Raw genomic sequence first — 144,179 nt, forward strand, 5'->3', positions numbered from 1 at the left:
AAACAGTTCAGCTGTCAATGATGTTCCCCCCATTTTGGGATGCCCCCTCGCCTTACCCATCATTCCCTTAACTGATAAATGTGCCCCACTTGGCAGCGTTGTATTTGTAACTTTATCGCAAACTCACTGTCTCTGAATTCAACAACACCTTCGCCAACCATCTTAACTATCACTTTCTAACTCACTCCATCTGCCTCGTTGATTCCAACCATGGATGTCTAAGCCATCCAAAAGTTGAGGAACACAATTCATCTTTACTTATGGGACAGATTCAAAGATCACTCCCCTACATGTCTCATCACCGCTTTCTATCTCACTTCTCTCCCAATTCTCTAAATGAGCTGGCCCATCCCCATGCTGTGTAACCCCCCTGTGCTATTATTCATCATTTTGCACCCCAAACCATTAAAGAGTGCATTCCTGTCACATGCCTTCACCTCTCCTCATCTTTGGTATCTCTATATCAACTGGCATCTACTCAACCTGCTGTTTGATGGCCATGTGTATAGCCATTTCAAGTTGTCAATTGCCATCGACTACATTTGCTATGAAATACCATCCAGTCTGAGTTGTGCAGCAAACACTCCACTGAAACTGCTTTCACTTAGTTGTTCAAGTTTCTTAGTACTGCTCACCAGTCCTTTATCCTCATCCTACTTAATCTTTCTGCTCCCTTTGAGACAGTGGATTGCCCCCCCCTCCCTCCTTCAAAATCACCTTGCTAGGCTTCAAAGACCCAGTGCTCAATTCGCTGGCCTCTTATCTTCCAGGCTGCTCTTCCAACTCCTGGAATTCTTACACATCCTTCCTCAAACCCTGTTGAGCAGGTGTCTTAGAAGAATCTGCCTTGAACCCATTCTCTTCACTCTAAATACCTCTTCTATGCGTTAAGTAATTTCATCATTTGGCTTCTGCTACAACCTCTTTATGAGACCCAGATATTTGTCATCTTCCCATCCTTCTTCCCTGACTCACTGACTCCTTGAATCACATCAACAGCAGACTGTCTGCCAGCTGTACTATGTGGCCTGATGCTTCCTCCTGGCCTCCAATTTCACAAGAAGAAGCTTTTTTTAAGACTGGCTTGCATGCAGGATGGAGGCTCACTGCAACTTATCATACCTATCAACTGATGCTATTTCCAATGAAAACCAGCTTAAAAAAATCAAAACAGCTAACATTGCCCAATAATTGTCAACATAGACAACCCATATGAAAATCAAAATAATAATAATATGTCTGAAACATCTGACACTGACAAGCACATAAAAGTGAATTGACAGAATCTCACATCTCTCCCACCAGGCACTCCGGGCAGCCAAGCAGCAGAAGAGGGTCTGAGTATATCTGTAGGCCACACCTCAAAGCAAGCAATGTGGGAGTATGCTACTCGGAGGACATCATCAAAGTCATCCACAGCCATACCCTTGCTATCAGCAAAAACAGTACCTTCCACCGAGCCTGTGGCATGGACCACCACCGCCAACATCTCCCCCTAGACACGAATGGCACACATGGAGACACCACTGCAACAGTCACAACCAGTAATGGCTAGCATGTTGCCGTTTCCATCACCACCACCAATGCACCCACTGCAACCACCACCTCAGCGCTGCCTGCACTTGGCAGAGCCAACATCACCGGTGCTGCTGTCACTGACAGTTAGAAGACTCAACCAGCCAGACTCCTTTGCCCTTACCATCCTGGCTACTTTTCCAAACACACCCTCTCCCATATCATGTATGGCATGTCTGCACTGGCTTCCAGTGGCTGCAGAGATTAAGTTCAAAACCCTCTGCATTGTCCACAAGGACTTCTGGAGACTGGGGCCTCAATACCGTCAACTCTCTCTTCCTAAATATCTTGCTTTTTTTGAGCTCTCCACTCATCCGCCTCCAACTCCCTCAGGGTCAGTCGCTTCTCCAAGCAACGAGTTGGTGGTAGATCTCTATCTTCCGCTGGGGCCTCCCTGTCTCCCTGAAACTTGAGGAGAATCATCTCCAGTTCCGGAAGCACCTCAAAACCTTCCTCTTTGCTTTGGCTTCTCTCCTCCTCTTCCCTGCTGAATTCCTGGATAAAACTGTACTGGGTACCTGAGCATCCTCTGATCTCGGGCCCAGGTCCCCTCCCCTGCCAGTTACACATCTACACTATCTCCCTGGCAACCCCCGCACTTGGGAACTGCTTTCTGTATCCCTACAGTTCCCCCCCAGCACTTGACACCTGATGTCTGCACTTACTCTTGCACTTGCCACCAGCTGGCCATACTGTTCTTATTGTTTTATTTATTCTATTACCCTTGTACTGCACTGTCCACACCCCCTCCCACTCCGCACTTTTGCTCTCCCCCTTCCCCTGCACTTGCGCAAATCTGAATGACACTTGGCCTAGTACGATAGCTGTCTCTGTCTTCCCTTTGTTCCCTCTCCCTTGCCAGGTTGCGCCTTTTAACACCTGTCTATAGGCGCATTATAAATGCCATATCATATCATATCATGCAGTCAGGGAACTGCTGTGGCACCCTGAGGAGGAGTCAGAGAGTGGCATTGATGGGGATGGTACATTGTGAATGTAGCATGGCCATCAGGGAGGGAGAACAGCCCCAGTACCTCAGGTCACTCTGAACTTGATGTTGGATAGTCTAACTCAAAGGCCAAACAGGACGTCGTCCAGGATGCATCGAGGCCGATGGCTTGCTGAAATGACAGTGAGACTAGGGGATTTGGTGAAGGCACAGATCTTCTCTCGTTGGTTGGGCAGAGGGTTCATGAGCTGTCTAAGTCCATATAAGCCAGTAACGAGACTGTCCTAAGGGCATCACCCTCACTGCAGCACACCAGAGGGAATATTGGCAGCTCCATTTCGGTCATGCCCACTGAGAGCTCTGTCTCTAGCACTGCGGCTGGAGATCTCAAAGAGTAGTGTCATGCTCCCAAACACCTGCTACGGGACATAGCAAGGACAAGCACAAGTGACAATGTACATGTCATGGTGTTGTGAACAATAGTGGTGCGGGGGTATTGGTGTTGGGGAATGAGGGTGGCGGGAGTGCATTGGTGTTGGGGATGACAGTGCCCAAATCTATATGTGTATGTAAAAGTCCAAATGTGTGGGTTTGTGGCTTTGTGTATGTTCCCTACACAATTCTACACTATTTCACCAATCTGCACCAAATTTTGCACTGTCACCTGTTAGGGCCCTCCAGACATTACTGACTACATGACATCTGAACACCTCACCCCATTCCTTGGATTTCAGCAAAAGTGAAAATGTGGGCATGGCTTGTGGTTATGTGTATGCTGCCTATACAATCCCACACTGTTTCACCAATCTGCATTACATTTGGCTCATTCACCCTTCAGACATTACTGGCTACATGACATTTGGACACTCCACGCTTTTCCCCAGATTTCAGCAAAAGTCTCTGGGTTTTTGGGTTTGTTGCTTCACCTTTGTTCCCTATACAATTCCACACGTTAGGCCCCTCTGGACATTATTGGCTACATGACATTTGGACACTTCACCCCTTTCCCTGGATTTCAGAAAAAGTCCAAATTAGTTTTTGGGTTTGTGGCTTGGCAAAGCGTTGTTCCTTTGAGGGAATGAAAGTCTGGGCAACGCTGGGTATATCAGCTGGTGTTGAATAAATAACTTTGTGCTACAGTATTTGCATCCAGTGCTCATTTAATTACAGTGATAATTGTGAATACAGTGGCAGTAAATGTACAGTGACAGGTGTTAACCTGAGCATTCAGAAACAGTTGGCCATAATGTCCAGCCATACAATACATCCTTCTCTAAATTCTTCACATCTATTGTGAGGTGCCCTTTCATTACCTGAATCTTCTTAATCATCTGATTCAGGGAGTACAATGTCTTGACCTGTAGAAATGGGTATATTCCGCCCTATTCACATGTGGTGCAGCATAGCGCAAGTGACGGCAATCTTATCCACGTTTGATAGGGTGTACATTAGTGTACCACCTTTCTGGTGGAAGCACCTGAACCTTCCCTTTAGTGGAACCACTAACAAATCTATAATTTAATACTGGGACCAACATTTGCCCATTCTGTGAAGATTGGAATCACTCCAACATGATCTGTTTATATGTCAAAGCTACTCCAAGATCCACTTATCAAATCTGAAGTACCATAAATCATGGAATTAGTTGATTGGATGATGTTGTTGCACTGTGCAAGAGCACTTTGCATGAGGATGTGATATTCACCGCTGCCAACTACTTAGCCAGGGCCTGGAGACCAAGATCTGCCAGATTGTCTGGATTTCCCTGATGGATCAAGTTCTTTTTTTACATTTTATTATTGAATTGTAATTACTTTGAACACACAACTGTTTTATATATGTTATGATGAAATCATGTGCTAGACACCATATGGATACATATTATTTTAATGGAACTGTTTACGATTCCGTTATGCAGGCCCCACATCTTGGGGGCGGGGGCACCAATGCCACATTTGTGCAGTCGAGTGCTGCAATGGCATTAGAGAAATGGGGGATGGCCTAGAATATACCAGGTAAGTGTGTCATATGGCCCAACACATGGGAAAACCCAGTCCCCATGTCTACTTGGCATAAGAGGACTGGAGCTAGGCAATCAATTCTACTTAATCTTACAAGAGCAGAACAACAATGTGCCTGCAATATTTGACTCCATATGGACTGTTTGAGTGTTCAATTCTGAAGCTCTAATAAAATGATGCTCAGAGAGAAAAGTAGGAAGAAGCATAATGTAGTGAAAGAGATGCTGGAAAAGAGAGAAGCAAAGGTACAAGTGAAGGAAAAAAACTCAGGGGTTGGACAATACAAATTGTTAGGCGAATAGTGAGATCTTAGTTTACATGTAGCCCTGATGTTTCTTACCCTGGCCCACTGGCGTGGATAATTCATCACTATACCGGTATGGGACGACCAACCACCCCTTTCACACAGGCCAGATGCAAGCAGCGGTGCCCCAGGCATCCATTACATCTAAACTAGCTGTTGAATTCTTTCATTAACAGGAGAAGTTCTATTGCTCAGAGTACTTACTTTATTGTTGACGATACTCCAATGCACCACAGACACAAAGGTGGCTTTTTCAGAGCCACAGCAGGGACTCCTTTCTATTTTAAACATAAACAATAATAAAATAAACCTTTACAACTCTAACCCGCCTAACGTTACTGTTCAATTTTCTTTTCTACTCCTTGGAATCCACCTGTCAGCTCACCCTTCCTGAGTGGGGTCCGGAAGGGACCCTTAATGTTAAACTTATGGGACCTCTTCTCCCTACCCATACCACCCACTGTGGAGTAGGGGACAGCAAATAGCCTCTGTTGGTGGTCATCTTCCATAATTAGCCTTTCTCATGCCAACACTTCTCTTTTCTGCCTCATGGCGGGGCAATACTGTTTATTAACTATAATTTTAAATCCCCAGCTATAAAATAAAATATATAAATATAAATAACAAAATATATAAATATGTGTACTGGCATGGAGGCAGTCTGCCTCGGTTACAGGGGTGTACAGAGCACACAGCACGGGCACACAGATTTGCTAAGCTGCTCTGGGCATACATAGCCCAAGGTATAGTCACATATGCCCCTGGTGGGGGGGGGGTCACTCGAGCCCACAGCCCCCCAGGGATCTGGTAGTTGCAGCCTCCTACTTGTTCTCCTTCCTCGAGCTCACCAATGCTTGTCCCAATGATTGTCCCAATGATTTTCTTTTTTAGTTCATGTTCTTTCCACTGCCCATATTCTAGCATAAAAGGGAGACCATACATTTAGGAGATCAAAGGAGTACTGTTATTAATATATTAATAAAGTTAGGACATACATTGGACTTAAATAGGAAGGAATATATATATATAATTACATGGACGCGGTCGTCCATGTAGTTATGGTTAAGTGGGTGTTTCCATAGGAAGAGCACTTTTTGGGTGGCTTATAACTTCGCTCCCTCTGGACGAATCCTCACCAATCTTTGCAAAAATAGTATATGGCCCACTCTGAATTTCCTTCCAAAGTTTGGAGAGGTTTGGTCCGGGGGGGGGCAAAGTTATAGGGAGGGTCCCAAAACTTTTGTTTTTTCCTATAGACATAATGGAAAAAAACTTTGCGCACGGCTACAGCCTGAACCGCTGGACGGATTTACACCAAATTTGCGGCAGGAACGACGGCTTGGTCCAGAAAGCGTGCTTTGCATATTTGGTGTAAATCCGTGCTTTGCATATTTGGTGTAAATCCGTCCAGTAGTTTTTTTTTTTAAATGACCAAAATGTAAGGCAAAAATTTTTTATCTGTGTTCACTTCGCGGATGGACTTCCCTGTTCGCTCCGCGGACAGCACCCCGATTGGCCCACGGGCTTGCGTCATGTCCGCGGACATGCAACGTGTTTGCTGATTGGGCGGTGTGGTGAGTGATGCGCGTCAGATTTTCTGTCGCGCCCGCCATCTTGCATTCGCCGCCGACCTGGGACAGCGCGGTGAAACTTGAATTAAAAATTGTATTTAGTGGCATGTGTTGGTGTGTAAGAGTGTTTGGGGAGCGTGGGGGAGTATGAGATAGGTTCAATGTTGTATTTTTTTATGTGCTAGACGCTTTTGTTGTGTTCGATTTGTCTGCGGACAACACGGCTGTTCTGGAATGTTCGTAAATAAACAGAATGGATTTGGTGTCAAGTTTAAAGTGTTCTAAGAACATTTGTGGGGTCTTGGAATGTTAGCAGGGGGTGTCCTGGAGACGTTGTGTGTATTGTTCGTTGGCAAGCTGAAAGTGTTCTAAGAACACTCGCAGTGTTTACGTAGACACAGATAATGGGGGTGTCTTGAGGACGCTGTCCATATTGTCCTCTGGCAATTTGAATGTGTTCTAGGACCTTCCTTGTGTCCGCGGAAATTAAAATGCTTGCAATGCTTGAATCTATGGGTGTGAAAAGCTGCGGTGGTTGTGGCCGGGGTATAGAATGTTGGGTGCATGGCCATTTGGCCATGTACCCAACACTCTATGGCCTGGCCACAACCACCGCTGCATATCACAGTCATATGCCATGCACCCAAGAGTCTATGCCCTGGCTAGAAGTATCGTAGCATATCACAGTCATATGTCATGCACCCAAGAGTGTATGCCCTGGCCAGAAGCACCGCAGCACATCACACTCAGAGTGGCTTATAACTTTGGGTCAAAAACAAATTTATAAGGAACAATGTTATAAGCCAGTATGGGTGTGATATGCTGCGATGGTTGTATTTATGATGTTATATTTACTATTTGGTTTAGTAACGGGAGTCCATGTTTTTCTTGTTCTTTTCTGTGATAAAAGAAAATAGCATGTTAGTATTCGTATTTTATAAAGAGTTATTAGATTGTACAATCAACATTTTTTCTTTTTTTTTTTACCCTCATATTTAGTCGATGACAAACGAGAGTACTGTGCAATTTGCTCAGTTTCTGTGTTTGTTGCTAAAATCATTGGGTCTGTGGGAGAAAAAAAATCCATGTTGGATTAAAAAAAAACCTTTTTCTGTTATGCTACCGTTTATTTGTTTGTTTGTTTTCAGTGTTTACTTGTTGTTTCTGGCTAATGCTTTATACATTGGATTGTTCCAGTTTTTGGGAGCAGTACGATATTAGGTATTTGTTTGGATATTGTACAGTTTTGGAGCATTTAGATACCAGTAGGCGTATTCTAACTGTTTATTTTTCTATACAATTTCGTGGTATTGATTTATCTGTTTGCATATTTCTAAATTTTGGGAGAGTTAGATACCAATTGGTGTATTCTAACTGTCTATTTTTTGATTTATTTGAGTAGTCCTAATTTATCTGTTTAGTTGTTGTAGCATCTTTGGGCAGTTAGATAGCTTTTGGAATATTGTGACAGTTTATATTTTTTTACTACAAGTGTACTTAAGGTTTAAGTACAGTTTAGTTATCAAATTTTGGTTTTAAGAACATTAAATAAGCGTTTGTAAGATTTGCTGGTAATCTCTGCTTTAGAGTAATGGTACTATCATTAAATTCAAACCATTCACATTTCTTTTTTATATATGCAGTGTAGTGTCCTGAATTGGTTGTGGCTCCTGCATGGTAGATGATACCTATTGCTGTGAAGGTTTTCCTACCAAGTGATATTTGACCATGTGTGAATCCAGTCAGCTTGCAGTTGTTTTTGGTACCATCTGCATTGTAACGTAGAAGCATTAGTATTACGTATTTACTATTTGTTTGTATTACTAATGTGGAGCGATTATCTGAATTGCAGGTGGAACATAATCTACCGTGGTTTGCATTTTGTACAAGATGCTGAAATGGAACCGATTCACAATTAGGTATTGATATATACACAAAGCGCTCATTGGGGATTTGTTCTTGTGTCACATTGTTTTTTTTTTAATTTGTTTATTTGTTCATGGTTTATCATAAACTTTTACAAAATATACACAAGATAGAAACAAAAAAATCTAAAATTTCACACAATCACAGCATGTAGACAATAAAACAGATATCCAAGAACAGAAAATGTCTAACTTAAGTCACATACTGTTTTTAAAAAGGAAGTTACACGAATAAACAATGTCAATGAATATCCATTTCTAATTCTATACCATATATAATTAGGATCATTACTAAAACTATTGTCGAATAAATCTGCAAAATATTCAGTTCTTTGTTTGACCAAATCAGGACATCTCAGCATAATATGTTCTAGAGTCTCGTCTGTTTCACACACCTTACAGAAACAACACCATTTCTTTCTCTCCAAAGGATTTCTTATATTTAAGATACAATTGGTATGCATGACATTAAGTCTAAATCTCATATAGGAGCTTCTAAAACTCCTAGATGGGTATTTTGTCAAGTAGAATTCCATAACCGGAAAAAGTTTCCAAAAAGAGTGAACTTGATTGTACAATTTGGACGCTAACACTTTACTCTTTGTCAGAGACCAATCCATGCCCCTTATAATCTGTTTGCATTTAATGGGTTTGTTCATAACAGTACATTTAGCAATACCAATTTCTTCTAGCATCAACTCAATTTCATTGTTTAGAGCACTCATAAAAGGGCAAGACACATCAGCCCCTGCTTCCGCATAGAAGTTGGTGACTCCCAATAATTGGCATTTTTTCCATAACATAAGCCTTTTAGTTGTGACTAACGAGTGGAGGGATTGTAAACCCAGTTCGTATCTAAATACTTCGATGGGGATACAATTTGGTAAAAAGAACAAAAGCCCCCTCCAAACAATACCTTCCAGTGTTTTCAGCAAATCATCAATATCAATTGAAAAGATTTCTAGGCCATAAATGATCCGCGGGGCCACTTTACTTAGATAAAATTCTCTCATTGGTTTCATCGTAAAACCTCTGAATTTTCTTTCCAGCATTCGCATCTGTTTTAAAGCCACTTCTGCTTTTGATTTAAGTTGGTTTTTAAACAGCGTGACCGATTCAGTGCCCATAAAGCAGTAACCTAGTTATTTGAATGCTTTTTGGGGCTTAATTTGTTTGCCTTCACAGAACCATGAGAGAGAGTTCTGCTTCTTATTGGCCCGTCCCATTCGAATTATAATCGTTTTGGAGGGATTGATTTTTAGGTATAGATTACTTATAAACAATTCAAAAGTCTTAATTAGGCACTGTAAACCCACTTTGGTATTGTCCAAGAGGAGAAAATCATCGGCATAAGCAAGCCACAAAATTCCTCTACCATTCAATTTGGGTGAAACCAGACCCCTGTTCATAAAGGCAAATTGAGCTCTTCTGACATATAGGTTAAAAATCGTTGGTGCCAGCATACATCCTTGTCTTAAGCCATTGTTGGTTAAAATTTGCGAAGAGAGGTCCCCGACCGTGTTCATTCTTACAACTAGCCTAGTGTCTGTGTAGAGTTCGATAATAATGTTCAATAAATACATTGGCATTTTTAAAGATTTTAGTTTATGCCAAAGCATTGGCCTGTCAACAAGGTCAAATGCCTTGCTAAGGTCCATAGATGCCACAAAAGTTTGACTCTTCCCCTTAGCCCGAGCTTTGCTTTGGATACATCGCAAGACTAACCCACCACAATCCGTACCGCAATTTTTCTTAAAACCCACTTGGTTCATGCTGAGTATATGATTATCATCCATCCACCTCTGGACATCAATCAATACCAAGGATGCAAATATTTTAGAGTCTGAATCCGCGATAGCTATGGGTCTGTAGTTACTAGGCTCCAATCGAGAACCCATTTTAAACACCGGGATGACAACAGACACCCTCCAAGACTGCGGAATGGTTTTAAGTGTACACACACCTTTGAAAAGTATACATAAGATTCTTGCCCATAAGAGAGGGTCAGCTTTTAGCACCTTATTACTGAGATTGTTTAGCCCAGGGGCTCCTGTGTTTTTAGATTTTATTATGAGACTCTTTATTATACCTACCTCACTGTCCAGGGTGAAGGACTCACTCTATGAGGTGAATAGCATTGGTCATTGGTCTTTTACAATTTAGAAAAAAAAGGCCCGCCCAGATAGCTTCAGGAATTGGATTTATCATTATTTTGACTTGAGTCGGGTCCACATTATTCATCAGTTGCCAGAAATTGTGCGAGGTCACCCCTCTCATCGCTCCTAACATCCGTTCACCATCCCGTTGAGCAATGATACATCTATGGCTCCTCAGCCAGTTTTTATATGATTGCTTTACTCGTTTGATAGAAACCCAATGACCCGAATCGGCTATATTCATTTTCCGCAGTCTGCAGAGCTCCCTATTGAGTTCTCTTTTTCTTTCATGAACATCTATGTCCATTTCATGTTTGTGTTGATTTGTCTGGACAGATCTGCGAGGTTTATGTTAAAAAAAGTCCTTAATTTTGGATCTAATGGTGCCATCAAATTCTTTTACCGAGAACATATGCAGACGTTGTTCCAAATTATTGTTATCGTATTCAGCGATGAGCATAGAGGTACATTTGTGTGTGGAATTAAAGGACCATTTAATCCTATTGTTTGCAGTGTTAAGCAAGAGATCCTCCTTATAGCATTGTTTGGCCCTTTCGCAGATTAAAAGTTCAAACTCCATCACAAGCATGCAGTGGTCACTTGTCGAGACTTGCTTCACTTCAAAACGTAACAATGAAAAACTCAATTTAGCAGTTAGAAAAATATGATCGATAGTGGACTTACAGCCTCTTGCATTCCATGTACAGTGGTCACTAGAAATACGCTTTAAACCCCACAATTCAGTATATTTATGCCATAGAAATCCTCTAAGTTTCTGGCTACCAATTACGCAGGTTGTCATCTTGAGGTGCAAGGATTCTCCCATCAAACTGTCCACATCACAGTCTGCGTTTAGATCGCCTGCTATTATTATTTGACCACAAGTGTTGTTGGTAGACCACTGATCTATTTGCTTACCTAAATCAATTAAGTTGATTTCCAGCTGTTGATCGGATAAGACATTCGCGTTCCAATACACGTTGATTATCAGTAGAGAGAAGAGATTCAGACGATCTCCCACCGAATAATCAGTTAAGAGAAACGATTGACCTTGTTTCCAAGTGTTTTTTTTTTGCAATCCTGGGGACTCCTTTGAGGCTGTGAGTATACCCCCCTTAGGTCTGCCTCTCGCACCTTTTGTGGCACATAAGTCCTCCACTACGAAATCTTCCCAGCCCACATGAGAGGTCAGCCAGGTTTCTTGTAGCAAAATTAGATCAAAGCCGTGTAAATCTAACATAAGAGATTCATTGTTAAAAAGATTGAAATTGCCACAAGAATTCCAACATAGCAATTTCAAAGCATGATTAGTAACTATACAGGTTTACCCAATTCCTTTAGATTGGAGATTGCGTCTCGCAAAGAAAGAGCCAACCATCTCCAATCCTGTTTGTGTGAAACGTCATCAGTTTTTTTATTGGTCTGGTAAAATCTTCGTTCCTCACTTTCTTGCCTTGTTATCCCACCTCTATCAGGGATTTGTGTTGGAAATGACTGGTCCTTAAATGGGAAGATGTCAAAACCCATACGATGAGGAGTTTCTGCCTCCTTCAATATCATTGACCGAACCAAGGGGGATGGAATCACCAATCTTACAAAATCCCATCTTCCCTTATCGATAAAATTGACCATATGAATATCTGCAAAGGTAATAAGTTTGAGTTCAGATATCTCCGCAAATAACGAGAGAATGTAGGGTCTATTTAGCGATTGCATTCTATCATCTTTAAATAAGGAGCATAAAATCAGACTCGGCATATGTGGAAGTGCCACAGGTCTGAGCTCCTGCAGATATTGAATATCGTTAGATGCTTTATCATTATGCCACCTACCATCCCCCTTACATATGAGCGATAGTCCTGTTCATTCCTCTCTTCTTCTGATAAGCCCTCATCTATTTTTGACATTTCAACAGAGTATCCTTATTTCTAAGCCTCTTATTTTCTTCTACAATGTTATTCACATTTTTTAGGAGTTCACCAATTTGATCATGTTCATTGGCCTTCCGATTTATGCTAGTATCTGTAATCACTTTTTGTATGGTATCATATTGTGCACGTCCTGCATCCTGCATCTCAGTAGGAAGTGCAGTTTCCTTCTCATTTGTGCACAAACTCTTATTTGTGTGTTCCGTTACTCTATCTTGTTCTTTCAATTTTTTATTTTCATTCATCAAATCCTGGACATTTCTGAGTATTTCCTCCACATTTGTCTCAATATCTGTGGGCGCAAGGTGAGGGTTAAGTGCTGCAACTACACCTTGCAGGACTGATCTCTCATCCTGTTTACTACAAGAGTCTACCATTGTTGTAATTGTAAAAGGTAGTGTATTGATATTCGTAGTGTCTTTATGGTATAATCCCGTGTTTACTGATTGTACAATTGGTCTTATTCGTGGCTTCACTACCTCCCCAGAGGCCAAGAGTGTATGATTGTTTTTAACCTGTTCTATACCACTCATGTTTTTACCAGATCTAATAGACTCCTTTGTACCTAGGCAGTCAACATCCTTAATGAACGTACTTATTGGACCTTTAAAGATTTTAAAAATGTCATTCAAACCATTTTCCAGTCTGCTCGTGTTATCCGTAAAGGAAGCTTTTTTTTTTTCTTCATAACCTCATACATTTCCTCCACTCCTTCTTCATATTCACTCTGAGTTGCCTGATCAGCGGATGTTTTCACAGTTTCGGCTGCATTCGTCCGTGTGGTTCCGCAATTTGGTACCACACAGACAACTGCATCCGAAGCATCCTCATCAATCATGTGTTTCATATCAAGGTCTCTCATAAACTTTCTAGATGATTTGTTTCTTGGTTCTGTTTTTTTTACTTTGTTATTGTTTTTTTTCGCTTGTTTTTTTTCTGCTCTAGAAGGCATAGTATCCCTAATAGGACCTTCAGTTAAGTCATTGCCCTTAGGAATAATTTTGGGCGTGACAGTGTCCTTTTTCGCAGAGTTGGCCACAATTTCCGAAGATTTAGGGGCCACCATGTTATTTCTAGATGTTTTATTTTTAGGCAGAGAGGGTACATCAGGCTGACCACTCCCAATTTCAACTCCATTTGTGTGGGGTATAGATTTCATATCAGCATTCCATGATACCATTGTCTCCTTCACTATGGGGACTAACATGTCAGCTAATCCTATAGGCAATGTCTCTATACATTCAACAAAAGGTATGAGTAAACTCGGTAGAGCTTTGGGAAAGTTGTCAATAGCTGTTACCATAGAAGTCAACAAGTCATTATGTTTTCTAAGTTCAACCAGAATAGCTCGGTTGAAAATACCTACCATCGTCGTCATATCATCAGCTGGTGGAAAATCATTTATGTACCCCGAGAGTATATCGTATATAGGATCAGACATATTGTCGTCAGTAATAAAGATAGCCGGAGTGTCAGATTCAAGAGCTTCATTTCCAACAACCTTATCCCCCTGATGTGGATCATTTTGTACCCCTTCTTTCTCATAGTCACCAAACATTGGTTGGGAAGAGTCCATGACTACCTCCAGGTTCCTAATTTCAACTGAACAATCCTGCGCACATTGTAACAATTCCTCTTCATCTGCACACGGTGTAGGCAAAGGAAGCGCCGCCGCGCGAGCTAGGCTAGCCCTGCGGGTACTTACTGCAGTAAAGAAGTCCGCCCTATGGTCTTTACGTAGGGCGGCTAATTTTACTTTACCCATGTTGGGATTAGTTAAGATCACACAATACTACCGGGTGAATTCGCCAAAAGGCTAAGGTATTGATATATACAACACCCAGCTTCAGCGGTTATGAGGTGTATTTGAATTGCACCAAAGATTTAAATACCTGTTAAAGAAACGTATTTATGGTACTTGCTTTATCTTATGTTGCCCTCACATCCAAAGCACATAATCAACAGGTCAGTTCCCCCTGCGCACACAAGATAGATTGGTGGTTACAGCACCCGAACACCCGCAACACGAAGCACGAACCGCGAACAGCAAACAGCGTGCTTTCGAGTGCTTCCGTGTGCGCACGCGGGAGCGCTACACACAATGCTTTTGGGCTTAAGGTGGGCGGGCACAAGGGTGAGCTATGCACTGCTGGCCCAATCAAAAAACGGCTAGAAGTGAGTAAAAAGGAAGATTTAGGTCAAGAAAGATTGGGAGAGTTAGCAGTGTGTCTTAAATTTACAATGTCAATTACAATGTCAATTGAAAGTGGATATTTACTTTCCGCCCAGATAGGTCAGGCAGCTTCCTGTGTGCCTGTAAAGGACGTCCGCTTCACTGCAGATTCAGCGCTCAGCAAGCGGCGTCCAGTCTGGCAGATAGAAAAACGTCCGTGTCATCATACAGTTCCATATGAAAAGTCCTTCCCAGCAAACAGCGTGCTTTCGAGTGCTTCCGTGTGCCACATTGTTGCATAGAGTGCATGTATGTTTCCACATGTATGAAATCTGGAAGATTTCATTTATAGGTATGTTTTTGTTTTCCAGTACTTGTAGTAAGTACATTAGAAATTCTTGTGGATCTTCCTGTGAGTTTATAGTGAATTTCACCATTCCAGCACAGTAGTCCAATTGTTGTCTTATTCCATAAACACTATAAGTGTTGTCAGGATTGTTTGCTACATTTCTGTGATGTAGTAACATTTGCAAACACAATGGGTCTGCACTGTGTAAGTAAATGTTCTCAACAATTGGTGGTAATTGAAATAGAATATTCATTGCTACATTTGCGTAGCAATTTACACCAACTTTATTTGAGAGTTTAAATGGACCATGTAGTTCTGTATCTGACTGCTTTTTTTGGAGTTTGTCTTCCTTCTTTGAAGAAGTACCTGGTTTACTTTCACTAATTGATTCTTTTTTGATTGTGGTACTTGATGAAGTTTTAGTTTCTATAACTCTTTTTGGAGGATTTGCAGTGACATCCTGTTGCATTTCTGTTTGATTTAGTTTTCTTTTAAAACATTTTCCTTTTTGTGGAACAGGATATGTTTGTAGATGGGGGTGTATAGTGAACAAAGTCTATTGTATTGTAAAATGCAAGGAATATCAGCGTTTATTTTACTTGCATCAAAGTTGATTAGAAATAGACTGTCAATTGTACGTAAGCGTGATAGTGCTACGTAGCTCATGCCTTCTTTAAAGACTGTGTTACCAATGTCTATCATTGCTTTGTCTAAGGTAAGACCGTGTGATTTATGAATGGTGACTGCGTATGCAAGAGTTAGAGAAAATTGTTCTCTGCGTACATACATGTCTTTGAAGAGAAGGAATCGAGCTGTTGAGCGTCCTATTCTTTTAACTTCTGAAAGTTTGTCAAAGAGAATATTGACAAACTGAATTTTGTTGTCATGTGGGTATGTTTGAAAGCCACCAACTGTACCCAGTGCTCAATTAACTAGTCCTTGGTCTACGTCAAGGTTACGTTTCAGCATTACTCTGCAGTTTAAGGATAATTTTAATATATTTTCCAAGCCTGCTGTGTTTGAGATTGATTTTTCTAAACTGTTTAGTCTTGCTGTGGCTTGGTCACCCATGGGTAGTGTCATTCCATGTACATCTAGTTTGTCTGTGGTGCTAATTTCCGTTATTGGTTGCATTTATTTACTTAACATGATTTCATTGCAAGAGTTGGTATTAAGGCCATACAATTGACATTGTTGTGGGCTAATTGTTCTATAACATCTCTAGCACATGAATTATCACCATAAAGTGCATGAATGTGCAGGGTTTTCAATATTGCTTCTGCTTCTCTAGAAAGTATACCAACTCTGATACTTTTTAAGATGTTGGCATAAGTGAGATCTGCAGATTGGCACATGTTTTGTGTTAATTCTCTGTATTGGAAATGTTGCCAATGGTTGACATTTCCAATGCTGCCAACAGTTTTACGACGGAGTTTGTGTCCTAATGTTTTAAAAATAGGCTCACCTTTTACAGGTGTCAATTGAAGAAGATCTCCGAAAACAATAATGTGTTTTCCTGCAAAGAGCTCTACATAGTTTGTTTTGAGTACTTCCTGTAATCTGAGGTGAATCAAAGCCAACATTAGGTTGGACACCATGCTCACTTCATCTATTAGTAGCATTTTCATTTGTTTTAATACTCTGCGTAGTTGTACTAATGTAATTTGTTTTGGTGTTCTACTGGCAGGAGTAGTAAACGGTGTAAAGTGACACCACCTATGTCATAGGCAGCTAAACCTGTGGGGGCAGTGACAATAGCTAGTAGTTTGTTGTTTGTGAATTGTTGAAGGAACTTACTGATGATTTTCATTAGGAATGTGTTGCCAGAACCAGCTTCACCACTGACATACAATAGTATAGGTTTGTAATTTTGACAGGTGCATTCTTTGTTTTCATGTTGTACACCATGTGCAATTTATGTTGTTACTTCTTGAAAAATGCTACGTTGCTCATTGTTTAGCTTTGATTCTAGTATAGTTAAGTCTTCGTTATCTTCATACTGACACATGGTGATTTGTACTTCTATCATAGCTAATTCTGCCTCATTTGTTATTAGTGGGTCTCCCAGTGGTTCTTGGCTTCCTGTGACAGATGGTTGCCTACTGTCAGGAGTGTCCTTATCTAGTTGGGCCTGGAGTTCTTCTTCATGTTGCTGTTCATTGTGCAACATTGTTTTGTACTGTGCAAAGTTTACATCAGTTATACTGCTTTCATTTGCTTTGAAAGCTTCTTCATATGAGTCATAGTTATCTAGTATTTCTTCTTCTTTTCTCAATGGTTTAAAAAGTTGTAGCAGGGACATGTAATATACTTCTTTATGTTGAGGAGTTTTAATGACAATATGATATGATTAATTACATTTGGTTTGGTGAGTTTTACTAAGCTGCCTTCACAGTTTGTCACTTTGTATTTATGGTTTTGTTCATCAGGTTTTATATTATTTTTGTATGTGTAGTTTGTTCACTTGACCTGTATTTGTGACTGGTCTAGGGAAACCAAATCGGCATTTGGTGTAGTATTTCCCTTTGTTTTTGTATTTGAGACGACAATATTTGCCACATTTGTGTCTTTGGAATTGTAAAATGTTTGCATGAAGATCACTATTTGTGGATTCTGATGGAATTTCACAAGTGACATATTTTTCAATAAACTGTAAACAGTGGCATCACTGTGTTTACCAAATTTAGGAGCATTTTTAATCCATAAAAGCATGTGGATATGTGGTGCTCCTCTGGCTTGGTATTCTTTTCTCCAAAAGAAGTGTTGCACTTATCCAAGGGGAGGAACAGTTTTGTTACAAATAAAATGTAGCATCGCAATGAAGCGATGGTGAAAATATCGTGAAACATTAACAGGATCCTGTGAACAAAGTTCTTCAGGTGTTAGTGAATCTATGTTTGTTTTGTTTTCGTTTGATATGCTTAGGAAAGCATGTAAATCTTCCCATGCATATTCTGCGCAACTTAATGTAAGAAACCAAGTGGGTGGACCAAGGTTTCCGATCATACAACATACATCTCCATGACGTCGAAACCAGTACTCTTTAGTACCACACATATTTGCTAATAGATTTGTAAGATTTGCTTGTAAAACCTCATCTTTTTTTGAACTTTTTGTAATAATTGTGTAGCTGTCATATTTTGAAAGTGTGATCCTGATTGTAATATGTGTGCAACTCCGTAACATAAAGTTGCTAGTTCACTTTCAAAGAGTAGGTGTTGTCAAAATCTGGGATCTTCAGAATACATTCGTAATGAGCGATATTCTGATGCTGATATTTTAATAGGTCTATCATCGTATCTTCCTCCTTTGCCAGTAGGAAAGAGTAGAGGAAAAGCATGTGCTTCTATTCCCATATGCTGATTGGTGATCCTTTTGTTTGACGCATTTGGTACGTTTCCAGTGCATCTTCTATGGTGTGATTAGAGTGCAATGGATGAATTGTATAATGGTCTAAAGTGTTTGATATTGTAGCAGGCTCTAGGAGCTCAAATTGACCCGTTTCTTGTGTCTGTTCAATTATTTCACTTGTATCTTGCAAGTTTTCTTCAATATTAACGTCTTTGTAATATTCATTGTTCTCTTTAAGATATTGTAGGGCTTCTCTAACTTTATGTAAATCTACCAGTTGTTGTCTTTTGTAGGTACTCCATTTAGCAAGATAATTAAAGATTGCTGCATTGGACGTTGCACTCCGAGAGTGTGCACATTTTCTTTTAGATCTAATGGTAAATACACTACTTTTCCACGAATACCTTTCACTAATTCAGAGGGAGGTAATTTTGCAGTTTTTGGTTGAAGGCGTATTATTGCTTGAAATGGGTGCACTGTTTGAATTATGATGCTCTCACATAAATTAAGTTGTTGAAGGGGTTTTGGTAGTGGATACAATTCTAACTTATTTGTGATAGCACTTGAAGGAGTTTGGTTGTTGTCAAGTTTTGTAGTGCAGTAAGTGCAAAGTATTATGGGGTCAGTTATTTCGTATTTGTTTTCTGCTATAAGGTAGAGAGCTAATTCAAACCATTTAGAATCTTCATTGTCTTCTATTTTGTATGATAGGTCTATAGTTTTTGTGCTACTTTTATATAAATTTCTGCGGCAACATACACACACGTGGTTTGGTACTTCAGCTGAAGTACTTTCAAATTTTTTTATTTCTTTTTTGTATGTCTGTAGTGAAAGGTTGCCATGTGGAGAAATGTTACGAAGTTGGTTGACAGCTAATTCATCTTGTAAGTGGGTTTCACTTCCAAAATATTTTGTCTGGATATAGTCGATTTCTTCCAGGAGGTCTTTTGCTGTACCATGTAGAAGAACGTTATTTAAATTGGCTAGTACTAAAGCAGGACTTTTAGCATAGTACAGTTTATAAACTAGATTTCTTATACTTGCATGATGTGGTGATATCCTTTTGATATCATGGAAGGGTGTTTTGCAAGTAGGTCCTGTAATGCAGGCCAAGGAATGTCCTTGTAGTCCTGTGTACTTGCGTATTGGACAAGCATCAATTTTTTGCAGTAGTTTAATTTTGATTTTGTCTTTGCTTTTCACATATTGATTGAGGAATTGGAGTAAAGACTTGAACATTTTTTTGGGAATGTTACACATTGACGTGCATGGCCATTTGTACACTAGATGTTCTGATTCAGTTGAATGGAGGGGTAAATCTATGTTTTCAGGGCATAATTTTGTAAGGAGTTCTTCTTGTTCCATTATGGTATTATTAACTTTTTCATAACCTCGACCACTGCTATGTATGGCAATTGTATTTGTTTGCTTTTGTTTGTAGGCTTCTTCATTAAAGTATGGTTCTGTGGTTGTAGTGTGACTCCATTCACCTCCAGAGATATTTAGGAAGTTATTTCTGTTGACATTTCATTTATTGAGAAGTCTTTTTTGTAATCTAGTTATTAGTTTTGTTAGTGGTTTCATTCTGTTTAAGACTAAAATAAATAACTTTGTTTTGAGAAGAAGTGCACTGTCTATCAACGCTTCTAAGATTACTTTCCTACGATAGGTTTGAAGTCTTGAACCTGGTTTCTCTCCTGCTTTCATAAGATTTTGAAGGACTTTGTGACGGAACATTTTGCCTAAAATACTTTTCTTTGTATGCTTACTTTGTACTATATCAAGATTTATAGAAGAAGTTTTATTTGTAGTGATAGTTGATTTTCTGTTAATTGTTTTTTGGGTTGTTTTACATTTTGATAGAGGAGGGAAAGTTTTTGTACTAGAAACTTCTTCTGTTTCACTACATGACTGTATTAGCTGTTGTGTTTCAACTTTTTTTACAAATTCTGCTATAGATGGATGTTTATGTTGGAGACTTTTCTTTTCATTTGCTCTACTTCTGCGTCCCTTTCTGCGGAGTTGCTTTTTGGTAGGCATTCTGCGTGGTGTGTGCATGAGTGTTTGAGTAAGGTGATAAAGATGTATGTAATGGTGTGTGATAGTGCATTGGGAAGTACAACTAGTAGGGATGGCTATTCTTGAATTAATGTGTTGCTAAACTGGGGTTCAGATGACAGAAAAAAGTAAGCTAGTGGTGTGGAGAAGTATAAATAGTATATCTAAAGTTATACAATTAAAACAGTTGTTTTTTCTACAACATCTAAATTCTAGCGGCTGAGTTGGGTAATTTGTGTGTCGAAAAATAGGAATTTGTGGGCCATTCTGCCAGTAAATCACTATTTAAGACGGGGGGATTTTTGGTCAGAATGGTGCAGAATCTCTATTTTTACGCACACAAATAGCATGAATTAAGCTTACAGTGTGAGTAATAATTCAAATATTATGGTAACATTCTACTTACTTTTTTTCTAAAATGAGCAGTTTGCTTCTTAGTTGTTCTTTGTAGTTCCAATTTCGCTGCTTCTTTTCAGGAGAATGTCTTCAGTGCAATTGTAAAAGAAAAAAATTAGTAATTTGGTTTGTATATAGCACTCTTTTTAATTTAGACATAGATTTTTTAAATTGAAATGCTCTGCGCCTTCCTTAAAACCATTAAAACTATTTTATGACTAACTGTAGGAAAGAAAATATCTTCACTATGGCTTGTTAAATTCATAATGTACCACTGTATACCACTATTCCTGCAACTAGGCTTTTCCACGTAATAGTGAGTGAATGTCATAGCCTGCTTGTCCTATATAAATTTAAGTAATTATATAAACTAAAAAAAGTAAAACCAAATATGTGTTTGTACAAATATTATTCTTTGAGATTTGATCATAGAGTGTGCATGTAATTTTGTTTGATTATATGTAGCCTATATATTTTATTTGAAAAAGATTAGTTTAACATTATTTGCGTGTGTGTGTGTGTACGAAGAAATTAAACGGTATAAAGGTTTGTAAGTCACAGTTCATTTTAGGATAATGAAAAAATGATCGTAGATTCATTTTACAGATTATACAAGGTAAAAGTTGGTTAGAAAATGTGTTCATGTACTGTATAGAAAATATGCATACCTGTAGTTTGTGTTCATGCATATGGATATGGACAAAGCTGCAAGTAGAAATCTTGGAGATTTGTCTAGTATTTCTCGTAGATCGTGGTTGCCAATGGTATGAGACCAAGAGATTCACCGTACATTTGCAGTGCTGATCTATTATGATGCAGTTACATGTAGAGGTCATGGATTTGATTGGTGGATGGTCATGTGATTTCTTAGGTACATCCAATGAGGGAATGGCACAGAGAGTGAAGTGGAAATGGTAGAAGGGCTGTCCATGTTACGATACGTTTGCGGACATGGCGGTAGTTCCTGGACACCGTGTATTACATCCGGGGAATTTGGGGTGGGGAGGCATGCAAATGAGATGAATGTAGCAAGGGATTGGTCAGTAAAGTTTAGTGAGTGTGTTGTGCTAGGAGAGGTTTTCTCTGATATTCTTTTTGGTGAGAGAAGAACAGATAGCTATGGCTGAGTGTTTCAAAAAAACAGATTGTGCGGATTTTGGGGGACTCGTGGATACATTGGTTGAAGGTGCATGCAGAAAGCTGTGGAGTATCTATAGATCTTGAATTCCCATATGTGGTAGTGCACTGGCATGGAGTGCGTGGAATGAAGTGGTTGGACTTGCTACCTCTCTGTACAACTTTGAAGATAGAGGAACATCCAGACATAATTGTAATTCATTGTGGAGGGAACAGTTTAGGACATGTGTCTGGAATTCCTTTGCAATTTGCAATGAAAGAAGGACTTCAGAAGATCATGGATATGTTTCCAAACTCCAAAGTAACTTTTTCACGGATTGCGCAGAGACAAATGTGGCTTTGTTCTTTCTCATGTGGTCCACAAATGGAGAAAGCAAGGCGTAATTTCAATAAGGCTGTTTGTGCTTTCCTAAGAGATTTTGGCATGTTCTCTTTTCACAATGAACATATTATGTTTCGTAGTACATACATTTTTCGCAGAGATGGACTCCATCTTACTTATGCTGGCAATTAGATTTTTTTGAGAAATGTACAAAATGCATTGCGACCTTTTTTAGAAATGCAGCATCTATTTTGAAGTAGGTGTTAAGTATTTATAATTTTTGACATACAAACACCCCCCAAAGGCTTTTTTCAGAGCCACCACTTCCTCCCAGAGAAAAAAGCAATGGTTACAATAGGGCAGCACCCCAATTTTTTTTCTTTTCGCGAACTGTCCGCGGACTTTCAAGAAATAGAAAGGGCCCTGCATTCTTTATCGTTACTTCTATTTTTTAACTGTGAATGGTGGCTCTAAAAAGAGCCTTATCTTTTTTTTGATTTTTGTTATTTTGTATTTTTTTGGTTTTTTACACACGACACACTAGGAGAGGAGGGGAAAGGAGGTTAAAGGGGGGGACACCAACCACAGGGATAAGAAAGGGCAAGCTGAGAGAGGAAGATGTAGAGCGGGTTTTATTTGGGTAGTGAGCAGGTCTTCTCGTGCTCTGAGACGATAGTCTCAAAAGCACTCCGAAGTCGCTCCCCCCTACAGAGTACTGTGTCACAGTACATACATACAACTGTGACCCTCGAAAGATAAGGGTCATCAGAATTCTGTATGGCCTGTGAGGCAGCTTGAGGAAGACGCTGTCCCAGAGAGGTGTTTCTTGTGGTGACAGGATCAGAAACGGAGGATGAAGTAGAGGCAATCAACCTACTACGCTGTTCGCAAGGTACAACCTTGCGAATGGACCCAGTGTGGAATGAGTTCAGGTGTCGCTTCATGGTCGTAGTCCCAAAGCTATACGAACCATGCCTCCCGTGACTGAGTACCATTTTGCACTCGTTGCAGGTGACATGGTTCGCACGAGCCTTAGGACCATTCCCATGAACGGTAAACAACCGCCACACCCTAGAATCATGCCGAAGGCTGCTAGTAGGGATTTCCTCTACCTCATTCTCGTCATCCTCTTCTTCCTCCTCTGTATCCTCACTCCTGTTCCCCTCTTCAGGCCCTTGGGGAAATGGTGGTGGTGGAGGGGGTGGGGGTGGTGCTGAGGCAGATGTATCACCATGTGGTAATAGTCGAGCCATGGATGTCATAGGCTTGGAGATGGAAATCTCAAAATCTGCAAAGTATGCAGCAAAATGCAGTGTGCTCTGTGGAATAGTCAGAAACACAATGTGAATGCGCTCTAGGGCGTGGTCTTATATAGGGGTGCTTGTGCGCGGGTCGCGGACATGCGCGCCGTCCGCAAGACAGATCGAACATCAAAAAAGGTTCAAAAAGTCACAAAAACTATGTGAAATTTTTAATGAGAAATATTGTGGGTTACTTGGAAATGTACTTTTAAACTGTTCGGGGACCATACACTGCTAAGACTAACACCCAGGACATCAAAGATGACATCACAAATGTGAGATGTGACGTCCCTTTGACAATGTTTTTTCACTGAATTTCATAGGTTTTTAGTAGCGCAACTTAACCATAACGTCCCTTTAACAAAGTTTTTTCACTGAATATATATATAAGCATTTTAGTAAAATGTGGAAAGTTTGCATTTGAATTGTATTCTACAAGTGAGTACTTGCACAATCCCTCACTGTATTATAGTTATCCGCTGTTTTGGAACACAGGGGGGAATTTGATAAACAAAGCTTCTGGGTTACGATCCAGTACCAGTTTTGTTTATGCAAATAGTACACAATGGGCCTCATTACGAATCTGGCGGTAACCGTCAAGGAAATACCGGCAGGTTACGGCTGGACTCGTATTACCATTCCGCCTCCATGATTCCTGGAATTACCGGGTCATTACGACCCCAGTGACTCAGGAATTCTGGAGGTGGAATTCTGTAAGTCCCCATAGGACTCCATCGGAGTCGGGAAGTGGAAACACCGGCACCATGTTGTAATGGTGCCGGTGTTTCCATGTCCTCCTGCATGTAGGTGGTGTTAAAACCGCCAGGTCAGATCTGGCAGGAGTGACGCCTCCCACCTGCAGAACTCAAGATCAGCCGGTCCGGAAAGAACGGTGGTGGCGGATTTACCACCACCGTTCTTTCCGGACCGGCTGACTCGTAATGAGGCCCAATGTTCCAGTACGCTATAAATAATATTCAGATGGACTACAGTGGACTACAATAAGTGTGTGATGTGGCTTCTGAGTAAGGCTGAGCATGGTGATTTTTGTTATGACATTCTGTGAACTGCTGTTTGAATAAACAAAAGTGGAGACTTGTGTTATCACTGAGCCACTGTTTAAACAAACACACCAGGACAATTTTGTTATGTTATTCTGTGAGCAACTGTTAGAATAAACAAACCATGAGAATGTTGTTATGACATTCTCTGGAGCGCTGTTCAGATTCATTGGGAAATGCAGTTGGATTTGTGACCTGAGGCACAGCATAGCTGAGGGCTGGGCTAAGCAAGCTGGACACTCTTCTCCATTCTGACTTATTGAGGAAGGGGGGCTCACTTTTTCTCATTTTCTCTGCTGTGGATTTTACAGCATTGAAACTAGATTTTGGGATTTTGAAAGGCTCAGAAAGCCTTTTCTTTTGTGGTTAAAGAGAACAAATCCTTTTTAATTGAGCTGTATAGGAAAGTAAAGTGCCCTATCCACAGCAGCCGAATACCATTTTAACTATTTTATTCAGATTTTGCTTATTTATTGCTCAGGGTCAACTCCATTTGACACTATATCTCTTTTAAGGCTTTGCTATGTAGCCATTAGAGACCATCATAGGATCTGTAGCTTGTTTTCGCCATTGGATTTGAGATTTTGTGGATCATGTAGTTTACAAACCCAACATGAATTCCTCTATATGTAAGCTTTCAGCTCTCAGTTCGTTACCATCACAGAGGACTTTTGTGAGTATGAGAGATGGTTTTACCCATTTTTACATCACATTGAGAAAGAGGTGATCTATTGATAGGCAGATCAATTCATTAGCCTTCCTTTTAGAATTGATGAGCAGGGGATAGTCTTTAACAATGATTTTATCATGTTTAAGTGTAGTGCTTCATTTGGAGTAGAGATGTAGTTTAGAAAATGATGGTGGTGTTTTTATAGATAACTTTTCTCTTGTTGAGTGTATTATTTGAAGTTACAATAATAGCTGAAATCCTTTTCTATTGCTTTTTTCTCTTAGTAAAAATAAATGCACTTTGCAGGAGATGTGAGCATTTTCATTTAGTTTTCCTTGAGAGTCAATTCATGAACAATTATGCATGCGTACTAAGTGTAGATGTTTTACAGTATATTGTGCATGTGTTACTAAGGAATACGTTGGTAGGAGGTTTAACAGTAAACGCACTATACATGACAGGACATCAGTGAATCAGTCCTGTGTGGATGAGTTAGGGTGGTTAGTCCACTGCTGGGGTTTGTTGTCTACTTTCTCTTTGATGCACAGTAACTAGTATATGCTTTTCTCTACATTACTTTCTACCACAGCCCCTATTGGAGGATCTTGTACACTCCCATTGAGGTGGAGAAAAGGGTCTGGAAGCAGTGGTGATAGAAATCACCCAAAAGCACACACACAGTATCAATAAATACAATGCTCTCCCACCCTGGTATCTGTGCATTTATTTATTTATGTATTTATTTCCCTCCTGGACAAGCCATGTAGCCCATTCAGCCAGACCCAATTTGGGTTGGGGACTACATGCATCTCTATGCATTTTCTTACCTAATGTAAAGCCAAGGCCTACTTCCATATTATTGTGCCATGTTGAAGAATCTGCAGTGTTTATCTAGTCAGTTTTAATCACAGCATCTGAGCAAAACATAATTAATGAAAAACAATTAAATTGACTTGAAGAATGTCTGATCATGCACCAATTTTGTCTTTCAATTTCCTGATTGAGTGATTGAGTGGACAAAGCTATCATGAAGTGTTTTTATAGGTGTATGTTGACATATATCAATGACACAGGCATCAAGCACGTGTTCTTTCCAGGGGCAATGCTGGCATATATTGCAGTTATAGGTGTCATGAAGTGTGTGTTTTTAGTGACAATTCTGCAATGCTGGCGTACCTTTAGGGTCAGACTGGGACAGAACATAGGTCTGAACATACTTCTCATGTCAATCTGTTTGCAACCCACTAAAGGGGTATGTTGGTGCCCTTTGCTGAAAATAGTGCATTTGAAATCTTATTTTATCAATAACATTGGTCAAAACTTCCCACTGCTGAAAGCAGTAACTCATCAAAGTGGCTCCTGCCTGGATGCTGGGTTGACCTACAGGTTATTTCTTTATTGGCCTAGATGCCAAACCAAGCCAGCATGTACTGTGAGCACAGGCAACATGAAAAATGTGTTTTAAAGGGGTAATTCTGGCATATATTTTGGGCACAGGCATCATGAAAATGTACAATGCTCATTTGTATTGTCTGTGACTTGGCACCTGTGAGATTTGGTTATGTGTTTTCTAGCAGAAGCAATTAACACATTCTTCATGTTCACACATTATTTTAAAAACATTTCTCTGGCAGAACCCCCTAAACTCCACTTTTTTGCTTTAGGAGCCCTCATTATGCTAGGTCACTCACTCCAATTTGGGGAAAGTAATTACACCACTCAATTGAAATTCAAAAGCTGCGTCTGATGTCATAGACTACTAGATGACTTCTTATTCCTTGACACTAAACCCCACTAAACCTGAAATTGTGTTAATTGCCTTTACCTCATCTTCACATTCTCCTGCACAATACCGATTATCATCATTATCTTCTTCCCATGGGAAGACACCAAACACTTGGTTCTTTAACGTATTCTTCAGTATTTATCTTAGATTAGTGTTTAAAAAGGACAGCAATTACTATGATTCAGGCAAACACTGACTCAAGGTTTTCAAGTAAAAGAATATACATTTATTTCACTATTCAGTTGTATAACATTACACTATTATAAGAAGTCTAAAAATCACACTCTTAATACACCTCACCAAGTCCCTTAAATTCCAGACAAGTTAAGCTCAAAAAATGAAGTCGGAGAAAAATGGCACTCCAGCAATTTAAAATGAAGGGAAAGACAAGGTTAATAGAAATTAAATCAAACCGAAAGGTAAATACTAAGGGTAATTGAACAAGAGGAAGTACAGTGATGGAATCAGGTAGAAAAGTCTTAGTGCCAAAGTCAATGGGTCAAAAGTCTTTTGCTCAAGATCACACATTTCAGGGTAGTTTGCGGTAAAGATCATGGCATGGATTCCGGACGAGTTTGGTTGATAGAAAAATTAGTTCAAAGAGAAGAGAAGGACACGGATTGCAGAAAGATTTCAAACACTTTCACCACGGTTGAACGAAATGAGCAACCGGATTTGCACATTAACTTTAAACAGAGAGGAAGCTGTAGCTGAGGCGGACGTTCCTGGTAGTTCCTGCAGGCTCACGGTTCCTGAAGCTACTGTTGGACTGACAAGAAGTAGGACGACTGGAGGGTCCTGCACTGCCGAGGGAAGAAACCAGCAGCAGAGCAAAACAACAAATAAAAGGTGCACTCCTTAAAACCCAAGCAGAGTCTGACCTTCCTGGCTATCTGGCCCACTGTAGCTCTGTACAGTGATTTTGACCAGAGGAGGGGTCCTGGCTTGCAGTTTGGGTGAACTGGTTAGTCCCACCAGCTCAAGGGAAGGGGTTTCCTGGAGGATCTTCTCTGTTGTCGGATTCTGAAGATCAGGACCTGCAGCAGGGCTTCACCGGGTGGTTCAGTCAGTGTGGGGGTCCTCTTCTGTCAGCTCCTCGTTGGTTCTTTCGTTCCAGTGGCGACTCTGCCTTTCCAGTCCCAGAGACCTACTTTTTATGCAGCTTTCCCCCATTCATACAGCCTGGCTGTCAATCACACAGCAGGGTGGCTGTCCTGGCAAGGACAGTCCCCTCAGCAAATCAAACAGGAGTGCAACTTCTGTTACCAAGGGAAACCATAGCAGGGATCCGAAGATCCCTCCCTCACATCCTGCCGACCTAAACTTTCAGGCGCCTTAAGGAGGGCTTCTGTGCAGAAGCCTGTGAAAAGACGGCGACCAAAGGAATCATCCCCGGTTTGGCGCGCAGAGTAAAACACGAGAAATACTTTAACAAAAAGAAATGGTGAATAAACCCAGCCGGAGCCAAAATAAAATGTATTTGGTCAAGGGGGTTTATGTTCGAGGCTAATATAATAGCCTAAAACAATGCCAAGGTTATATAAGATAACCACGGTAGAAAAGTTAGGGTAGTTACCAGAGCCACTAGCCAAGTCTTGATGTAATGGGAGTGAAACAATGTTCCAAGAGACACAGACAAAAAGGGATAAGAATTAACCCTTTCCAATACTCTATGTAAAATGGGGTGTACTGGGTCTGTGGTTTAACGTGACTAGAATAAAGTTAATGGCAACTTTACCTTTTCTGGGGACAGTAGTCAGCCCCAGAAAATGGAGTCAGTGGGAAGTCTCAAAGACAACCCTGTGTCACTGCACTCGAGGTGCTGTGTAACACATGAAAAATATGAGGCCATGGAGTAGGTGAGGCTCCATTGCTCAAGATCACACAAAACGTGAAAACACACACCAGGTGCAAAAAAAAAAATAGAAATCCAGCAAAGCTGCTGAGGGACTCATTAGGTAAGGGAAATCAGCCATTTATGAGAATTCTACTTAACATGCACTTCATACCCAGTAACCTGTTTTGCATTTGCAGTTCAGATAGTGATATGGTCTCTCACATTCTACCACATTATGCCTATTTTATTTCTTCTTCACTCAGTCACTTTGCATTTTCATCTTCAGTTCGATATATGTTGCCTAATCTTCAAGGCAATTGTCTTAGAAGCACTCTCTTATTTGGTGGAAACTTTCCCGGGAGTGGTGATCGGACAAGGATGCATATTGTCAAATTTAAATGGGTCAAATATTCCAACCAGAACTTCTCAGCTGCTGCACCAAGGGTGTTAAATTTGCTCCCCATAGTAACCTCTCTTATTTCATGTCAGATAGTAATCAGAAAGTCTTTATAGCCAGATCTAGTCAGGCCAGCTTTTCCCATCCAATTTTATGAATTGTTGTATTTGTGGCTAATGCTTTTATTGTAATGCCTCTTTCTCATTACTTTTTGTGTAATAGTGAATGTTTGAATGATGTGTTTTATTTATATATTTCAAACTTCTCCACAACTCCATTGCCAATTTTGTCAGGGTTTGCTTTTGAAGTATTTTTAAATAAATTCAATTAAATGACTGCAACTCCATTAATACATTATCAATTAAAAAACATTGCGTAGTCTTTTTGATAATGTATTAAGAAATAGTAGAAATTAAAAATACATCTTTCTGCCTGTTCAATCTGAAATAGATAAATACTTCTAAGTAGAACTTGGCATACTAATTGCCCTGTATGTTTCTTCTCGATGTTTTGTTGAGTACATCAAATGGGGTGTTTATACACAATTCCTTTTAGTAGGGCAATATGTTGGTCCTTTTAGGCAAGAAACATTCCACAACCAAAATAAATCCAAGTGCCCCTGAGAATGATGCATACAGGATTTTCTCTAAACGCTGTGTTTTATTGGCACAGAGCATAATGTTTCCTGCACAAACACTAGCATCTGCACGATGATCACCAACAATGCAATGCATTGCTTGAAATGATTCACTGTTATAATTATACCTACAGACACAGTTACAGTTACCATTATTCCCAAAATGAAACGTTCAATATGCAGTGAATACAAAGAAGAGCCTCATTGATTCCCAGCAGCATGGAGTATGTGCTACAGAGGCCACAAATAACCTCTAGGAAGTGCCAGATGGCCCATCCATGCCCTGATAAAATACCACAGAGCCACCTTTACCCCTGGTAAGTTATAATATCCATGTTCTAAATGCCACTCTATATCAAAGCCACAGTTTGCAATCAAGATGGCTTTTGGAGCTAATTCAATTACGTTCTCTAATGCATATTTTGATGTATTAAGAGGTGTGATTAAGTGGTATGTGAGAAGGTTCGTAGAGAGTGGATTTACTATCGATGACACGCAGTTGGGGGTGCTTCACAAGCCCTTGCTTTCTCTCATTAAGTACCAAATATTTTGTTTTGGGGGTGCTATAGGGCATAATGTATGCATTATTTTGATTAAGGAGCCCCCTATGCATCGTGTACCACATTTTCTGGTTTGGGGCGTGTTAGGAAAGATTTCATTTTATGTCATTTCCCCTCCAGTTGTACACCCCCAAACTTTATGCTGCTGTTTAGCCAGAGAAGCACAGCCTTCAGCTGTACTCCTCTGGGCTTTCACTCACCTTTTATGGTGAAACTGACATGCCCTTAAGACAATCTGTACTGGGAGACTTTGTTTCCCTTAGTCCTTTTCCAATGTTGTAACTTTTCTGCAACATGTAACAAGTGCACAATGTACCTTACAGTACAGTGCACTTGGGTCTCATAGTCATTTCCAAAGACCATATGTACTCTTGTAGGACTTTTTGGGAGATGTGCAGATGTGTCATGGACAGGGTTGGTGGCAGCCTATCTTTCCATGTAATTTTAACCCTTTCCTGCCATTTTAACCGTGCTTACCCTGTTTGGCATGAATAGGTGTCCTAGCTCCAAAATGGCCATGCCACAAGGTTCTTTGTCCTGTCCTTTGGCCATTTTGCCCCTTAGCCTTCCCCAAGTCAAGTCGATCCGGGCCAGTCCTTATTTGGTCATGCAGTTTCCCACGAAATGCCAAGCTTTCACAGGCTTCTGCATGCCTTGTGTGTGTGCCTCCAGGATTTGGTCTGGGGTGTCTGTCCCCAATACACATCCTGGGTGCCAGAGAGTCTGGAGTGCTGTGAATGCCTGGGACCACCGTGGTCCATGATTGGTCCACGTATGGAGTGTGTGTTTGTGAGCAGATCTACCATTGGGTCCTCTCCGTTTTGGAACACAGGGAACTTTGGATAAGAGGAGGCTGAAAACACCCATATCATGTTGATTTCTGGAGTTCTCACTGAACGAAGGATAAGATCCAAGTATCCTGAAACTAAGAAGCTGAGTCGAGGAACCGCTGGTGAACCGCTGGAAGGTTTGGCACCCTGAGCCCGCTGTCATCCCGTTGGACCCCCCTGCATCTAGTCGCTTTGACCCATTGGAATAGTGGGACCAACTATTCTCGGCACCTTCAACAAAACCTGCAAGTAAGCCTTCTCGGAAGTGTCCCTGGGCCAACCATTGGGCGGACCAGCTTACGCTGGACCTTTGCTCTGTCTCCGCTGACGTTTCGGGGATGCCCGCAATGCCTTCGATGCCCTCGAATCTTGGAAAACTGCTAGCTCTGTGTCCCCGGGATCCTCTAACTGAATTTCAAACACTTGGCATTCCCAGGTTTGAAGTGAGACGAGTGTGCCAGGACCTGAGCTAACGCGGTTACCGTGTTGCCCAGTCGCGGCAACAACCTTTGCAGGTGCACTGCATTTGTGACCCTCTTGCCCTTGAAGCCTGCTGCAGTGAAACTGCCCTGATCCTTCCATCAGGAGCGGAGAAATCACCACTGTCCCGTTTGGGAATCATCACTGTATCTTCGGAACTGAATGCCGCAGAGCTGTCATATTGCCGCAATTGAACCTTCAACCGAAGTGGACTCGACTGGCAAAGTTTAGTTTGGAGTGCGCCGGGGGTCGGTGAGTAATAGCATCCCTAACCGGTGTCCCCTAGCGCCTCAATCCATTTTTACGCATGAGTGGCCCCTGGGGGTCCATCTCCTTTCCACTGCTAGTGCAAACTAGCAAACTAATCCCGAACATTGGAATCACCTCTGCCTTCAAGTGGAGGCCCTCCTCATAAATGGGAACCTATTCTTCATCGCCTCACCCACCTCCCTGAGCTGCTAGATACCACTGAAGAGACCCTGTTTTGCCCATTGGAACAACCGCGTGTATTTTCACTGCATGTACTATTGAGCATAAGGCTTCTCTCTTCTTAGGGTTTGGACTGCCTCTTAGTTAAGTGTGTGTTTGATGTTGAAGGGGACTAAAGACTATCTGCACTGCCTATTTTCCTGCCCCTCTAAGTTGTGAACATAATGTGTGCCTTTAACCCTTTAGACCCCAATGGTCTTGTATATATCTTGTATTGATTGTGTTGTGTTGGTTTGATAGTATTGCTGTGATTCTTTTACTGTGTGTTGAGTTACAAAGGCCTTGTAATAAATGTGTTTATATTTTTTGATATGTACACCTGTCTGGGAGTAATTTGTAAGTGTCTTTGCTCTGTGTGCTCATTGAGGTCTTTCAGTCACCCTCACCACCCCTGAGACTTAGTCTTGAACGCAGACCATAGCTACCTTGATTGGTCTGGCTTGTCCAGAGGTTACCCTGTTCCAAGAATCTAGGCTGGCCTTCTGAACCTCTGCCTACCAGGTCAGAGTTCAGAAATCCGTCTTAACAGGGTGCCTATAAGCCATTTTGTATGCATTTTCTTGGGTGAGGAGCCCTCTACGCATTGCGTTCCACATTTATTTGGCGGGGGTTCCTATACGCCATTGCGTATGCATTTTCTTTTGTGAGGTGCCTTGCAGGACCACTCTACATAATTCATCACGTAACCTGTATATTTTTTGCGGTGTGCAGTTTCATTTGCTGGTAACATGAGTGGGGCGTCCCTGAAGGCGAGAGGACTGGGCCCTGGTGAGGATGCACTTGACCCAGCCACAGGAGGAGGACATTATGAGGACACGTTTGCACCAGTATCAGGTGGAGGACATGATGAGTCTTAGACAACAGGTGACCAGGCACTGGGATGAGGACTTGGTCCGAGGCCTACAGGTGGCCCAGCACAACCAAGGACACTAGGGCCAAGAGGGAACACCCTGCAGAGCAGGAAGAGGCACCACCCCATGATATGGCGAAGGAGAAGGAGCCACTGAGGAAGACACACTTCACCAATGTGGAGCTGGAAATCACAAAGTATGCACAGGAACACCATGTGGACCTCTACCCCTCGGCTGGCAGCACACAGTGTTCCCGCTCAGCGAGTGAGGATGTGGCAAGAGGTCACAGACCTCATCAACAAATGTGATCTGGAGAGACATACTGCTAAACAGGTCCACAAGCCGATGGATGACCTCATTCGAAGGACAAAGGAGAAGATCAGTGGCAACCTGGCCTCTGCCCAGGCCACTGGAGGGACTACCAAAGGAGGAGGAGCCAACTCCTTTTGAAGAGGTCACAATTGGAATGATCAGCCATGAGCAGGTGCTTGCAGTGGGCGACATGAACGACTATGTCGACACATCTCGTGAGTGGCATTTGTGCATATCTTATGTGCTAATCATTGTGCATGACATGTTCATATAAGCGTTGGAGTACAGTTGACTGCAGTTGGCAGCCATCCATGGGCGCTGCATGAATGCTACCGTGTACACTTCCATCTAATGACCTGCATTCAAGGAGGTGATTGCCTTGTTTCTGTGTATGCTACATGTTGGTGCCACAGTACACATCACTGTCTGCTGCATTTTACTGTTGCGCTAGTACTTGTATGTGTGGCAATGGTATGCAACACTCATCTCATTGGACACATTCACAGTGTTCATGCATGCAGATAGTCTATTGCGAATATGAATCAGGACTCACTGACAAACACAGCAATGTGTGCATGATGTGACAGTCATCCATTCCCCAGCCCTGGCTGCTAGTGGACATGGATGAGCAACAATGTCGGTGCATAAAACCATGAGGCCGTCTTCCTTACGGGATGAGATGTGGATGGCCAATAAATGTTTCAGTGTAGTACAGTCTATGTTTGAAGTGTCAATGGAGTAGTGCCCCTGCAAGCGTGCCTTGGTCATTTCCATTCTGTACTCTCCTCACACATGGTTGAGATGCATTTGATTGGGACAAATCATGTATCTGGCGGGGGGCAATGCTGTGATGGTGGTTAGGTAGATCACTGCAACACATATGCCTGCATGACATGTTGTGTCACCAGATGTATGGGTCAGACTTACAGATGTTGCAACAAAACAAAGTTGCAGTAGAGTAGGGGATCACTGATGATGCACAGACCTCCATCCTTCCACTGATGGAAATCACTCTCAATCATGTCTGTGTGTATGTATGTACTCTTGATCCCACAAACCATGCCATGTTGAACAGCCGGGTATGCCCTGCCATGATTGTACAGGTCACCAAATGCCATTCAGCTGCGCCATGGAGGTCACAATGTGCTCAGTTACAATGTGTGATGTATGTGTGTCTGGCCATTTTTTGTCTTCATGCATTATAATGCACATATGCATGCTCTGCGAGGTACTCGTACCTTGGAATGTTGCTGTTTATCTTTGTGAAGATGATGATGCAGCAGATGCAGAGTTGGAGGAGGAAGAGAAGGGGCACGCACAATAGATCACCAGTGGGGGCCGAGTTGTCTTGCCCTGTGAGAATCCACAGGTGCTGCAGACAATCCGCAGTAGGGTTGCAGACTCTTCTCCTGACTCTTCAAACTCTTCTTATGAAGCTGCTAAATTAGATGTAGAGGACTCACTGACGGACATAGTGGGTTCCTCAATTGGCAGTCTGGATTGGGACGATAAATCGAAGAGGTGAGGCGGGAGTCACGGGTTCAGTCAGTGGGAAGTCCTGCATCTACTGTGGTTACGAATGCAATATCACCTTCACCTGTGTTGGAGTCAGCCACAGGGGTTGTTCGCCAACAGAGGGTTGCAGACCTGCAGACAATGACATGTGTCCCACAGTGATGGGCCGGGCTGCCACCATGCCACCGCTGTCAGCCCCTCACATGTGGTAGACATGTGCATGACGAGTGGGACGGGTGCAGTGGGAGCAGCAGATACTGCATGCAAACATTTGACATGGCAGGTTCCTGCAGGAGATGGCCAGGAACATCCATTGCCTGGCTGATAACATGCCCTCAGCAGGCTGATCTGGGACCAGATTACTAAAGGCAACAGGGGCGCACAACCCATTTGCGCTGTGTTGTGCACATGGGTGTGCGCCCCCTGCTATTATGGAGTCGGGCTGCGGGTAGATGGTATAAGCTTGTGCACAGAGGATGTGTGTACACGCGCTAATACAGGAAATGCAGCGCCGGAGGCATTTCCAATTAGGGACCTGGGTGTGCGACGCGCACACACACCAATAGGCGGCTGTGCTTTCCGCCAGCAAGAAGTGGGCGCAATGTTTTCGCGACATGGGCAAATCAAGGTAAGTGATTGTGTTAAGTCTGTCATATTTTATTTGGAATGCTTTTGGTTTGTTTGTTTTTAGCAGTTGCAAGTTTTGCTTTATTATATGGTGTAATGTAATGGGTACTTTGCAGTCCTTTGGAAGTGAGGGCCAACTATTTTTGTATGTGTATACGGGCATAGTGGTGGGACAGTGAAGCATGCTCAGCCATGGTGTTCGGAAGAAAGAGTGGACTGCTGTGCATTTATAATCAGGCGGGGGCCATGCCGATTGGCACATGCTGCAATTGGCCACTGAGACTGCCTGGCAGGCTGGCACAGAAGCAATTACCTGCAGAGAGACTACTGTTTCTATGAGACCCGGCCTCAGATGTATTTTTGCACTGTTCGGTAGCAGGGACACTGCTGCACTGTGCCAATGCTTGGCGACGGCTCACCAGTAAATGGAGCTTGAGGGCCAGATTTCTAGAATGCCTCAACCACCAAAGTCTAGCAACCAGACGAACAGAGTTTGACGAAGCAAATGCAAAAATACACTTCCTCGCGAAAAGAAAAATGACAGTGCATTTGAATATACATGGGGTCGATAACATTGGCCAACATGCCCCATTCCATTCGGGAGATGTTGGCCCAGTCCTGGTTTGAACTTTGCATTCTGGGGCTTGCAGTTCTGGGTTTATAATGTAGCAATCCAAGACTACAGCTGCCAGAATCCAAAGTGAAAAACCAGTGACCTAATCACTGATTGCCGAGTATGTGCTAATATCCCTGCCTTGTCACCTGTGCTCAACTCACACAGGCCAACTGCAAAGCTGGCGTCGTGGAAGCACGTACAATGGAAACAACATTTCTTCTTCTTATTTCATTGTTGCTCCATGACAGTAGCTCTCTCCCCATAAATAAAACCACCTATTACACTATTCTCAAAAAGCAAGGTAAAATGAACAACACAAGTAACCTTTTAACATTTCCCTGCCGCCTTTCCATGTTGCATTCTGGGTCTTGCAGTCCTACATCAAAAAATGCTACACCTTCCCGCAGTGTTTATTTCGGCATTACCACCCACCTACACACTTTGCCCGTATATTGTAGACAACATTAAAGCAGTTTCACCTTCACCAGCACTGTGGCTCACTATGGTAGTTGTTCTCCACAAGTTTGATTCAGTTAGGGGTTCATGATCGGTATTTCACTTAATATTTATCTGCACGTACACTTTCCAGAATAATTATTAACAGTGGAATGCTATTTTAACTGTAACACTGTTTCATTCATTTCCAAGTGCAGTGGCCCATTTGCCTTCCTTGCCAGCATGTCCTCTGTATTACCGCATGCGCACTCTGTGAGCGTTTGTGGAAGCATAGGGTCCTTGTCCCTCAGGCTACCTGCTTCACTTCTCTGTAATACGATAAAAGTCACACCAATTATGATTGCACATCGCAGAAGCTACAGCGCGTGTTTCTTTGCCCTGCGTTAAATGCTTTGCTAATCCGGCCCCTGGCATCTCTGTGGGCTTCGCTGCATAGAGATGAAGTGCCACAGAAAAAAAAGCCTGCATCTGGAGATGTTGCCATCTCAAACATCCCATCACCATAACACTGAGAGCCTGAGGAATTCACTGCATGATACACTGTTTGCTACAAGGTCCCACCTCCACCTTGAGATCGGCACCTTGAGTCAGACGCTCGGCCAGCACTTTGATGAATCACGAAGGAGCGCACATACAGACTCTGTGGCCACTCTGGAGGAAGTTCATTGTGACCTCTCTGCCATTTGGTTCCTCATTCACGCATCAGTATCAAGAGTGGCCCTAGAAACCCTGGCATGTGGGTGTCTAGAATGCAACAGCTGCTTCACCATTGATGATCCTTCCGCAGGTTCACATACAAAAGTCTTGTTTTGACTTTTGCTTCCTCTGGATGATCACGTCTGGTACTCTTCTTAGCACTCTGCCAGGGCCATCGCCAACCCCAGCAGCACCAATCCAGGGAACTCACTAAGCCATACAATCAATCAGTTATAGTGAGGGCCAGTGTGTACAAAAGACAGGGACTTAATCCAAACCAGTTTTTGACCTGTATGTTACTGTGGTAATTCCAAGTGCATGAGATATAATTGCAAACCCCAATCTATATCACAAACACAGTTCAGGAGCTTACCCGCATCTGTCAGCAGAGGGTAGATACACGTTAATCCATTCAGTGTGGTGCACGTGCAGCCCCAGACATCTGACAGCATCACAGGCATGTTATTGGTCAATCTCGTGTGGCTGAATGCAACTTGTTCCTCTAGGAAGTTGAACGCCAAACACTCGGCCCCACGTAAGTAGTTGCTATAGGGGAGTCTCATTTATTATCAGAATTGGCCAGACAAATTACTCCACCAACTTTGAACAGATATACACCATTACTCACAAAATCGAGAAAGAGCTACCTATCTGCGACTTAGACCGGGTGGGGTTTCCCACATATGATGAAATTGAGCTGTAGGTTCCATTCTTGGTGCTGCCCTTCCACCTATTCCTTTTGGTTTCTGCTTTGAAACCATGCTCCCCCTCTGTATCTAAAAACATTAGTTTCCCGTAGGCTGCTCGGCCAGCTATCCAGCTTGCAGGGTAGAACCACACAATGAGAGTCCCTCCCCAATGGGGCATGTTTTTGACACGGTCCCAAGTCTGGTGCACGCTCATTGCTTGGGACAACAGCTGCGAACAGCCAAGCAGTCGACCCCTAGAAAAACAAAGATGGTCAAATCAGTCTTGAGGAGTGTGGGAGGCACATGGCCATGCTACCCTGACATCCACATGCAAGTCCACATGCAAGATGCACATGATTTCTTTCGTCGGCCAGGCACCCTACTAGCTAGAGAAATAGTTTGCTTCTTGGATTGCCAACAGAAGCTTGTTTTTCCCACCACCGTGAGGTAGCAGGACACCCCTAGCAGGCCATGCTCTGATGTGACATTGCGTGGGGCTCTGCCCTTGGCCTGCTTCGAGGGGTGCAGTTCTTTCACTACAAAGTCCAGGTGTGGTAGCAAGAACCAAGTGGCGCACAAACAGGTTCCTTACAGACTGTCTACAGTAATCCAGAGGAAGGTTACTGAGCTTTCTTGTATTATGTGTACCCCGGGTGACAGGGGAGGGGGAGTTTTGGCCATGAGCGTGCTGCATACTTATGGACCCAATTGGAAATAGAATTTTAATATTGAGAGCCATCCAGACTTCCAGAGGAGGACAGCCACCTGGTAGCGCTATGCATTCCAAAGGTCCTGGTCAAGAAGGTCCATGTGGCCCCCTGGCCATGGGCCAGCAGGACCAGCTGGGCCGGTTCCGCAGCAGACGCATATGCGAGGTAGGTGCACAAGGGTCAGCAGTGAGGAGGGCCAGCAGTGGGGCTCTAGCCAGGGCACATTTGTGTTTTCCCTCCAGGGAGGCACAGTCACCCCTTCAGGATGCCCCGGGGGCACTGCTGGCCATGAAAATGGTGGACCCACATTTGAGGCAGCTGCTCAGGGGTGGGGGCAGCACCCCCAGCCATCATGGAGCTCGGGCCAGGGCACGTGATATCTCTTCCAATGAGCCTGCTAAGCAGGCACATCCCCTGCCCTCCTGGCACAGAACTACCCCCTCTCAGTGGCCCCAGGAGTGAGCACCAGGGAGGTTTTATTGTGAAGGGAGGGTGGCTGTGAGTACCTTGGAAAGCAGGCAGCTGCTAAACACATTTGAGCTTTGCAGGATCCGCCTGAGGCACACAGAGGGCACTGCTCATTAAATCATGGTTGTCAAGTTTCACAGTTCCATGCCGGATTCATTGACCAAGTCAAGCATTTGTAAGCAAACAGGTAGGGAGGTTTTACAAGCCCTGCAAAGGCCTTGCCAGAGGGCATGGCTAACAGGTGTCCCAGCCAGTGCACTGGCCGTCCAAGGGTGTGAACCCAGGCATTGCGCACCTGCCTCTCATTCAGTGTGCAAGCTACGTTACTCAGCAAACATCCTCATAGAGGTCCTAACCCACTCTGGAGTACAAAGCTCAATGTCATTGAGGGCAAGGCCCACCCTTTGGTTTCACTGGTTAGACCACAGCTGTCAAGTTACTTTGTCCCATATGGGACACCTCAAGGCTGTGCAGTTGTTTTTCTTTCATGCACAGCATGTTTATGCAAGCTGAGAAGGTGATTTTGGGTCAAATGATGTGGATAAGTTGGTTCATGGCACTCAGGGGAGCAGAGGGTATGGTGTCATTGGTGGCTGGGATGTGTTCTCTGTGCTGGGTTTATTCATGTGCATTCCCCTGAGGTGAGCAGGTCCAGCTGCAAGGGTGTGAAGTGCGACATGGAGATGGGAGGTTGGTGAATCATTGATTGTAGATGTTGCCTGGCACTCTGTGGGGCACACAGTGGTGCTGTTGTGGGTGGGAGGTTGTTACTGTATGGGGTGTTTTTCAGTGTGTTGACCTGAGGTGAGCAGGTCCAGCTGCCTGGGTGGGGAGGAAGACATGGACATGGGAGAGTAGTGAGTCATTGATTGCAACTGGTGCAGTGCAATTGGGTGAAGGGATGTGTTGCCTGCTCTGACCTTATGGTTTCCTTTCTTCTGAGGCATTCTGCAAGGGGAGACGGTTGCTGCTATGCAAGGACACAGGGCTTTGCAATGCCTGCATGCCACACCTCAGCAGTCTAGACTCGTTTTGGCACCTCCAGAGAAGTTCACTGCTACATGACTGAGAACTCTCAAGGGAAAAGGCTGATGTGAGATGGTGTTATGCTCACCTGGCTCCCACAGGGGCGTCGGTCGGATCCGGACGGCTGCGGTCTCCACCAACATGATGCATAGTGCAAGATGACTGACTGGACTGGCCCTCCTAATCTTGTCTGCTTGACCCGTAGAAGTATTCTCCTGCTAGTGGAGAGATGGATTTAGCCACCCGTGGATTCAAGTGATGGCACCCCCCACAGTCCTCCCAACTAATCACCTCTGAAGTGCCCTCTCAGCAATCTCACCTTATATTCTTGAAAGATGAGCTCTCCATCCTGCATGGATTGCAGGGGCACGTTGATGCCATTTACTTCACTGGTTTGAAGGCGTGGGGTGGGAGAGTTCCGGAGAGTATTGACTCTGAGGTTCCTGGCAAGGTCCAGTAAGTATCAAGTTCATAGAGTTCAATATGTCCGATGTTTCACTCTTTTCCCCCCTTCCTTCCTTGTCTTGCAGCTGAGATTGTGAGAAGATGCTCTCGTGGCAGCTGGTGGCGCTCAGGTAAGAGTCTGTATTACCCGACGCTGTCCGGTAAATGTTGCACGTGTTTAACGTGTTGTTTTCTCTCTCTTTGCAGGTGCGGCACATGAAGATGTGGAGAGTTATAGAATAATGCCTCCGGTGGTAAATCAGGCAAGTCTATGGTGATAAGAGTTATACTTGTTGGTTTTCTCGGCTCACCTTGTTGTTTTCTTTTGTCCCCCAGGTGCCGGAGTTCGGTGAAGAAATGATGGAGGCAGCGCTGAATCGAAAGATGCTGCGAGGACTGGTGAGTATGGTGCAGCGCTGCAGCTGGAGATGTGATGCGTACAGAAATGATGTTGTTTCCAGGTCCAGAGGCGAGATGGATCCGGAATCAGGTGAGGAATTCAAAAATAGTTTGTTTTCTAACCTTGTCCTTTTCTTTCCTCTCTGTTTTAGGAGCTCCAGATTCGAGGCGGCCGTGGCGGAAGACTGGATGCAGACTGCAGGCACGGTGAGTGTTACGCTGCTGGATGCAGAATAACGCGAAGCATGTGCTGTTGTTCGGGCGTGGTTTAAATAGCCTCCAAAGTAGTTCCAGGTAAGAAGTTCCCTAGAACCACACCCGAGTAAAAAATAGTCCCTGTAATAAAATAGTCCCATCCAGGCCTCACGTTGGCTTGGACTCACTAGCAGCATGGTCTGCATCAGGTAAGTAATGTCTATGAGCCTGGCGCCTATGGCGCCAGGACTGATTTCTATGATGAGCCTGGCGCCTAAGGCGCCAGGACTGAACCCAAACAGCCCCCAGCCGGGGCTGTTGGGGTTTTAATAAGTATCTGGATGCCTGCTCCCAGAGCTGATGGGCTTGGTCCTGATGCCCAGGGGTAGGCATCATGACAGATGGACACCTTTCTTGAACTGAACTTGCACTTTTCTCAGTCTGTATGACTATTAATATGGAGATGTGTTTTATGAGCTGTATTGCTGGCTGGAATGGAGTAGCCACTCCACCTGTCGATTAGGGTGAGGCCCGCCCAGGGTGGCAAGAGCAGTTTTCATAAGTTTTTGTTCCTGCTTACATTATATGCTGTGCCTTACTATTTGTGTTCTCCTGTGTTTTGTTGGGTCTATGAGTGCACAATTTTTGGTGGCGAGCATGCAAGAGTGGTAACAGATTTTATTGATTGTTTTGTGTGTTTTTGTGTGAGCGACAAGGATACTGTTATGTCCACTGACTATGACTGTGTCAGTGGTATGTGCACTAGATTCGATGGATATGGAAACAAGCAGTTCTCCTCTCCCAGACACACATTGTCAAGGTGTTGTTATTGGCAAAGTGATTGGCCCTGATTCATCATTGAAGGGCACCATGGATGTGGCTTCACTGTTTGTGCTCCAGAGGGGCTGCTATTCAGGTGAAGTAAGTTTGCACAACCTGATTGCATGCATCCTGTCCCTGTGCCCTTTGGCCTGCCAAGGGGATGGGTGGTGCCTGTGGCTGAGGGTGATGTACCTCCTGCAGCTATACTGTTATACCATGATGTGTAGCAACATTGTGCAGACACAAGATGCCATGACGATCTTGCATACTACTGCTGGGGAATAAAGCAATATGCCACCAGCGGCCAAGGGTGTAGGTAAGCAGCCCAAATTTGCACTCTACTATGCCCTTAGCGGCTATTCCTGCTGTATTATACCTTACCTCAGCTGGGGTGGGAGGATTCCTGAATGGTGTGAGCAGGAATGTTGAGGGCAGGTAGGCACTATCCGCTGCAAAGGTGGAAATGATTGTTATTAGCATTGATTGTCATAGACTGTTAATCTGTGTGTCATGTGACTGCTTGCATGTGCATGATAGTTGATACTCACCAATGAGCCATATGTTGCCAAAGGTTCCCGATGCCAGGGCCTGGTTTGATGGCCAATGGCAGTAAATTAAGCTATCATGTTGGTTTCCGGGGAAATTTGAATTCACATGCATGGTTACTTCCTTTGCATCACAGATGACCTATGCATTGATTGAATGTCAATGATTTGTTTGCGGTACATATGCTCACTCGCTCAGGGGGGCTGTAGCGCAATAGGCATACAATCAATGGCTCCCAGTACTACTGGCACACTCTCACCCTTGACTGTGGAGTACTTGGCATGTATATGTGCCCAGACACTTGTGGTGTTCTGCAGTGCAAGACCTGGTGTAGGCACTGGGATTGCTTGGCCTGCAATATGCCCCCAGCAATGTCACAGGTGGGCTGGAATGAGCCCATAGCCAAAACATATAGAGCTGTCAGCACCTTCTCCAGGGGTGTGAGTTCATGAGAGCAGATGGTGGGTAATGCAAGGTCTTCCTCCCACTCTTTGACCAGGTTTATGATGACATGGGGAGGAAATCTATACCTTGCATACACCTCGTCGTCTGACATCCCAAAAAGCATTGTGCAAGGATGGAAAATCCTGTCCCTCACCAACCTCCTCCTGAACATGTGCGATCTCTGCCACTAGATTGGGATGCATCCTGGAAGTGCAATTTTGTAATGATGTGCATTGCATGTTTTTTAAATGTGGTCTTAGCACTTTGTATTATGCGTTGCGTATCATGTGGCAGTGAGACCACAAGGTTTGCGTGTGCATTGTCACTCTGGGAAGTTGTGGTTAGGAATTGATAAGTTGTGTTAAGTTTGTGCTTGACTAGATGTGTTGGGTTTTTACATTTCACGTCCCTCAACACACCCATGCTATACCTCGTCCTTCCTCATTTCGTGCAAAGAATGGGGAATATGCATGTTTCTCCTCCTATTCGTTCTTTTGCGCTGCCCCTTCCCACACTTTGCACTGTGTGTGTGTGTGGGTGTGTCGGGCAAAGCTCTCAGCACCACATAAATTAGATAAGGAGCTGCGCAAAATGAGTACCGTCCCACTGATCCATGAATAAGCATCATGAGTTCTGGGTGCCACAAAGTGCACTTTTTTGTAGCAAAGTGCTTTTGCGGCCATAAAACTTTCTATGAATCTGGCCCTCAGCCTTCATTTATAAGAATCAAAGAGAAGAACTAGGCATGCAAAAAACCTTAATTTGGGTGATTGTTGGTATTTCTACTGAATCCAGCCTTCAATCATGTTTAATTTAGGTCTCTGCTTGAGAGACAGGACACTAATAAAGCTGTTTTAACTTCATAGAAATGAACAACATTGTGGCTCTTTGTTCAAATGGAGACATCAGGGTATGTCCTTGTCCTTTTTATCCTAATACACAAAAGTATTCTCTCCACCTACTCTTTCCTTGTGTTCAAATTTACAAACTAAGGAATGCATCATTGTTTCCAATATGAAGCAGTGAAACCTGGTGCAATATGACCAATTTTTCATCTATCTGCTCGGGCGATAACTCCAAATGCCACTACAGAGCTTATTTCTTTTAAAGAGTTATTGAAATTGGAAAATGTACTCTGCTTGTGGTGGATATCTTGCAGGATATGGTCTCTTCCTATGAAGTAACCACATTTTCCTGGCTGTATAAAAGATGACTTTTAGATTAAAAACGAAATAATGGTTGTTTTGGCTTGTATATTTCAGATATATGCTAGATCATTTGAGTTAAAATATTTGTTCATTGAATGTCAGACAGAAATATGCCTGTAAGGGATTTCAAAGTGTTTATAAAGAAATTCATCTGATTCGATTGTGTACATAGCTGCTGTTTTAATTGAGCCGAGTGTCATGGATGACTTCATCCAAATAAACTAAAGTTGGACAATAACAAATGATTATTCTGAAGTAACAAAGTAACTTTGACTATTAGAAAAAGTTCCATGCACCAAACAATTATGAAAGGAATTTCCTATGATTTCGTGAAGTAGCCCAACTACGGATGTCTAGGCCATTACAACGGAAGTGGTCACACACAATTGTAACAAATGAATTACTGTAAAAATCGAATTTTATCTCACTGCTATTTAAAACTAGATGGCTATTTTGATCATCAAAACATATGTAGACAAGAATGCTGGGGTGGCAAAGTGTTGTGTGCAGAAAGTAGTTACAAATGAGCTCCGAATAAGGGCAGATGATACATAAGTCAAGAAATTCCCCTAAGAGACTCTTAGAAATCAAGATGTTAGAGAGTCTGTAAACTGTCGGTCACTGCCAACACACTGATCTTCACCATCATTCAGCTGTCAATCGTCCTCGATCCGTTTTTGAAGCCAATTTGCTGCACTTGTTTACATTTTTTTTAATAATCCACACTCCACCTCCGTTCTTTCGTGCTCCTCATTTCATCATGAAGAATCCCCACCAGGGTTGCTCCATTACTCTGATAATTAAGCCCTGGTGCTGTGTCAAAACCTGGTGTGTTGTGGCTGTTGCTATAGGGGAAATGGGTTTAATTTATTTTCGGATGTGTGAGAAAGAAGAGGTTTGGGTTTGTGGAAGACAGCAAGGTAGACCTCTGGATGAAATTACCTTGGATGCTGGCCCCTGACCAATACCCTAACAAATTCCTGGCTAGCACCTTGTCATGCCAGCCACTGAGTGTAGCACCTGTGCATGTTCAGTAAGATCTGAGGTAGACTGCTTATCAACATGCTAAGGAATGTGAAATGGGTGACTGTGGTCTCAAATTTAAAGCTGCCCTTTGAATGGACACTATGTTTTTTCCTCCCATAAACCTTGGCAGGTTATGGTAATGTCTGAGTTTCCGCACTGCCGCTTTCCCTTGGATACTAATTTGCAGATGCTTGCTTTGTTTCTCAGGGAGGACAGTGTATCTGGGACAGAGACACACAGAGACAAAAAAGAGAGAGAGACGGAGAGAGAGAGAAAGACAGAGAAACAGAGGGAGAGACAGAGAGAGAGGCAGAGAGAGAGAGAAATGGCATTGTGACCTGTTTGTAAAGGGCATGGGGTAGATGTCAGGGTTGCAGGTTGTTTTGCCTTCTAAGTACTACTCCCACCTTCCCCTGACTAACCCCAGTAGATCTCATACCACCTTACAGTATACACACAAAACCTGCAAAAAAAGGCCACAACAGGCCGAACCATTACCACATCCATACTAACCGAGCCATGACTAAACTCTTCTCTATGCCCTGCCACAATCTCCCACATCAGCAGCTAACCAGATCCAAAGCGCTGTAGTCTGTCAGATCTCGGGTTCTTCCCTATGAGTAACAAAGACTGAGGTTTCTCTGTCAAATTCATATAAACAAGATTGACACTAAGAAGCCAGGTACTTCCAACCTGCATTGATCTACAACACAGGTTTCAAATCTTTCTTTCCCACTGTCCCAATAAGGAACGCCCCCTTGTTTTTTCATAGCTTGTAAGTCCACCAATAGTCACAGACAGAAACTATACAAGATCACTTACATTACATTATGTAATAATCATCCAAAAGCCAACACGTTTGAATTTGTAAGTACTTATTTTTATTACGACTTAAGTGCAAGGAGCAGATGCAAGAGCACACATTGCTCTTTTGTGCCGCAACTCATAGAATACAGCTGAGTCCCAGGAAAAAGTCGATCCAGCTGTCACATAGTCACTGACATACTTGTTGTTTTTTTCCCAAAATCACTCTGCTTGACAAGGCTTTTATAATATCTTTAAATACAATTAAATACACTTGTCATCTCTGTCAGTGATTTAACAGTCACCTACCTTAGAATGACTGCTCAGATTTTATGTAATGCTTTTTATTTTCATGTTTGCACAGACTACATGCTTTCAAAGGGCTTTCTTCCCCACATAGTTTTGAGGCGCTACCAATGGCAGTAGGCACTTTACGAATATCAAATAACATAACATAATATACATTTTTGCATATAAATATATTATGTCATGTATTAGAGTCCTCAGTGGTTCCCAATACTTCAAGTCGGATCCAAAATAGAGGGGGCTCTAACAAGGGCCTAAAGAGGAATGGTTGTGACCAAATTATGGCACAGACTGAACAAAACTATACATCATGAGACCTAAATATTTAGGTTCATTTAGCATAGTCACAGGTGGTATTGTTTGCATTCAGTCTGCATACTGAAAATACATCTCTTTGGATTGGTTTGCAAATATATCTCTTTTGTTAAATTAGTCACTCTTACTCAGTTTATAAACAATTCAATCAATGAGTAAATTCCCCTGGGCTTGATGTTCACTAGGCGTGGGGCTAATTTAATTTGTCACAGCACTCGACCCAACAGAAACATGTCTGACAACCATGAGCCATATATAGTGCGCCTTGAAACACTTTTTGCTGTATAGGCGTATTATAAATACCCAATGAATAATAAAAGTGAGTGTGAGGCAATTTCAGCTGTTGATTAGTGGGTGTCCGAGGAAGAACCAGCATTGCCCCAGCCCTGGAGCTGTTTGGGAGACTGCTGGGGCACTGCTCCGGCCAGCTCTGGCCCACATAAAGCCATTGTGGCTCAATGTATTTAAATGGGTGAACTACAAAGAAAAAACCTGAAAGTCTTCATAAATCAGCGGTCAAGTGGGAATCTATATTATCCTATTTTTGACCATTTCAATGTTCTTTTGAGAAAGTATGAGGACAGTTAATCCATTCGAGAATAATTCATGATCTATGGGCATTTACTCAGGTCATCTCATGGCACATTTGTTTCTGAGTAGGACATTTATAAAGTGTGGTGTACATACTCTGTCATATAGTCATGTATTGAAGGTAGCACATCTCCACCCCCATTAGATGTATGCAAATGTAGTAGGATTTAATATGCTAGATTTTGCCAATCACGTATCTCCTTGTCTTCTTGCACATGTACGTTCAGTGTAAATTCAGTCAAGCCTCCCTGACTCCCTTTCAGGATCAAAGAGTATTACTTTTGCATGTCAGGCTAAAGGAGAAAGAAAACGTGCGGTTGTTATTGTTTGTATACAGGGCCATCAGTCTAGCAGGGGCTACCATCTGCACATAAGTCATTGATGCTCCCACCCTTGGCATTGTGATCTCATGTCCAATAAATATACTTTGTCTGTATAGATTAGATGCAGCTTAGAAGGAAACTGTTTGCAGTATAGCTTATTGCAGGGGTCAGCAAACGTTGGCTTGGATGTGTAGTCCAAAACATCTGGAGATCCAAAGTGTGCACAATGCTACTGCACTGATTCTTTGATTTAGTTCCTCAATGCATTCTGAGGCAGAATTGGATTGCTTGGAAGAAGAGTATGCCTCTGAATACATCAGAGAAAATGTTAAACAATAAAATATCTTGCCAAACAACCCTGGCATTAAGGGTAGCATAATTATTAACCCTATCCCCATGGCCAGTGGCCACCTTCCGTCCACTCTCATTAAGCAGATGTCTCCCTCCTTTCTGCTATACGCGGGTGTTATGCAACTAGCTTTTATCTAAGTCAGACACACCACAAAGTAAAATATCAAAGTGCCTTATACCAGTTCAAGACTATATATCTTCAAATACCATCTCTTTGAACCCAAGTAAAACAAACATTTTCTGGGTCAGATCTGAGAGAACCAAGAAACTCACATTCAAACGACCCTGATTATTAGGGCCCTGCCAAACCCCCACGGAGACCATAACAAGCCAAGGGATAGCCTGAAACAAGACCATGCCCTTTCCCCAGAAAACAGAGGGCTAGTTAGCAAATTTCACCCCCAGCTATGCGTGCTGAGGAAGATGTGCCCCTATATGCTAACGACTCAAACAAATCAAAGCTCTGGTGATCTGTAAATTGAATTACTGCAATAGCACATGCACAAGTCTAATTACAACCATGTTATACCATGTTATACTCTTTAGCTCGTTTCTGTTCTCTTGTAGCATGTTCAGTAAGAATTGCAAGTATTCTGGTGGAACTGGTGTTGAGGTTCTTCTCCCAATCTTCTGCTAGGTCTTGGGGGTATTATGAACACGAGCGATACTTTAACGCTGTCCATATTACGAACGTAATCATACCGCGCACATTTAAATATACTGTACACGAGCGCATTTGTAGCGGGGTGTACCGCACGGCCTTATTTCAACTACTTTTTCTTTGCTGTGTTTGCTCTAAATTGAATGTTTATGTTACGCGCGCTCTCCATAGCATTTTTCTGCCACATGACTACGCTTTAGCAAGCTCCGCTGTTTAATCAACAATTTATAAGATATTAAATTCATTTTCAAATTGGAATATAGGTAAGGCCTCAATGGGCAAAACTGCTTTCAACTTATTTTTCTATTAATGATACCTTTACTGAAGTATTTAATTAACATATTGTTTCTATATATTTTTTTCTTTATTGTTTTCTTCTTGCACTTACCTTCAACCTCCTCCCTTTTCCCCCTTCCCTGTATCTCTGTGATTACACTACACCATGTTTATTTTATGATCTGTTTTTATACTTATTCGCTCTTTTGATTTATAATATATGCTCATTCTAACATAGCTTTACTATTAGCCCTGATTTGAAAAAGACACTGATGTGTCGAAACACGTGTTATCGCTAAGGGGCAACACAATAAATATCAACCGCTTAACAAAAAGTGTGGCGCAGTTTCTGAAGTGTGGAGCATTATCTCTAACTAATTACAACCATATTGACCATATGATCCTAGTGTTACTGTTCTAACCATTAAGATGTCTGTCTAACAAAACAGGACCTTCGGAATAAGGAACTAAATACATCAGCAACCTATACATACCTTGCCAGCCTAAAAGACCCCAAATGTTGCCAGACAACAACCTTCTTGTGCCTCCCAAGATCCAAAGATGTGAACCCTTGGATAACCTATAACATTCCAAGATAACTGCACACTACTCTGACAACAGCCCCACTCTCTTTCTAGACACACACTTCAAGTTACTCAAGGGAACAGAACACCCCTACCATTCTAGAATGTCTGCCAATATAATCAGTGTTGTAACAGCATAGGCCATAGTACTCTCGGATGAGAACAGGTACAAAGTTCCTGACATCTCTACAAACCTGCAGTCTTTAAATACTTACGATATTATTCCAGTCACATGAAAATATCTTGATCTGTGGCTGTCTGATTTAGGACTGCTCTTATCCGCCCTTCTCCAGTCTGTATTGTTTTCAGTATTCATCAACTAGGTCTAATATTCAGTAATATTGCTTGTACTAATACATACAAATTCATTATATTCAAGGATTGCATATTGCACACACTGGACCTTTTCTCTGGCTATTTCCATGGTGTTATTCATGGATTGCCAACACTTCCGAAGATGGTGCAAATTTAGTAGATGCATTACTTTTGGTCATCAACAGAATCAGTTATAAACAAAGTGTCTCTCAATGATGCAGTGACAGCTTCAGTGCTCAAATCCACCATCAGCGCAGGGCAACCCAACATGAGCACTGGGCATTGCATCTGCAGCTCTGCACGCATCGCTCCTAATTGTGCAGGGGCATTATCACTTCAAGCAGGTTGCGAATTACTGAAAACAAAGAGGTTCATACAAATGCTAATATTTACTGATTGCATGGTAATCTCCATCTGCTAATATCACTATAAAGTGTACATTATCAGACAAACCAACCAAAGACTAACTTTGAAGCAGGATATTTTTATTTTCAATATTGTGGTGAACCCTTACATTTAAAGGCAGATATCACTTGTTTACATTCACATTTGTGAACAATTGTGAATTCAAGTGCAATTCTCTTAACCTGTTTGTAATGCTCCCTCTCACAGAATGATTCATACTCTCAAGAGACCAATGATCGAGTCCACCAAAGGTTTTCTAGAGTGGTATTTACGATTTGAATAGCTATTGTTGCTCACTGGTGCGCAGATTAGGAATGGTGTGCACAATCCCAGCCTGCTGTTGCTTGCTTCAGAATAGCAGAGTGTGTAGGTAAATTCTAAATGAAAGGACCATAAATATAGAGGGGGTGCTGACACCCCTTTGAAGGCGCGCCATCTGGTTGAGGGAGATGACAAAAGATGGAGTTGCAATTAGGTTAGTCGCCCTTCATTTAATATCACGTGAAATGTCTCTTTCTTTTCAAGTGGGGTTTATTTTTTATTATGTGGAGTTTATGTTTAGACAATAAACATTTCAGATATCAATTGTCCCTTCAGAACGGTGCATTTTTTAGCATAACATACATTAGGTTCCACCACAAAATCAACAACAGGAAGGGAATTGTTAAAACTATGAACACATTGACAGCTGATTATTTATGTTGAAATGACGTTATATGCATAGCCAATATATTGAAGCGGCTAGACCCATCTCAATCCTTTACTTGGCAATAGAGTAACTGTATTCTTTGATAAACAAGAAGTGTTTTTTTTTTTTAAATCTTGGCATATATATTAGGAGTATCTGATCAGTTATTTGCATGTGGCCATTGCACGGATGGCCACCGTGTAACACAACTTAATCAAACCACATAGGAACAGAAGTAAAATTGTAAGTTTAGACGATAATGCTGAGTAAACCACGAACACTATTTCTTTATTTATTTCAATTTACAAAGCACACAGCGTCCCTGAGTCATTGTGGCGCTGTTATAGACGATTCACTTGTATACAGATTACATGGAACGGTTACATGGAAAAGAAAACATGACATGGTTCATAACATTATCCCGAAGGTGTCTTTCTTGGTTACAGGGGAACACAATACACTATAATACACTATAATATGGAGAACACAGTGGTGGTTACATTTTGGATGGCTCCTTCCCAAACTGAAAGGCGAATCATCACCAAGAAAAAGTAGTTTTATTCAACACGTTCTGACAGCATCAAAATACGAGAAATAACATTTTAAGTAAAATCCAAAATATATATAAGGTGCCCTACTTATTTATTTGTTGTATCATGTAATTTTTGTTATTTGAAACACAAATACATAATCGGGCAGTAATGAATTAAGACGAAAATCGGTGGGAGTTAAAGACATGCATGGGTTGTTTTTGGTGGAAGAGTCCTTACAAAATAGCGTTTATGACCGTCATAGCATTTAGAGTATATAGAATTATGTAAGGGGGGTGTAATTGGGTGGGCTGCAAAGGGTAATTAGCTGCTAGGATACTGGTCTGCATCTGTTTAAAGGAACACATCTTACAGGTGTGAAAAAAAGTACTCTTTTAAGATGAAGGCCTTTATTTCTTTTCAGAATTGCATGAAGTTGGGCACAAGTCTGATGTTCACTGATACTAGGCTCCACAGTCTGGGGTGTACACCCAGAATGCTTGTTTTATTTAGGTTTTTTCTTTATGCTGCTCTAGTCTTGCCATGTCCTGCCTTCTGGTGATGTGTTGACTGACAGAGGTGGTGACCTGTCTGACATGTAGTGGAAGTGGGCAGTCCAATTCAACATTAGAACACAAATAGCTTGGTAAGACCACTCCAATATTTCTTGTTGTTTTTTGTATTGTTTGTATATAGTGGGACATTGACATTTGATGCTCTCATTCCCTTTATTCTGGCTCAGTTTCACAGGATAGCACACCAGCCCCACCCTGCCCTTATTTAATAAGTGCTACATTTCTTCTACTCAAATTAGGTTATTGCTGTTGTAAGTCTGGCATTGGATTTCAGTCATCCACCATAAAACAGAGCACCATGTTTGTTATTGTTTCATCATTGTCGCCAGTGGGAATATATTTGCTGTTGTCATGCTACCTATTCCTTTGGCATTTAACCTGCAAATGATTCTTGCATACTTGGTGGTAAGACACACCAGCAGACTCACTTCCAGCTTCCACAAAGTTGTCAAGAAACTGGACACGCTATGGTGGTAAAAAACATGTGGTGACCTTCCTGTAGCTGGTTACCATGATTAAGTGCAATCTCAAAATAATTATAGCTGTATTTGCCATAATGTGGAAAGTCTGCAAAATTGTTCATGAATCAGGTCCTTGTTTTTCTAGCACAGCACAATAAGTCTTGACTAGTGGAAAGCGATTCTACAGTAAGTAGATATGTGACAACAGGACAGATACATGAAAAGTGTTAGAGGCTTTCAGAAATGTGTTCTTTGTTAGATTCCACTTACATAGTTTACCTTCCTAAAAGAAGGTCACCACTTGTATTTTACCAGCAGATTTTGTTTACATTCTTTACAACTTGATGGAAAATGGTTGATTATCTAGTGGTGTGTCTTACCATGTGTCTTTACAAATCATGGTGGATGTTTTTCCGAGTTTTTGAGCCAATGCAAAAGACATATATCTATATCGATTCATTTTTGGTTTTCACTCATTAGAACATTGAACTATGTTATCCTTGAAATGATGTTCACTTTTCTTCTGCATCACAGGCCACGGTATAACATTACTCAAGTAATTATTTTGCTCTTCCTCGATTCCTTGACATAGCAGATAACAATGAGTGATCCAGTCTAATTAAATATAATCGTTATTTGGCAACTGGAAAATCATTCTACCTCTGCTACAGTATTGAAAATGTGGTGATGTGAGAAGCATTGAGGGGATGTTTTGACACTAATTTAAATATTTAAAATTTAGCAAATTGATTATCACAAATATTTTCTTCGTTTGAATGATACATATACGAGTTAACAGTGGGTGCATGAGAGTTTTTGACAGTTACATGTGTGAAAGCACACTATTTTGGAGCTCCGGATGTCTGGGCAGGAATCAGGACCCTTCCCTTATTTTTTTATTTTTGTGTTTTGCTAACTAATTTTAGCTTCATTTTCCATCCATACTTTGTATGTTCGCCTTCGCTTCCTCCCACATACCTATCTTAATTGCTTACTTTTGTTGTTTTTCAATCTTTTCAATTTTCACCTAAAGTCCTATTTTAGAAAATGCTTTTGTTGACAAAAGGGCCAGTACTTACATTATTAGATCTTGGCAATTGTTGTATTGGATCCAAACTATGAAAAACATTGTGTAATCAAAACTATTCATATGAAACTTGATACATTGTATCTTTTGATGTAACACGCATAATCATTGATCTTTTTCTGCCCTTTTGAGTTTAGACTGGATCGTCAAGACGCCCATTGACATGTTTTCCTCTGAAACAGCACCTGCCTTTAGAAGACTTTGGTCCTTTCACATTTCAGAAAATAATAAGTAAACAACTATGCCAATGTAGCAATCAATCTACTATTCCAATGTCTACCAATTGTGGACTATATTTACTTGTATGGATAAGCATAGCTGTTTTTACAACTCCTCATCTGGCACAAAAATGGCCGTAACAATCCTAACACTATCTACAATGTAACAGGCATAAGGCAGGAATTGGACCACTATGGCATAATTGTTCTACTCATCCTACATACAAAAGAGGATCCCCATGGGCTATCTAGAATTACTAAAGAGAGAAAGTATCCCTGTAAATTAAATCCTAAAGTTTACATACACTTGGAAACATACGTGTAATCTCAACCATGTTTCACAAGAGTATGTTCCCATGAATGATGTGTGTATGTATCTATAACAAATTGTGATACAATACAATTTCAACAACTTCTGCAAAATGCAAATCATAACATGTTGTGCTCATTCTGCAATTCAGACCATCTTTCAACTTTTTATTTTGTTATATGGTTACATTAATAACCTTTAACAAATTACAGAGTAGAAAATACAAAACACATTGATAAAAACAGGTTAGACTACACATTGATAAAGTTAAATTAAGATAAGAGACAAAGAGACTGGCAATTGCTTAAGTGCATCATACAGGTTCAACAGAATCCAACTGTAAAGAATCTAAACAAGCTAGTTACTGCAAGCACCACTGAGTGTGTCCTACCAGACAAACAATACTGCCAAACAGTCTCATAATAGCCCAAAACAGATTAATTGTAATATCTCGTAAAGTACATTGACCTTTTGTGAATGAGGCTGTTGTGCTTTTAGAGGTACTGTGGATCATTGCTTTCTTTTGTTTTTACTGACCAAAACATATGTAATTTTGGCAAAAACCAACCAGGCTATATTCTATTTTTCTAGATTTGAAATAAGCCTTTGACACAGTGTCAAAACGACCCATTGGCAGGTATTAAATGAACGTAATGTATCCAAGTAATTGGTGGACTCCATCAAATTATTATACTCAAAAACAGAAGCATCAGTCCGCAATGGAGTTGTGGGGAGGGAACAATCAAGGCTAATTGTTGTCAATAGAGGGGTGCACCAGAACTGTGTCTTGGCACCCCTCCTTTTCTTACTTTACATACAAGGTATAAAACATGCATTAGAAAGGGATGCACTTGATGCCTCTAGAATTGTGAGTAAGGAATGGTTCACCCTTTTTGATGCTGATGATGTGGTCATTCTGGCCACATCTCCAATGGGACAGGAGTCATCAAGTGTAGCACACTGAGAATGGAACTGAAAGCAAAACCAAAACAAAGTTCTGGTCTTTAAACCTTGCTCAGAATACTGGCAGATGACATAAAGCTGGAACAATTTAAATTGATTGACTACTTGGGAATTAGGTTCCATGAGTTGAATCATCTCACTAAGGCTAAGACTAGTCTGGGGAAATATAGTGGGGGAATACGCTCTTTTTTTCTCAAATCATGGTAGTGTAGCAATTTCCCCAGCTCTGGAATTATATAATAAGCAGTTACTACCAGTGGCCTGCTATGGGTCGGAGCTGTGAGATCATTCTAAAGGGGCCACTCTATCAAGAATCAAGAACACGTTTCTTAAAAGGTTACTCTTGTAACCTAAGGGAACCGACTTCCTTGGTGCTATCGCTCTTAATTGTTTTTCCCATAGTTGACCAGACTGCCCTTAAAGCTGTGCTCTATTGGGTTAGACTGTGGCTTTCCCGGGTCTGTCAACATACCTGGAAGCTCTGATAAATGTTTTACTTTTTGACAGGGAAAAGAGCTGAGGCTGGTGGGCCCATGTAAAGCATCTATTATATATGTGGGATGAGACGCTCTATGCGATAATCCACTGAACTGTAAACATTCTGCAAAAGTAGTACTTAACCCCTTAACTGCCAAGGGGTTTCCTCCCAATGCCAAAGACTTGTTTGGTGATTTCGGTATGTCACTATTCAATCCCTTGTAACTTTACTGTTACATGAGATATCTCGCCCAAATGTATCCCCTTTTCTTCCCACAAGTAGGCGGTCATAACCGCCAGGAATCCTAGTTTGCTGTATGGGGTGAGAGAAAATAACCAAAACGAGAGCACATTTTGCATTTTTTGTGTTTTTTTCAGAAAATGCCAATAAAATGATGTACAAAAAAGCATGTGGGTTTTTCCTTGTAAGAGCTAGAGACAAATGGTTTGCTGTGAATGTGCCATTTTCCAGTCTTTCAAGAACGGGTTGAGTGGAAAGCAACAAAAAAAACATAGTTTTATATGGTTACCATCCGTTTTGTGAGAAGTAAGAAATTTTCCTCTTTTTTTCCAATAGGACATGCATGGAGGGAATGGACAAGCAGGGTAGGAAAGCTGAATTGGAAGACATAAAAGCATAGATTTCTGATAAGTAGACAAAATTGCAAGTTTAGGAAGGGGTGATTTTCGCAGGTCAAGCAAAAACTATGTAGGGAATATTTAAATAGTTTGAGGAAAAATTGGAAAAATTACAGAACAGAAAGGTATGTGGTGGACATGGTTGGCCTGGTAAGGCAATGGCTTCTGTGAATTTTGAGAAAATCAATGCTCTGCTACATTCCCCGACTCTTCCAGTTAGGAAATCACACCTTTATCGTAATGTTTCACAAAACATCAATACCACAAGCCAAAAACGGAGCCATGGTACACAGGATTGTTATGCTTACGGCCTAAACAGACGTACTTAGCATATGTAAATAAGGAAACAACATGTGGTGAGGAATGGTAAGCATACATTTTTTGAAAGAGGACAGGCAGACCTTTTGAAGGGTAGGTGACTTGTGCAGGTTACAAAAGTGTATAGTGCATGTAGCAGCGACTAATTGTAGGTCACATTTGGGAAATGAAAGGGTTGTGTGACAAATTACAGAAGCAAATGTATGAAAACGTTATGAAAACCAAGTGAAGACAACAAATGTCCTACCTTCCTGTATTCGCACAGGTTTCCTGGCAAAAATGGTACCTCACATGTGTGGGTGCACCTAGCTGGCACAAAGGGAAAAGGCTAAACCAATGGTAACCCAAGTCTTTCGGCAGAGCAGATTTTGCAGGATTTTGCTCTTGTGGACAACCTTAAGATTTGGCCCTCGGGTGTTGAAGCCACCCTGGAAAACAGGGAACCCATGCATTTCTGAAAAGATGACACCCATGGGAATCCACAAAGGTCTGACTTGCGCTAATCGTCCCAGGATTTATTACCCACAATCCCTGTCAAAGTCTGAAATTTGAGAGAAAAAACACAATTTTCAGACATTACCCCCTGCCAACCCACCGAAACATGCCGCCAACAACACATGTACTACCTTCCCCCATTCCCACAGGTGTCCTGATGAAAATGGTAGCTCACATGTGTGGGTGCACCTACCTGGGCGCAAAGGGAAAAGGCTAAACCAATGGTAACCCAAGTCTTTCGGCAGAGCAGATTTTGCAGGATTTTGCTCTTGTGGACAACCTTAAGATTTGGCCCTAGGGTGTTAAAGCCACCAAGGAAAAGAGGGAACCCCATTCATTTCTGAAAAGAAGACACCCATTGGAATCCACAGAGGTCTGATTTGCACAAATTGGCAAGAATGTATTACCCAAAATACCCATCAAATTCAGAAATTTGGCGAAAAAAACAAAATGTTCTGATGTATCTCCTGACAACCCACCAAAACACGCTGCCAACAACATATGTCCTACCTTTGCGTGTTCCCACAGGTGTCCCACTGAAAATGGTAACTCACATGTGTGGGTGCACCTACCTGGGCAAAAAGGGAAAAGGCTAAACCACTGGTAACCCCAAGTCTTTCGGCAGAGCAGATTTTACAGGATTTTGCTCTTGTGGATAACCTACCGATTTGGGCTTAGGGTTTTGCAGCCACCAAGGAAAACAGGAAACCCCATGCATTTCCGAAAAGAAGACACCCGTGGGAATCCACAGAGGTCTGACTTGGGCAAATCGCCTTAGAATGTATTACCCACAAGCACCGGCAAAGTCCCAAATGTAGGAAAAAGAAACTCAATTTTCAGATATTTCCCACCTGAAAACTACTGAAACACGCCACCAACAACACATGTCCTACCTTCCCACATTCCCACAGGTTTCTGGGTAAAAACATTACCTCACATGTGTGGGTGCACCTACCTGGGTGGAAAAGAAAAAGTGTCAACCACCCTCAAGTCCAACAACAGTTTAAGAGAGCCCTGTTAGGGCCCCCGTCCATTCCCCGATGGAAATTCTGTAATGCTGCCTAGCCAGAGCTCCAGGATGGTCAGGGGTTGAAGTCCCTGGCCCTGGGTAGCTGTCCCTCATTTGGGTGACTGTCCACAAGTCCAGCAGAGGTTTCAGGGAGTCTCGGCATACCCCCATCCTTTCCTAGAGGGAGAAGGTTTAACGTAACCCAGCCAGAGCTCAAGGATGGTCGGGGATGATGTCCCAGGCCTTGACCACCCGTCACCCAAGTAGGTTGACCATCCCCAAGCCCAGCCTGGAGCTCTGGCTGGGCTGTTTTACAGTTTATCTATCCAGGAATGGTCAGGGACCCTGCTGGGGCTCCATGGAACCGTTGCAGGGCTTGGGTATGGTCAAACCAAAATGGAGACAGCCGCCCAAGGCCAGGGACATCACCAAGTGAAGACAACACATGTCCTACCTTCCCACATTCGCACAGGTTTCCCCGATGAAAATGGTACCTCACATGTGTGGATGCACCTACCTGGGCGCAAAGGGAAAAGGCTAAACCACTGGTAACCCCAAGTCTTTCGGAAGAGCAGATCATGTGGGATTTTTCTCTTCTGGACAACCTACAGATTTGGGCCTAGGGTGCCAAACAAGCCACCAACGAAAACAGGGAACCCCATGCATTTCTGAAAAGTTGATCTCTGGGAATACACAGAGGCCTGACTTGGCTGAATCACCCCAGAATTTATTACCCACAATCCCTGGCGAAAAAAAGCACAATTTTCAGAAATTTCCCCTAGCCAACCCACTGAAACTCATCGCCATCAACACATGTCCTACCTTCCTGTGTTCTGACAGGTGTCCTGACAAAAACGGTACCTCACATGTGTGGTGCACCTACCTGGGCGCAAAGGGAAAAGGCTAAACCACTGGTAAACCCAAGTCTTTTGGCAGAGCAGATTTTGCAGGATTTTGCTCTTTCGGACAAGCTACATATTTGAGCATAGGGTGTCGAAGCCACCAAGGAAAACAGGAAACCCCATGCATTTCTGAAAAGAAGACACTTGTGGGAATCCACAGAGGTATAACTTTAGCAAATCTCCCCAGAATGTATTACCCAAAATCCCCAGCAAATTCAGAAATTTGGCAAAAAAACACAATTTTCAGATGTATCCCCTGACAACCCACCAAAACACGCTGCCAACAACATATATCCTACCTTCCCGTGTTCCCACAGGTGTCCAGATGAAAACGGTACCTCGCATGTGTGGGTGCACCTACCTGGGCATAAAGGAAAAAGGCTAAACCCCCGGTAACCCCAAATCTTTCGGCAAAGCAGATTTTGCAGGATTTTTTCTTGTTTACAAGTGACGAATTTGGGCCTAGGGTGTCGAAGCCACCAAGGAAAACAGGGAACCCCATGTATTTTTGAAAAAAAAGACACTTGTGGGAATCCACAGAGGTATAACTTGAGCAAATCTCCCCAGAATGTATTACCCAAAATCCCCAGCAAATTCAGAAATTTGGCAAAAAAACACAATTTTCAGATGTATCCCCTGACAACCCACCAAAACACGCTGCCAACAACATATATCCTACCTTCCCGTGTTCCCACAGGTGTCCCTGCCGAAAATGGTACCTCACATGTATTGGTGCACCTACCTGGGCCCAGATTTGGGCCTAGGGTGTGGAAGCCACCAACGAAAACAGGGAACTCCATGCATTTCTGAAAAGAAGATACCCGTGGGAATACACAGAAGCCTGACTTGGGTAACATGTGTTTTTAAACTTCTTATTTTTTAAATATATGTATATCTAATTCTTGTGTCTTTTATGGTATAAAATTCAAATTTAATTCATGCTAAAGGTTTTTTATGCCGAATAAAGCTTTTGAGAATTGAATTTAATCGAGATTGACCTTTTACCGCGCAACACAACACATAATGTAGATAAGTGTCTCAATATTTCAAATTCATACTCATCTTTACAAAATCGACACCATTCCGAGACTGCAACAACCCATACTGTGCTAGTAGTTCCTTGGTTGGAATTGCATTCCAGCAAAATTGTAAGAAGCCCCATCTGGCCTTTCTGTAAGGATATATAGCAAAGAATGGGGCAAGAATACCAACATTTTTGTAGTCCCCACTCAGATGACTCATGGAACTATATGCATGCAAACTGTCCAAAGTAGAGGCCCAATCAAAACGGAATATTAACAATTTCACTTTTCCAGGGTTGGCGGTCAGAAAACCCCATTGTTTTTGGCAGATCGATGCAGAATGTGGAGAAGTTATTGACATATTTGTCTGACTTGCTGACCAACATTGATTGTTAATATAAAAATCGCGAGTTATGTTTTTGAATTAAGATATTGTAACAAAAACCTAAGAATTTCCAACAGGCCCTGGCTTTTAGGGAATAGATACCAAGCTCATACCTTATCAAAGAAATGGGAATACTATCTGGGAATTCAGAGAATCTTCCTCCAGATTATACTCTCCAGGACTGTTGAAAAATCAATCCCATATACAATTTTGGGAACCATCTTTCCCTAATAAAATTTCTGGGCTGGGATCAGTGTAATTTTGCTAAACTTTGCATCCACTCTACACATCAGGATTCAGAAATGTGGTTGTCCACATTTTTAACCATTCTTTAATGTATTGTTTTTGCGGCTTGGCTGTGATTGGAAAACCCAGGTAAACAAAATGGTCAACTAACTCAATTGGTACAGAATCAGTACACCATTTAAACTTGGGAGTATTCTTGTGCAACTAACATTGCATTACCTTGGTTTTGGGTTCACGTTAACACTGTGAGCCTTTGCAAAATTCGATAGTGAAGTATTCAGACGCTGAAGGCCTAGTTGTGTGCAGTCGAATGTAAGAAAGTCATCTGCATATGCCAACCACATTGCTTTCAGATTATCTATTTTAGAGGTGGTAAATGTAGCGGGTATAGAGTGTGACTAATGTCTGACATACTGAAGTTAAATAGGTGGGTTGCTAACACACAGCCCTGCCTAAAACCTCTAAAAGTCTCGATCCTGTGGGATAAACCTCCCTGTTGGTCCAGTCTTGTTTGGACATTGGAACTTTCGTACAAGGCAACCATAAGGCATAATAAACCGTCTGCAAGGCCCGATTCTTATAATTTTGCTGAGAAGAAACCCTTATAGACCGCATCAAATGCTTACAAAATATCGATAGCTGCAAAGAAAACAGAATCATACATAGTTGACCATGTTTGACTCATAATATATCTTAAAACAAAGATAAAATATCTTAAAACAAAGATGGCCATTTTAGACTGCAAATCCTCCAGATGCTCCAACAACAAGCTGGCAAAGACCGTGCTGTCAGCATCTAGGATGGCTATAGGATGGACGTTGAACGGGTCAAATCTCAAACCTTTTTTATAAACTTGCAGGATATAGGCAGTGGACCATGAATTAGGAAACCGATAAGTTGAGACAACTCTGTGGCGACCCTTTAAATGGCAGATTGGAAAGTTTATTTTGTCTTGGAGGATGAGAAACACTTAATATTTTTATAATCTCTTTCATCACAACAGGATTCAGTGGTAACTTTCAGTTATTATCATACAGGCTTGTTTCCCAGCTCTTGCAGGCAACTTGACCTATAGGTTACCCAAGACTGCTCCAGAATAGAATTTATTTGACCAACTGGATGAGTATTTCCATGATCATTTCTGACTCACCACAAGGTCTGTGAGTTTTTATTAGACAAGATTCTCTTTGGATCCTCAGGGCTCGATTGACATTCACCCAATTTTTATATGTCTACTTTACTTTTTGTATATTCTTATGTTTTATAATTGATGAATGGATCTGAGATCTGTTAATGACTCTATTCTCGGCTCTCATGGTTCTTTTCCATTTCACAACCCCACCATCATGAACATGCACATGTTTCCTTCACGTACCATAGGAAGGTTTAATAATTAAAAGACTATGATCTACAAGATCTTTAGTAGAGTCTTCAAAATTGTCCACTGAAATTGAGTGGTTTTGGCAATCAGACATGGTTGAACTGAGGTATTTAGCAACATTTGTATTCACTCAATGTACTGTCAAGGGATTCCAACATATTCTATTTCCAGCAACACTGACTTGCAAACCACGAGTAGTACATTCACACCCTTCATGAACAACCGCTCCAATTTCAAGTGTTGCCAACAATGTTCAATTATCACTACATTCGGAGGGACTAATAGAAAGCGGTGTGCATTTCTCAAATACAGATCTACTTACAAATATATAGTCCAATGTTGACTGATGGGTGCCACAATACCGGGTGAAATTACTCATAATGTCGCCACAGATAGCACCGTTCAGCATAATTAGGCCAATCCAAGTAAAATATTTAGACCACACATATCCATAGTAGTCCTTGCCCATTGGTTTTGGGAATATTCCGGCCGAAGGGCACGGATACAAACATGAAGAATTTAGATCATCTGAGAATAGAATCAAACCTTCCTCCTAGTTATCCAACCAATCATTAATACAACTGGGAAATTAGATCAATGAATACATTTATATTGCAACAGCCCCCATGTCCATACGTATTCAGAACTAAAATCACTGTAACTTGATCAACAGTTAGTCGTACATGAGTTGTTTAAGGGAGGCATGGTATCACTAGTATAGAACTTACACAAGAGTTACAAGTTTAAACACCTTTATTCATTTCTTGGGGTTTGGAGCAACTCCTACTGTGCCCTATAACTGTGATGGGAGTAGTCTCTACCATCGAATAATAAAGAAAAGACAGTCCTAGTCAGTCTTTGTCAAATCAAAAGCGCCAATACTAACAAAACAAACCTAAGGCCTCCCTTATCTCGTATGCAAAAAATTGTGTAAAGGGGAATGTGGAAAGTCAGTGTTATAACATATATGATCAAGGTGGCAGTGTTGGACAGCCCAGAGTAAGCCGGTCTTGGTAACAGGATGACACACTCTGGCTCAGGTTATAAAAAAAGGCAGTTCAAAATGTGGGTTGAGGCCTGCTTGGCCTTCCGTGTTAAAGTCACTTATTCCAGCTTTCTAAAAGCTCTTTCACAGTTTAGCACAGTTCATGTAGGTATCCGTCTGTCGGGCTCAGACCTTTCAAGGCAAAATACCTGATTCAATGTAGATCTCCCTCGGCTGGGCTCAGACCTAAAAAACACAGCTTTATTCACATTCTTTGGGGGTTCCCTTTCCCTCATTTATTTCATGTTTCTGGTCTCCCTCATTCGGGCTCGGACCTTTCAACAAAACATTTTACTGATGTGGAAGACTTTCAAATGTGCAAGGCTTTTACCATAGACCTCCCAAGGACCACTTAGTCTTTCACTTCAGGTCTCCCGTATGTTATTTACCCAAGTGTCTCTTGGTCTTGGTAGTTCAATACCACAATCAGAAAAGTTCACAGAAATCTTCTTCTTAAAACAATCACCTTTTAACCTCCTATTTCGTCGTGGTGAATCTTCACCATTCCGCATTTCAGAGTTTGTTCACTTTCCCGCGTTATAACAAGACATAAAACATTTTGCAGAGACTTTTGAGTGGGATATTTCCTTTTGCCGGACTACTCTGCTACTCTGTATCTCTGGCTTCACAGTTATCAGTAACTTAAAAGTTCACTACTGGTGTGCTTTCTTTCGCATCTCATCAGCATGCGCACAACCTTCAATTGTGAGATACTCTGTTGCAGTTTTCAATCTTTCCTTGACACAAACGAGCCTTTCATGTCTTTTGCTAACTCACCAGTTGCGTGCATTACGTTCTTGTCTCTGCGGCTTTGATTCACGAGTCAAGTTTTGAGACCACGGGCTTGGCCTCACCTCCCCAACTCTGCCATTTTCCCGGCAGGGTCGCTGGTGTCCTTGAAACATAATACAGGTTTTTCTTGTCTGTGATTTGGCTTTCTCCACGTATCCTTTGTGGTTTCTCAGAGGGCGCAACCTTCTGTAGGGATCTTCAGAGTTTCTCTACCCATCACTCTGGTCCCTCGATTGGTCGCCCTACTCCAGTTGGTTTGCCTTCGTCCCAGAATATCTGCTACTTCTCATGTATCACCTTGCTCATAGTGTGTCTCAATGTTCCACCTTTTATCCATGTGGGAGAGCTAATGAGCATCAGATGTATGTGATTACGGTCAAGTGCCTGACTTTGCCTGACCTCATGAACAGGACATGTCCTCGGCCCAGTGTTTGTGTAGAAAGGGGGTGGGAGTTGGAATGTGGGAAAATCCTATAAAATAGGATGGGGTATGGCCACGACTTGCAATGAGTTGCCTCACCCCCACTCCCCAAAGATCCCCCACTCAGGTGATCCTCCTGCACTGGTACACCCCCAGTGTCTGGATCCAAAGGTGATGGGCATGACCTGGCCACCTGAGAGAGAGAGATATCTCTGTGGATTAGCAAGTGAGACAGTTGCCAAGATGCTGTAACAACGATTTATACAATCACTAATAGATAATGTTTGAACAGATTTCACCAGGGTCAAGAGTCCACCAAAGGGGCAAACCTGTTGAGTCTATTTGCAAGCCTGGAAGTTGTAAGCATAAATGTCAATTACTGGCATGTAGGTGAGCCATGTTTCTTTTCAGGTTATAATACATTTTGATATAAGAAAGGGGCTCATCACCAGATTAATAAACAGATGGATATGACCATGGATACTCCATGATAAAAAAAAAGACATTAGATGAGAATCAGAGTTATGAGGATTGAGAGGATTCATTGGATCTGCCTCCACAGATCCATGACCAGTCTCTAGTTTGTTTAACAATATTTTGGTCACTTTTAAAAACTTGTATCAATCATTGTGGGCCCTGACCTGGGTCCAGTAAGACCCCAATATCTCTGTGCAAGAGAGCAGATAGACAACCATCGACAATTCTGTCCCGATTAGAACCCCTATCTCTAAAGTGTGTAATGTTCAAGCCAAATGTGCATATGGTATTCAATTCACTCATGACTAAATCCATGAATATCTAGGAAATGAAAATAGACATCAGCCTAGTCAGTTCTAAAGTGGTAAAAAAAATTGAACCCTATCAATATCTCGAGAGGTGTTTGTTTTAAGAGACTTTATGGCATTCAAAAGATGTAAGATGTTGGTAAGATTTAAGACCTCATGTTTATTATCGGGAAGAACACCTTCTGAAAGGACTCTAAGGTCCTGATCGCAATTCAAATCTCCTACAAGATGAGCAGAAACTACTGTCTCTTCATTCCTACCATACTGGTGTATTGATTAATTCATTGAAAAGTGGAAATAGACATAATTTTATCCAAGTAGGGTCCTTGACTAGCTTCATTTGGAACAAAAGGATTCCTGCATACAAGGGGAGGAAGACTAACACTGTTACTAGGAGCGTCTTACAATACACATAGATACACAAGGACAATATATCATACTATGTCCTTACTAAACAGTGCATATGGAACAGAAAATAACTGTAAACTCCCTAACTTCATACATTCACAAGTCTCTCTTGGCATAAAAACATTCACCACAGTAAGCATAGTATACCACACTGGTGCCACAACCACTTCAGGACACTATAGCACATATGTGAAACAAATAAGTAGTTGGCTTGAATGTAATAACACTTCCATTACAGAAAAACAAAGGTTACCAGCAAAACATGCCTACTTAATATTCCTTCAACATTAATTCAATAATTAAATTATACTTTAAATGTCTGTGTACAATAATATAGAGATAGAATATGCCTATCGGTAGCTAACACTTTCAAACCTTAAGGAGGACACAAAATAAAAAATCCAGCAAAATATGCATTAAACAAAATCATGTTATTTATACTTACAAAATACATTTCTCAAATAGCAGTTAGAATATGCCATCAGGTATATACCTACTTTAAATACAGTATACAACCTATACATTGATTAAAATATGTTTTTTTTCAATCCCACTGGTTGTTTTGCTCCATATCCCAATGAATAAAATAAGTTAAAACAATAACCCTATACTCCACAGACATGGTCAACCACTACTTGGAAGTTGCCATTTTCAACATCATGTCTAAAACATCCATAACCTGTTCTAATTCTTAAACTAGGAACTGTTATGTATCCCATTGCTCTGATATTTCCCTACTCCATGTTCTCCAAGTCATAGTTCGGAAGGTGGCAGTGTCCCATAAAATAGAGCAACAACCATCACTGATGCCACGATTATAGATACATTGCTAACATGTCTTTGTTATCATCAGATGCACAATCTGTTTAGAAATTAATCAAATAAATTAATAGTCCCATTTTCTACACTATTTGGGGTCCTTTCCTTTTCCATAAACGCAGCAGACTGTAAAAAAGGAGAGAGAAAAAAAACTTCATGAAACTGTTCAGAATAGCTACAAATTGCAGTGGCACTTCTGAAAAGAGACACATTCAATATTTAAGTCCTTATCAACCTAACATTATTAAAATGAATGTACCAAAACTGAAAGAAACATTTGTTTTTTTTCAGTCCACCTTGCTAAAGAGTGTGGCACACACACATTTGAGAAAAAGTGCATTACAGACTGACTACCCCTCTCTAGAAGTCCTGTATGGACACAGTTTTAGGTACAAAGAGACAGCTTACGTGTTTAGCAGAGTTGTCACCTTCATGGGAATAATTATTTAAACGGAATGTAATTTTGCAGAAACATAAATCTCTTTAATGATGATTCATAAAAACATCTTAAAGCACTTTATAAACTTCTATTCAAACCAATCACACCTTTCATTCTACTCATACTTTTTACAAAAACGGTGTTTTACAACTTAAAATGTTCTTCCAGCATAGCAGTTATTCTTGATATGCATGACATAGGAAAAGAACATTTAGTTTTCCTTTTTAGGTTAGACATTTGTACAAAACTTAGTATGTATAATGTGCAATATACAGGGTCAAAAACGTTGCTATATGTTGTGACAAATCGGGAGATCTCATCCCAGAATGAATGGAAAGTTACGGAACTCCAACACCAAAACCCAGAAAATTAAGGCAAAATTCCACTACATCTTATCAATCAAACCCAAATATACCATTTGAGTATATGTATTACTGTGAAGAAACATCTCAAATCACTGAGATGAGGAGGCTGCAGTCGGAGGAAAAAGGAGTAGGTACTAACATACAACACCTTCTTCCTTTGTTTATCTTGTTGGACAAATTCGACAACAAAAGGAAAGAAGGACTGAGACAGGCTCTCGTTGATGGAAGAGGCAGAACTAGTGGTCGGGATATACCAGTGGAAAGTAAAGTGAAGGAGAAGTTGTGGGAGAGTGACGGTGGTGGTTATGTGAGGAGGAAAAGTGGGTCACCCCGAGAGAAACAGCGGGTGAGCGTCCGACACTAAAGTGGAGAGGGGCATGTCCACTGGGGACTAAAGTCAAACAATAAAGAACTGTGGGAGTGGGTGGATGCTGAAGGACCCTGTACTCCCCGTGGCAGGGGGAGTTCAAACATCAAACGATTAGTGGCATTCCCCAGCTGAGGGAACATCTGCCTGTTCAAAGGATAGACCAGCCCTCCCCGGGTACAGTGATTGCACCACGAGGATTGGGGCCGCAGTTTCTAAAATTGACAAAGCCCTGATATCCAAAGAGTGGAAGCGGACTTTGGAACTTGGTGCAAAGTGTGGTGGACTGGGGGAGTCATGTGGCATGCATAGCAGACACTGGGAGCTTCTATCTTGGAGAAGCCAGCAGGGACGCATAGGGGCAACAGGATGCAGAACTTCCGGGAACCAGCCAAGACTCCAAAGTTGGAAGTACAAGGTACGGCAGGGTGGAAGGGGCTTGGACATTATCCAAAGGCACATGCCAGCAACTATTACTTACTAGCGCATTCTTGTTCATCCCAGTGCCTTTGGGGAAATTAAGTAAATAAAGAAACACAGAATACAGGGGTCATACAATAGTTTATGTATAACCATAATTTAGGATACCTAAGACACCATGAAGAATCTATGCCTACAATAGATTCAGATTGAATAAGTGACTTGTACAAAGACAAACAGCTTGCAGACTTGGTCAGGAAAGCTTACCCAGTGACTAACACGAACAATGTAAGCAAAGACCAGGCAAGGAGTGTGTGCCCCTGGAAATGTGGGCTTCCAAGCCCTGACAACATGGAAAAAGACCAGGGAAAGGGAGTATCCCCCTGGCATCACAGGTTCCAAAGCCACAACAAGTGGAAACGACCAGGGAAGGGTAATGTCCCCCTGGAATAGTGGTTGTAAGACGCACCACACGGCTGCTTATTTTCCCTGGTAAAAGTTGTACTGTTAAGTGTGAGGGTCAAATTAGGGATTTCTTTCTTTTTTTGGACAGAGCACTATGAACATTCATTTGGACATCCTGTCAAACACATCTCCATTAATCAGTTGTGTTCAGGTAGGGAAACCACTAATAGAATTAGGACAGTGAGGCATTTCCTCCTCAGTTTTATTTCAAATAAAAGACACTGTGAAGCACATCACTGTTTACTCTGACTTCTCACAATGTACAAAAGTACATACAGTTTCCCTATCATGTTCTACAACTATGTTTTCTTTGCATTGCAGTTGAAAAAACCCACATATCACCCGTCTTGCCCATGGACACTGGAGGCCAGCACCACTGCCAACGTCAATATCACAAATCATCCCTCATGTCCATGAGCGGTGGGAAAATTGATTATTTATATAACCAAATAAGTGATGAGTGGAAGGTTTAGAATAAATATGAACCACTGGCACTGTTCTGGACAACCTTCGACACCATCATATTTGAGCCCATCTGTGCCATTGTGAAAGGGGTCCAGTCATATGCAAATCAGTCAGGTACTGTCACCAATGGAACAGCCCAGCCTGAACTGCTAGGCCAGGTCCCCCCTGCATGGAAACACAAGCAGCCCCAGACATGTTTCGGCCTTGTGGGGCCTCATCAGTGTGGTGCAGCTTGGTTCCCTATGATGCAGCTACCAAGGGACCCATGTCTGTCCATGCCCTCTCTCACATATGGAGACAAACTATGACCAGAAAAGTCATGGGTGGAAGGTTTTGAATATGTCTGAACCACTTCACTGTTCTGTCTAACCTTGGCAGGCAAGGAACAATGGTCTGGGGGGTTGCCCACAGCAATGCCAGACATTAAGATTAATTCTAAACCTTGCAGTCATCACTTCTTGTGTTTTGCTATAGTCACACCGAGTGGGACGATTTTGCCCAGATGTGGGTACTGGGCCTGCTGAGCCTAGGACCCATGCAACTCCTTACTGATGAGGCCCATCAAGGCTGAAACATGTCTTTGGATGCTTTTGGTCTCGTGTAGAAGGGATGTGATCTAGCAGTTTGCGCTGGACTGCACCATTTGGGGTGGAACCAAGCCTGATTTGCATATGGTCTTCCCCTTTCTGAAATGGCTTGGCAGGTGAAGAACAGTGGTCTGGAGGATTGCCCAGCCAGAGCAATGCCAGAGGTGAAGATTCATTCTAAACCTTGCAGCCATCATTTGTGTATTTTACTATAGTCACCCCAAGTGGGACGGTTATGCCCAAACGTGCATCCCATACCCACTGGGCCTAGAGACCCAAGCAACTCCTCATTGATGAGGCCCAGCAAGGCTGAAACATGTCTGGGGATGCTTTTGGTCTCACAAAGAGGGGATGTGACCTATCACTTTGGGCTGGACTGCCCCTTTTGGGGTGGGACTAAGCCTGATTTACATATGGACTTTCCGCTTCTGTTATAACTTGGCAGGCACAGAATGATGGTCTGGAGGGTTTCCAAGAGCAATGTCAGAGGTTAGGATTCATTCATCCTAAATTTGCATGAATGATTCCTAAAGTAATTAATTCATAGATTGTATCACTATACTCTCCCAAAATGGTGACTGACTTGCCCCGGGCAAACTTGAGCAAGCACTCTAATAGAGAAATCATGACCCGCTGCTTAGCGACGCTTTTTTGCAGCGCAGCGGCCATGGAAGGACACGCGAGTGGAGCTCCGAACAAGTTTTACAGCTTCCAATTAGTGCAGGAAGCCGTACAGACACAAGATGCTAAAATACACGTCTCACACCATACAGAACATTGGAAAGTGAATCTTGCATCCTTCTTTTAGGATCGCGATCACCAGCATCTATGGAATGTTTGCTCCAGACCACAAGCAACCATGCTGGGAAGACCAGAGCTTCCGTGGCAAACGAACAGCACTCGACTAGCATTCTTTTAATTGCTCTAAGGTAGGCACTTTGCCTACCTTAATATTATATTTTGCCTTAATATTATATTTCATGTAAATGATAACTACATAGATAGGGTCTCCATATTTAATACCATCATTATTATTACTTCTAGAGGGAAAGCCGAAGAGTCTTACTAACGACGTTACTTACCCTACCGATGTGTATTGTCAAAGTGTCTCATTCAGAAACGACCGCATTTGTGGTAAGTCTCTTGCAACATAAATTACCTTAACTTAGAATCACAGATTCCAGGTTGTGTACAGGGGGACCCAGCGCTTCTCAACAGCACCTTGTCCCTCTGCACACCACTGTTTATTAACAATGGAACATGTTAGTCATACTTATTTTATTATCTCCTTCTTTCTTATTTGACAGCTATAAACTCACGTTTTACCAGTATAGTCAGATAGCCTACAACGGAAAATCAATTTGAAGGTTAGTGTACATGAGTCATGGCATCAAAAGGACAGTACTTAATAAGAATTACGAACATTCAGAGTAGTAATGGAGAACATACTGTTTATGTTTTACAGCACACAGAAAAGAAAATCCAATATCTCAAACCTGAAGAAGGGCGACACAATGCTTAGTTGCAGATAGGGCATCACACTCTCGATCAAACCATAGAGAGCAAGGATTGCAGACTATCAATTGGATAATTGGATTGTATTAATGTGAAATACAGATTGTGACATATGAATTGAATATGTGAACAAGACTATTTGATTTCTCAACAACAAAGTTATATTTCTTGAAAACAATATATTGGAGTATTTAAAATATGTAATTATTGATTGTTTATCATTCTAGTTCTAAAAATACAGAGATTATCCATATGAACAGATTTGTTTTGTACTTGGTGATTTAACTTATTTAATAATTGAGCAAAAATATCTATTTGCTTATTGCTGTGCCCCAGTTTGTTCCTCGTGATCCTACGACGAACCACCCAGATTAATAGGATTCATTCTAAACCTTCCATGCATCACTTCTTTTGTTTTGCAGATTGATTCATCAGACTTTTTGAACAGACCAGGCCTATTGACAACGTCAATCCCACGTATCCGTCATGACCATGAACAGTGGCCAGATTTTTCAAGGAATGCCCACAGCCTAACTTATTCTGACTATTACCATACCCACATTCAAGCACCCCATGGCAAAACTATAAACCAGCTTTGAATGTCCCTATAATATAACCCGGGCCACCATACATAAAATCAATTAACATTAAATAATTCATGATAAGCATGTCACACACTCCCACCAGAGTTAACGTGTAAGGTCACGTGAAGGTATTTTTTAGGTAAATAATCACATAGATTCTGCACCTTCCTCCCCTTCCCTAACCTCCGCAAGGACTCTTTCCTGATTAACTCAAGTGAAAAGGTGTTTTTGTAACCATTCTTCTACTGCGTAGCCTATGGACATATGGCATGTATCGCAAACCTACCATGGCGGCCATTTAAAATTATTTTGGTGGACATCACATTCCTTGGTTGACCAATTGCACCACTCGCCTGATGTCCTAGAATGTTACATGGCTGTCCAGAGATATCTGTGGACTCCGAATCAGGAAGTGAGTCCATAGACAGGACCGAGATATCACAATTTCTTTTTACCTATTCTTTGCACATTTAAAAAACATTAAAAAGCGGAATGGATAAACACGAGGGTGGCCAACTTCATGCTAGTTTGCAGCAAATCCGTCCAGCCTTTGGGCAAAAACTGTTTCCCATTCAAGTCTTTCTCTATTTCATAAATGTTGGGAACCTCCTACAACTTTTCCCGACTTTACAAAACCACACAGCATCTTTTCAAAATCATTCCGAGTTGGGTCTTCATTTATTTTTTGCAAAGTGATGTGCATATTCGTCAAATGGCACCAAAGTTATAAGCCACCCAAAAACTGTTCCTATATGAAATTCAACTTAACCATAACTACAGAGTCATTATCATGACCCTGTAATCGATATAGTATAGTGTGGCGATTGTGCTCCCAAGTAAAATTGTGTATCGAGTTCCACAGGTAACCTGACAATTGAATTGCTAATAACTTTCTTTTCATTTGCTTTTTATTGGCATTTTGATTAATAACAAACAACACCCCACGAACCACCCCTCCCACCCTCCCCACCATACCTCCTTTCCCACCCAAACCCTCAGTGCATGGATAAACAACAGCAATGTACTCATGATCATGCAATAAGCAGAATTAGCAGTTTCTGAGGACAATAGGAAATATGATAGTCACTATGGAGAAAGTTTAGGAGCATGTCCCACCCAGTCTCAGGTAAATCAGCATTGCTCACCTTGGATCAAATAAGTAATCCATTCAAGAGCCAAAAGTTACAGATCCTAGAAAACCATTCGCTGACATGTGGCTGATCCTTTGCTTTCCAATGTTGAGCAATCACCAATAGGGCCGCAATTTGTAGTATAACAATAGTTTTACATGTTTTAGAACTCAGTCTGTAGAACTCTGTCATAGGTCCGCTTCTACAACCTCCAAGAGGCAAGATATCAAAGCCCTGGGCTTGCGTAAGCCGAATATTTGAGTAATGTTTCTTCAACCCTGGACAATACCACCATATATGTCCCCAATGCCCCTGCACCCCACGCTCTCTGATGCACCGGTCAGCTATAGATGGTGTAATTTTGTGTACGCATGCTGGTGTATAATTCCATTGTATCAGCAGCTTATAACAGAACTCTCTAACCTGGATCGAGCGGGTACATTTAGGTATGTCCTTCCAGAGCATGTCCCTGTCCTACTCTGAAATCAGCTCCCCCAGCATCTGCTATCAACGTTGTTTATATTTTGGTTCAATTTTGGGAAAGTGCCTGCTATAATTTTATATAAATTTGCAATAAAAGCTTTGTTTCCTGGATTGGAAGTGACACATTTTTGAAATGGCATTAGATCCCTAATAGTCGCTTGCTTATTTGTGGGAGCCAATATCCAGTGTGGAACCTAGAAATACTGAAATCGTCCGGCATCCATGATGCCCAATTAAGCTTTACTTAGCGTGAATGGTTTGGGGTCTTGACCCTGAAACATATCCCACAATCTAATAGATCCAGCCCATTTCCATTTAACAAATGCAGGTTAAAAAATAAAGGTGTAACGGGAAGAAGTCGTCAGATGATATTTCTTCACTGCAGGATCCCAGACATCCTCAACCACAAATTATCTCCTATGAGCCTCCCAGCGCCTACTCAATCTGAACCCATGTTTTGCTGAATTGTGACACACACCAATCTTTAATAACCCGGATTTGAGCAGCCTGGTAAAATTGCAGAAAATATGGAAGGCTTAGGCCACCCCTAGCAGTAGGAGTCATTAAAGAACTCAAAGCTATTCTTGGAACCTTTTTATTGCACATAGATTTCGAGATCGAACTATGTAACTTTTGGAAGAAGGAAGCAAAGATCCAAATGGGTAATGCCTGAAACAGATAAAGGGCCCTGGGCAGGGTAACCATCTTTACAGAGTTAATTCTACCTAGCCAAGAGACTGATAATGGTCCCCATTTTGACATTTGACCATCAATTTATTTTAAGAAAGGGGGATAATTGGCCTCATATAGCACTTCTAAAGTAGGATTTATAGTCACACCTAGCAATTTGAACCCTTTCCTAGCCCATCCAAATCGTGTTTGTGATTGTTGAATTTGCATGTCTTCGACGGGGAGAGATCAGTTTAGAATTTCTGATTTGGATATATTTATTTTAAGACCTGCGATTGTCCCAAACTTATCTAATTCTTCTACACAGCCTGCAATGTTGTCAAAGGGTCAGAAGCTAGAAGCAGCATATCATCTGCCTTTGCTATCATTTTATGTGGGACACCACCAAAGTCTATCCCACTAATGGCGTCTGTCTGTCTGGCCTTGGCCAATAGTGGCTCCAAATATAGTGCATGAAGAAGTGGCAACAATAGGCACTCTTGTTCGGTCCCATGTTGTAGGGAGATGTGATGAGATAGATGACCATTAATTAACAATATGGCGCTGCATTGCACATGCATTTATTTTAGCTATACATTATGGCAAACCCCATTTTTGCGAAGGTCAGAAAAAGAAACAACCACTCGACCCGATCAAAAGCTTTCTCATCATCTAAAGATTAAGAGGCTGATTCATGGAACAAATGTGCGCCGAAAATCCATGCGCAAGCAGGCGCAAGGGAGCGCAAGCGTGAGAAACGCAGTGCATGCGCACACGTGCGATTCAAGGAAGACGCTGCGCGTGCTTCCCGCTGTCCGTGACCCAATCCAGCCATGGCGCACGCAGGCATACACGGCGTGCGCTACGCGCACATCAAAAGCGCACATAGTGCGACGCACACAACCAAAGTGGGCGGAACAGTGGGCGTAACACGCGGAATGGGGAACAACGCGTGAAAAAGAAGGCGTAACTGGGGAAGTACTGCAGGGAACTACACGGAACGCCCACACGCACGCGAACAACCCGTATTCATGGATCCGAATACGGGAAACCTGCGCACGGCAAAAGACGCACACAGGCGTCAACGCGTCCGCCACATGAAGGCAGGCGGAAGCGTCTCCGCGCACAGTACAAAAGTGCGCACAAACAACAAACACGTATATACAGCTACGATGAATGCCCCATTTGTCGCAGCACTGATCGTGGGACACCGCAGGAGGAGGAGAATAGCCAGGGTGCGCATTTTCGCACCACGGACAAGCCTTTTTGGGATGCCTGACGACCAGGTCTATGGCAGGTATAGGTTCCCACCCCACATCGTCCTAGACCTGGTCAGGGAGTGGGAAGATGACCTTACATCCCCCACCCTTTGCTCCCAAGCATTGAGCCCCTTGGAGAAGCTGCTCAATGTCCTGCATTTTTTGGCCACTGGGTCATTTCAGCGGACTACTGCCATAGTGGGGGGGGTCTCACAGGCCACGCAGTCACGCTGCCTACACCAGGTACTGGCAATCATGACAGCACGCCCCTCAGACCGCAGGCACATATACATGCCCAAAACACCGACAGAAAGGCAGGCCGTTGTCCTGGATTTTTTCAGGGTGGCACACTTCCCCAAAATGCTCGGTGCCATAGATTGCACCCATGTGGCCCTACGTTCACCTAGGGCCACTGAGCACATCTACCGAAACCGCAAGCACTGGCATTCCATCAATGTACAGGTGGTATGCGATGCAAAGGGAATCATCACCTCTGAAATGCAAACTACCCTGGCTCCACCCATGACAGTTTCATATACAGAATGTCCGCCCTTAGCCGGGCCCTGGAAGCTGGGCAGCATGGCGACACATGGCTCCTAGGCAAGTACAAATGCCCTTGCAGATGCATGCAAGTCACACACAGACAAATACCCAAACCCTAATAATCTCAACTATTATCACCTCCCCAGGGGACAGTGCCTACCCTCTGATCAACCACATGATGACGCCAATCCGGAACCCCACCACACCACCCCAGGTAAGATACAACGGCACCCATATTGCAACCAGGGCCATAGTGGAGCGCACATTCGGAGTGCTCAAGTCACGTTTCCGCTCCCTTGACCGCTCTGGCGGGCAACTACTCTATGCACCACCAGTAGTGTGCAGGATCATTGTGGCAGCATGTGTCCTGCACAATGTTGCAACACGGCAGGGCGTCCCGGTGGACATGGTGGTGCCCACACATCCACAACTCAGGCACAGGCGCTGCCCATGGGAGGGGACAGGGCACGTGGCGAGGAAGCCCGGACCCAGCTTGTGGCCACATTTTTCACCTAAACTCCCACCCCTGCGGAGTGCACACAGGCCTGGCACATACCAGGTGACAATCGATGATGACAAAGAGACAGTCAACTTTCACAACCCTACCACCCTGAGATAGTTGCCATGGAAGTGCCACATCGTCTGCATCCCTAGCTACTTAAACACAAGCTATCCTGTGTGACCAAAAGGCACACATATGACATATGACATGATATGGCCTATACACAAGTATTTCAAGGTGCAATGAGGCAGGGAGGGGGGAACAAGGGAAGACAGACAACGGTACTACTAGGCCAGGTGTCATTTAGATTTTGCAAGTGCAGGGGAAGGGGGAAGGGAAAAGTGCAAGGGGAAGGGGAGGGGGGTGCAGTACAGGGGAAGTAGACCAAAAAACAAATACATAGGTCAGCTGGTGGCAACTGCAAAGGTAAGTGCAGACAAGTGCTGGTAAGAGGGGGCTGTAGGGATAGAGAGACAGTACCGCAGTGCAGGGGTTGCCAGGGAGGCAGTGCAAGTGAAGAGTGGCTGGGCCAGGGACCGAGGTCGGTGAGAGTGGCCCAGTTGCAGATCCAGTGCAGTTGCAGTGAAGAATTCCTCAACGGAGAGGCAGAGAGAAAGCAGAAGCAAAGAGGAAGGTCTTGAGGTGCTTCCCGAACTGGAGATGGTTCCCCTCAAGTTCAAGTGAGGCAGGAAGGCTGTTCCAGAGGGAGGGCCCTGCCGCGGAGAGAGATCTACCCCCAGCTAGTTGCTCTGAGAAGCGGATGACCCTGACATGCAATGTGCGCATCACACACACCTGCAAAACAGGCCATGGCCATCACTGTTATGTCACTCAAACCCTCCCAAACCACAACATGACATGGCAAGCAATACCCATACACCAACACAGTAACAATAAGGTACACATTGCCATGTCCAAAATGTACAGTGGCATCAGACAATGATGCCTGACCTGGAATCAGATGAAATGACTGACCAACAACCTCCCACCCAAAATAAGTAATTTCCAAATGCATTACAAGAGTTGTAGACGTAACATAACAATGAATGCCTGTCTGCATGCACATTGTGCATTGCAAAATCAACACTGCAACTTCTGTGTGCTGTGTCCTACTCCTGCAACACACTGCTCAGTGCACATCACAGTTAACAGCCATTGTGTGTGATGCACACCCTGAGCATCACATCTAAGCGACAGACCACATCAAAAAGCAAATTAGGCATGTACAGGATCCATAATTGGTCACTGAACATGTGCTGCAGGGACACAGTGGCCACCAGAAGGCAAACAGTGTACACGTGGATATGCAAGGGTGGGAGTACATGTAGTGCATCAGAGTGCAAGTGTGTGGGTCTGCAAGGACATGCACTCAACATATGCATGTGCACTCAAGTGACCATCAGTGTTCTCTACACATCACATGTGAACATTCACATGTGTACACCCCAGCATGTCAAACCACAACTATCCCCTCGCACCTGAAAGGTAAACACAACACATGAACAGGCATTGATCAGCACAACACAACATGTACATAGGATACAACTATTACAATGTCAGAGTTCCCATCACACTGCAGGGCAAGGCAACTATCAACAACAACCCCCCCCCTCCCTCACAAATGACCATGACCCACTGAACAACTGCACCTGGGTCATGGAGCCTTCAACCCTCAATTCCACCTGGCCACAGGATCACCTTTACCCTTCATCACCATCTCCCACCTTGTGTGTATAAAGGTGCCTGCACCCTCAGAATCCACACTCATTTCCAAAATCACAAAATCCAAGCCACAAAAACGAACGCGAACACCCTGCAGTAGATGACTTGACATAGCAGTACCTCACAAAGGCCAAGTACTACCACAATGATGCAACAACCAAGGTAGCACAGTAAAACAATGTCACAACAGGATGTCAACCATGTGTAGTACATAACATAGGATGATGCACCATGAATGGATGTGTACTGTCGCAGGTCCCGTGTACAGGCGCGGGAGTGTCACGAAACAACCACCCCCACTGTGTCCCGGGTGCCTACAAGGTCAAACTCACACAGGCCCCTGAGACCCTGGTGGGGAAGGCGGTTCAGGGATATGCAGTCGGGACAGGTGTTGGCACACTGGATAACTGGAATGAGTGGCAGGAGAGGGGAGGAGGAATGACACATGAAAGTAGGGAATGCACGAAAATGTACTACCTGCATGAACACATACACAATCCAAACAAACTTGGACATCATTGTCATGGCCTTCTGTAGTCCAGGCTTAGGAGTGGTACGAACCAACCACCCCCTCTAGGGTTTTGGCTCCTGCAAGTTCGGGGCTTACACAGGCATCTGCAACCCCAGCGGGGAAAGAGGGTTAGGGAACGTTGCTTGGATAGGTATGGGAAGCGGAACACCGGGTAGAGGGTACAGGGTTCAAAATTGCATAGGATTCCGGGTGATTAGGGGGAAAAAACATACCAAATTGAATCACACATACATCCATGCATTAGTGCACCCCCCAGCAAGCCTATGCAGAGCAGTTTGAAAGAAAAACAACAAGACACTTAGCTCTGGTTTTGAGTGCTGGCCTCCTGCCTGCGCACTCTCAGGTCCGGTTACAGGAGCACTGAAATGCTGCAAAGAGAGCCACAGTCAACAACCTGTACGTGCCAATTACACAAGAACACACCACCAAACATGCCCCATAGCAACAAACTACTCTACAAACAGACAATCTGGTGTAGATGCTTCGTACCCATAAATAACATTACACTTGTGACGGGTCATACACAGTCAATGCAGTAAGTCAGCCGCTGGTGGGTGTGTGGCAAATGGAACACCAATGTGTCACAATTCACACAACATGCAATGTTCCCTGGGTAAGCAGACAGACCCATATAGCAAGCCATGACTTCAGAGCAAGTTGCGTACCACCATGACCGAAACAAAGTTGGCAGTGCATTTATCATAAAGTACATGAAAATGAAATGCACTGCACCCGAGTATGTCCCTTGCTGTATGTCCCTGTGAGCTGCCCCTTTCCATGACTTGGAAGGCTACATGGTTGATACACGTGCCTCAATGGACCTTGGTGTACCAGAGGGCATGTGCCACTGCCCCTGCAGGTGTCCCAGACAACCTTACAATCAACAGCCATCAGTCCACCAACACATCTGAGCTGCATTGTGTACTTCAACACCAATATTCGTCCAAGCTCACCCTCAGTGCTGTGACTAAGCCTGCATGTGCAACTCGCCTGGTGCAAGCTTTGCTGTGTTGTGGCCCCCCTGTGCTGCTCACCTTGCCTGGAGTTCCTTGGAACACGTCAGCAGTTCTAGGATGTAGGTCTGCAATCCCTGTGCCTCTGCTTGTGCACACATGTGCATGTGGGCACCAACAAACGTGTCCAGAATTCTGTCATCCAATGGGCCATGTCTGCTGGCAAAGGTGCTCTGGAGGCTCATCCCCCTGCAGAAAGGGCATGAAACACATGATTAATGCTTCAAAGTCATCTGTGTGTGTCTCTTCAGGCATCTCATTACTTGACCATGTCAGAGAGGCACATCATAAATCACACCATCAGTCCGTCTTTCACATCCAAAGGTTGGAACACTATCTACAGCATGAATTGCAACAAGCACGTGTACAGTAAAGATAAGAAACATACTACACAATGCATAGCAATTAATGTACACATTAATCATGAAACACCCCATCTAGCAAAAGCTGAACAGTGGACAACAACACCAAAATCATCCCCACTAGGGGTGTAAACACAAGTCACACAGCACCAGACATGCCACAGATATGACAGTCCAAAGCCCTTGTGTAAAAGTTTGTGACACCGAACCATCCTTGCGAGCCCATGGTTAAGGGAGGCAGGAGTGGCATATGTGAGTCAAGGACCCCAAGCAGCAAACACACACACAAGACAAGCCTGAAGGGCCCAGCTGGAACAGACAGTGGATGCCTTCAAAAGACACAAAGCACCGCACCGTCACATGAAAGCACAATAGACAAGCAATTTTAAACTATAGTAACTATTAACTAATTACACTAACTATGGAAAACCTACATTACCTAATTAAACTAACTATCAAACAGAAACTTAACTACCTAAACTAAAAGAAAAATCAAAAATGGCCACATACGACCCGGGGGGGAGGGGAGGAACCCAGGAGGCGGGAGGTACAGGGTGCTGCTCAACATCCACATGCGATGATGCTGAGCCAAAAAAAAAACCTCCATGGGCTCAACGCCTGCACAGCCCGACCTATGTGGGAGATAGATGGTCGTCCGAGTCTGGCTCATCCTGTAAAGGAGGACGTGGCACAGTAGCCTGGCCACGCCTAGCCGCAGCTTGCCCCTTGTCCGCAGCAAGTCTACGGGACGGGTGATCCTGGTTCTGTGTGGCGATGTGATGTAGGTCTGCATGCAGAACCTCACGTGATACACGTGCTTCCTCTTGCAAGGTAGCACGTGTAACACGGAGTTCCTCCTGCAAGGCCTGGCTGGACAACCGCTGCACCTCCCGGCAAGCATATAGCTCAGCCGAGATGGTACACTCAAGCTGTGCAAACCTCTCCTCTGCCTGCTGCCTCTGGGACATCATAAGGACACCCAGAGTGGATCTGAGGGAAGCATACTCCTCCCTCAGGGCATGTATGTGCGCCTCTGCGTGAGCAGCAATTGCTTGATGCAGAGATGACATTTCAGCCTGGCGTGCCCTGTCTGAGGCCGCCATGCCCAGCCTGAGCGAGCGGGCCATGGACCGTGCCGCCTGCTGCTGGAGAAGCACCTGCCTAGCAGGGGGGAGCACAGATCGGGCCACACGCTCCATTCTCTCAGTGATGTTCTCCATTGCTGCCCCCTGCCGTTCTGAATTGGCAGTCATGTCTTGCTCCTACTCAGTATACTGCGGTTGCGCGCGACGACCGTGTTGCCGGGCTTGACCCCTGCGGGACCCAAGGACTGAGGGTCCTCGCTGTGTTGCCACCACCCGCGGCTGCACGACTACATGCCCCCGTCGACGTGATGTCCCAGGCACATCAGTGACTGGATTGGAGCGCGACCCTGCGTCCCGATCCACCATGGGCGGAGGAACCAAGACTGTCTGATCCCTCAGTGCAGGGGTCGCAGACAGAGGAGTTTCCACATCAGAATCACTCACCCCTGACACATGGACTTGATGCTCATCCAACTCAACATGGACGTCAGAGTTGTCATCAAGGCTGGACTCATAGAAAGCCAGAGACAAGATGGACTGTAGCACTTGAGGGTTTTCGTGGCCTAACACCCCACGACCCCCACTAGTGCTGGGTTGATGTAGTGGTAACAACCCTGTGTCTGGCATGACAACACCATCTTCCGCCTCCATTGCGTCATCACCTGAAAAATAGAGAGAAAAAAGGTCACTACACTTGTCAGAAGCACACAACACACACACACACCGACAGCAAACGCATCAGGCAGACATGTGACACACAACATATAACCTGCCATGCATGCTGGGTCAACTTTGAATTGCTTCTGTGATCAGACCTGTTGAAAGGTGGCAGTTTCCATGGAAGTGGGTCTATGCAGTGCAGAAAATGTGTACGCCACTCACTACCTACATGTACAAGGACTCCATGGTGTGTGCCAGGAAATGTGAAGGCAGTGCAATGTCAAATTCAGACATCACGTGCATTGTGCATTCAATGTGTACCATATCTAGAAGCCAAGCACCCCTCCACCCCAGTACCAAAGCAGGGATGCCTAGCATGGTATCAAAAGGCTGCCCATACACCTGTGTATTGACAGGCAGTGTTGACTGGCATCAACAGCTGAATGTGATTCAAGTGACAACACTGCAAATGATGCAGGGACAGTAAGCAGGACACATGATGAAAACTCTGGATTCTGCCCATGTGTGAAGAAGACACAACAACAGTTGGACAGAGTCATTGGTCATTGAACAGGCTGAGGCCTGTGAGCCACATAGATTGTCAGACCCTAAACATGTGTGCAACGCAGGACTGAGCCACAGTTGACATGGGAAGGCTGATGAGATGGCAGGCAATGTATGTAACCAAGGACTTGTATTACAGTGATCATCCAGTCAAGGACACATAGGGGCATGCGTGAAATGCACATGGAGCATGAATGGGCACTAATGTCCCTGCGGGACATCTGACCTATGCACAGTACAAGTGAGATACCCTGCATCAAGTACTAAGGCTGTACCCCAAAACATATGTTTGGCAGATTCTACGCTGGAAGTTAGCATCTACACAGGACGCATGAACAAGAAAGTACACATTGGCAAGATTGAAGAACACCAGTACAAAGGTGGAACTGGGGTGCAGAGTAGCGGAGGAGGGGCAAGGGAGCATGCCTACATGGAGTCCCTGCATGCAGGCAGAGGAGACATGCATGACTGAAGCATTGCATTACTTACACATCAGAACCATGTACACGTCACATGTAGCGGCAATCATGCACAACACATCCCATCAGTGAAACACACACGTCCTCAACAAACACGCATCAACACTCACTGGACTGGGCATCAAAGTCCAGCATCTCTCCCACTCCTTCGACCAATTCATGTGGTATGAAATCCGCAACGAGTGCCTCATGCGGAGTGAGCTCTTCCTCCTCTGGTGCAGGCCCACCGCCAGTCACCAGAGTCAAGTTGTAATTAGAGGCACGCTTAGACTTAGTGCTGCGTTTGATGTCATTCCAACGCTTTTTGCACTCTTGCGCCGTGCGCACCTCATGGCCGAATGAACTGACTTGTTCCGCAACATGCTTCCAGTGGGTGTCACGTTGGGCAGCTGTAGTCTGACTATTGGCACCCACTAGCATGTCACGGCTGTGGCCCCGCACGTAGTCCATGAGGAAGTCCAGTTCCTGCTTACAGAAAGGCTTCTTCCTCGACGCGCAGGAGGTCGTGGCTGTGTGTGGGGTCCCAGCCTGTGCTGCAGGTGCAACCTTCCTCCTCTTGGACTGTGGCGCAGACCCTGGCTGGCTAATGCCGCCCTGACCAGTATGGCCAGTGGGTTCGGTGGATTGAGCCAAGGGAGTGGCAGGTGGAGGGATGACCAAAGGCCTGACTTGTGTCAGTGGCAGCTGGGTGCCCACTAATGGACCCTGCACAGCAACATCCGCTGTGGCAGGGTCATTGACCGCAACGGTCCTGGTTGGCAGACTCACAACCGGGGAGCTGTTGGGTGCATCTGCCCCTGTACTTGCCAACACCCGGCTGTTCGGGGCAGCAGATGACATGACTGCCCCAGGGACACGTGTCTTGGTCTGAGCAGCCCGGCCTGCCCCTATGGTTTCCCCCCTGGCCTGTTGGAGATCTACCAAGGGCTCTTCAAGTGCCAATGCAGCCTGCGCTGGCAGACCCCGAGCCTGGGTGGCGGTGTCCACAGCTGCACCTGCAGCTACTACTACCCTTGGGCCCTTGGCAGTCGATGGAACGGACTGCTGGGTCACACGGGCGCCAGTGCCAGATGCAGAAGTTGCATCCCCCGGACCCACAGGGGGTGGTGGCATGACTGCACCGACACATGGCACAACATTGTGCTCAAGTGGCGCACCCCTGCCTCTTCCCCCTCTGTGGCCGCCCTGGACACCCTGGGTCCCTCTACTCCCTGGTCACCACGGCCACGTCCCCGACCACGCCCACCACGAGGAGGACGCCCAGCTGAGGCGCCCCTCACCTTTGGTGGCCTCCCAACCATGACACAGACGTGACGTGCGCATGTGTTTCCCTCAGCACGGGTTAAAGGTGAGCGGGCCCAGCAGTTCGCTGTACGTGCCTTTCGTGGAGACCGACGTGTGTTGCTGCTTCCTGTCGCGCGCCATCGCAACTTCACAGCTATCAAGGACGTATCTCTTCTTTTGGCGGGGGTATTGGCTACGCGTGTTTTTCTGCATCGCGTTGCGTGACCCGTCACTACATCACCGGGGTCACATACAGCCTTGCAGGTGCAGGAGGGGTTTTAACATCTTGCTTCCCACCCCCTTCACCCCAATTGCCCAGGCCAATTGTGGTGTACACCTCCCATTGGCACCACTCCATCTGTGCTGGCACTACCACATCTGTATGTGACCCCGGTGATGTAGTGACGGGTCACGCAACGCTCAGGCACCCCAAAACTGCAGTAAAACCGTGCACGCAACCCTGCAGCCTACGTGTGTGGATTCAACCTCCCGCAGTACGCGGTGGCACCCAGTAACAAGAATAACGCGTATGCGTGGGACACGCAGGCTACTATGACATCGAAAATGGGTGCGATACACAGCGGCACCCGCAGTGGGAAAAAGAGCGTGTGCGACTCACCGTCAGACTAGCGCGATGCAGAAAAACACGCGTAGCCAATACCCCCGCCAAAAGAAGAGATACGTCCTTGATAGCTGTGAAGTTGTGATGGCGCGCGACAGGAAGCAGCAACACACGTCGGTCTCCACGAAAGGCACGTACAGCGAACTGCTGGGCCCGCTCACCTTTAACCCGTGCTGAGGGAAACGCACGCGCGCGTCACGTCACTTACGCGCATGGGCCCTTTCCTCGTATTACACGCGGACGTGCAGTTTTTCACGCGCGCTGAAATGCCCATGCATGCCTGTGCGCGTCACGTCACAGGGGAGCTTGCGCTTGATGGGCCTTCTGTCCAATGAAATTGCGTTTGCGTGCAGACGCGCTTACGCACTAAGGGCCTTTACTCGAATTACACGCTGATGTGCTGAATTTTCACGTGCCAAATCACTCCGTATCAAGCTGGCCACGCGTAAGCACACGGAAGACCACGCTCCTGCCCAGAAGGCCGAACTACTGCCCCCCAGAGCCCCGAGCACGATCCCACTGCCATCTGCTGCTGCCTGACTGCCTGCTGCCCACGTGCCCTGCCATTTGCTGCCTGCACATCAGCCAGGGGTGCTGTTGCTGTGACCACCCCTGCTGGAACTGAAGACTCCCGACTGGGATTCCATCGCTCCACAGCCCAGCCCCAGGACCCAGTTGCCCACCCACTCCTGCCTCTGGGGTTGTCATGTCGGGCACTGCAACATCTGGCACCACTGACAACCCCAGGCCGGAGAGGCAGAGGGGCACCAGCTTCAGTGCCAGGGAAGTTGGTGTCCTGGTGGAGCAAGTCCTGGGGCAATATGATGCCCTCTTCGGAAGTTCCCGCGCCGACAAGGAAGGACGGACTCGGATCTGGACTGACATTGTGACTGCCATCAAGGCGGAGGGGGTGGCAGTCCGCGACTTCCGACATGTCAAGAAGCGCTGGGAGGACTTCAGGTCCAAGACCCTGAACAAGGCCCGGCGCCTCTTGAAGGCAGCGGATGCCAAGGGGCACCGGGGCCACTTGTCGGAAGATCAAATGAGGGTCCTGGAACGCATATCCCCAGCGCTCGACGTCCAGGTCCTTGAGAGGCAGACCCGTCGGGAGTCGAGCGGTAAGTGTACATGCATCCTGATTGTGAGCTGTGCGTGTGGTGATGTTTCAGTAGTGTGCAGGTTGCACATCTGTTTGTATGGGGTTGAGTATGGGTGGGGGTGTACAGGGCCGTGGGGCTAACACATGCGAGGGCTGTAATGTGTGAGACATGGATGGTGCTTGTGTGTGTAGGCTTGCATGCCAAATGCAGTTGTGTGGGCACACATGTTTGGATGAATGTGTATGTAAGTAGACACGTCCGTGATGGCACGCATGTATGTTGTTTTCAGCTGCATGTATCAGCACTGTGTACATGTGCATTTGTGTGTATTTGACAAGGGTGCAACAGTGATGCAACATGGATGCATGTGACAGCGGGATGTGGAAGCCTGATTGGCAGATGTGACCTGGATGCCCATCTGAACACTGCGACACTTGGCAGAGGTGTACACATGCATGCAAGTGTGTGTGTACATTTGTGGTGCACTTCCTGTGTTGCATGTGATGTCTGGCTCAGCTATGCCTGCTCATGCTGGTGTATGTGTATGGATGGTGCTGGCAGTTGCGATATGGCTGTGGTATGGCTCATGTGTGCAAGTTGAAATGACATGTGTGTTGGGGATTTTGATGGCATGACTGAGGTTTGCCAATGCCACTCATGTACAACTGTCATGTGTGTATGTGTCCATTGTACAGTGCCCTGATGCCTGTGTTTTATTTCTCCCTGTCTGCAGCGTCGACTGATGAAGAGGGTGGAGAAGGTGCTGTGGAGCACAGCGACGGGGATCCCACCGCCAGCCGGAGACGCAAGGCCCGGCTCCCCTCCCAGGTTGTCATCTCGTCGGGGAGTGAGGAGTCCGGTGCCGCGTCCCAGGCCGCAGCTGCCCGGGGGAGGTCCAAGAGGCGGAGGTTGGAGTTGGACTCCTCAGCAGCAGAAGGGGAAGCTGGGACCCCACAGGGCCCAACGGGGGAAGATGGCACGGAGTCATCCAGGTTGGTGGGGGGTTTGGTGGAGGAGGAGGCCGTGCAAGCAACAGGGACGGGGTCTGGAGGTGGGGATCCCACTGGTGCTAGTGGTGCAGTGCAGGACCAGGGACAGGAGGCAGCACAGGCTGCCGCGGAGGTGCCTGTGTGCAATCCTGTCCCTGATCCTGTCCCTGCATCATCTTGCACCAGCAGGGATGCCTACGTCCAGACCCGTTTTCAGGCAGGGGATGAGCAAACAACAACTGGCCTTCCTCTGCCTGCGGACGTGGCTATCCGGGTCCGGGTTGAGCCTGTCCTGATTGGTGTGGCGTTGCGTCAACGGGCCATGCGAGGTGACCTGCGGTCTTTTCATGAGGAGACTGCACGTCATCTCGAATGGCTCGTTGACCACGTCAGCCTACTGGGACAGGTCACCCAGGCAGGATTCCTCCATTTGATGGGGCTTGCTACGACCCCCTCCTCAACTGAACCCCCTATGCGCCAGTCGTCCTCCGTGCCATCTTCCCACCCATCAGTCACCTGGGTGCCCTGTGGAGCTGCCTCTGATGGTGCGGCCAGGCTGGTGGAGGAGGCATCCCTGCCACAGTCGGGAGTCGGACGTCCAGCAGGGGTGGCCACATCAATGACTGCACCCCAGCCGGAGGAGGATGTGCAGGCAGCAGGAGGCAGTGCACGGGCAGAGGCACAGCAGCAGCAGCAACGTGGTGGGAGCCGTGAAGGCTCTGGGCCTTCAACATCGGAGGGGCAGGCATCGGCCGGAGGGCAGGAGGACCCAGGACAGAGCGTTTCTTCCATGTGGCAGCAGTTGGGCCACGCCATAGATGCGGAGCGGCAGCGGGCGGAAGAGGCATGGCTCACAATGGTCAGGGCGGAGAACTCCATGCGGAGGGCCCTGAGGCGGGCCGAGTGCCTCGAGGCAATCCGCAGGGGGTTGGAGGTGGACATGTCGACGGTCCTGCGGACCCTCGGGGCCATGGAGGAGGACCGCCTGCGGGACATTGAGCAGGAGTTTGATGATGCCCTGGCCCGGGACATCCAAAAGTGAGCCGTCAGACTATCCCGCTGCCCTTGTACATAGTTATGTAGTTAGTGTTAGGTTTCCTTTGTTTTTTTTTTTATTTATTTTGGACCTTTTGGACATTGGCCACATTTTTGTATATAGTTTATTGTATTAGTTAGTGTTGTTAGATAGGTTTCATTTCTTTTGTTGGGATAATAGACCCTGGCTTGTTCGTCTGTACATAGTTCACTGTTGGATTTTATTTTTCTTTCACAATTTACCCATGGAGCAATGGCTTTCAATTATTATTTCCCATTGGATTTTCTTTTGTGGACAGTGACTTTGGACACCATTACTTTGGATTATGACTTTTGGTTTTGGTTTTGCTTTTTTTCACGGACATGCTTCTTTTCTTTTTTGTACATTCCCATTTCTGTTTCTTTATTTTTCAATCTATTTATGTTTCCTTTAATACATATTTTTTTTATCGGACTTCAATGTGTAGTATTATCTCATTGGTTTCATGCATATCATGATATGGGTTTTGAGATTCACTGACACCCATTGGGTGTATGTGAGGGACATGTGTTTTTTTCGAAACTTGCAATTGGTGTTCTGTCATGTAATTGCCATTTCTAAGTGGGTGGATGCAATACTCAGGTGGGTGTTTTGCATTTGGAGGCCTGCTGGCAGGTGCCCCCACAGTGCTGGGGGGTGGGGGTGGTGGGGAACATGAGTTGGATATGGGTGGGGGCCTGGTGGAGGGTGCCCCTGCACTGCTGGGGGGTGGGGGTGGTGGGGACATGAGTTGGACATGGGTGGGGGCCTGGTGGAGGGTGCCCCTGCACTGCTGGGGGTGGGGGTGGTGGGAGACATGGGTGGGGGCCTGGTGGAGGGTGCCCCTGCACTGCTGGGGGGTGGGGGTGGTGGGAGACATGAGTTGGACATGGGTGGGGGCCTGTTGGCAGGTGCCCCACAGTGCTGGGGGGTGGGGGTGGTGGGAGACATGGGTGGGGGCCTGGTGGAGGGTTCCCCTGCACTGCTGGGGGTTGGGGGTGGTGGGAGACATGGGTGGGGGCCTGGTGGGGGCTGCCCCTGCACTGCTGGGGGGTGGGGGTGGTGGGGAACATGAGTTGGACATGGGTGGGGGCCTGGTGGAGGGTGCCCCTGCTTGCTGGGGGTGGGGTGGTGGGAGACATGGGTGGGGGCCTGGTGGAGGGTGCCCCTGCACTGCTGGGGGGTGGGGGTGGTGGGAGACATGGGTGGGGGCCTGGTGGAGAGTGCCCCTGCACTGCTGGGGGTGGGGGTGGTGGGGAACATGAGTTGGACATGGGTGGGGGCCTGCTGGCAGGTGCCCCACAGTGCTGGGGGGTGGGGGTGGTGGGAGACATGGGTGGGGGCCTGGTGGAGGCTGCCCCTGCACTGCTGGAGGGTGAGGGTGGTGGGGACATGAGTTGGACATGGGTGGGGGCCTGGTGGAGGGTGCCCCTGCACTGCTGGGGGTGGGGGTGGTGGGAGACATGGGTGGGGGCCTGGTGGAGGGTGCCCCTGCACTGCTGGGGGGTGGGGGTGGTGGGAGACATGGGTGGGGGCCTGGTGGAGGGTGCCCCTGCACTGCTGGGGGGTGGGGGTGGTGGGAGACATGGGTGGGGGCCTGGTGGAGAGTGCCCCTGCACTGCTGGGGCGTGGGGGTGGTGGGGAACATGAGTTGGACTTGGGTGGGGGCCTGCTGGCAGGAGCCCCACAGTGCTTGGGGGTGGGGGTGGTGGGGAACATGAGTTGGACATGGGTGGGGGCCTGGTGGAGGGTGCCCCTGCACTGCTGGGGGGTGGGGGTGGTGGGGACATGAGTTGGACATGGGTGGGGGCCTGGTGGAGGGTGCCCCTGCACTGCTGGGGGGTGGGGGTGGTGGGAGACATGGGTGGGGGCCTGGTGGAGGGTGCCCCTGCACTGCTGGGGGGTGGGGGTGGTGGGAGACATGGGTGGGGGCCTGGTGGAGGGTGCCCCTGCACTGCTGGGGGGTGTGGGTGGTGGGAGACATGGGTGGGGGCCTGGTGGAGAGTGCCCCTGCACTGCTGGGGGGTGGGGGTGGTGGGAAACATGAGTTGGACATGGGTGGGGGCCTGCTGGCAGGAGCCCCACAGTGCTTGGGGGTGGGGGTGGTGGGGAACATGAGTTGGACATGGGTGGGGGCCTGGTGGAGGGTGCCCCTGCACTGCTGGGGGGTGGGGGTGGTGGGGACATGAGTTGGACATGGGTGGGGGCCTGGTGGAGGGTGCCCCTGCACTGCTGGGGGTGGGGGTGGTGGGAGACATGGGTGGGGGCCTGGTGGAGGGTGCCCCTGCACTGCTGGGGGGTGGGGGGGTGGGGAACATGAGTTGGACATGGGTGGGGGCCTGGTGGCTGGTGCCCCTGCACTGCTGGGGGGTTGGGGTGGTGGGAGACATGGGTGGGGGCCTGGTGGAGGCTGCCCCTGCACTGCTGGGGGGTGGGGGTGGTGGGAGACATGGGTGGGGGCCTGGTGGAGGGTGCCCCTGCACTGCTGGGGGGTGGGGGTGGTGGGAGACACGGGTGGGGGCCTGGTGGGGGCTGCCCCTGCACTGCTGGGGGGTGGGGGTGGTGGGGAACATGAGTTGGACATGGGTGGGGGCCTGGTGGATGGTGCCCCTGCACTGCTGGGGGTGGGGGTGGTGGGAGACATGGGTGGGGGCCTGGTGGAGGGTGCCCCTGCACTGCTGGGGGGTGGGGGTGGTGGGAGACATGGGTGGGGGCCTGGTGGAGAGTGCCCCTGCACTGCTGGGGGTGGGGGTGGTGGGGAACATGAGTTGGACATGGGTGGGGGCCTGCTGGCAGGTGCCCCACAGTGCTGGGGGGTGGGGGTGGTGGGAGACATGGGTGGGGGCCTGGTGGAGGCTGCCCCTGCACTGCTGGAGGGTGGGGGTGGTGGGGACATGAGTTGGACATGGGTGGGGGCCTGGTGGAGGGTGCCCCTGCACTGCTGGGGGTGGGGGTGGTGGGAGACATGGGTGGGGGCCTGGTGGAGGGTGCCCCTGCACTGCTGGGGGGTGGGGGTGGTGGGAGACATGGGTGGGGGCCTGGTGGAGGGTGCCCCTGCACTGCTGGGGGGTGGCGGTGGTGGGAGACATGGGTGGGGGCCTGGTGGAGAGTGCCCCTGCACTGCTGGGGGGTGGGGGTGGTGGGGAACATGAGTTGGACATGGGTGGGGGCCTGCTGGCAGGAGCCCCACAGTGCTTGGGGGTGGGGGTGGTGGGGAACATGAGTTGGACATGGGTGGGGGCCTGGTGGAGGGTGCCCCTGCACTGCTGGGGGGTGGGGGTGGTGGGGACATGAGTTGGACATGGGTGGGGGCCTGGTGGAGGGTGCCCCTGCACTGCTGGGGGGTGGGGGTGGTGGGAGACATGGGTGGGGGCCTGGTGGAGGGTGCCCCTGCACTGCTGGGGGGTGGGGGTGGTGGGAGACATGGGTGGGGGCCTGGTGGAGGGTGCCCCTGCACTGCTGGGGGGTGTGGGTGGTGGGAGACATGGGTGGGGGCCTGGTGGAGAGTGCCCCTGCACTGCTGGGGGGTGGGGGTGGTGGGAAACATGAGTTGGACATGGGTGGGGGCCTGCTGGCAGGAGCCCCACAGTGCTTGGGGGTGGGGGTGGTGGGGAACATGAGTTGGACATGGGTGGGGGCCTGGTGGAGGGTGCCCCTGCACTGCTGGGGGGTGGGGGTGGTGGGGACATGAGTTGGACATGGGTGGGGGCCTGGTGGAGGGTGCCCCTGCACTGCTGGGGGTGGGGGTGGTGGGAGACATGGGTGGGGGCCTGGTGGAGGGTGCCCCTGCACTGCTGGGGGGTGGGGGGGTGGGGAACATGAGTTGGACATGGGTGGGGGCCTGGTGGCTGGTGCCCCTGCACTGCTGGGGGGTTGGGGTGGTGGGAGACATGGGTGGGGGCCTGGTGGAGGCTGCCCCTGCACTGCTGGGGGGTGGGGGTGGTGGGAGACATGGGTGGGGGCCTGGTGGAGGGTGCCCCTGCACTGCTGGGGGGTGGGGGGGGTGGGAGACATGGGTCGGGGCCTGGTGGAAGGTGCCCCTGCACTGCTGGGGAGCGGGATGGTGGGGAACATGAGTTGGACATGGGTGGGGGCCTGCTGGCAGGTGCCTCACAGTGCTGGGGGGTGGGGGTGGTGGGAGACATGGGTGGGGGCCTGGTGGAGGGTGCAACTGCACTGCTGGGGTGTGGGGGTGGTGGGAGACATGGGTGGGGGCCTGGTGGAGACTGCCCCTGCACTGCTGGGGGGTGGGGGTGGAGGGGAACATGTGTTGGACATGGGTGGGGGCCTGCTAGCATGTGCCCCACAGTGCTGGGGGGTGGGGGTCGTGGGGAACATGAGTTGGACATGGGCGGGGGCCTGCTGGCATGTGCCCCACAGTGCTGGGGGATGGGGGTGGTGGGGAACATGTGTTGGACATGTGTGGGGGCCTGCTGGCAGGTGCCCCACAGTGCTGGGGGTGGGGGTGGTGGGGAACATGAGTTGGACATGGGTGGGGGCTGCTGGCAGGTGCCCCACAGTGGTGGGGGGTGGGGGTGGTGGGGAACATGTGTTGGACATGGGTGGGGGCCTGCTGGCAGGTGCCCCACAGTGTTGGGGGGTGGGGGTGGTGGGGAACATGAGTTGGACAATGGTGGGGGCCTGCTGGCAGGTGACCCACAGTGCTGGGGGGTGGGGGGGGTGGGGAACATGAGTTGGACATGGGTGGGGGCCTGGTGGAGGGTGCCCCTGCACTGCTGGGGGGTGGGGGTGGTGGGGAACATGAGTTGGACATGGGTGGGGGCCTGCTGGCAGGTGCCCCACAGTGCTGGGGGGTGGGGGTGGTGGGGAACATGAGTTGGACATGGGTGGTGGCCTGGTGGTTGGTGCCCCTGGACTGCTGGGGGGTTGGGGTGGTGGGAGACATGGGTGGGAGCCTGGTGGAGGCTGCCCCTGCACTGCTGGGGGGTGGGGGTGGTGGGAGACATGGGTGGGGGCCTGGTGAAGGGTGCCCCTGCACTGCTGGGGGGTGGGGGTGGTGGGAGACATGGGTCGGGGCCTGGTGGAAGGTGCCCCTGCACTGCTGGGGAGCGGGGGTGGTGGGGAACATGAGTTGGACATGGGTGGGGGCCTGCTGGCAGGTGCCTCACAGTGCTGGGGGGTGGGGGTGGTGGGAGACATGGGTGGGGGCCTGGTGGAGGGTGCCCCTGCACTGCTGGGGGGTGGGGGTGGTGGGAGACATGGGTGGGGGCCTGGTGGAGACTGCCCCTGCACTGCTGGGGGGTGGGGGTGGAGGGGAATATGTGTTGGACATGGGTGGGGGCCTGCTAGCAGGTGCCCCACAGTGCTGGGGGGTGGGGGTCGTGGGGAACATGAGTTGGACATAGGCGGGGGCCTGCTGGCAGGTGCCCCACAGTGCTGAGGGATGGGGGTGGTGGGGAACATGTGTTGGACATGGGTGGGGGCCTGCTGGTAGGTGCCCCACAGTGCTGGGGGTGGGGGTGGTGGGGAACATGAGTTGGACATGGGTGGGGGCTGCTGGCAGGTGCCCCACAGTGGTGGGGGGTGGGGGTGGTGGGGAACATGTGTTGGACATGGGTGGGGGCCTGCTGGCAGGTGCCCCACAGTGTTGGGGGGTGGGGGTGGTGGGTAACATGAGTTGGACATGGGTGGGGGCCTGCTGGCAGGTGCCCCACAGTGCTGGGGGGTGGGGGTGATGGGGAACATGAGTTGGACATGGGTGGGGGCCTGGTGGAGGGTGCCCCTGCACTGCTGGGGGTGGGGGTGGTGGGAGACATGGGTGGGGGCCTGGTGGAGGGTGCCCCTGCACTGCTGGGGGTGGGGGTGGTGGGAGACATCGGTGGGGGCTTGGTGGAGGGTGCCCCTGCACTGCTGCGGTGGTGGTGGTGGGGAACATGAGTTGGACATGGGTGGGGGCCTGGTGGAGGGTGCCCCTGGTAGCTGGGGGTGCAGGGGGACATGTGTTGGTGGGCAGTAGTGCAAGTTGACATGTGGGTTGGCTGGGGGGCATGGCCATGGTGGATGGGGTGCCTGCAGGACATTTGCAGAGTAGGCCCCTGTGGTGTGAGCCACCTGCAGGGGCCGTGGAGGGTGTAGAGGGAACACCTGGGAGGACACACACGTGCAATTCATGTGTGGTGCTCCCCGCGCACCCCTGTAATACATGTACCCTGATGGAATTGCGTGTGATACTTCCCGCGCACCCCTGATATACATGTACCCTGCTGACTTTGCGTGTGAAACTTCCCACGCACCCCAAGATACACGTAGCCAGGAGATTTGCGTGTGTAACTTCCCGTGCACCCCTGATATACATGTACCCTGCTGACTTCGCGTGTCAAACTTCCCATGCACCCCAAGATACACGTAGCCAGGAGATTCGCGTGTGTAACTTCCCGCGCACCCCGAAATACACGTAGCCAGGAGATTTGCGTGTGGAACTTCCCGTGCACCCCAAAATACACGTAGCCAGGACATTCGAGTGTGGAACTTCCCCTGCACCCCTGGAATACACGTACCCTGCTGATATCGCGCGTGGAACTTCCCGCGCCCCCCTGGAATACACGTACCCTGCTGATATCGCGTGTAAAAATTCCCGCGCACCCCTGATGTACACGTACCCTGATGGAATCGCGTGTGGAACTTCAAGCGCACCCCTGTAATACATGTACCCTGCTGAAATTGCGTGTGGAACTTCCCGCGCACCCCTGAAATACACGTACCCTGCTGAAATCGCGTGTGGAACTTCCCGCGCACCCCTGAAATACACGTACCCTGCTGAAATCGCGTATGGAACTTCCCGCGCACCCCTGAAATACACGTACCCTGCTGAAATCGCATGTGGAACTTCCTGCGCACCCCTGAAATACACGTACCCTGATGGAATCGCGTGTGAAACTTCCCGCGCACCCCTGAAATGCACGTACCCAGCTGAAATGACGTGAGGTACTTCCCGCGCACCCCAGTGATACACGTAGCCCGCTTGCCGTGCTGGTACAGGGTTAGCGCAGCCCTTTGCGCTGGATTGGGGATTTTGATGGCTTTTCCCTGCGCGAGAGGCGTTCTTGGGGGCGTAACTGGCGCTGCTGCAGGGTCGCTGCACCACTGTGCGCCACGGCTGGTTTTGGTAGCTGGAATCCATGAATACGCTGTGCGCGGAAATGGGTTTTGGCGCACGCGGCTGGCGCAGGGATTCGCACGCGCACACTGTGCACCAGCCGCGTGCGCCACTTGTGCGCTGAATTCTATGAATTATCCCCTAAATAACAGCAGGGATATCTTTCTTTCCAACTTTCTCTAGAATATGACATGTCCTCCCTATATTATCGTGCATCTGACGTTGTTTGATGAAGCTTGACTGGTCCAAATGGATTAGCGAAAGCAATGAGTCCTCCAGCCTATTAGCTAAGATTTAGGTATACATCTTTGCATCTAGATTCATAAAAGCAATAGGGAAGAATGACCCACAGCTGCTCAGGTCCTTGCCTACTTTTGGAAATACCCCTATTTTTGCTTCCTCTATCCTTTGTCTCACCCATGGAATTTCTTACTCTTTGCAAATAAATGCAAGATCTGATAATTTGATTGAATGACAAGTTATTTGGGTAATTTTTCCAAGTAATGGAATTGAGACCCATGCATAATCTATACACGAATAGGAGTGGTGAACATGTGAGTAAAATGTGTATCCTTTATCAGATCGTCTAAGAGTCGGCCAAAGATCTACGAGCTACAAATCTGCAAATCTTCTCTTTAAGGTAAAAGAAGGGGGAGGTTGGGAATTGCATGTAACTATACTCCTATCACGGATATGATTCCATGCTATATTGAAATCACCCAACAGTATTATTTCACCCTCCCTGAACAATTCGAGATGTCTAAGATTTGATTTTAAGAAGGCCTCCTGACCTGTATTGGGTGTGTACACTGATACCACAGTGAATGTCAATAGACTCACCATCAGGATGGTAAATATGTAACGGCCCACTTTATGAGCCTTAGTGCATACCACCTTACATTGTTGTCCCGATCTAATTGCAATAAGCACTCCGGCCACCTTGCCCTCCGCATTTTCTTGTAAGACAACAGGGTAATGATGCAAACACAGTTTGTGTTGATGTGAAGTGCAGATATGTGTTTCCTGAAGTGCCACTAAATCTGGTTGGCAATGTGCCAGAAAGCCCTCCAGTTTTCTTTGCTTCTCTGGGGTGTTAAAGCCCCGAATATTGATCGTTATACACTTGATTTGACTCAATACCAACAGTACCTCCCCGAAGCTGCCTCGTGACCAGACCTGACCACACTTGAATATATAGGTAAACAGACCATGCACTGCAGGGAACGCACCCACCTACCCTCACCACTTCCCCACAAACTAGATACCCACCCCTATCACCCATCCCCCCTCTCCCCTCCCCAAACAAGACCCCTGGTGTGAACCACAGTACTTATTGTCTCCTGGGGTAAAAACCCACGGCTGTAGGACATTTGATTCCCAGGGCAAAGTGGGAGGCATCCCAAACCTACCTGAACAGATAAATTCCAAGATGTAGTGCTCCATCTCTGCTAAATTTGAATGTGCCTTAACGTCATCCAATATCTTCACATTTCCTCCATTGCCATGTCTCTACAGAGGAGTTTTTGATGTTGGTCCTCTGAGGTGGGCTTTCCAGTCGTCTTTCTGAAAACCCTTGTTTCTTCTCCTAGAACGAGTCTGTGCAGACCATTCCGAGGGTTTAGATTGCTTATTGGGGCGAGCCTCTCCACCTGCCGAAGTGCCACCAGCAGTGTCTTCACAGATTTGTAGGAGGGCAATCCCTACATCTCGGGAGGTGATTCTCTATTGCCTGCCCTATAGGAAAAAGATTCACCCAAATGGAAAAGTCCATCTATAGAGTTGTCTGCGAGCGATCTTGATAAAGTTGTATTTCCGACCCATTATAAGTAATCAGTGACAAACTCCTTGCCTATGTAAGATGTGCTCTTTCTGTGGGTGCAAAGCGCAGCTGCTATCACGTCCCAGGGATGGGCTCCAGGTTCTGTTCTTTTTGGGCCTGTCCCGTGAACCCGATCCAATGGGATGTCGATAGCTTTTTCCCCTGCGATTAAATCCGACGAGATGGTTGTTACGGTATCTTTCAGATCAGGGTCGGCTGTAGTTTCAGGAAGGTTTTTAATATGGTTATTAGAGCATCTAGATCTATTTTCCAGGTTTTTATAATGGATTTCAAGATTATGTGTGATCTGTGACAGCTCTTCCAATGCTATGTCCGTTTGTTTAGATTCCTGTGCAAGTCCCCGGATTGCTAGGTCATTTGTGTCAACCCGATCGCCCAACTTGGAAATCTGCTTGCTAAAGTCTGACATGTAAATGAGAAGAATTGCAATTGAAAAGAGGTCAAAATGTTGTCTTGGAAGTCCTAAAAGCTCTTTGCAAAGTCTTCTTTAGACACAGCCATACTTGGAACTTCATTGGATCTATGTGATCACTGGGACCACACATAATTGCGACGGTCGAAAATGGCAACTTTTTTTACTAAACCCTCTTTGCACCACATAGATAGATGGAGCCCCCCTGCAGACCCCCACTTTACTATAATATCCCATACCCCCCCACATATATATGTGGTGTAAAGGGGGTATAAAAGTCGGCATTTTCGGCCGTCTCAATTCTCAGGTCGACATTTTTGTATGATTCCAACTTCACCACTTAGGTCTGGTCGCGAGTTGCCTGCAAATGTGTTTTTTGCTGAAAATATCTCTGGCTCTTTTGCCCACAGTTTTTGCAGTGGTTACTTGGTGCTTGATGATCCTGTGTAAGGTCAGCCGGGATATGCTTCTTTCTGCCCCACGAAATATGCGTAATTATGTGTCAAGCATTAAATATGCCATTTGCCATCGTGTACCCACAACATGGTAGCTCTGTCTAAATAGTCTAGAGTCCAAAAATACAAAACTTCAACTTATTTTGCTTGTGTATCAATTAACCCAGTTATAGGAAACTGTATACATAATTGTCCCAAATGACCGAGGTCCTTCTAAATTATATAGCAGCACTGATCATGCACACTGGGCCTCATTACAAGTATGCCGGTCCGGAAACAATGGTGCTGGTAAGCCTACCGGCACCGTTGTTTCCGGACCGGCAAACTATGAGTCTGTGGGTGGGTGCCATTCCTCCTGTCAGGGATAGACCTGGCAGGTGGAACGGCACCCGCCCTCAGAGTTTCACAGAAGCACCAGCACAGTTATCACCAGTGCCAATGCTTCTGTGGTCCCCATTCCCATGGAGTCATGGGAATGGGGACTTACAAAATTACCAGAGCTTGACTTCCCGGCCACCAGGGTCAGAATACCCAGTTGTTACATGGAAGTCAGGCACCAGTAATTCATTACGGGTATGGAAGCAACCTGCCGGTTTTACCGGCACAGATACCGCCGGCGCCGTAATGTGTCCAGTAAGGGAATCCACGTGTATCTCTAAAGACCTGTTGGAATGTTGAGGAGCTTGCTGGAGAAAGCTACACGTATTTGGGTGTCAGCAAACCTGCTGCTGAGAGGGGCCTGTAGCTGCAATGTTGCACCGGAACTAGCTCACTTCCCATTGGTTTTTGCTTACTATGGGAGCCAAAATGGGAACTTCAGCGATGATCCCCATGTCAGTGAATGCGCTGTTTCCGGCAACCCTACATCTTCTTCAGAAACTCCAATGTCAAATCTGTTGTGGCGGACCCACTATGCAGACACGTCCCCCAATGCCGGGAAGGGACCCGAACTCTGGTGTGAAGCATTGCTGTAGTAAAGGCCAAGCTGCCCCACCCCGCCTTGTTTGAGGATCCGCTACAGCTTCAAAAGAAAGCAATCTTGATACCTGGATGTTATGGAGTTTATCCGACTCTGCCTTTTGACAAAGAAAAGGCATCTTAAAAATGCACCATTGAGGGATAACAGCTTCTGTTGAGATGGAATTGCTAATAACTTTTAACTCGCTAGACGGATATCGCTGAAATTTTGCAAAGAAAAAGTTTGTCACAGGTCATCCCAGACTGTACATTTTGGGAAAGATTCATTAACAAAAATGTTATTAAGAAAGCAAAACACATCTATTTTTGGCCTAGTCCCCTTTATTTCCCCATAGAGAAAAAGTAAATTTGGATCGATGCAAGAGATAACCAGGGAAATAACTGGGATTAGCCTAAAATGAAAAGTGGAAAAAAATGTCATTTGGATGAGGAAAAGGGAGGAAATGGCAACAGGCTAGAGGTGGGCAGGGTGAAAAGAGCACCCCATGTGAAATTGGGGGGTTGGGAGGACTGTGGACCTAGGTCAGAGCTTGAACGTTTTCTCATAATCGTGGTTATTTTCGCATAACCAGATTTGTACTATAAAACAGGATTGGGAATGAAAGTGTGCCACATGAATAACCAGGTTTATTTAACAAATTATAAGGGTTATTTTACAAATAACTGGGTTATTTGTGGTAAATTACTATTATCAGGGTTATCCTAACCACGGATTTGGGAACACTTCCTTTTTTTAAAGAAAGAGAGTTAAGAATATGTGATTAATACAAAAAAGAGTGGGATGTTACAGCTACAATGAAGTGGGAGGTCATGGGTTCCTTAAAGGCTAATGGGTTCTTAAAGGCTATCTTTAAGGAACCAAATAGTGCAATATGGAAAGTTGACATGGCTGAAAGCCATGTCTAGTGGTCCCCCCAAAAGAAAAATATTGGGGCCACATGTCAAGGGACCATGATTAAAGGCTGTGGCCATTGGCCATGCCGAAGCCCATGGCTGGTGTGCCCAAAAGAACCCTATTGTTGTGGCTGGCCGGGACCACTGGCCATGGCTAAAGGCCTGAAATTCAGCAGATGTGGGAAGTTATGAACAGTTTAGCTCAGCGTGTTCCCGTAGCAAAGCCCATGAGCACATACATATTATAAGAGAAGGGATTCACAATGACATACAAATGGCATTATGGGGGAGATAGCAGTATGGGGGACATCCACTGCAGTGTGTAAGACATTTGGTAAACTGCTATTACACATTCGACAGCAACTGTTCTATTTGCAACATATTTGCAACACCTATGTTCAGACACCCTCCACTCCAAACCCAACCTCAGACACCTCAGTCCACACAGCACCCCACCACCTTACAGGAGAGTCAGTGATCTACTCCCTCCTCACTCTTTCATCCCTGGTTGATTGTAGATCCCTTGCTGCCTTGCTGCCAATTGCCTGCTCTCCCCTTTTGTTAGCTCCCTGCTCTCTTTTCACTGCTTCCCTCACTGTGATTGTAAAGTGCCCCACTGCTTCCATTAGCCAAGTCCTCGCTAAATAAATACCCTAATAATAATAATAATACACATATTCATTTATTTTAAAAAGAAATGACCACGTTCTCTACCACTCCATTGGGCTTCAATCAGTTTGGTTCTATTCAACCATTCCCAGTTCACTAATCCCTCTAAACCCTCCACTTGACCATCTGAATTCCAAATCCAGAGAATTACAGCCAATGCCCTGAGAACAGACTATCAAATGTTAGTCTGCAGAGGCTCCATTCCCCCTGGAAGAGCCTGGCAGGCACATGAGAGACCCTGTCAATGGGAGCCAGACTGAAGTGTCACTCAAGGGCTTGCATCAATGCTTACCTTTGAGTGAGTGACACTGCTACATCAATTTTCATTAGATGCTCATTCCTCCCCGACCTCATCCGGGTCAGTGGGGTGACTGTGGCAGGAAGATTAGCAGATCCGTATGGTGCAGGAGAGATTGTTTACAATGCCGAACCACCTAAATGAAGTCACTAGCACCTAGTCAGTTAGCACATTTTGATATAGTGCTGCATTCCAAATTCCTACAACTGTAAGCATTGCAATAATAAGTGGTATTATTAGTCAACGTAATGGTAATCAATTCATCAACGTCAGAAGGATGAAGTGCTAATTCTGCGTGACCGTTAATTCAAATCTGTATCCTGCAGGCTGCTTCTATCTCTTCCTATGAACAATGCTCATATAGTTTTCATGTAGTTATTTAAAACCATTTTTAAAACACTTTTTTTTTAAGCAAGTTCTTGTTCGAGTTAAACCATAAAAGGCTGGAGCACTCTAATATTATTGATGCTGGTCAGTTACAAAGACTTAGGATCAATGCTAAGCAATTGTCTGTTGCCTTTGTTTCTGCTTCATGAGCACTCTTGGAATCCTCTATTTCAATATTTCTACAGCTCTCTTTGTTGTTTATCAAAATGTGCAATAAAAGATGTATTGACTCGGCCATCAATAACTAACGAATTGACTGCTAATTGCACCCACTTGATTGATGAGTAAACAGCCAGCCCTGACAATGGGGCATTGAGAAAGAAATGACATTTTCATGCGCTAGTGCCAAATTAAAATAATTTCAGAGCAATCTGTAACTTTTTCAGTCGTAACACTAAACAGTGTGAGGTTTTAGGCCTAAAACTGGCAGGTTTTCCCCAGAGCCACATCTGATATCAAAATCAAACTTTATTAACATTACAAAGCGTGCTGGAGTCCTATAGTGCCGCTTTTATCATTCTAAGCAGCTGCCTTCAGGCAATGCAGTTAACCTTGGGAAGTGTGATAGGAATTCTGGGAAGTCAGACATCTTTGACAGCCGAAGCTTTTTACTTCATCCAGATCTGTGGCTTTAGCTTCTGCTCTGAAAGATGAGACCTTTATTTTCATTTGATGTTCATCAATTCTATTCACTCCTCTTAACAATAAAAGATTCAGTGTCTCTTACTTACAAACAGTTATATTTCATTTATGTCTGAAAGAACACTACAATGAGGAAAAAAAAAATATTTCGATTTTTCCACCGGGCGTTTCCTCTCAAATAAATCTTTTCAAAATGAGTTTGGTATAGACTGAACACCAATGCTCCAAATGATTGATTTGTCACTGTTGTTCCTTTTTTAGTAGACTGCATTGTATGAGTTACAGCTATTACATGGTGCAATGAATCCTTGCCTTATATTTCGTAAATAGTGAATTTATTAGCATAGTCTTCTGCTTAAAAAAAGCTTAGACATATGAAAACGTTAGTCACATGTGTTGGACTAAATTGTAGAAATGTTTGGCCTCAGTATGAGTGCCTTGGTGAAGATAACATGTGGCGGTAAAGTGGTGGTAATTCCATTACCATGTGTTTGCTGCCACATTCCTACGACCTTTTGCATAAAAGTGCAACATCTACCTACAGGACAAAGCTGGATATAAATTAACCACCTGACCGCCAGAAATAGTCACATTTACTGTGCAGAATTACAACTTCCATTTAAGTTGACAGACTGACGCACATACCTCACAGTACTGTGCTACTGTTGAGATTTTCCAGCCCGAATACCGTCAATCCATACCCTGTACAGCTCCTATGCAGTCTAATGGTCACCAAAAAATGGGTAATAAGACCGCTGTTGTATTCTCAGGTGGGGTGGGCACTGTTCTGCATATATTAGTTTCCAGTACATCAACTCCTATACATTGAAAAGTAACTTCCAAGGTGCATACCCTCAAAACACCTCCAAGCAAGATTTAAACAAATGTGCTAGCAACACATACATGGGCTGCACATTATTACACGCTGTTACACAGTAAATTAACCATGTTGATTATTTACAAGTAATATAGAAGCCTGTGTACACGGGCCAAAGTGAAGGTTTACATTGACACAGTAGGACCATGATACATACTAAGGCAACAGCTCCCTCTAGCGGTGACAGCAGGCAAAGCTACTTCATCTGACAAACTTACAGGACAAACATACACCTGGCCTTTTATTATATTGTTAGATATGTAAACAAAGCTGGCTTGTACTTATCATCAAAATTACTCAAAATACAGGCAGATGCCAATTGCCCAATACATATTGAACCCTTGAATGTCCTTCTACGGGGAGCGGTCTCTAAAACAAGATAACATAAATGGTGAATGTGGTTAGTCAGAAGAAGGAGTCAGACAAATGGGGTGGCATTTCAATTCAAGATTTGTATTTAACAAAATGAATCATGACCTTTCTCTCCCCACAACTAAAGGGTTTGCTCTACCTTACTAAATTCAAACTTGTCCAAGAAAACTCTCCAACCCTGACCCTATCACTAATCAAAGATACTAAACAAACTAAATAAGGTTACCAGGAGAATGACTCCCATCTCCTGATTCAGCTGGTTCCACTTTAGGAATGTTTTCTGGCAATCTTTTGAAATAGCTTCTGTTCAACAAAAGATGAGACAGGAGAATGGCTCCCTTCTCCAAGCCAAACTGTTTCAGTCTTGCAGGGTATTTTTAGATAGTCTCTCGTGACAGCCTTCAAGAGCCCTTATAGTTCCCCTAAGGGACTTTCCTTGGCTCAACCACATGTCCAACAGTTCTTTCTTTTCAATAAAAGTACAGTCCCAGGCTTCCCTGGTCTTCTTCCTGAGCAATGAAACAGTGCCCTGGCTTGTTCCGCTATTCTTAACAGCAGTATTGTTAAAGAGACCACTCTTGTAACTTCCTTACTGCTCAATGTCTCGCCTATGATTATTATGATGAGTGAGATTTCTCTTGATGTTACCCTCACTCTTGGTAATCTTGGAACTGGTACTGTGACAAGGGAGATTACACTTGATCTACTCTCCCCATCTATGTATTTACTAATGTTAATGTGAAGAGAGATGTTACTCCTGATGTACTCTTCACTTGTGATGGTTTTCACAATGGTACTGAGATAAGGGAGATTACTCCTGAGGCATTCTTCACACTTAATACCTAATCAGTAATTACTGCGATGAGGGAGATACCTCCCAAAATATTCTTCAGTTGTAATGGTTTTAATACTGTTACTGACAATTGAGATTATTCCTGAGGTGTTCTACACCCTTAATATACCCTCTCAGTAATTACTGTGATGAGGGAGATTACTCCCAAAGTATTCTTCAGTTGTAATGGTTTTAACACTGTTACTGCGACTAGGCAGATTACTCCTGAAGTGCTCTTCAGTATTGCCCAAACCCCTACTGGGTCTGCTGTGACTCCCGTTGCCTTCTTCCTTGTGGGGGCACATCACCGGCTCTTCCCAGGGTGTAGCTCTTACATCTTCTAGCCAAATGCTCTCAGCATCTCTCTCTCCACTCCCTGCTGTACTGCGTTAGCTCTGCAGCTTACTAGTCTTTTCATTGTCTGCATAGTTGAAGGACTGCATGGTCCACGTCCCTAGGTCAAGTCACCGTTAGCCTGGTTCCAACTTCTGCCTAGGTCATCTCTGTGATCCACGATGGGTAGTTCTTCCGAGCCTTTTACAACATCCTCATGACCGAGGACAAGCTTCCTCTGCTTGCTTCCTCTTTCCCAGCTTTGAACTTCCCGGGGTTGACCGGCTTCATGTCAGGTTCTCCCTTTAGTAAGTCCCTTTTTTGCTTTTTATGGTCTATGTATGGGTCCTACCCAGCAGAGTGCCAAATTCCCTTTTTTGTATCGATGAGACATTCTTCATGCTTCCTTGAGGCATCTCTTCTCAATACTGTTGATTCTTAGAAAAGGAATAGTTGCAACACTCATTCACTCTTCCTCTTCACAGTACTTTTGACAGGTGACTCCTGATCACTTTGTTTGTTCTTCCTTTTGTTGGTGTTATAATGTTTGTTTGTTTTTTTAATAAGGAGAGGAGGGAATATTACAGTAACAGAAACTAGTCTTATCAAGTTGGTTCTTGGAAGACCTTGAGGATTGCATCATCTCAAAGGTAAGGGGGTTAGAGAGTTCCATCACGGAGCAGGAGTCCTTGTGCCCAGGAGGGGGGACCCTCCCTTTGAGGTCCAGCATTCCGCCATGCCAAGGGGGATTGTTGCGTAGTGGGCTGACCTCCCCAACCTCACAGTAAGTGACTCCCCTCTAGGGAGAAGTGACGAGAGCCCATGAATCAACACATGACCTCTCCAAGAAAATCATACATAAACTAAATGAATGATAAACGAAAAAAATATTGACTGCACCCAGCCTGTGGGCAGGGAAAGGATACAAAACCACCAATAAAATCATGTGTAATCAGTAGAAACAATAATCTGGAAAAAAAATCTGCAAAAAAATTGAATAGAATAACATGAAAGGATCTACATTGATTGTTCGTGCTGCATTTGTTTGCATTCGAACTGCCTGCAGCCTATCTGCTCGGGCCCCGTTTTTTCATTCCCTTTTTTTTCCCCACCACCAATGCTATGGAAGCAGGGGATAACGAAACCCCAAAATAATGAACATGGCGAGCGGGGGACGCCCCTGCAGCACCCGCTCCTCATGTTTGGTTATGTGCAACAAACGGAGATACAGTCAAAAGGAACCGGGTACAATTGATCAGATGACACGTGCAAGCAAATACATTCGAACAAAATGGGTAATACCTCATAAACACTTGTTTATTTATTCTTTTTATTTTTTTACATTTGTGTAGCGCACAGACAGCCCTTGGGCATCAAGGTGCTGTTACTTGCGGGGAGCTTAGTTACAGGGGACGTACAACTGGGAAATGCATTTACACGGTGTACATTAATACATTAGGGTACAGAATAGATTTGTAAAAACATTTTGGAGTTTATCAGGAAATGCAGGTGATTGTAGCGTACATAAGGTGAAAAGCGTAGTTTTCATGGATTTGAGGAACGCCATGAGAGATACTTCACCTCGAAGAGTAGGAGGTAGAGCATTCCAGTGCGAGGATGCAAGGTAGGGGAAGCTAGCGCCATCTGCTCTAGCAGGTTCCCATTCGAAAGACTGCAGAGTATAGATCATTTACCAAAAGCATATCTTGAAGATCCCGCAAACTGTTCATCAAATAATCCAAGAAGCTCAAGGTGCTATTGGTACGAAGTTAGGTGGTAAGACAACAAGAAGAGCAGCCATTCTGTAAAACAAACACAGTAGCTCACGTTTTATTGGGCATGTCAGTAATTCCTTTCTGCTGTAACGCTTGCTAGTGTAGAGTGCACACGTCTTTTCCTTTATTCTAAAAATAAACAGCCTTACGATCCATCATTAAATCAGCCAGACCTTCATTGCACATTAAAAAGTAACGTGATGATGTTTAAATGTAAATAAAGAAGATGACTGGTGCCATTCTGTAACGTCATACGATCAACTGGATGCCCACAGCACGTTAGAATGTATTGTGTGGAAGTTATTTTAACAAAGGAAACTGAACACATTGAATAAAGAGATAAAGGAAGATAGGAAAGTGGGACAAAGAAACAAAATGATCGGCTGAGAATAAAACAGGAGGGACGGTAATAAAGGGAAGGACAATCACCTTAAATATACAGAAAACGAAAACCAAATGGTGGTGTAAGCTACGGTCGCATTCTAAACACCAAGGAAATGAAACACTAAGTGACTCAAGCTGGTCTTGTAAAATGCAAATGCCTTCATTGTTTTAACAGGGCAACGCAAAGATATGTACCCTATTATGTTAATCTCAACTCATGTGTACAAAATACTGTCAGCTGCACTTTGAGAGTAGAGACCCAGGTCTGACGAACGACCTTCAGGGCTCTGAAATGTATTGGAAAATGGGCGTCTTCCCATATTTTGAATAAATAATTATATTCATCTCCCTGTGTTTGACAAGTAAGGTTGATATTAAGTACAAACATCTAAGTTGTTTTTACATATTGCAAATAATCAACACAGATAATGTACTGTGTGCGGGGGTGCAGCCCTTACTGTGGGCTCACTCCCAGGTCATTGTTACTAATAAAGCCACTTTGCCAGCACGTGTAATTATCTTTAGGTCCACGGAACACTTGTCAGTACCAGTAATTCATTTTGGCAGTTAATCGGAAGATTTACTTCTAATTTACTGCCAGACTCGTAATGTGTTCTCGTTTATGGCCAGTACAACTCGGCATGCTGTAGTTCTGGGCTGTCCACACATATGCCATTTGGACAAAAACAAATATTTGTAATATGATTTGCACCCTGAAGTGAGAACATACCTCATGCGCATTAGATACTGAACATTGGCAAAGCAAATGTCCTTTAAATAAACAAAATGGCACAGAAATGCATAATGCACATGCCCTGTAAATAGTATGTGTACTGTATGCTCCAACTCTCAGACTCTCTTCATTCTCTTTTTCATGCTCTTGCTAAAGACATGTTGGATCTGGAACAGGATGAGAACATGTTTAGGCTGCAAAGCTTTTCTTTAAATGTTAAACATTGTGCATTTGAAAGAGACGTTGTTTCAATTTGTTTGTGATTTTCTATTTGCTAAAAACATCAGGTCAATGCAGACTTAGACATATACACACACACTAAGTAGCATATATTGTACATGAAAAATATAAAATGTCTGTTTCTGGTCTAAAATTGGACTAATATTGCAGAACACCTGTGAATCGCCCCAGTCAAAGTGAAGCTCAAAGGAATGCTGAGCACAAAATGATTTCACTCACCGTACATATTCTAGACTCATGCTTCTGGCCCATTGAGCTATTCCTTAATTCACCACCCTCAGAAAATTATAGAGATGTGAAGTGGCAATTCAACACTATTACATTTGGGATGAAGCGCCCACTACTGTAGAAGTACAAAATAAACATACTTCTATAAAGAGCTCCTTATCTGTTAATACCTCTAAAGTGTGACAGAACGCTATTTTACCAGAAAGGAATTTTAAAAGCTTGTCGAGGTTATGAGTGTGTAGGCATGTAGGTGACACTGGGAGATGGAAAAGAATGTGTGGAAATGATGCCTTGGCCTCCCCAAATCTTTTGGAGAGAGTTTATCAAATAAAAATACAGAACTCTGTGCTGGACCCCAGTTAGGATGTATGCAAGAGGGATGATTGCCTCTGAGGCTTGTTGGGTTTGCAGCCACAGTGTAGGCTCCTTTGAGCACATGATCTGGGAGTGCTCCAAGGTGAGGTCATTCTGGCAGGGAGCCACTAGGACCATGTATAGACCTTGATTTTGAATTCCAAAGTGTGATTGTGGGGGCTGATATCCTCGTGGATGACCTCCTGAGTTATCCATAAAGGTGTTGTTTTTTTTTTTTTGCTGCCAAGAAAATAATTCTCAGAAACTGGAAACATTACTCCTTTCCTTTTAGGTCCACTTGGATTGAAGTCTTGTGCAAAATGGCTTTGATGGAGGAGGTGAGTTTGAGCAAACAGAAGAAAACGTATCTGTATACTGGCATTTGGTGGAGGTTTTTGGAGTTGTTATGATTACTGGACTTGTGATTTGCCACCCAGCAAGTGTATCTGTAATCTTTGTTGTATTCATGTAAATACGTTAACAAACAGGTGAGCTGGAATTCTGCTCTGTGTTGGCACAATCACCAGGCATTGTGATATCACAACTGCAATGTATTCGTGGTGTCGTTTTCTTATTACATGTTAGTAGAAAAGTCACAACTAGCCTATAATAGGAACATTACTTACACACATTTATAAAGATATTGCAGGATACCATGCATTATTGATATCTAACAATTTGTTTTTACTTTCTGTTTACATTTGAAGGATATTTCTGCTTTTCTTGCTATATATTGTTGGGCAGAATTACATGCAGTACCCTTTGGAAACACTACACACAATTAAGACTACAGGTGTAAGCACAATCTCAGCTTTGGTACAAACCTGTACTACACAGTTATGTGGTAGCAATGGCTGAGCAGCCAGACTTATCTCAAGAGAGATGTGAGCAGTACGAGGTTTTACACAAAGGACTTGCAATCACAGTGGTTCAAACACTTACTCAAGGTTTCTTGGTAAAACAATATATATTTATGTACACATATACACCAATACACTACAGTACTAAACCAATAGGTTTCTGAACAAGTTAGGCTCCCCTGAAGTGGGAACAAAATGGCACTTAAGTAACTTTCAAAAGGGGTAGAAAAACAAAGGTTATACAAATCAAAACACAGTTACTTGCATAAGCAGGGCAAATACATTCAGTTCACTACAAGAGGCAATTCAACACAATAGGCCTGGACCAAAGTCAATGGTTCAGTGTCTTGGATGAGATAGCACAGTTCTGGTAGTAAACAATTACGTCTTTGCCAATGCTCTTAGAAGTAGTTTGCACAAAAAAGATTTGTATGTCGGGTTAGGAGCGAGCAAGACTCCAAAGTTGGGAAAGTTTCACAAACTTTCACTGCGACAGAGAGGATTTCTCTACCGCATTTGCACAGTACCTTTCGAATGAAGAAAATCTGTAGCTGAGGCAGTTGTTCATGGCAGTTCCTGTAGATCTCGCTGTTCCTGAGCCTCAGTCGTGGGGACAAGAGGGAGGACATCTGGAGGTTCCTGCACCACACAAGGAAGAAGCCACAAGCTAGGCAAAATGTTGGTTTAAGGTGTGAGTGCCTTAAAGTCCACAAGCTGGTATCCTTCTCACTGGCTATCCAGTTTTCAACAGCACTCTGAAGGAAATTCGACCAGTATGGAGATGGTTTCCAGGTGGCTGGCAAGTTGGTTGTTCCCACCAGCTCAAGGGAAGAATTCGTCCTTGAAGGGCTTTTCTGTCGAGGGAGTTTCAGGCAATTCAGACCTGCAGCAGGGCTTCACCTGGCAAACCAACGGTCTGGGAGTTGCAGCAGTCAACTTCCTTCAGCTCATCTTCGGTTCTTTCTTTCCAGTGGTCCATTCTGCCTTCCAAGTCCCAGAGACCTGCTTTGAAAACAGTTTTCTCCCATTCATTCCAGCCTAGCTGCTACTCACCCAGCAGGGTGGCTGACCTTGCCGGACAGTCAGCTAGCCAATTACGCCAGAGTGCATTCAGGTTTCCTAGGAGACTAAGCACAGGGAGTTTCTGGCACCTCCCTCACTTCCTGTCAACCCCAGACACTCAGGTTCCAAAGGGGGGCTTCAGTACTGAAGCCCGCTAAAAGCCAACAAAGGGACCAAATCTGGTTTGGCACGCATAGACTAACACTAGAAGGACCTTTCCAAAAAGAAATGGCAAAAAAGTGGATCGGAACCTGTTTTTACAGAGAGGGCTCAGACGCCATCTTGAAAAACATGGCTTTTGTGGATTTCAGCTACCGGAGAATTTCAACGGGTTGTGGTTGGGGAAATCATGGTACTGCCACCAGCCATTCCAAGAGGAAAGGGTAGCTTTTGAGGGCTACATGAGTTTTCTAGGCATAGAGAACACTAGGTATTCTCTCCAGCACTCTGCTGTAAGACAGTGTGTGCTGGGTCTAGCAATTTAAAAACACTAGCAAAGTCAATTTAACTTTACATTCACTGGGAGACAGTAGTCATTCCCAGAGAATATATTTAAACGTTGGAAAGTCTAAAAGACATCCCTGTGCCACTGCACTGAGGGTGCTGTGTGACACACAAGAAAAACGTGATGCCTATGGAGTTATCTAAAACTCCATATCCAAAGAAACCAATACAGAAAACACATTGAAAATACAAAGTTCCAAGTCCCAAAATGTAGCAAAAGAGCTGTAGGGCTCTGAGGTAGAGGAATTAGAACTTGGGTGAAAATTATCCCTAACATATATGTGCAAATATGTTTTCGAGCTATCAAGTGCATACCTTCATATATTTCATATGTTTTATATGAAGGGATGATCTGTAAAATGTGAAATATACCATGAAAAATGCCAAAAGGGATCTCCCGAAGAGGTTCACAATGCTCCTTTTTTCTCTACCATGTTTATGCCACCCATGCAGTTCTACTAAATCCTGGTCAAACAAAAGGCACCGGAACGCTATGAGCCTGATACACTTTTGAATGGGAAAACACCATTGAAAAAGGCTTTGCAAATTAGGCCCTATGCCTTGCATGCATTGCTTAACCATCAGATAAGAACATCACCATTCAACAAGAGCTCTGCGGTTGCTACAAATGCACGTTTATGTGTTCTGTGTATCAACTAAATAGAGCTGCCATTTTGCCATTTTGCAGCATACAACAGGAGAATGCCACTTTGGGACACTTAAGGGCTAATTTTGAGCTGGGCGTGAAAAGAATAAAAGGCATCAAATCCTTGAGTGCAGCTTTTACACGTTTCATTCACATCATGCCACATTTTATGGATTTGTATGGTGGACAGAAGGGATAGAATGTGACTTATGTTTCTGCCGCCTGCCTTACACTCCCTGCAATACAAATCCTCCAGTATTTGTGACAGAATGCATGTTCGTGCTGGTGCAAATGCTCAGTAATGCTCCACAGGAATCCAGTGTAAACGCTGGCTGCATGGCAGGCAGCATTTACTTCATTTGCATGGCGAAGTGCAAAAGTGTAGGGCAAAAGGGAGATGAGACGCTTGCACAGAGCCTTTGTCCCTCCCCTTTGTTTTATTTCACCGTGCAAATACGGACATTAAACGACGTGAACCACTTGCAAAATACAGGAGACTCAATACAAGCTCCTTAGTGTTAACAATTTTGCTCTTTCATCATCAGACATTACAGCGTATCTGAGGCCAGACCATGGTTGTACAGTACATGCAAAGCACATGCACATCTTTCAAGGAATCTGCACTGCTCCCAACTCATCTTTACAACACTGGACCCTCCAATAACAACGGAATGCCTCTCTATCTCCATGTGCTAACTTTCACCCCAGAATATGTCAAAATGCCATACTGTGTAAACCCCCAGGCGTGTATCTGTAACCCACACAACAAAGGCCTGAGTATATCCCCCTTCCGTGTTGCTATATTACATGTTTTACTGGTCCCATGATTCCGGTACTTTTTTCTAGCACTGCATCGGATATGTTTGTTGGGTGCCTATTTCAATTCATTTGAAGAACATTTCTGTACTGTATGGTTAATGGGGTGCACATGGATCAACCTAAAGTCGTGCATTGGTAGTCTAATTGCCAGGTGGCTGTCCTTATAGGCGTTAGTCCTGAGTTTTAGACAACCCTGAAAGTGACATATTTATTTTGCTACTATTGCTTTTGGTTTTTGGGTTAATTTTGACATGAGTGAGGCCTTGATCAGAACCTTCTCTGCCGCTTATTATTGCAAATCTACATTGTATTTGTTTCCTTCTCTATACACAGAATTGTATTAAACATTGTACATGCTGCAATCATGCCGAGTTAATGTAGCATTCACCTAAAGCGTTAACATCACTGGATTGATTGCACAATGTGTGGAGGTGTCTATGGAGTCATGTGTTGGTGTATATTGTGACCATATTATGGCATTACAGACAACCAGAAATAATAGACAATGGCACACATTGTGTGGTTTCATATTTTAGAAACCCTACATTAACATCCACACATCATTGTCCTCTGCTGTGTTGCTTTGCCTGAACACACCTTCAGCAACGGCCCCTTAACCCATTTGAGGTTCACTTTGGTGAGTGGAGTAACTGTCTGTCCATGATTGCATGTTTTGCAAGGCACACATCATTCAAGTCAATAATATAATCATTAGTATACTACTTGGTGGGGCACTCATCTTACAATCCTCAGCCATTGTGAATTGTTAAAACATGTTATGTGCTTGTTGAATGTGTGTGCGCTATCCTGCGAGAAATAGAGAAATACACAACGAATATGCACATGTACAGTATTTCTGATATCCAAAACTGCATTTGTTATCTTTGTTATTTTTTCTTCTTGCTTTTATGATTGTCTAGTGCACACTGGAATCCAGAGAAATGGGTGCAGCATTCATGGCAGAACTTAACATCACAGTTTTGATTGTCAAATTTACTTAAGTGGACAGAACATACTAAGGGGGTAATTCATAGAATTCGGCTCAGAAGCAGCACGCGCGGCTGGCGCAGAGAGGGAGCGTGTGTCAGCGTGCGCTAGCCGCGTGCGCTAAACAGTATTCTGGCGCACCACGTATTCATGGATTTCCTAAGCCATTTTCAGCTGTGGCGCAGTGAACATCCTGCAGCGCCAGTTACGCCCCAAGAATGCCCCTTGCGCAAGGAAAAGCCATCCAAATCCCCAATACGGTGCAAAGGGCTGCGCTAACCCTGGGCCAGCTAAAAGGCCTGCTACACTGTAATCGCATGAGAAAATATGCATACCCCGCTCACTGCAGCCAAAACGCATGAAAATGTGCTTGCGCACCCCTTGAATACAGGTACCCCGCTTGTGGCAGCAAAATTGCATGTAAAAGTCCCTGCACACCCCTCTGAATACGCATACCCTGCTCGCGCCAGTGAAACCGCGAGTAAAACTCCTTGCGCACCCCCGGAATACAAGTACCCCGTTCGCGCCAGCAAAATCGAATGTAAAACTCCCCGTGCACCCCCGGAATATGTGTACCCCACTCGTGCCAGCGAAATCGCATGTAAAACTCGCCACGCACCACCGGAATACGCGTACCCCGCTCGTGCTAGTGAAATAGCATGTAAAACTCCCCCTCTGAATACGTGTACCCCGCTGCGTCAGGTAAAATGCATGGAAAAAGTCCCCCCAGTGGTGTGGGCTGCCTGTGGGCCATGGACTGGGGAGATGGGCTGCCTGCGGGGCATGGGGAGGGTGGTTGGGCTGCCTGTGGGGCATGCCCAGGGGTGATGGGCTGCCTACGGGCATGGGGAGGGTGGATGGGCTGCCTGCGAGTCATGGGGAGGGTGGATGGGCTGCCTGTGGGGCATGTCCAGGGGTGATGGGCTGCTGCGGGGCATGGGGAGGGTGGATGGGCAGCCTGTGGGTCATGCCCAGGGGTGATTAGCTGTCTGCGAGGCATGGGGAGGGTGGATGGTCTGCCTGCGGAGCATGGGGAGAGTTGATGGGCTGCCTGCGCGTATTCCAGGGGTGCATGTAGACTTTCACATGCGTTTTCATTAGCGAGGGCGGGGTACGTGTTTTCCGGGGTAGGCGTGGACTTTCACATGCGATTTTGCTGGCCTATGTGTATTCCGGGGTGCGCGTGGACTTTCACACACGTTTTCATTAGCACGAGCGGGGTATGTGTATTCCAGGGGTGTGCATGGACTTTCACATGCGATTTCGTTAGCACGAGTGGGGTACGTGTATTCCGGGGGTGCGCATGGACTTTCCCACGCGTTTACGCTGGCCAACGTGTATTCCGGGGGTGCGCATGGACTTTCACATGCAATTTCGCTGGCCTACATGTATTCCGGGGGTGCGTGTGGATTTTCACACATGTTTTCGTTAGCGCAAGCTGGGTACGTGTATTCCGGGGCTGCGCATGGACTTTCCCATGCAATTTCACTGGCCTACTTGTATTCCAGGGGTGCGCATGGACTTTCACATGCATTTTTGTTAGCGCGAGCGGGGTACGTGTATTCCGGGGGTGTGCGTGGACTTTCACACGCAATTTCGCTGGCCTTCATGTATTCCGGGGGTGCGTGTGGACTTTCACACGTGTTTTCATTAACACAAGCGGGGTATGTGTATTCCCGGGGTGCGTGTGAACTTTCACACGCGATTTCGCTGGCCTACGTGTATTCCGGGGGTACGCGTGGACTTTCACACAGGATTTTGCTGGGGTACGTGTATTCTGGGTGTGCTCGTGGACTTTCACAGGCCATTTGGCAGTGTGTGCCCTCCTGGGTGTGTCCCCCCTCCCCATGCCCCGCAGCCAGCCCATCACCCCAGATCATGTCCCACAGGCAGCCCATGACCCCAGACCATGCCCCACATGCAGGCCACATGGCACCATGCACCCGGGTGCATCGACACATGTCCCCCACCCACCCCCATTGATGGGCACCTGCCAGAAGGCCCTAACTCATGTATAGCCCCACCCACCCCCACCCACCCCGATTGATGGGCAGCTGCCAGCAGGCCCCGACTCATGTCCCCTCAAACCCCCTACCCACCCCTATTGACAGGTATCTGTCAGCAGGCCCCGACTCATGTCCTCCCACATCGCCCACCCACCCCCATTGATGGGCACCTGCCAGCAGACCCCGAATCATGTGCCCCGACACCTCCACCCACCCCCACCCCCATTGATGGGCACCTGCCAGCAGGCCCGACATATGGTCCACCAAACAACATATCCCAAGAAAATTAGCCATGGCCCTAATGCCAACCCAATTCCCCCTTGCACCCCAGTACAAGCATGCAACCATCCACTGCACCTACTCCCAATCGACCCATGCCATGACAGTCTTAAGAGCCCCACCCAACTGGTGCGTTCCTGCTGGCAGATGGGGAGCAGGTGCAAGTGGATCTAGGTCACCTGGCCTAAGACCCACCCACCTTGTGCCATCCTGCTTGCCACTCTTTTTCACCACTTAGCAAGCCCCACCCAACTGGTGCCTTCCTGCTTGCCACTCTTTTTCACCACTTAGAAAGCCCCAACCACCTGGTGCCTTCCTGCTTCCCGCTCTTTTTCACCACTTAGCAAATCACGCCCACCTGGTGCCTTCCTGCTTGCCGCTCTGTTTCCCTACTTAAGGAGCCCTCCAGCTTTTCCTTTGCAGATGGGGAGCAGGTGCAAGTGGATCTAGGTCACCTGGCCTAAGCCCCGCCCACCTCGTACCTTCCTTCACCAATCACTGTCTTGTGGCCAATGTTGGATTTGACTTTTATGGACTTCATTCATTCACAGTGCGTCACTCTTTCTCAACTCTCATGCTGGACTTCCTTTGCATCTTGTACTCATGGTGGCCCTGAATCATGCTGTTCCCATCTTCATCTTGTATCCTGGCTTGCAACATTATGTGTTACTACTGACTTCTGCAATTGTATTCACTCTCCACTCTTGCTTCTCTACTCTTTTTGACTGCTTACTCTCTTTTCTCTCCTCCTTTCCCTTCTCCCTTTTCCTATCTCCTCCCTTTACTTTCTTCTATGCACTTACTCTATCAGAATTGTCCCTGGACCTAATATGATAGTAACCTTGTCTGTTTCCTCCACCCTCCCATTACTGCTTTTTGCCTCCCCGCCACCCCTCCAGCACTATCTGAAATGTCGTAAGGCTTGTATGATAGTCGCTTGTTTTGTTCCTCCCCTCCCTTTCTGCACCCCTCTCCCTCACCTTTTGTTTTTCTCCGGCTCTACCAGAAATGTTGTCAGGCCTAGTACGGTAGTCGCCTGTCTGTTTCCATTTCCTTCCCACTCTCCCACTCCCTTCCTTATCTATGTCTTAGCTCTTGCACTATCTGAAATGTCGTCAGGCCGAGTACGATAGTTAATTTCACATCTTTACTGTTCATGGCTTGTAAGAATGTGGTTGTATTTTCCCTTGTTTTCTCCCTTGCCTTGAAGCACTTTGAAACACATTGTGTATAGGCGCTATATAAATAAACAATCATATCAAATCCTAACCACCATGCCCATGCATAAATGCACAACAGACCCACACAGTGACAACACTTGACTGAAGCAATGGTTCATTGAGACATGCACAAAACCAATGATAGTACACAACACCAATCATGAAGTTTGAAAACATGTATTAAAAACATAATCAAACAATATGAAGAAAATCGAACTTGATAAATAATTAACAATGACAGACATTACCAAAAAAAAAACAGAAAATCAAATGAAAACCAAAAATCCACGGCATGAAAAAAAAAGTGGTCCATCACCAATGTCAACATGAAAAAAATAATCCAAAAAAACATTGATCCATGGAGAATGTTAAAAAAGTAAGTATATACAAGCCTACAACTATATACAATCCAAGTTCAAAGGGTCCATGATCCCAAAAACAAACGAAACCTACCAAAATGTCCTATGAAGAAAAAACTATATACATGAAGTGGAGCAAAGTCCATTAACTGAAAAAAAAAGAAAAAACAAGGGAAACCTAACACTAAAGAACTAGGTACAAAGGCGGTGGGCAGGTTCAATGGCTCACTTGTTGATGTTCCGGGCCAGGGCATCATCAAACTCCACGTCGATGTCCCGGAGGCAGGCCTCTTCCCTGGCCTCGAGGTCTTGCAGGGATGCAGTCATGGCATCCTCCAACTCCCTGCGAGTTGCCTCGAGGCAATCAGCCTGCCTAAATGCCCTGCGCATGGAGTTCTTCTCCCTGATCATAGTGAGCCGTGCCTCCTCCGCCCGCCACCGCTCTGCATCTATCCGCTGGCCCAACCGCTGCCACACGGAAGACACTCCCAATCCAGGGTCCTGCCCTCCGGCTGATTCTTGCCCCTGTGATGTTGAAGGCCCTGAGCCATCATTGCTCCCACCCTGAGCCTGCTGCTGCCGTGCTTGTGCCCTGCTTGTTGATGGCTGTACGTCTTCCTCTTGCTGGGGTCCAGTTATTGGGGTGGCCACCCCTGCTGGACCTCCGACTCCTGACTGTGGCAGGGATGTGTCCTCCACCAGCCTGGCCGCTGGGTCAGGGGCAGCTCCACAGGGTGTCCAGGTGATAGTTGGGCAGGAAGATGGCACAGGGGACGACTGGCGCATAGGGGGTTCAGTTGAGGAGGGGGTCGCTAGAAGATCCAGCACACATGGTGCTCACACTCGTTGACCCGTCCTAGTAGGCTGACATGGTCAATGATGTATTCAAAATGATGTGCAAGAAAGTGAAAATTGTGGAAAAGGTGGCCCAAAAAGATCTGTGGATGCGCAACCTTGAGATATTCACAAATCGCGCTAAATTAAGTCAATATAGAAACAGCTGCAGCCGTGTGGTTAGACTGGTGATTTTCCACTGTCACCTTAAAAGACATATAACTTAAAAAGTTGCTAGCCTCACAGACTGCGCTTAATCTTGCATTTGTCCCACTCTTGTGGCATTAAATGGGTGGGTTTGGTCAATTTATGAAATATATTCATTAATTGGGGACACACCTAGTAAGTGTTGATAAGCAGGGTTCCAAGTTTTAATATCAATAAAGAAGCAATTCACTTAGAACACATTACGTCAATCTGACAATCTAAGTGTTAATAAGCAGTGTTCCAAGTTTTAATATCAGTAAAGAAGCAAATCACCTAGAACACATTACGTCAATCTGACAATCAATTATTCATTGCTAAGTGCACCCTGGTATTCTAGAACACATTACGCCTTAGAACATATTACGCCAGAGCACATTACGCCAACACGTGTTTCAACCTTCCTAGGTCGTCTTCAGGGCATCTAAATTACTAACAACGCATAACTTCAATAGATAAATCCTGAAAATGCGAGCAGAGTTTTGAAACAAGATATTTATCGCACAAATAGTTTAGGTTCGCCAACGTTGCGTATTCTTTGATTTATTGTGAAAATATTTTTTGAGTTTTAGTTTTCTGGTGAATTTGTATAAATCAATTTGTACCTCTGTCACATCTAGTTCTGAACTCGGTGCAAATGAAAGACCATAATTAAGCACTGATGATTGTTGGTGAGAGAGGTGTTTATCAGATAAGTTAATAACTAGGCTTTCAGTATGGGTTTTGGTCTGGCGGTCTTGAGACTTGATCTGGTGAACCTTTTTCCTATATTTCTCCCTTCCTCGCCTATTAGCTCCTCGCCCTCTTCTTCCTCTGATGACCTTGGAGTAGTAGGGGTTTTCTGTCCTAAAGGGACATTCTTTTGGAACCAAACTTGTTTGATTTGAGTATTATACAAGGCTTGGTTCCCTTTTTTATATCTTTTAATTTCTGCAAGGAAACCTTTCCTGTTGTTTTGTATGGATTCAGCTATTATGTCTTGTTCCTGATTTTCAGTATCCTTGGGTGTATCTGATTCTGAATCTGCATCAGAGGTAACGGGTGATGTAATTGGAGTAACAATCACGGATTGGTCCCCATCAAATTTAGGTTGATAAGTGTATACTCTGTCATTCAAATAATCTTTCTCATCTCTGTAGAATTTCCTGAATTTTCTCAATTTAATTTCATCTTGATATTCCACTAGTATCAGATTCATTTTGGCAAAGTTTTTTTCTTTGGTACTTTCCGCATTTTTCATTGCTAAAATTTCTGCCTTGGTCTTATCTATTTTAAGCGTAACCCTTGAATGTTCCCGTTCTGCATGTGTCACCAGTATTTTCAACATATTTTCTGAACTTGAGGTGATATTGGCTTCCCAATCAGCCGCCAAATCTTGATCGTCTTTATTGGTAAAATCTGGAAAGATTAAAATTCTCAAGCCTCTAGGTATAATGTTCTGTACTAAGTAGTTCTTCAGGGAAACTTGCTCCCAATATTTGTTTATTTCTTTTTTGCATAGTCGTTCTAATTTAATGAATTTTTGTGCTAGAGTTTCAGGGACATTTGGTCTAAATTTGAAAGGATTTATGTCTGTACCTCTCGGAGCGAATAAAGCAGCAATGTCTTCCTCTCTGTTTCTGAGGTAATCTGTCATTGTTTTGGTTGTAAATGTGTCTGTACTTAGACACTGGTGCAGCAGTCACACTTGGGCCTATGAAAAGCAAGAAAGAGAGGTACAGACATAAATCCTTTCAAATTTAGACCAAATGTCCCTGAAACTCTAGCACAAAAATTCATTAAATTAGAACGACTATGCAAAAAAGAAATAAACAAATATTGGGAGCAAGTTTCCCTGAAAGCAGGCAATGGCACGATGACCAAAGGTCTCACTGCAGGCAATGGATGCTGGGTGCTGTTGCCAGGACCAAGCACAACTGCCTTGGTGTGATTGTCGGGACCAACACTGTCCCGGCTGGGTGACTCAGAGCTGGGATGGATTGAGCTGCAGCTGCTCCTACAGTCTCCTCACCCTGGCTACTTGGGGCAGCAGATGACATTGCTGCCCCAATTTCATGTGGCCTGGTGACAGCAACTTTCACCGCCACAAGTGGCTTTGACTTTGCGACACAGAAGACGTCCTGTGAGTCATCCCGTGCCAGTCTGTGACCAATCTGGGCCAGGTTAACAGGGCCTGATCTAGGATGGTGTCAGCTGCATCTCCCCCACCCATTGGGGGTGCATAGGTGTCCCTGATTGGTCGTCCACACACTGGCCTCTTGGGCCACCCTGCTCATACTGGCCACGTCCCCTACCGCGGACAGCTCTTGGAGGTCAGCCACCTTTGCTTCCCTTACCACTTGGTCGCCTCGCAACCATGGTACTGAAGTTCTTGTGCAAATAGGAGGTGCAGTAAACAATTGTCCTGGGCAATTGGGGTGAAGGGGGCATTGTACTAAATGGAATACGTACCCCTGTGCTCTAGCAAGACTGTCTGTGACCCCTGGGGGAAGATGACAGGTCATGCAACCCTCAGGCACCCCGAAAAAAAAAGTAACATGCACGCAACCCCTGTGTTAAGATGGATTTCTGAACTCTGTCCTGGAGGGGCAGAGGTTCAGAAGGCCAGCCTAGTTTCTTGGAACAGGGTAACCTCTGGACAAGCCAGACCAATCAGGGTAGTGATGGCAGCGGTCAAGACTGGGTCTCAAGAGGGGTGAGGGTGACAAAAAGCCTGCAATGAATACACACAGCAAGGACACTTCCAAATCACTCCAAGCAGGTGTTATATTAAAAATATAGACACATTTATTACAAGGCCTCTGTAACATTGACCATAGTAAAGAATCACGGTAAAATTCAAGTAAACCAACACATCACAATCAAATACAATATATATACAATTACCGAAGAGTCTAAAGAGTTATAAGCAAGAAATATGCAGACCACCTAGATGGGGAGGAAAACAGGCAGTGCAAGTAATTGTTAGACCCAGTTTGCCTTCAGAGGCCACCTAACTAGAAGGAAGTCTGAGCCCTACGAAGAGTGGAGCCTTGTGCTCATAAGTACCTGCACACGCTGGTGCCAACGGGCCAAGGGGAGTCTCTTCAAGGAAATCAGGCAGTTCAGAGCGGTGAACAAATGAGGACGAACAAATCTCCGCTACTCAAGCGCAGCCTCCACTTGTGGGCAGAAGCAGAGCGCGAGTGCGAAAAAGGCGTGCTGTTTAACACAGTGAGGAAAAGCTACAGGCAACTGCAGGAGGGTAACCGGTTCCTAGCGTTGCTACTCACCGGTCCCCGATGCAGGCAGACCCAGGTTCTCCGCGTCAGTTTCAGTGCTTGCAGGTTCAGCTACGAGCAGGGGACGTCTCGGCGTCATGTAAATTCCGCAGCAGCAGAAGTTAGAGTTGAGGATGTTCCAAACGCAGTGAACCCGCACAGATTGTTACCACAGCAGGGCAACGCAGCAGCTGTGTGTATTTCAACCTAATGCACACTTCTCACTTATGACCTGGGTATGCCAAGTGTACAAATCGTGTAAGAGTGCCAAGGACTTGGAATACAGCAGCATTGAAGTTATGCGTTGTTAGTAATTTAGACGCCCTGAAGACGACCTAGGAAGGTTGAAACACGTGTTGGCGTAATGTGCTCTGGCGTAATATGTTCTAAGGCGTAATGTGTTCTAGAATACCAGGGTGCACTTAGCAATGAATAATTGATTGTCAGATTGACGTAATGTGTTCTAGGTGATTTGCTTCTTTACTGATATTAAAACTTGGAACCCTGCTTATCAACACTTACTAGGTGTGTCCCCAATTAATGAATATATTTCATAAATTGACCAAACCCACCCATTTAATGCCACAAGAGTGGGACAAATGCAAGATTCAGCGCAGTCTGTGAGGCTAGCAACTTCAAAATGATGTGCATTGTCTACATGAGAACTCTGCACGTCATCCCGAATACCATGTGAATGCATTGCCACCCCAGCTAGGACACGGTCAATCTGGTCACGAATTGCCACGTCCACAGGGAGAGGAAGACCAGTTGTTGTTCGTGCATCCCCTGCCTTAAAACGGGTCTGGACGAGGCATCCCTGCTGGTGCGGGATGATGCATTCACAGGATCGTGGACAGGATTACACACAGGCACCTGCGTGTCAGCCTGTGCTGCCTCCTGTTCCTGTCCCTGGACTGCACCACTAGCACCAGTGAAATGCCCCCTCCAGGCCCAGTTTGTGGTCCTTCCATGGCCTCGTCCTCAACAAAACCCACCACCAACCTGGATGACTCTGTGCCATCTTCCTCCATAGGCCCCTGTGGGGGCTCAGCTACCCCTAATGCTGCCGAGGAGTCCACCTCCAACCTCCGCCTCTTGGAAATTCCCTCGGAAGCTGCGGCCATGAACGTGGCACCAGACTCCTCACTCCCAGAAGAGATGACACCGTGGGAGGAGAGTTGGGCCTTGGCGTCTCCGGCTGGCAGTGGGATCCCTGCCTCTGTGCTCCACAGCACCGCCTCTGCCCTCTTCATCAGTCGACAGTGCAGACAGGGAGAGACAGAACACACGCATCAGGGCACTGTACAATGGTTGGATACACACATGACAGTTGCACATGAGTGGCATTGTTAAACTTGACAGATGGCATCACACTCCCCAACACACATATCATTTGAACCCACACATATGCACAAATTGACAGGAATCATGAAGCAGGCAGCAGCATCCATACACACACACCAGCATAAACACTTGAAGGTTGGCATGATGTCACAAGCAACATGGGAAGTGCTGAACACATGAATACACGCCAACAGACAGACATTCATCTGTACATCTCCACTACCTGTCACAGTGCAATCATCAGCAACTATGTCACATCTGCCAATCAGGTTCCTACATGTCCATGTCACATGCATCCATGTTGTATCACTGTTGCACACGTGCAACCCACACACGTACGCCATGCACATACATAAAGGTGGAACCAGTATCCATGTGTCACACCCCAATCATGACATAGTACATACACAGAAATACCAACATGTGTGCATCTCCACATGCAATTGTGCATCATCATTTGGAACACATACACCATCGATGTGCATCACTCATGAGAGGACTCACATGCAGCACGGTCATGTCCCTGCACATACACATCCATACCTGGACCTTTTCAGACATATTTCCAAGTTGCACACTCCTGTCACACCTCAACATGCACTGCGTCCAACAAGTATGCATGGACACTTACCGCTGGACTCTGAACCGGTCTCCCTCTCGAGGACCCCGCGGTGAAGCACTGGGTTAATGCTTTCCAGGACCCTCATGTTGTCGGTGGTAAGGTGTTCCCGGCGCCTCACTGCATCCGCTTCTTCCAAGAGGCGCCTGGCCTTTCTGAGAGCCCTGGACCTGAAGTCCTCCCAGCGCTTACGAACGCGTTGTATGTCGCAGGTTGCCACCCCCTCCGCGTTGCTGGCAACCTCAATGTCCAGCCAGATCCTCTCCTGTCCATCCTTGTCGTGCGTCTTCTTCCGCAGAGGGCATCATAATGCACCAGGACTTGCTCCACCAGGATGCCAACCTCTCCTGCTGTGAAGCTGGCAGCCCTCTGCCTCTCTGGCTGGGGGTTTCCAGTGGTGTCTGATGGTGTTTCCCCCGGCATGGCAACCCCCGAGGCAGGTGTGGGTGGGCAACTGGGTCCTGGTGCTGGGCTGTGGAGCGATGGAACTTCAGTTGGGAGTCTTCTCTTCCAGCAGGGGTGGTCACTGCAACTGGACCCCTGCAGATGGGATATGTGCATGCATCAAATGGCAGGGCACGTGGCCAGCAGGCAAGCAGGCAGCAGCAGATGGCAGGTGGGAGTCTGCTCGGGGCTCTGGGTGGCAGAAAAATGGCATTCTGGGCAGGAGCGTGGTCTTCCGTGTGTTGTCACCTGGCCAGCTTGGTACAGAGTGATTTTGCACGTGAAAAACAGCACGTCAGCGTGTAATTTGAGGAAAGGCCCTTAGCTTGTAAGTGACGTGACACGCGCTGGCATTTCCCTCGGCATGGGTGCATAGTGAATCCGCAAATGCAAAAACTGCACGTCCGGGTGTCACTGCGTATAATTGGAGGAAAGGCCCAGAGCGCGTAAGCGCGTAAGTGACGTGACGCGCGCAGGCATTTCTGGGGGCAGGGTTAAAAGGTACACGTAGGACGCCATTTTCTTGAACGTGCTTTTTGTGGAGAGCGAGCGGGTGATTCTTGTACTTCTTGTCGGTTCACACGCGATTACAACGGTTGCAGTTCGTACTACTTGTTTACTCAGACAGCGTTCAATTCTTCTTTTGGCAGGGATGTTGCCAACGCGCACACGCCTGTCTTTTTCACGTTCTTTTTCCAGGCAGACGGTGAGTTGCGCACATATTTTTCCACTATGGTTGCCCCCGTGTGTCACGTACCACTTCAGAGGTCATTGTACCCTGCGTGTACCACGCATATGCTTATTTTTGTGTTTCTGGCTGCCACAGCGTTGTGCGGGTCCTTTATTAAATGCACGTGGGCTACCAGGGTGTTAGGAAAGATTTCATATTGTAGGTAATTTTCCTTCCATGTGGCAACCCCCAAACCTGTTGCTGTTGTTTTACACCCTGATCTAGACTTTGCCAGAGAAGCACCGCCTTCCGCCGCGCTCCTCTGGGCTTTTGGTCCATTCTTATGGGGAAACTGACATGCCCTTAAGACAGTCAGTACTGGGAAACATTGTTTTCCATAGTTCTTTTCTCATGTTGCAGCTTTCTCGCAACATGGCACAAGAGTGCACCGTAACTTACATTACCGCACTCTTGGGTCTCTAGTCATTCTACAGGCCCTAGAAACTCTCGATGGATTTATAACGAACTGTGCAAGTATGTCACGGACGGGAATGGTGGCAGCGATCCTTTCTTTGTGTTTTGAACTCCCTTTTGCCCTGTTAACCACGCTTCTCGCGTTTGGCCAAAATGGGTGGCCTGGCTTCCAAAATGGCCATGCCATGAGCTTCTTTATCCTGTCCGCTGACCGTCTTGCCCCTTCAACTTCCCCAGGTCGAGCCGACCCAGGGCCATCCTTATTTGGGCATGTACTTTCACGCGAAACACAGATGCTTTTGTGGGCTTCTGCATGCCTTGTGTGTGCCTCCACGATGTGGGCTGGGATTTCTGGTCCCAATACACATCCTGGGTGCCAGAGAGTCTAGTGTGTCTTGAATGCCTGGGACCACTGTGGTCCGTGATAGGTCCACGAATGGTGTGAGTGTTTTGTGAGCAGATCTCCCATTGGGTCCTCTCCGTTTTGGCGCGAAGGGAACTCTGGATAAGAGGAGGCTGGAAACAAACCTACCATGTCGATCTCCTGAGTTCTCACGAACAAAGGATAAAGGAGCCAAGTATCCTGCAACCAAGAGGCTGAACCGAGGAATCGCTGGTGACCCGCAGAAGGACTGCTCCTCTGCACTGCTGTCGCCCTGTGAGACCATTCTGCCTCTGATTGAAAGAGAAGGCCTGTACTGGTACTTCGACCCTTTGGAATAGTGGGAACAACTATTCTCTGCATCTTCATCATCTCCTGCACGTAAGCCTTCGGAAGCGTCCCTGGGCCATCCAGTGGACTGACCAGCCTACCCAGGAGCCTTGCTCTGTCACCGCCGTCAAGTTGCTGCTGTATTCCAAGTCCTTGGCACTCTTACACGATTTGTACACTTGGCATTCCCAGGTCATAAGTGAGAAGTGTGCATTAGGCTGAAATACACACAGCTGCTGCGTTGCCCTGCTGTGGTAACAATCTGTGCGGGTTCACTGCGTTTGGAACATCCTCAACTCTAACTTCTGCTGCTGCGGAATTTACATGACGCCGAGACATCCCCTGCTCGTAGCTGAACCTGCAAGCACTGAAACTGACGCGGAGAACCTGGGTCTGCCTGCATCGGGGACCGGTGAGTAGCAACGCTAGGAACCGGTCACCCTCCTGCAGTTGCCTGTAGCTTTTCCTCACTGTGTTAAACAGCACGCCTTTTTCGCACTCGCGCTCTGCTTCTGCCCACAAGTGGAGGCTGCGCTTGAGTAGCGGAGATTTGTTCGTCCTCATTTGTTCACCGCTCTGAACTGCCTGATTTCCTTGAAGAGACTCCCCTTGGCCCGTTGGCACCAGCGTGTGCAGGTACTTTTGAGCACAAGGCCCCACTCTTCGTAGGGCTCAGACTTCCTTCTAGTTAGGTGGCCTCTGAAGGCAAACTGGGTCTAACAATTACTTGCACTGCCTGTTTTCCTCCCCATCTAGGTGGTCTGCATATTTCTTGCTTATAACTCTTTAGACTCTTCGGTAATTGTATATATATTGTATTTGATTGTGATGTGTTGGTTTACTTGAATTTTACCGTGATTCTTTACTATGGTCAATGTTACAGAGGCCTTGTAATAAATGTGTCTATATTTTTAATATAACACCTGCTTGGAGTGATTTGGAAGTGTCCTTGCTGTGTGTATTCATTGCAGGCTTTTTGTTACCCTCACCCCTCTTGAGACCCAGTCTTGACCGCTGCCATCACTACCCTGATTGGTCTGGCTTGTCCAGAGGTTACCCTGTTCCAAGAAACTAGGCTGGCCTTCTGAACCTCTGCCCCTCCAGGACAGAGTTCAGAAATCCATCTTAACACAGGGGTTGCGTGCATGTTACTTTTTTTTTCGGGGTGCCTGAGGGTTGCATGACCTGTCATCTTCCCCCAGGGGTCACAGACAGTCTTGCTAGAGCACAGGGGTACGTATTCCATTTAGTACAATGCCCCCTTCACCCCAATTGCCCAGGACAATTGTTTACTGCACCTCCTATTTGCACAAGAACTTCAGTACCATGGTTGCGAGGCGACCAAGTGGTAAGGGAAGCAAAGGTGGCTGACCTCCAAGAGGTGTCCGCGGTAGGGGACGTGGCCAGTATGAGCAGGGTGGCCCAAGAGGCCAGTGTGTGGACGACCAATCAGGGACACCTATGCACCCCCAATGGGTGGGGGAGATGCAGCTGACACCATCCTAGATCAGGCCCTGTTAACCTGGCCCAGATTGGTCACAGACTGGCACGGGATGACTCACAGGACGACTTCTGTGTCGCAAAGTCAAAGCCACTTGTGGTGGTGAAAGTTGCTGTCACCAGGCCACATGAAATTGGGGCAGCAATGTCATCTGCTGCCCCAAGTAGCCAGGGTGAGGAGACTGTAGGAGCAGCTGCAGCTCAATCCATCCCAGCTCTGAGTCACCCAGCCGGGACAGTGTTGGTCCCGACAATCACACCAAGGCAGTTGTGCTTGGTCCTGGCAACAGCACCCAGCATCCATTGCCTGCAGTGAGACCTTTGGTCATCGTGCCATTGCCTGCTTTCAGTGCCCAGTCCACCTGCGCCTCAGCCCCTACCGACCAGAGTAGCGTAAGCCACTCAGGGTCCGAACCACCTCTCAAGATGAAGAAGGGTGCTCCTTCGGCACGTCAAGGAACCAGAGTTTCAATGATGAGAAACCGGACACACTTTTGGGCTACGTGTCAGCCCATGGCCGCAAAATGCTGGTGACTGCAGGGTGCAAGACTACGACTGTCTAACATAGGGCCCACTGGCAGTGCATTGCAGACTAGATTAGTTCCCTTGGATTTGTGAGGCGCACAGCTGATGATTGCTCAAAGCAGTGGAATGACCTCAAACGCCAAGCAAAACAAGCTGGCTTCCAATTATGCCTCTACTCTGGTGACTGGCAGTGGGTATCCACCAGAGGAGGATGAACTCACAGAACATGAGGCAATCGCTGGAGGGCTGATCACAGAGGATCAGATCCAACGCGTGGGAGACCTACCAGATATTGAGACAATGTCTGGTGAGTGGTCATGTATGTGTGTGCAAACCATGTGTATGTTTCTTTAGTGATGTGTTCTGATAGAGTGCCAGGTCAGGCTGTGTAGTGATGACTGCTATAGGTCAACCATGTGGTGCCTTCAAGCAAACCCATGCCCTTAGGTTTGGTTTTCACATTATGGCTTCTAACCCTAGTAAACAATTAGCACCTGATTACTGCACTTGCCCTTCAACTGGCATCATGCCACAACATTGTTAATACTGTTTTTCAGTTCATTCTGCCTGATTGATGGGATCATTTGCATGATGAACACATTTTTGTGCCGTTCTGCCCCAAATTCACCATACTTCAGACATAGATTTCACCCCACAATGCCCCACATTTGTTTCCTTTTTATGGGAATAATTTCATCAATCATGCTGATTGACTTTTGTGCACCTACACATGCGGTGCACACAATCACTTCGGAGCCCTGTTTGAATGTTCAACATGACAATTGACTTGTGTCATGTCCAAGTGACCTACCATTGATGTATCCATGTACCTACCATCACTGAATTAGTAAACACTGGCTTTGTTGCAGCGTCTGACACATGTGTGTTTTGTCAGGCTCTTTTGCATGTTCTATTTTATGATGTGTGTCTCACATGGATGAGGGACAGTACTGATTTACTACCATCTGGGTGTCCTTGTCAATTCTGCCATGGCTAAGCAATGTGCCATCTGTGTGCTGGCATGTGTCATGTTTGTGGATTGTCCATGCCACTCACAGTCTAATGTGTGATGCAGGTGCTATGCACCTTGCAGCACATGTTTTGCTTTTCCATTTTGGAGCCATCAGTGTCTGCTTTTAGGGTCCGCTTCCACTTCATTGCTAGTGCATGCATGCCAGAGTTAGTGTCATGTGTGACATGTGTCATTAATGTGTTCAATGTGTAGATTGTGATGTCGGCTATGCTGTTCATGCCTGTCTTCATTACTTTTTTATGTGTGTGCAGGTGCTGAGGCACTAGATGCTGTTGAGGAGAAGGAGATGGTGCAGGGGCAGGAGTACTCAGAGCCCCAACCAGGCACCAGTGTAGGATGTGGGGTGCTGGTGCAGGAAAATACATTAGTCCTACAGACCATCCTGTCCACGGGTGTCTCTGGGTACACCTCCGAAGACCTCTATGGCTCAGGTGCTGAATCTGACATTGAGACAAATGTCCCGTCGCAGATGAGTGTTTCTGGCAGGGATGCTGTTCTGTCCAACCCACCTGCACTAGGGATAGGCCCTTCAATGGGGCATTCAGTGTTGGAATGTCCACCTGTGGCGGTTACGCATGCAGGGTCACACTCCACTATATTTGTTCCTGTTCCTGGGCCAGCAGATCAAAGGAGAAATGCAGTCCTGCAGCCTCAGGCAGTGCCAGCACAGCAAGGTGCACATCACCTTGGCCCAAACAGGTGGGGTGCCTGCCAACACGGTGGCCGTGCGACATCAGGCAATACTGTGTGGGAGAACGCCATGTATACTATTGCAGCACAACTGGGGCATCGTGTGAGAGGATGGCTCAGGCCGTGGAAAGGGTGGCCACTTCCATTCTCCCCCCTGAAAGGCAGGTGGAGCTCCAACAGCAGGCAATGGAGTCCACGTGCTGCTCACACAGGGAGGACATGTTGGCATCCAACAGGGACCGACGGGCTGAACTGGAGACTCTGCGCACAGCCATATCTGCAGAGTCACAGGCCCACAGGGATGCCCTGAGGTTAGAACACAGGTCCTTCAGAGATACTCTGGGTGTACTTGAGGTGTCCCAGAGTACAAGGTCAGAACAGCAGCTGGAGCAGCTAACACGCACAATCTCAACTGAGCTCCAGGCAACCCGTGAGGAGATCCGGGTATCATGTGAGGCCTTGCAGGCAGAAGTCCGTGCTACCCGTGTAGTGCTGCATGGGGATCTCCGGACCATCATCCTGCAGAACCAAACTTTTCAGACCTGCATGCTTGCTGCCATAGAGGAGCATGCCAGGGCTTTGCGTGGTCTGCCTCCCATACCACACACACCTTCTAATGTACCTCCAGAGGGTGATGACAGTGACAGCAGTTCTCCCACTGCAGGGTAGCCGTGCAGACCATGAGCCCATGGAGGGTTTTTTTTTTCTGAACCTGTACCTCCTCCCTCCTGGGTGCCGCCCCGTCTGGTCGACACATGGCCATTTTGGACTTTTCTTTTTAATTTGTCTTTTTGACAGTTTTGTTTTTTTCTCATATTTGAATCAGATTAGAAATGTATGATTATAATTTATTTATTGTTATTTTTTGATTTTGATTTTTTCAGTTTATTATTTTTCTTTTCTTTTCATGTTTCATTTGATTTTTTCATTTTCTTTTTAATTTTATTATTTTTTCATTTTAATTAGTATTTTAAATTTTCATTTTTTTATTAGATTTATTTTTTTTCTTTTCATTTTCATTTTTTTTCGTATGTTTTATTTGCAATTCCTTTTTTGTTGATAAATATTTTCTTTTATATTGTACATCCATGTTACAGTGTGTTGGTTTGTGTGGCTCCCGTAGGCATCCACTGTGTGTTCCAGCTGGGCACATGCAGGCTTGTCCTGTGTTTGGGTTTGAAACTTGGTTTCCTGACACATATGCCACTCCTGCTTCCCCTTTCCATGGGCTCGCAAGGGTGTGACCAAGTGACAGTAACTTACACAGAGGCATTGGGCTCCCAAAAGTTGTGTGGGCAGTCTATAGTCGAAACTGTGTATACAACCCTAGTGGGAATTGGTGATGATTTCTCCACTGCATGGTTGATTTGTATATTGTATTACATACAGGACATTTTGCATATTTGCATGTAGCTTCTTCATGTCTTAACAAGCCTGTCATATATTTCTACAGGGGTACTGCCCCACACAAATCTGGTATTGACCCCTCCTACTAAGTGGGGATATAATCATTTTAAATTACAAACAAAGGAGGAGTACTCATCCTTAATATACATTGATATTGTCAGAATTGTACAAAAAATGGTAAATACCTGGACATCACGACATACACTCAAAACTCGTCAGTATATGCCCTCAACAAAATGTTCCATATAACATATTTTATTATTAAAAAAAAAATAGAAAACGTTCAAAGCTACAAGACCCTGACAATTAGATCTGAAACACTTAAAAAGCATATGCACATGTTACAATACAATATATACAAAGCAATAAACAACAAATTTTGACATTTAAAAGACACAGGAAACAAAAGTTAGAACCAAACGGAGTGAGCGAGTGAAGTTGCTTTCTTGTCTCAGTAAAGGGTGTTTACATGTAGACACGCTACGAGTGCTTGGTAAGGACCAACTTTGGAGGTTGGATACCATTTGATTACCTAATCCATTTGGGGACGGTTGAAGATTATTGGGACACTTACAATTTGTTGGAATTGCTACACTTCAGAACGGTTCCACTAAGTGGGACCGTGTGCACTGTTGTTGGACAGGACGACCAGTGTTAACAGAACTGAGGAGTTATTACCTTAATTGGCCTAAGAAAATTGTTCTCTTTGGACGAATTTTTCAGATTTTGGAGTACCATTGTTTGAAACCTAAGAATAGAATTTTGAGTGGAAAAAGACCGCCATTTCAGAGCACAAGAGATATGATTGCCCCTGAGGAATGTCCAGTTAACACACAACATTAAGGACAGAAACTTATATAAATCGGGCTATGTTGGGCACAGTGTGTAACAATAACAATTAATTTGGCACTGTACTCGGTTTTTTCAGGTTCTAACTTTTGTTTCTTGTGTCTTTTAAATGTCAAAATGTGTTGTTTATTGCTTTGTATATATTGTATTGTAACATGTACATATGCTTTTTATGTGTTTTAGATCTAATTGTCAGGGTCTTGTAGCTTTGAATGTTTTTTGAATTTTTTTGAATATTAAAATATGTTATATGGAACATTTTGTTGAGGACATATACTGACGAGTTTTGAGTGTATGTGATGATGTCCAGGTATTTACCATTTTTTGTGCAATTCTAACAATATCAATGTATATTAAGGATGAGTACTCCTCCTTTGTTAACAAGCCTGTCTCCATTGTAGATGCAGTTCATGTTGTATGCAGTACACTGACACATTTACCCACCAGCAACACACTGGAGATTGAAGGGGTTGATGTCCTGCCTTTGTCAGGTTGTAACACTTGTCATTGGTTATTGTCATACATTGCCACTGTTGGGTCCTGTACTGATGTTTTGTCTTGCTGGTGCGTATGTGTTCATGTGTGCTGTTTCTTTTGTATTAGTGAGAGGGAATTGTCTCTGGCCTGTTTCCATTTGGGACGTGCACTTTGTGACACTTGTGTCATGTGTTGTGCATTAATTTGGTTGCTTTCACATAGCATGCCATGCCATGGCATGTTGGGTAGCTGAGATGGGGTTAGGGAGGGGTTGGGTGACAAGCCACTATTTGGGTGTACTATTTTGCAAGGGGGTAGTCCTTCATGCTGCATGAATGTATGCCTTTTACTGACACATCATTGGGTCTGTTTAAGTAGCTAGGGATGCACACAATGTAGCCCTTCCAGGAAAACAATCTCAGGGTGGTATGGTTGTGACAGTTGACTGTCCCTTTTGTCATCATCATCAATTGTCAGCTGGTATGTGCAAGGCCGGTGTGCACTCCACAGGGGTGAGAGTTTAGGTGAAGAAATTTGCCACAAGCTGGTTACGGGCTGCTTCACCACGTGCCTTTTCCCCTGCCATGCTCAGCAGACGTGCATGTGGTTGTGGATGTGGGGGCACCGCCATGTAAACCGACAGGCCTTGCCATGTTGCAACGTTGTGCAGGACGCATGCTGCCACTATGTTCCTGCACACTACTGGGGGCGCATATAGTAGCTGGCCACCAGAGCCGTCAAGGCAGCGAAAATGTGATTTCACCACTCCAAATGTGCGCTCCACTATGCCCCGGGTTGCAATATGGGCTGTGTTGTTTCTTACCTTGGGTGGTGTGGTGGGGTTCTGTATTGGCATCATCATGTAGGCACTGTCCCCTTGGGAGGTGATAATGGTTGTCATTAGTTGGGTTTTCCCATTTCTCAGTGTCTGACATGCATGCATGTGCAGAGGCATTTGTACTCACCAATGAGCCATGTGTCCGTATGCCTCCCAGCTTCCAGGTTTCCGGTGACATTCTGAATATAAAACTATCATGGCTGGACCCCGGAGAGTTGGCATATACTGAGGTGATGATTCCCTTGGCATCACATACAACCTGCACGTTGATGGAATGCCAGTGCTTGCGGTTTCAATAAATGTGCTCAGTGGCCCTGGGAGGACATAGAGCCACATGGGTGCAGTCAATGGCACCTAGCACTTTGGGGAAGTGTGCCACCTCGTAAAAGTCCTGGACCACGGCTTGCCTTTCTGCAGGTGTTCTGGGCATGACGGGCATGCAGTCATGATCGCCAACACCTGATGTAGGCAGTGTGACTGCGTGGCCTGTGAGACGCCCCCAAACTATTGCACTTGTCCACTGGAATGACCCAGCAGCCAAGAAATGCAGTACATTGAGCACCTTTTCCAAGGGACTCAGTGCTTGGGAACACAGGGTGGGTGATGTGAGGTCATACTCCCACTCAGCAACCAGTTCTAGGATTATTTGTGGTGGAAACCTGTACCTCCCATAGACCTGGTCATCAGGCATCCCAAAAAGGCTGGTCCTGGGTAACTGGGTAAAAAAATGCGGGGCCTGGCTATCCTCCTCCTCCTGCTGTGTCCCACGACCACTGCTGCGAGGAATTGTATATTCATCGTAGCGTATGAGCTTGTTTGTTCTTTGTGCACACTTTTTTGCTGTGCGGGGCCGCTTACGCCTGCTTCCTGATGCCGTACGTGTTTCCGGATTAGCACGTCTTTTGTGGCACGCGGGTTTCCCCTGTTCGATTCCATGAATACGTGTTGTTAGCACGCGTGTGGGCGTTGAGAGGATTTAGCTGCGGTACTTCCCCCAGAACGCCCACATTTTCACATGTTGTTCCCCATTCTGTGTGCTCCACCCCGTGTTCCGCCCCGTTTTGGTGTGTGCGCTACACGTTGTGCGTTTTGGAATGAGTGCACTGCGATTTTCACGCTTGTGCTCCCCTTTTCAGCGCAAATTAATTCCATGAATTATCCTGTATAAGTTTATGGTTGGGTTCACATAGTGCCCAAATTGTGCCATTAAGAAAAATTGTCCAGCACAACTGCCTGGCAGTGTGCAGTTTTAAAATCTACAGGTACCACCTCCATTTTTTGCCTTTTGCTGCAATGGCCTGTCTGTAAATGTCTTTCAATTGACACTAGTGTTCAGATTACAAGGGCAACTGATTTGTGTATCCATCTCATTCAATGTTAATCTTTCATTTGACTGCATTCTGATTTTTTTCTCCTTTACTTAATGAGTATTTGGAAAATGCCGCGCTTTTGACCGTGAGTCTTTTTTTTTTTTTGCATTGCAAACAGTTAATTGTCTTTGCTGAGTTTATTAAAACAATGGAATTAGCTTATTAAAATGATTTTCTGCATTAACATCGCCCTGTAAATGGGCTTATATTCGAGTGTGTGATTTGTATTAAACCTTCCAAAAGGAAATGATAAATAACATGTTAATTGCAGATCACATGAGAGTTGGGGTTACTTATGAACCAACCACTGTGATATTTAAGTCTTGTGGTGAACACTAGCACAGTAAATAAGACATTGGCCCTTATCACAAGGTTGGCGGAATGGGTTTACCGGCACCGGTAAAGGTGCCGGTGCCGGTAAACCCATTCCACCCTACCACGAGGTCTCCTCGCGGGACCCGCAATGGGCGCCTGGAAAAACCAGGCGTCCATTCCCGGTCCCGCGAGGACACCAAGGAGCTAACAAAGGGCCTGTTATTAACGGGCCCTTTGTTAGCTCCATCCCCATTCCCATTGAGCCCTACGGGGGCTCGAAGGGGAATGGGGTTGGACCAGGTCCGGGTTCCTCGGACGGGGAATTACCGGGTCCGCCAAGGTTGTGATGGCCCGGTAAGTACTCATTTGAGGAACCCGTGCCCGGAATGCGGTAAGGAGGCAACCATGCCCGCTAAAAGCAGCATGGTTACCTGCAACCTCCTGATGAGGGCCATTATGTTACACAGGTCAGAATATCACATTTAGCTTTAAGTACTTTGAAACTGAAGCTGGTTCACCTATATTGTATATGCAGAGCTCATCACTTGAGACCTGGAATGTACAGACTCAAAAAATTAACTTTGATCTGGTTTAATGGCATGGATGTATGTAACCAGGATAAAGGCATGTGGGTCCCAAAAAAAAATCTTAAATGAGTTCCAAGTTCAGGGTTTTCATTGTGCTATTTTTTAAGCTGATCAGAAGGTGAACAGATTCTTGTCTCGTTATTGGTACATTATTTTATTTATGGCAGAGGCCTCAAACATACCTGACTTCAAGCACTGGAAGCATAACTTGCACAGAGCAGTATGGACAAGAGGTGTCACAGTATTAGTTTTATGGTGATACGATAACCTTCTTGCCAAATGATGGTATTTCATGGTTATCGCGGTATAGCAGGTGGAGTTAACTAATCTTAAAAAATATTTTCTTAAAAAGGTCACACATTGTCAGATTTATCATCACAAACAAAACCAGACACCCAGGGCCAGAATTGGGCTTTTCAACATAATTTCCACTGAAATGCCACTCCTTGCTTCCACCAAACAACACAAACACACGTGTGGAGAGGAGGTGGAGGGGGTTGGGGGAGCCTGCTGCGACTGGCAAAGCAAACATAATAGCTTTTCTTAAGTGGTAATTTAGGCTTTTAGCTCCCCCACTGGCTACTGGTGAAGATGAACATTTTGCCATCTTGATAATCAACATGCCACAGAGGAATGAAGGCTGATGGTAGTAAGCGCTTGTGCTCATACACAGACACACACACACACACACACACTCTTTCGCTCTTTACGTTATAGCTTTTAGTATACTTGCATGCCAATAGGTGTTCAGTAATCAGACATGTTACCCTTTGGTATGGCAGCAGGGAATCCCCACAGAGATGAGTGAATTTTGCGGTGTGACTTATTATATGTGAATCCAATGATAGAACCAAGGGAAATCCCCCATTGTCATATGTTTAGAAAACATTATCCATTATAAATATATAAACCCCAAAGCGGCCAACCGAAAGTAAATCCTTTTCCTTCTTGGCACTGTATTTATTCTTCCTATTGCTAACATACTGATTTTGTGTCAGGCACGTGTGGTTTACAGAATGGCATTAAAAACTGCTCCAACTGAAACTACTTGTACCAAAAAAAGATTATTTTTTTTTACATTGCCTTTTTGCATTTGAAGTTCTTTAACTTACCATTAAGTCAATGCTTTTTAGTTAACTTACGAATAAGTAGGCAGCATTTTCCAGCTGTAGCAAGGTAGCATTTTAAAACTTGTCTCTGCACATATTTAGCTGATCCTCCAGAAATCTAAGGCGGCTGCAGAATTGGTCTTTCATGGCGCACACTCGCTGACCGCCTTGTATGAAAGAGTGACTAGTGGAAGTGTTATAATGTACATTTTGAGCAATGAGCTTGCTGCTCAGTCACAGGTCATCACTCTGAAAATTCACCTTGACTTGCATTTTTTTGGAACCACATGGCATGTTTTGACAACTCTTCATCCCATTAGAGGGAGAAAAGTCACTCAAGTGCGGTCTGAAAGCCCATGTCATTGTGTTTCTTTTGTCATAGCCAACACAGACACACCGTAAGTTTGCATAGTGATCTAATCACTCTAGCTTGTTTACCATCTGCCTGGTGCATTATGAAGGTCTGATGTCAGAGTCACCACTGACCATGTAATCCTAAAGGGGCAGCGTTCAGTGGGCGCTGTTGATTTCTTTCTTAATTCTTGCAATACATGTTCATTTATCTTCTTAAAGATAGTGGCAAAAAGAAAAACTTTGAAAATGACAAAGTTAAAATACATATTGGCACAAATATGGCCTAGACCACCACCTCACCACAGTTGTCTCCAGGTCTGTGCATTAGGACCCTTGTGATGCGAGTTCAGAGGAGGAATGCTTTCATGGGTGGTGTCACAAATTGAGAACAGACCTAAGAAATATTTCACCCCATTGCTCTGGATACTTCAAATTGTATGTAGAATCTGCCCTGCCCGCTTGAGTCCAGTGCCATATGCAGAAGGCAGGTGGGTGAAGGATCAAGCGAAGCCACAAAACTAGTGCCAATGTGCAAATCTACACAGAGGACAGTGGGGGGGCAGTTTATTTACTAGCAGAAAGCACTGATAGGCCCAGATTTCACACAGTCTACAGCAGGGTCGGACTGGGGCATACAACTATCTCGGGTACCAACATAAAAGTGGCCCACAGTTGCAAATGGGAATTCATTCCCTTTGGAACACCCAAGGGAGAGATTTTAGATAAAATGTGATGCAAATTGTACATTTAAAAGAATATTTATTCAGCAACAGTGGTCAAATCTGTTAGTTGCATAGTGAATTCACTCATCAAACTGGCCCAATTTGGCCCAAAAAGTGCCCCACTTTGACACATAAAACTGGCCCACACATGCATTTCACGTTTTTGGTTCGGCAATGGGCCTATTGCCCTAAAGGCCAGTCCATGCCTGGTCTACAGAGCTAAAGTTGTTTGCGGACATGCATCAGAAGGGCATCCAGTTCATTCCCCCCTTTGAATTCTGGGATGTGTAGTTCCCCATCTTTCAAATTGGTGGGAAAACTACAGATCACAGAATTCTAAGCTAAAACATAACTGGGTGGCTATCCAATCCACGACCATGAGAAACGTAAGTTCCTTGAATCTAAACCTTGGGGAGAGTAATTCGATATGCATGACTTCACTGGCCGTCCTTTTTTTAATAATTTGCACAGCCAGAACAAGATCTGTTCCAATGTGTGTTTGCTCAGTGCAGTAGGACCTTAACTTACTGAACTAATGGCACTGGATGCCGGGCAAGGCTGAATCGATAGATTTCTGCTCCCCCTGACTAAGTAGTTCCTAAGCAAAGTGCTCCTGGCTCCAGTGTTTTGCAAGTCACTGAACATTTTATTACATTTGTTTACATTCAAACAAAAGGAAAAATAAAATGCTCACTTTCAGTTCAGGCCCTAAGCTCACCCTCGTGATGTCCCTGTGGTCTTGCTAATTACAAATTGAAAATCGGGACAATCACCATAGAAGATCTGACCTGTAGCGTGGAGCAGGAGCAGCATGATTGTGTGAAAAGGTTTCAAATCTTTATGCTGCCTTTCAAATAAATAATATGTGAAACAAAATAACTTTATTCTAGTTTGCCCATGAAATCCAGGTCTGGCGGAATCTATGAAATGGAGTCTCCGGTATGCTTATAGAGCCAGTCAGTCAGCTCATCGTTACCAGCTTTGCATGGGGAACACAAAGGTTCAGGCACTGGGCAGCTTTCAACACAATTTGGGCAAAGTCGGATGATCTTTGACCCGACCCTACTGATCACAGAGAAAGAGCAGTCACAGCAACAAAGCTGCATTTACATGGCATATCCAACAGTGCAAGACCAAGACTGCACAGCACTTACTTACTGCAGCCTTTCAAAATCAGATTGAAAAGCACACTGAAGGCGAGCGTCCCCAGATAGCACAATCCTCCCCACAATGAGAGACAATAATGGACTCTCCCAGGATGGGAATAAGGCCAGGACAAAGTGCGGGTGAGCTTAAATGGGAGTTTATCAATAACAATAGGGCATGCAAAGAACTCTGCAAACTTCGAGAGCGCTCTGTCTGACAATAGCACAGACGGGCGTATATATTTACAAAAAACGTCATAATTAACTACATGCTATAGGGGGCACAAGTTTGTGGGGATTGGGTGGCGACGACTAGCTATAGGTGCTGCTGCGATGTGGTTTGCCGTGGCTGGAGGACGTCACTGGTTACCCTCGTGGGTTGGGCTGGGCCTGGCAGGTTAGCTGGGCTCATCCGGACGGTATTGATGTGCCAACCGTGACCAGTGTCAGAGATGAATGTCTTTCCTGACTTTCTGCCCTAGGGCCACGCACACCGCAGTCATTCAACATTGCAATATTATCTTCCCTGGTAAATCTTCCAATAGGTTATTCTACAGGTTAATGCAACACAGGAGGAATGCACCTAGAGTGGGGTCTGTTGGCGATTCATCAATACATGGTTACCATCGTCCTGTTGACCGGGTATCATAGGTCACGGGGTTGGGTCTCAGGGCATGGGACAGGCGGTCCGCATTATCATGTCTCATTAGAAGTCATTATGGATGTGTTCCTGTAGTGTTGCCATAATATTGGGTGTCCTAATTTTACAGGGGCCATTAACCTAAGGGGAGCCGGTTGGTCGTGGAGCCTAAGAAAGGGTGCCTTTGGATCTGTGTCTTGAGGCCGGGGTTTACTGCTGGGTTGTAAATAATTCAGGTGGGAGGCCGTGGCCTTGGGTGCTGCGGGGGAATGTGAATGCTTGAAGCGGCTCCAGCCGAATTGGGGGAGGTGGAGCAGGGCAGCACAGGCCTCTGCTTTTTCATCTGGCAGACTTCACTGGGGGGAAGGGGGAATGGTCTTGCATGGGCTCACAAAGGTATTTTCCTCGCGTGTTGCATATTTTAGGTGGAAGAGACAAAAACATTCATATAATATACAATACTCATTGAGTCTTTTCAAAGCCCACGTTTTTGACATTGCTAGTGCCATCCATATGGCCAATTCGAGCATATTACTTATACACTGAGCTTTTAACAACTATAACATTTTGTTATATACCTATACATGCGTGGTAAGTGAGGTAGTAGTAAGGTTGGTGGAGCACGCAGGAACAACCCGCCAATGACTCTGGCACATGGTGAGCTTGGACATACATATGGTGCATTTTCGTGCACCCCTTACGTGAGCCCTCAATATGGTTGCATTTGTCTTCCTTTGCACTCTAGCAGCATTAGTTCATTTGTGGCGCGGGACCATGGGGTGCAGTCTTCTTGATAAAACACATAACACAAAAAAAAACCGGGACACTTTTACTATTTGCGCATAGCTACAGGGATATGGTTGCTTCATCCCTGATGTCATATAAGCACACATTCTGCCATTTTTATAGAGTTTACAGGTTTTTAGTCAGAGAGGTTGTGGAGAGAAAGCTTTCATCACAGGTGCTTTGCTCATTAGTATTTGGGACTCTGCTTTTGTCAGGGGACCATTTTACCGTTCTTTTCCACCCAGGCCCTACTGGCCGGGTCATGCTGGACACAGCGATACACTGCGGAAGATGAAATGTTACAGTGTTGGTATCTAACACTAGCTCATGTCTGTCTGTTCATGGGAACGGGCTCTCAGCGGATCTGCCAGAGAGCTGCGGCCAAAGGGATAATTGAAACTCTCCAAGGGTGGGGGCTGGCCTGCGGTGCACAGGGCTCAAACCATCTTTATTTCACAAAATGGTTTCCAGGGCCTAGCTAAATTGAGCAGGTTTGGTTAATGTCTTCAGCCAGTGGCCCACCCACCACCTGGGCCCTGGTGGCAGGGAAGACCCCTGACGAGCCATGGACTTCACCGGGGGAGAGGATGCAGGGGAGGGGGGTCTCTTGGACCAATCCTCCCATACATTTCACCTCTTTCGTTACTTAAGTAACAAACACTTTAAATCCTCCAATCTCCTGCCCTCCTTCTCGTCAATTATAACGTCATCCCATGCAGGGGTGCCTTTTATGGGCATCCATGCCCTGCACACCCCTCACAGGCTTTCTCCTCTCCTAGCATATTCATCTGGGGTGCAGGTCAAGTATATACAACCGCTCTCCCCTTCTAAGTCCACCCATACTCCCTCGTACCATTCAAGTATACGGGGCTCTTTAATTGTAGTGTGCCATAATCTATCTACTATATCCTTGTCGTGGTACCTGGGCACCATCTGGTATCTTGACGTCTCATCTGACCCTGTTTGTATTTGTACTTCCTGCATCGTTTGTATTGTACCGCGGGCGTTGCCCATTGTCACCATCATCATTGCAGCATTCGGCACTGCGTTAGCACAACATCGAAGACCCACCTGGCACAGGCAAAAAATAAAAAGGAGGAACACTAAAGCCAGCATCAAAAATTTGACAGTCATTCCCAGCCACGATGGAACCCAGGAGAGGATATTGTCGAACCATGTGCTTTCTTCTGCTCCACCTTCCATTCTCATTCTTTCTCCTAGGTTATGTACTGCTTCGATCACATGGGACAGGGAGCCGTTGTCTGCATCTTCGGAAGGTACGAAAGTGCAGCAGACACTTCCAATTTTTCGGCAAACACCTCCGTCCATCGCTGTCAACAGGTCCAGGACATACCTGTTTTGCATGGTCATTAGCCGTAGTGCTCGCAGTTCCATTTGTATTACATTAAACCCTTCTTCAGTGTCATTTGCAGCTGGATCAGCTCCCAACGTGTGATTTGGAGCCACTTTGCATTTGCTCGCGCCTGGATGCTTGGGATGAGTGAGGCGAAGAACGTTTCTGCAGAGCTGAATAATCGATATCTATCTGGGATCTGTGCCAGCAGTTCTGATGATGCTTTTGATATGTAGTTCGATGATCGTTTGTTTCGGGACAGCACCCCTTCCTTGTTCCCGGAAGACAGGACATATACTTGTGACTCTGCAGTTGGCTGGGCCTCACTCTGTTGAGGTTTTCCTCACGTTTTCTTGCTCCCATCAATGTGGCTTTCTGGGATTACCATTAGTGCGGAATGTAGGGTGGCCAATAAACAGCTGCCACCCCAGGATTGTGGGAGGTGCAGGTATGCTTGATTGCCACACACCCAATAAGTGTCCATTAGCGCTGCTGTCCCTTTTCTCATATCTGGAAGGGTGAGGGTCTTGTTACAGTTTTTGTTTACCCCCATGGTTGTTCTACCGTCTCCCTTGAACCACAGTTCATAGTTTAGTTCTTTTTGCAGCTTGAAGGGTTTTTCAATGGCCGTTACCCAAGTCAATTTTGAGATGTGTTCCTTCCATACTGGTGTGCATGTCTCTTCTATCCATTGCAGTTTCTCTGGTGCCACACCCCGCAGTGCTTCTGCCTTGCACATTATTTCTTCGTCCTTCCACTTGTTGTCTGAAAAAAGTGTCCCTTGTATTATAGAAAATGGCTCCTCCAGACATACCACTCCTACTACCTTCGGATAACAGGTCTTTTCGTTTTGCAGCATTCTAAAAGTCACCTCATGTGCCTGGAAAGTGTTCTTAATTCTGCACAACATGAGATGAAGGAGACACTGGGCACCGACAATAGGCAACTCTTTGGGTAACAATACTTTGGGTGTGCCTGAAGCATGAGGAATGAGGGAGCAGACATAACATCTCTCATTTGTTGTTTGCTTAGCCGTTGCACTCATGTCCGCATACCATTTATTTGTCTGGTGGGGGTGTCGTGGGTCTTTCATTTTGTCTAATCCTAACCCATAATATTCGTCATATTTCCTCCACCCCGCCTCCCTTTTCCGTCTGTTATTTCTTTTTCTGAGGTATTTCCCAGCTTCATGGGCGATGGACAGTGTGGGCCCCCCTTTCTCCCTCTCGCCCCCCTTTGCCCAATCATCATATAATATTTTATGTCTCGCTGTCATTACTTCATTCTCTTTCTTCATGCTATCTAGCAGTGTGTTTTTGGTAACGGGAGCGGGCCGGCTGGTGGGGGTGTTATATAACCAGGATATAGCAGAGGGGTTATGATCATTTAGACTGCGGGCATTGTAGTTAGATACATTTGGCAGGGAAGTTGTGCTGTTTTGCATTTTTTCCTGCAAACCTTTATTTTGCGAGATAGCAACATTAGACGGTGTCGTGTAATATCCCCGTACCAGTTTAGTTCCATCCCATACCAAAAAATCACCTTCTTTAGTATTTACAATTGCTGTTTCATTTGTCACATTAGTCCCGTTAATCCCTCCCCCCTCGTTCATCTCGATAGAGATGAACGCTATAAACCAATATGTAACCAGGCCAAACATAATTGTAAAGAATAATGTAATGCATACAGACAATCCACACTCATACGAATATCTACATCTCTCAGCTAAAAATTCTCTATATCTAATAAATCTATCCGTTGCAGGCTGCCCGTTAGTTGCCATGGTAGTTCCTGTTTGAGATATAAAAGTGCATTACGTGCATGCATGTAAACATTTTTGTTGGCACTATCAGTGCCAAGTGGTCATGGAAGGGAGTTGGGTTTGGGTAGGGGAAGGGGGTTAGGATGTATAGAGAAGGGAACAGACAATATACATATTCTTCACGTTATTATTTACACAGAAATCGTTTTTTTTATTTTTCAACGTTTCATCTTTTTATCGATAACCTGTAATGTAATGGTACTCGTTAGCAATTTTATCTGTCAGGTACATTTCTTCCACTCACACGTTCACGTACATGCTTCATTTTCATTAACATTGTTTGCTGTTGTCTGTGCCTCCTCATCTACCTCTTCCTTACACTATTATATGCCTTTCGCACATCCGTCAGATGTATCCAGTATTTGAGCCCCTTAACTTTTACAGCTTTAGGGGTACAAAATACCACTTCATATGGTCCGTGGAACAGTGGTGCATTCCACCGGCGCACAAAGCTCCGGACATAAATGAACTCTCCTGGCATCAGTTGTACCTGTGTTTCAGGTTCCGTAAGGGACTCCGTTGTGTTCCCTTCTTCCCTTGTGAATGGTGGTGAGAGCTGCTTTGATATCCCGCACACAGCCCTAGTTAACTTTTTCAAGTATTCTGTGAATTAATCTCCCAATATTGCGGCGCTTCTGTGTGCGTCTGAGTGTTGCCGCAACAGGGAATGTGCTGTATGCATTCGTCTCCCTGTCATGATTTTGTGCGGGGACAAATGGTGGTCCTTGCTTGGCTAATTCCTCAGCTCAAACAGCGCAAGTGGCAGACAGTAGATCCAGTTTTTCTTTAATGAGAAACACAATTTTGACAGTCTCCCTTTTAACAGTCCATTCATCTTTTCTACAACGCCATTACTTTGGGGATGATAAATCGAGCACAATTTATGTCTTATTCCCAATAATGTGGTCACTTCCTTGGAGAGCTCGTTCACAAAGTGAGTGCCGTTGTCTGAGCGAATTACGTCGCAAATTCCCCATCGCGGGAACACCCCCCTTACTACGAACTTTGCAGCGCTTTTAGCGTCAGGTCGTGCACATGGGCCTTCTTCCACCCACCTCGAAAATGGGCATACAACCACAATCATGTAGCTTGCCCCATTACACCTTTCCCCCATATCCGCGTAGTCAATGTGCAGTTCTCTGAATGGCCCTATCAGTTTTGGAATTGTTCCCCTGAGTGTACGTAACGTCATTCCAGAGTTGTATATCTGGCACGTTGTGCACTCCATTGTCAATCTTGATATGTGATCCTGGAGAAAGGGCACGAACCAGTCTTCTTGTATCTCTGCTGCAATGTGTTGTTTGGTGTTGTGTGCCGGAAAGTGTAATTGCTGAAATGCTATTTCTAATAGTTTGACCGGCATTACTACTTTCCCTGAGTTACTTTGTCGCCATAGTAAGTCTGTTGCCGATTGGCTGCACCCCCGTTTTTCCCACACCATTTTTTCATCACTACTTGCCCCTTCCTGCAGCTCTAGTATTTGTGGTATGGGAGTATTATTGTATCCTTCTGGGAGCTCTTCGTTTGCCTTGTGCTGCAGCATGTACTCACCTGTTTCTTGTTTTTCAAAGTATAAGGCTTCCTTGGCAGCAGCGTCCGCTGCCGCGTTCCTCAAAGACACAACGTCTGTGTTCGACGTATGTGCTTGGCACTTCACTATTGCTACCACTGTTGGATCTTTTAGGGCCTCAATTAACTCCTTCAGTAGTTCTGCATGTTGCACTGGGGTCCCATCAGCTCTTCGAAACCCCCTCCGCCCCCATCTTGCCAGACCTCCATGTACTGTTGTCGTCATGTAAGCTGAATCTCTGTATATTGTTACTGCACAACCTTTAGCTGCATGTAATGCTTCTATTAGGCAATAAGTTCTGCTGCTTGTGCTGAGAAATGTGATGGAACGCGATACTGCACTAGTTTCTCATACTCACCTTCTTCTAACCTCACCACTGCCAACCCCACATGTTTCTCTCCTGTGTCCATGTCAATTGATGCTGACCCATCCACGAAGTACACCTCCCCCTCGCTCAGGGCATTCTCGCACACCACTGTATCCT

The sequence above is a fragment of the Ambystoma mexicanum genome, chromosome 1p (assembly GCF_040938575.1).
Source record: "Ambystoma mexicanum isolate Mex_15411 chromosome 1p, UKY_AmexF1_1, whole genome shotgun sequence".
Lineage (NCBI taxonomy): Eukaryota > Metazoa > Chordata > Amphibia > Caudata > Ambystomatidae > Ambystoma > Ambystoma mexicanum.